The following is a 144,179-nucleotide window of genomic DNA, read 5'->3' on the forward strand; positions in this document are numbered from 1 at the left end:
TTGAGGTCATTTTGTTGAGTTTCGATTTCCATTTAGTATAACCTTTGACTCTGAGAAGCTGACACAGCCACACCCCATTTTTATTTTACGTTCAGGAGCAAGCACAAACAATTAGATGTAACTGCTAACTCTAGAACATGATATGTATAGTTGGCCATGGCTGAAATAACTTTTACTCAAAATTATATATTATTTGGGTTTGGTGGGGGGGGGGGGGAATATGCAACTGTGTATTATCGTCATGGAAAAGTAAACAAACTAATGATAAAATTAAAATCTTTTGAACAAAATGGGTAAGTTGTGGGTAAAATATATAGTTCATAAAGCGTATATCACTGCGGACTAATTTTTTTTATAGAAATTTTAACGAAATAAACATTGCCTAAATAGGGATGGTTACAGATAAGCAAAGCATCCAGTTTTTTTTTAAATTTTCTTTATTCCTACATTTTTAAAACCACAAAAATTTTAAAATTTACATTTAAAATTACATTTACAATTGATTATTCTTTGTTAAGTTAAAAAAAAGTAAAAAAAAAATATTAAGTTAAATGAATGTTCTATGAAGCTAAGACAATAATATACATCGTTAGTAAAAAAAAGTTATAAAATAATTGTTTCGTGTTAACATAGATGAATACTGAGCGAGTTCGAATGTTCAATGGATCGATGGAGCACGAGTCTTCTCTAGAAGTTCTGAGTTCTTTCCCTGCGCAGCTTCCGTCGGTATCTCAGCACTTCCGCTCGGGTCCGGCATTCAGCGCACTCCTCCGCTTCCGGTTCCGGCTGTACCTCCGCTGCGAAACAATCAATTTCCGGTTAAAAAAAACAATAGTGCGGCAAAAACCCACACGCGTGGTTCGACACACAGTTTTCATGCATTTAAAAACTTTAATATACATGTGTTTATAGACTTGTTTTAACGAATTCATCAAACAATTGACTCAAGAAAAAAAATTCGTTGTCTGTAAAGTCGGTTTACGGACGATAGTTTAACGTAAAGTTATAAAAAACATTGATGAAATATTGCATACTTTTATGAATAAAATTTAATCATTTTTATTTTAATAATAAAATAATAAATACTTTAAATTATACTAGTATTCAGATTTTTAAAATGGAAGAATAATTAACCTTTATTTCTGAAATCGTTGTTGTAATAAGCAATGAAAACCACATTAATGTTTCTTTTAAATGTAATTATGAATAAGTTTTCATATAAATAACTGCAATAAAATATCTAACATAACCTATTATTACTGCACTCGCCGACAGATGCTACTTTTTAAAAAAAAATATTAAAAACCGTAACTAAATAAAAACCAAAATATTGTAAGTTCAGTTTTAGTTCCTCAAGCAGAATCATTGCTTTAAATTTATATGTTTAGACTTTGGCGTTCTAAGTGTCTACTATTCCCTGATATTTTGGTGTGACAATTTTATTTATAAGGATACTTACTCATAAACGTACTCATAAAAAATTGTGTACAGGATGTACTGAACCCTCACCTTTAAAAAAAATGAGCACGTGTAAATCAGTACATGCGATATAAGTGAAACTTCTTTGGCAATTCAAACCTAGACTTAAGTATATTGTAAGGGGTTAAGCGGCAGAGCGTAAGAGAAAAAGAGAAATAACACAATTTCCTAAATAGACATAAATTATTAGTCACTTCAAAATAAGTTCAAACACCGTTGTGCTTCCTTCTGCCCAAACACTCCCTTACTATATGCCAGCATGTCAGGCATGGACCATCCTATCCCTGCAGCATGACAAGGGAACGAGTTCTCTGCACCGTCCGCAACCTATTAGCGTCAGACATCTTTTTTCGCAACGTTTCACCTGGGTCACTTTAGTTAGCTTTTAGGACAGGCAACCAAAGGGGAGCCAATTGCAGCCACGACTGGCCGATAAATCCCAATCAGCACACGATGCACGCGCCCTTGTTCTGCATGGTTAAGGAGCCCGCCTCGTCAGGGGTGTATGTGTGTCGGCGAGGCGGGATGATAAGCGCGACGTTCGCTGGTGCTTCTAGCGCGGTGTCTCCTCTAAACTGGCGCTCAGTCTTCTCGTCGTCACAGGATAACTGTGAAATTTGAGCGGTAACCATAACATTATATGGCCGAGAAATGAAGATAAAGGTGTGATGCAAGTCCCTTAGGTGCTTTGAAGAATCTGCACCGGTTGTTTTACGCCTAAAAAATTACTCTGAAAACATGCGTTTTAGCAACTTTAACTCTTCTAAAAATCCAGTTTAAAACTTAATCCAAAATCAAAAGTACTTTTCGGCCCTTAGCGAAACTTTTAAATGCTTTTCGTAAGCAGACCCCCACTCTGACATCTTGAGAAGTTTTGAAATCGCGTTGTTTTTTCCTAAAGCTCTGTGCCCGGGTTGGCGGAGCCCTCAAAACCCCGCAAGGCTTCGGCCTGAGACACACTTAGGTCCTTCCCTAACCTGGATGTCCACCCCCCCCCCTCACCCACACACAAACACACTTAGATTAACTTAGTGTAAAAAAAAATCAAAAGTTTCACGGAAAAAGTTGCTTTGAAATCCGACCTTGAGATTTTAGCGCCGAAAGAAGTTTCACTTGAGAAAAAGCTCGGGAGAGTTGGCCGCTCGAACAAGTGGTCCTTCGAACAAAAGGAGCTCGGCGAAGTGGTCATTCGGAGAAGTTGACATTCGGACAAATGGTATGCCCACAGAACAAGGAGGGAAATAAAGAAGTGCGACTCTTACAGTGGAAACTGAAACCACGTTTCACGCGACATGTGTCGCTATCTGTTGGGCGGGCCCATAACTACCAGCAAATAAAAAATCGGAATAGAGGTTCTCATACAAACTTTTTTTCCTTGGCGGCGCAAAACTAATTTAATCGATGCGAAAATACTTAATGCTGTTTTGTAATAAACCGTAATGTAATAAATAAAGGAGTAGGAGGTGCAAAAACCTCATTCTATTACACACCACAAAATTAGTGGCTACTTAAATAGAGTGAATTTTCACTGGTTTGTTTGCCTGATAATAGCTTGTACATTACTTAATAAATTAATGTAGTTATGTCAGCAATATATCATGAAAAAAATACTATCTAGTGGACGGGTCCATAACTACTTAAAAAAAACTAGGTCTCAGTCTCGGTAATTCGAGTTTCTCCCCCGTATCAGTGGCGGATTCATAGGGAGGGCGCAGCCCCCCCCCCCCCCCTTTTGACCAGGGCAGCCCAGCACCAAGCATGGTTCTTGGCAAGGGGAGGGCGCGCACCCGGCCGCCGATGTTATACAACACACATTCATACACCTACCTTTAACGACTTCATGTCTAGGAAACAGTTTGAATAACGTTTTATTAAGCTTTGCATGCGACTAGAATCTTTAGTTTCTCTGTAGTGATTTTGAAATTTGTATACTGCACAATTGGCCATTTTAACTACATATAGCACACAATTATGCACCAACAACAGCAAATATTCGGGCGAGACGTAAATGAAACGGATAGAGCTTGAAAGAAGATCTCTGGCTGCATCCAAGCAACCAAGGTGACGTAACAAGGGAGTGTGTGGAAGAGGTAGACCTGCGCCCCCCCCCCCCCCCTTGAGATTTTTCTGTATCCGCCACTGCCCCCGTATGAATCTACTCACTCGGAGACGCGCAGGTCGCGACAGGTCTGCGGTCGGACGGCGTCACGCGCCGGGTGTAGTAGAAGAGAGCGGCGCCCAGCGCGCATGCGCGGCGCAGCAGCGCTCCAAGCGACCGGCGGGCGAACCACTTCAGTCGGGCCAGCACCTGCGCAGAGAGCGGACATAGGGCGGTTGGCGACAGGGCCGGATTCAGAGGTCTGGAGGCCTCGGGGCAACAGAGGAGCGGAGGCCCCCTGGCCCCAAATTATTTTCCAAATAAAAAGGAACAATTTTTTTTTTCAGTCGAGTTTTCCAATAAATAATTTATTCTGAAATCAAGTAGATTCTTTTAGTATTAACAAAAACATACATAAATATAATCGGAGATTAGAATTACATGAAATTAAATTTTAGTGTTAATGAATATTTCTGTTAATATTTAACAATAATATAATCATGTATGTACAAAGTTCTGTCGGTAAAGGTAAAACAGCGAATAAAGAATATCAAAGGAAAAGATGTTTACTAGTGTTTACTTGTCGGAATTTGAAAGATATTTTTCCGAAGTCTCTATTGTGGGGGCCCTCCGTTTGTGGGGGCCCCGGGGCTTTCGCCCCGGTTGCCCTGCCCTAAATCCGGCCCTGGCTGGCGACTCGACAAGCGTTTCAAATCGACACTGCAGCCCTGCCTTAATTTTAAGCTGAGCGTGTAATTAATTGATAATTTTTTTTAAGTGAAAACTTCTATGGGAAGGTTTGGATAGGTAGTAAATTCATGTAAATCGTCATCGTCACGTGAACGTGACTTGTTAACGACACACTATATCTGTTCCTATTAGTGTTCAAATTGTGTTTTTTTTTTTCAATTTTTATTTTAAATCTTAAGTATACAATTACTGTGCAGTAAAAAGTGAGTATAAGATATATTAATATTATCATATAGATATATAGTTTGAATAACGAAGAAAACGGAGTCTTTGTAACTATATAACCTAAAAATTACTAACATAATAATTTTTTTTATACCTACAATTACTATGGAATGTGAATTTTATAGTAATTGAGGAGTTATGTTACTAACGTGATTAAACAAATTTGTTGGTTGTGATAATATTTTTTGCGTAAAAATTGTTAACACGTTTTCACTTCTGTCGGCAGTCCTCATGAATGCTTTGAATTTTTTTTTTTTACGATAATGTGTTTACCAATTGATCGCAAGAAAATAAAAATTTTCAGGTATAATATAATTCATTGCTTAAATTTAAAAAAAAATATATAACGAAACACATGAAAAACATTTCAGCGTTCTGAAATTATACCCTGGTAATAAAAAAGTCTTAAAGTGTTTATTAATATTAGAAATACTAAACTATGCAAGACTGATAAGTTATCTAATGCCTCCGTTCGAGCTTAAAAATTATTTTGCGATATTTTAGCCTTAATTTTAAGCTGAGTGTATAATTAATTGATACATTTTTTTTTTCAGTGTTTCTTTATCATGTCACTGTACGAACTCCAGGACACATATTTATGATATATAATTTTGTCCTTTGAGTGAATAGATCGTGGACTAAATTTTACACGATATTTACAAACACCCGATATTTACTTAAATTAAGCTGTTCAGATCTATTTATTTATTTATTTATTTGTTTAATGACGCTATTTTAGTTTTTTAATAAAATTTACTATGTGGCAATGAAAAACTGTGTGCCAAGCACAGTTTTAAATACACTCAAAAACTTTTATTACCCAAACTACTTAAAGTAACAAGAATAAATTTAATTTGTAAGAAAGCTAATGATAAATACTATCGTTCGAAATTTAAAATTATAATCCCTTCCCCACGTACCTTTTTTTTTATACCTGGAAAATAGGAACTTAGCAGAAAATTAGTTTTCGGAAGCAAATTAAACATTAAAAATTAATTTGTTACTAGCAACCATCAATATTTTTTAGCTAACTAAAATTTGGCTATGTTCGATTTTAAGTTATAATTTTTTTAAATTAAAATAAAAAATATAAGCTTTCTAAAGAGCTGTGGTAGAGCTTTGCAGATGCAATAGATACAGAGTTATCACACTTTAAAAAGACCCTGAAATGTAGAATTTTTGCTTTGCAACACCTAATTTTTTTTTAATTCTTTATATATATATAATATATATTATATATGTATATGTATATATATATATATATATTTATTTATTTATTTATTCTGCTCTGAAAGGTTTGAAACATTTTTCATCCAAAACTTCATTGAAATTCAAAAAAGGCGACGCACATGGTGTTAAGTGAATTAAAAAAAAATATGAACCAAGGAAGAAAATAAATGCATTAACGAACTTCTTAGCTGAGACTAAGAAAACTTATTACCGAAATATCCGATCAAGGCTTCGCGAGACATATGCCACAGGTATTTATTCAATGATGAAATTGCCTGCCTGCGTGGTTTCGATTTTTTTTTCCTCCGGTTACAAAATACGATGCCACCGCAGCTCAAAACTTTCCAGCGCCGAATGAAAACTTCAAAACTTAAAGCGAGTTCCGTCCGGTGGTGGGGGAAGTCGCTAAAAACTTGTGCATCGATCTTTCAAGCGGAGCGATATTACTTTGTTCTGGAAAACCGCCCCGCGCTCCGTTGAAAGCGGAAACTTGTTGCCCCCTTTCTGGTATTTGGGGAGGGGGGGGGGGGGGTTAAGTTTGCAAACTTTGATGGCTTCCGCCGGCATGTGATTGGACGGCGAGGAGATGAAATAACAGCATATTCGGTACTTCAAGGGCTGGCAGATTTAACATTCTGCTGCATCTCCCGTTTCTGCAGGGACTATCAGATCAAATAAACGTTTTCGCGAAATTTAAAAAAAAAAACTGTAACGTTCATTTAAAAAAAAAACCTTTCGGCACAGCCTACGAGGCGTAGGTAGATTTCAAAAAAACCCTACATTTCTTCTGGAAACTTCTATAAACACCTGCAACATTTTTTAAGAACTTTATGTAGCCTACATAACATCCGATACTTCGCGTCGAGAGCCCCACTCCATAGTGTTGCACTTTTCGTTACGCTCCAATTAATCATTGCGTCGACGTACACTATCAGCTGTGAAGATTTTTCAATTAAGAAATTGGTTGTCTGTAAAGTCAGTTTACGGACGATAGTTTAACGTGACAACGTCATAACAAAACATTGATGAAATTATTGCATACTTTTACGAATAAAAAATTAATTAATAAAAAAATAGTTTAGTTAAAGTAATAAATTTAAAAGCTACATTTGAAAAGACCGCATTAACAAATTTAATATTATAGTAGATTCATAGGCCAATCGAGTGGAAGAGAGATAGATGCGGCGCAAGCGTACAATGGGCGTAAAGGGACACAGCGTAACGGGGCAATGTGCGTAACGGGACACTTTTTCGTGCGTGCAGCCGGGGTTCATCGATTTATTAGACGTTGTCACGTCAAAAATAATATATACTGACATTCTTGATTCAGAATTCATCGAATGATTTATTAACTGGGTGGCGTATTGATTACAATGGCACAATATACTTGGGGTTTAGATATTTTGGTATAAATGAAAAAAAGCATAGCTCTAGCAAAAAAATTTGTGTGTGCTTTGCTCGCATGAATGATTATGAGATTATGGTTTTCAGCGCTCAAACATTGCGGCAGTGCAGATTTCAATATTAGAAACAAAAGATAAAAGCATTTTAACATAGTGTTTTGTTGTTCCGTACTGAAAAAATAAATCTTTATCGTCATATGGTTAATATTACCAGCAACGAGCGACTATAAAAAAAATCAAGGTAACCAACATTTACTGTCGAAAAGTTAACGACTTTAGGTTATGTTGCCTTTAAATATCGTACGTACATTTTACCAATTTCCAAAAAAATATATATATAAGAGCTTTAACTATATAGCATTGAGGCTTGCTTTGTGGTTGTTATCTGCAAGGAGCGTTGACCCTGTATCAGCAATCAGCTGATACGCGGCGGTTCTACCAGAGAGCATAAATGTCGCCAGAAGAACTGATGTGCCATCGACGAACATCGATCTAACGAAAATTTCGAGATTTATCGAAAATGTCGATATTTATCGAAAATATCGAGATTTATCGAAAATACCGATATTTATCGATTTATCGAAAAAAATCGAGATCTATTTTTCGAGTAACAAGCTTTATTGAACCTATCTGTAGATAAATTAGAGGTCGAAATTCGCTTATCGTCTTCCAAAGTGTATAATTACTTAAAAATTTAAAAGTACTGAGAAAACTATTTCGATATAGGAAGGTATAACTGAATAACAAATAATTTAAAATAAAAAATTACTTGTATTCACTATTGCTAGGTTGTTTTATTCTAATCTTTACTAATATGCATAAGTGTATTGACTAGGTTTGAACCATAATTTATGCACGTTTTTGAAGAAAGGGGCCTTGATAAGAGCATCGTTGTCTTACATATCAAGCAAGCATCATTTCGAAATCTATATTAGTTAATAAGTTATAAGCAAAATGAAAATAGCATTGAATCTTATGAGGTTAACGCGGGTTGCGTAGTGCCCCTGAAACACTGGAGTGGCCTCTTAAGGGCCCCGCCTACCTGGTCACACAGACGGTGTGCAGAGCTTCAGGAAAAACAACGCGATTTGATAACTACTCAAGATATCCGAGTGGGACCTATTTACGAATAGCATTTAAGAGTTCGCTAAGGCCCGAAAAGTACTTTTGATTTCGGATTAAGTTTTTAAACTGTATTTTTTGGAAGCGTTAAAATGCCTAAAACGCGTGTTTTCAGAGTAATTTTTAGGCATAAAACAATCAGTACAGATTCTTGAAAGCACTTAAGGGGCTTGCATAACACCTTTATCTTCATTTCTCCGCCATATAATGTTACGGTCACCGCTCAAATCTCACAGTTATCCTGTGACGACGAGAAGACTGCGCGCCAGTCCAGAGGAGACACCGCGCTAGAAGCACCAGCGAGCGTCGCGCTTATCATCCCGCCTCGCTAGCACACATACACCCCTGACGAGGCGGGCCTCTGAACGGAGTGCGCGACAAGGACAGAAGATGAACCAGCACTGAACTGTTTGCGGCGGCTTGGCCAGAGTCAGCTTCCCCTCGGAGCTGAGCAAGCACACGCACGTTTCCGCCGCAGTCAGCACACGTCCCATCACCGACTCAGCTTTCGTCAGCACCCAACCGATCCTCGAGCAGGCGTCCTGGCAAAAAAAAATAAAATAAAAAAAAGTCGTCAATTCGCAGAAAACCGCTAGTAAAACCGACAAGTCACATCTTAAGGTTTACATCCAACATGCACCATCAAGTTAACACAAGCGAAATCATTCGAACGCAGTCATACTTAAAAAAAAAAAAAGGGGGGGGGGGGGGGGGTGTTTGTCTGTTAAGTCTGTTTACATACGATTATTTTACGTGATAACGTCATAAGAAAAATTGCATACTTTCTATTTTTCAAATATTATTTACAGTTTTTGCAAAAATATAATTTAAATAATTTGTTTGAATATATAATCGGGGACGCACCACAACGCCGAAATACCACAACGCCGAACGTACAATAACACCGAAAACCATAACGCCGAATGTAAGATTGACTACAACGCCGACAGCTATAAAACTGCTGTGTACCACAACGCCGAATTACTACAACGCCGAGATACATTAACGCCGAATTACTACAACGCCGAGATACATTAACGCCGAGATACATTAACACCTAAAAATGTCATTGCAGGACAGCCACAAAGGTTAGGTTAGGTAAGGTTAGCACACAAATTCATTCAGTTGTTTTCCATTTTGCTGCTGTGGCCCCCTCCTCCCCGCAGATACATTTTTGGGCGTTACTGTATTTCGGCGTTGTGGTACACAGCAGTTTTCTAGCTGTCGGCGTTGCGGTCAATTTGGCATTCGGCGTTGTGGTAACGACCCTATATAATCACGAACAATTAGTTAGTAAAGCCCGCCTCAACCTGTTTGATATTATAGAAGATTTTTCTCGCACGGTGGTTGGCCGGTTCTTGCACGCTCGGCTCAGGCGGAACGTGACACTTTTATCGTGCGTGCAGCCGGCGTTCATCGATTTATAAGACGTTATCACGTCAAAAACATCAATAAAGTCATCAATTCGCAGAAGAATGCTAATAAATCTGACAAGTCACTTCCAAAGGTTCAAGCCTGAAATGCAATATTTAAGTAAACACGCGCGAAATCATTCTAACGCAGTCACCCTTTCAAAAAACCAAATAAAATTACGAGGGGTGTTTTTTCTTCAATAAGTATAGTTTTGAAATTTTGGCACTGCAGCGCTGAATAGGCTATTGCTTTCATTACTCCGGACGTGTTAACAAAAATGTGGGATATTGGACATTTGTAAAAAATAAATGGGGTGTGGTTGTGTCATGGACACGGCCGTGTGTTGTGCGTGAATACGTGCACGTAACAGGTAATATTTTTTATATAAAATATGCTTTTCTTATTTTAACACCAAATATATTCACTGCAACTATTTTACACTACTGTTTTATACATGCAATCGATAGATTTTGACGAGAGCTGACGATTGAAACCCAAACGAACGTCGTAGCTTCTCCGAGTCAAAAGTTATACTAAATGGAAATCTCGAAACGCAGAAAAATTACCTCAAAATGGCGGCGCTTCCCCCTCCACCGCGCGCGATGCGTCACAGTCCTCACTTAGCGTGACGAATTCTTTGATCCTTTAGCTATCCAGTGGTGTAATTAAATCTTGGATGGAGATGACATATGTAGCTGCAACACCAAACTGTATTTCCCTATTTTGTCATCATTCGTTTTTTTTAATTGCCTCCCACTATGGAAGCACTTTTAAAGACGTTTTCACGTCAGAAAAAAAATTGTTTACCTTGAATAGAATTTATGTTTTGTTGTAACATACCACTGAAACTTGGACATTCTTTCATGGACATGCCGAAGGGGAGGGGGTCTGAATTGTATCCTCTTGGAGGGTACCTTACATACTTTTGGTGGTGGTAGTATAGCTGGGTAGAAACTGGAAAGGGTACCTTTCTTACTTTTGGTGGCGGTAGTATAGCAAGTTAGAAACTGGAAAGGGTACCTTTCATACTTTTGGTGGCGGTAGTATAGCTAGTTAGAAACTGGAAAGGATACCTTTCATACTTTTGGTGGCGGTAGTACAGCTGGTTAGAAACTGGAAAGGTACCCTTTCCGATTTCTTAAAATGCGATTGGCGCCATGGCTGACGCCCCTTTGATTGCCTAGCCTAAAAGCTAACCAAAGTGACCCAAGTGAAACCTGCATGTACACAGGGAAAACCCTGGGCCAGGTCATGCGGGGATCAAATAAAGCAAGCAAGAAAACTACTGGACAAGTTGGGATAAGGTCCAGGTAAGAACAGTTGAGCGGGACAGAAAAATCGGCTGCCGGACACGGAAGGAGGGTAGGGAACCACACTTAACTTAGAACTGAACTGTCATAACATAGAAATTGCACAACATAGAAATTGCACAACATAGAAATTGCACAACATAGAAATTGCACAACATAGAAATTGCACAACATAGAAATTGCACAACATAGAAATTGCACAACATAGAAATTGCACAACATAGAAATTGCACAACATAGAAATTGCACAACATAGAAATTGCACAACATAGAAATTGCACAACATAGAAATTGCACAACATAGAAATTGCACAACATAGAAATTGCACAACATAGAAATTGCACAACATAGAAATTGCACAACATAGAAATTGCACAACATAGAAATTGCACAACATAGAAATTGCACAACATAGAAATTGCACAACATAGAAATTGCACAACATAGAAATTGCACAACATAGAAATTGCACAACATAGAAATTGCACAACATAGAAATTGCACAACATAGAAATTGCACAACATAGAAATTGCACAACATAGAAATTGCACAACATAGAAATTGCACAACATAGAAATTGCACAACATAGAAATTGCACAACATAGAAATTGCACAACATAGAAATTGCACAACATAGAAATTGCACAACATAGAAATTGCACAACATAGAAATTGCACAACATAGAAATTGCACAACATAGAAATTGCACAACATAGAAATTGCACAACTTAGGAATTGCACAACATAGAAATTGCACAACATAGAAATTGCACAACATAGAAATTGCACAACTTAGAAATTGCACAACTTAGAAATTGCACAACTTAGAAATTGCACAACTTAGAAATTGCACAACTTAGAAATTGCACAACTTAGGAATTGCACAACTTAGGAATTGCACAACTTAGGAATTGCACAACTTAGGAATTGCACAACTTAGGAATTGCACAACTTAGGAATTGCACAACTTAGGAATTGCACAACTTAGGAATTGCACAACTTAGGAATTGCACAACTTAGGAATTGCACAACTTAGGAATTGCACAACTTAGGAATTGCACAACTTAGGAATTGCACAACTTAGGAATTGCACAACTTAGGAATTGCACAACTTAGGAATTGCACAACTTAGGAATTGCAAAACTTAGGAATTGCACAACTTAGGAATTGCACAACTTAGGAATTGCACAACTTAGGAATTGCACAACTTAGGAATTGCACAACTTAGGAATTGCACAACTTAGGAATTGCACAACTTAGGAATTGCACAACTTAGGAATTGCACAACTTAGGAATTGCACAACTTAGGAATTGCACAACTTAGGAATTGCACAACTTAGGAATTGCACAACTTAGGAATTGCACAACTTAGGAATTGCACAACTTAGGAATTGCACAACTTATAACAGGCACAACTTATAACAGGCACAACTTATAACAGGCACAACTTATAACAGGCACAACTTATAACAGGCACAACTTATAACAGGCACAACTTATAACAGGCACAACTTATAACAGGCACAACTTATAACAGGCACAACTTATAACAGGCACAACTTATAACAGGCACAACTTATAACAGGCACAACTTATAACAGGCACAACTTATAACAGGCACAACTTATAACAGGCACAACTTATAACAGGCACAACTTATAACAGGCACAACTTATAACAGGCACAACTTATAACAGGCACAACTTATAACAGGCACAACTTATAACAGGCACAACTTATAACAGGCACAACTTATAACAGGCACAACTTATAACAGGCACAACTTATAACAGGCACAACTTATAACAGGCACAACTTATAACAGGCACAACTTATAACAGGCACAACTTAGAACAGGCACAACTTAGAACAGGCACAACTTAGAACAGGCACAACTTAGAACAGGCACAACTTAGAACAGGTACAACTTAGAACAGGCACAACTTAGAACAGGTACAACTTAGAACAGGCACAACTTAGAACAGGCACAACTTAGAACAGGCACAACTTAGAACAGGCACAACTTAGAACAGGCACAACTTAGAACAGGCACAACTTAGAACAGGCACAACTTAGAACAGGCACAACTTATAACAGGCACAACTTATAACAGGCACAACTTATAACAGGCACAACTTATAACAGGCACAACTTATAACAGGCACAACTTATAACAGGCACAACTTATAACAGGCACAACTTATAACAGGCACAACTTATAACAGGCACAACTTAGAACAGGCACAACTTAGAACAGGCACAACTTAGAACAGGCACAACTTAGAACAGGCACAACTTAGAACAGGCACAACTTAGAACAGGCACAACTTAGAACAGGCACAACTTAGAACAGGCACAACTTAGAACAGGCACAACTTAGAACAGGCACAACTTAGAACAGGCACAACTTAGAACAGGCACAACTTAGAACAGGCACAACTTAGAACAGGCACAACTTAGAACAGGCACAACTTAGAACAGGCTTAACTTAGAAGATTCTAACTTGTGTGTTTCTAAGTTGTGACAGCACCCCAGGAGGGTATATTTACCAGAGACAGGTGGCGCAGCCAAGCGGCGACGGCCGAAGACGGCGCGAGGCGGAGGTCGATGACCCCTGGCATCTTCGCGGGGGGGGGGGGCCCGCAGCTGCGAGTCGCTATTGGTCCAGGGTCCACTCGCGTGCTGCTGGTGGTGGTGGGGGCAGCGCCCTGCAGCATGACACACGAGGCGCGCGCGTCAACAAGATAGCCGCAGAACAAGGAGGGAAATCATGGGCGTCACAAGGATATATTTTTTTTTGGGGGGGGGGGGGACTTCAATTGATTTAGTTGTTGAGGAATATCAATCCCCTGGAAGAAAAAAAAGCGGGGTGTCCGGGGGACCTCCCCCGGGAAAATTTGGTGTTTGAGGGTGCAAAAGGTGATATTTAGGCATTTTTCTTTCCTAAATATTCTAATTATAGTTGGTTGCAATATATAATTTATAATTTCTAAAAAATATTTTCATAGAACAAATGTGTAAAAGCACAGTTAACATACCTGTATTCGGTATCGGACCTGATTTGAATTTTACACGAAGATCGAATTAAAAAGTGCTCACATTACCACGATTCGACTAAATGCACCATGCGCAACATATCGGTTATATCACAGAAATCATATTTTTAATATAACTACGAAATTAAATATATTATTGGAGGGGACGAAATTGAAGGACCCCCCCCCCCCCCCCCCCCACGGTTAGGACGCTCAGGAGGGAAATAAAGAAGTGAGACTCTCACAGTGGAAACTGAAACCATGTTTCACGCGACATGTGTCGCTATCTGTTGGGCGGGCCAATAACTACCAGCAAATAAAAAATCGGAATAGATCTTTTAGTTTTTTTTTTTTTTTTTTTAATGAGGGAAACCCCAGGGGTCCACCCCGCCGAAAATTCACTGTATTTTTTTTGCAAGAAATACAGATGTTCACATGTAGGGAGACAACTGACACATTTACATGAAATATATATACAATTTTTAATACATACGGATTACTGTCCCTTTCAACTATTTGAGTCCTTGGTGACAGTAGCGGATCCAGAAGGGGGGAGGGGGGTGGGCTAAGGGGCTCAAGCCCCCTCCAAATGCATCTGGGTCCACTATTGTTTTAGTGTTTGCCTTGATAAAGCCTAGCCTCAGCTGGGTCAAGCCCCTCCCAAAACCAAAATCCTGGATTCGCCACTGCGTTGGGGACTTGATATTTTTTTTTTGTGGTACACAGTTGTTAGTGATGCTGAAGTTCTGATGATGGTGAGATTCGGCCCTTTGGCTGGGCGTGGTCTGAAGATCGGTGGCCGGGTCTTATGGTCAGCGGTACGTGTGGGGGTGGGCGGTGGTGTTGAATTTTTTAGACACCCGCAGTGCTATTGTAGATGTGCATTTCTATCACAAAAACTCATTTCATGTTTCTTGGCTGTCAAAATCGTAACAAATTTGAGAATTTTGAAATGCCAGGTAAAATTAAGTAATTATTTTCTGAAATGAATTGAAACCATTTCTTGAAGTAACCAGTGGCAATGCATTTAGACCTAAAAAAAAATTTTCAGTTCTGCAATAAATTAATTTCTCCTTACTTGTACAACCCGAAAAAAGTTAAAAATGTAACTTTGGCAGCTATTTATGCAAAAAGTATGCGCTGTATGTATTTTTCATTTCGTTTAAGTTTAATTGAAAACGTCAACAAGTTTATCTGTAATTACTGTAAATATAAAATCTTGACATGACATTAACCTGTTTGATATTCTAGAAAATTTTCTCGCACGGTTGTTGGCCGATTTTATGCACGCTCGGATCAGGCGGAACGTGACAATGAGTCATGCTTTTTTCGTGCGTGCAGAAGGCGTTCATCGAGTCATAAGACGTTATCACGTCAAAAATATTCTGATAGAAAATTTAATACCTAAATGAAATTTAACGTGAAAAAAAAATTACACGAGAGCGAGACTTTCAGTAATAGCCAGTGATGGGTAACATCTAACCTCGGTGAGGAGCAAATTATTGTGATCTCGTGTTGCAAATATACGTAGTTACAATAGAAGCTGGGACAAGAAATCTAACATAAGAATTCTTTTAAATAATGTAGAGCGTGATAAATGTGCGAATTTTTCGAAAATTGTGTTTTCAGCTACATTTCTGGACGCGAATCACACGTAGTTTCCCCACCCGCCGCTAGAATTCGCTGCCGGAGCAGCTACGTCGACTATCGAATCATTCCATTTGAAGAGCGAAATTTCAAAATTTCACAACGAAACTGCTTCGATAAAAGCGAAATGGGCGCGGAAAAAAATATACTAAACCCCGGCTAAACTCCCAGATGATTGTCTCGAGGTGAAGACACAAAGTCCGAGCAAAGGCCTCGATCGCCGAGAGATTTTTATTGTGTTTGGGTATAATATTTAAAATATTTCAATACCTCACAAGACACCACTACCCCCTATATAACCCAATTGACTGTATCGAGGGGTAGACACAAAGCCCGAGCTCCAGATTTTTCCCGGGGTGTCGTGGCCTCGATAAACCCCGACTAAGGTCCTGATTTTTGACAAGAAAATTTTACTCAAAATACTGACCATCTTGCTAATAATTTATCAAACAGTTAATAAATATTTCGAAGTTTCTCTTTGGCTTTGTGAACTTTGGTTCATGCCATTCGCCACAGATTGCAGCACCGTGGTTACACATTTCCGTTCCATTCACGAAATTACACCTACCAAACTACCGACAGTCAAGATGTTGCGCACCAAAGAGATTTTCCTAAGATACAGCAATGTTTGCATCTAAAAGCGTGGGAATTCCAGACTAATGCACTGTTTACTTGACTTAACGTTGATTAAAAACCGTTACAGATAAAACCTATCACCGAACCATATCAGCCGACACTGACCTGAAAACTGGCGCGTGGTGCATAATCCCGAGAAAACCCTAACGAACTCTCAACAATGTTCGGCCTGTTTACCAATGATTACGAAAAAAATATTACACGAGTTTTATCAGCCACGAATCAAACTGCACAGGGTTAGATACACTATGACAAAAACATTAAAAAACAAAATAAGAACAGTTGAAATAAATCAACTATTTACTGATGGTTTTTAAAATTAACATATCTCTCGCGAACACGAACAAGTGTCTGGTATTATTTTATAGTTAAGTTAATAAATACTGTATTTCTTCCACAACAAAAGTTTTATTAATACAAATTTTTGCAAAGAACTGGAGTTATTGTTTGAATAATATATCAGTAGAAAAAGAACAATTGCATCATCATTATTATTGATGAAGTTAGTAACCTATATTTGAAGTGAAGTCTTACAGTTACAAAGTTTTGAAACCATAAATAAAATTATTTAAATTTTATTAGCAATATAAATATTTGTTCAGAAGTAGTATTTAATGGAAACTAAATAGATTAATTATATTTTCTGAGCTTCAAGAAAGGTGGGGTTAATAGAGTAGTAAACACATTTTTAATAATATATACAAGAAGGTACATAAAATAAATAAACGTTAAAAAACTATGGGTAAGTATGCAGCACGTGTAGAGGAGGCATGAAAGTTTTAAGTGATCATAGTTAGGTACGGAAATGCTTCAGTTGATAGCCAGACTTTTTTCCACGGACACCCGAGATACGCTGGATCCCTGTTATGTGGAATGCCGTAGCAGATATCGTGCGCGCGTCTTGCCGTTTAATAGGACTAACTTTGATTCAATTTTTAAAAAAATATCGCGTTCCTGTGTTCACCCATTAACTCATGGGAAACCTTCATTTCACAGACGAGAGAGACACACCAGAAGTTCCCCGAAGTTCATGCTCGCTTTTTTTTTTCCGTACCACAACAGGTGTATTTATTTGGGTTGTAGCTGACTCATACGTCATACGCCGTTCTATCTCATTGTATAAACCGGTGTGGCATTAAATTTTGTAGTCGATTAGGATAGGTTAGCTACATTTTAAATTCTTTAAAACATTGTGGATGGTTGGTTATATTAGGTAAGTATAGCTACATTAAAAATACTTACTGTAAAATCATTTTTTGGTTGCTTAGCAAATAACTTTACATGATTTCACAGTATCTTTAATGTAGCTATCCCAACCAAATCAACCGTCCTCAATGTTTTAAAGTATTTATAATGTAGCTAACCTAACCTAATTGACCATTAGTTATCACGAGTTGTCCAAAATAAACATTCACGGACACACGGCAAACTAAAAATATGGCGGCGTACAAATAAATACCGTTGCCTTGTTTATGGTCTTTCCTTTTATCAACACAGCCATATTTATTTACAATGAACAAAAAAAAAAAACCCGAAGAAGCACGATCGGGTGTTTGGCTCTCTCGTCTGTGAAAAGAAGGCTTCCCTTAACTCATCGACCCAATGTTACGTCCACTACAATTATACCAGGGGGTGTTGGTACGTCTGCACTACTACATGCTAACTGCGTGAAGCAGTTTCTTTTCTTCAGCTAATCGCTGAGCCACACTGGTTAAGACACCCTAAAATATTGGCTGCAGTTTGGTTTTTTGCATCGTGGAAAACAGTTTTAATGTCTTCTTTTAAGACGGGAGATTATAATTCATACTTGCTAACCATCGCCAGACGGGAGGCCTTCTTTTCACAGACGAGAGAGCCGAACGCCCGATCGTGCATCTTCGGTTTTTTTTTTGTTCATTGTAACTCATGATAACTAATGGTCAATTAGGTTAGGTTAGCTACATTATAAATACTTTAAAACAATCTGGACGGTTGATTTGGTTAGGATAGCTACATTAAATATACTGTGTAATCATGTAAACGGTTTCCTAGCACTGGATAGCTACATTTTAAAAAGTTATTTGCTAAGCAACCATAAAATGATTTCACAGTATTTTTAATGTAGCTATACTAACCTAATATAACCAACCTACCGCAACGTTTTAAAGTATTTATAATGTAGCTAACCTATCCTAATCGACCGCAAAATTTAATGGCACACCGGTTTATACATTGAGATGGAACGGGAAAATGAAAGCGAGAATGAACTTCGGGGAACTTCGGGTGTGGCTCTCTCGTCTGTGAAATAAAGGCTACCCTCGCCAGACATCACCATTTTCTGCAATGTTCGGGCGCGGAACAATGTGGATATGGTGGGATTTAAAAAGAGTGAATTCAACTACGTCATGATATCTCCTTGCAATTCCGAAGTCCATGGATTGAACACACACTTACGAGAAGAAAAAATAGCCAGTGATGGGGACTGTCAACAGAAGTGAAAACTTAAAACTTCGTTTTTAAATGTGCAATATGACATCATTTCTACGTCAAATGTACGTAAGAAAATGATTTTGATGTTATATCAGTACGATGTCAGCATGATTATCATTTATCCTTACATCATTTTTTTAGTCAGAACAAAATGTCAGTGGTATGTCAAAATTACGTAAAAATTCATTACCTAGCTATGACTTACCAGTGATGTCAGACCTAGGTCATGTATATTCACGCGGTCAAATTAACTTCACTTACTGCTACTACACCCATGTCGGTGATGCGAACTCACAAGATTTTACCAATCCAAAAAAAAAAAAAGAGTCCAACACGCACACGATACAGTCAAGTATATACAATGTATTAGTGTATATATGCGAGTACATGTGCACAGGCCGCTGCGATTCGCCAGTCTGGCTCAACACGTCACTAGCATGTCGGTGACGCGAACCCGTAAGTTTTTCCCCTACCAAAAATCGCTCAACGCGGCTAAAGAAGTTTTCACTTAAAAAAAAAAAACGGATCCATCCCATCCTTTAATCGGCCTCGGATCACTTAGGTAGGAAGAGAGTGACGTAACCTAGCCACTCCGGCTCACTCGATGCATTTCCCAGAATGCCAAGGGGATTTACGATTCAAACGAACCTAGTTACATACTGTGCATAGTCAGTAGCAAGTAAGACTACTTTATTCGTGCAACTTCAAAGCGAAAACAAATACGTATTTAACTCTCGACGAAATAAAAAAAAAATTGGTTGTCTGTAAAGTCGGTTTACGGACGATAGTTTAACGTGACAACGTCATAACAAAACATTGATGAAATGATTGCATACTTTTATGAATAAAATTCAATCATATTTATTGAATTATCACTATTTTGCATGGATACAAAGAAGGAGTGAAATGAAATCTACAATTTAATTGATAAATTTACTTTTGTTTGCACTCATTAATTCAAATATGTTTATTACTTTAACGAAGAGATTATTTTAATTATAACTTTTATACATGTTTGCTATTTAACTTCTTCCTATCTGTGTTATTCTGTTAAGGATAGGACGATGATAGGAAAAGTAGGAAACGAATGGGAGTGTTTCAAGTTTAATATGCTTCGAAAAAGTCAAACCGATGGTTGTTCCAATCGAGTGGGAGAGAGATAGATGCGGCGCAAGCGTACAATGAGCGTAACGGGACAATGTGCTTTACGAGACAATGTGCTTTACAGGACACTTTTTCGTGCGTGCAGCCGGCGTTCATCGATTTATTTGACCTTGTCACGTCAAAAAAATCTTTCCGTCCGCAAATGTACCTACTATGCAATGTCCAAGCTCAACGTACAATTCAATATCCGTACTCTTAGTTTCAGGTTTCGAAGTAGCGGATTGTTAAGCGAAATATTACACATGTACGTGCAAGTACCTCTACTTACTCGATCCAGTTAAAAATGGTTAAAAGCACGTTATTCCACGTGTGTATCCAATAATTTTCTCCGGAACTTTCACCAAAAAGAACCGCTAATTATCGAGCATTTATGCATATTCTTCAAAAATCATCTTAACTGATGTACACTCTTATGCGATTCTATGGACAAGTAGAGATAACCTTAGTCAAAATTTTATTATCGCCTGCGGTTAAAAGAAAAATAACGAATCTTAGTACATTAGAATATATTTTTTTTCAGTTTTAAAGTAATTAAAAGCCTAAAAAACTATCTACACTATTTTACAGATCTGCTTAACAATTTTAATTTAAAGCTACGTTCTAAAAAAACACAAATTTTGGAGAACGTTCTTAAATATGCCAAGAAAAATTATTTACACATTGTAGGGAATATTTAAGAAAGTTTGAATTTCAAGGAAATACCTTGCATCGTATGAATTATATTTATTTTGATAAAAGTCACGAAACACACACACACACTTAAGGGCGCCGTGTGGTCGGTGTGTATGTGTGTATTTGTAAGGAGGGATAATAAGCGCGACGCTCGCTGGTATTTCTGGTGCAGTATCGCCTCTAAGCGCAAGGCTCTTAACTGACAAGCAGTCTTCTCGTAGTCACAGGATAACTGTGAAATTTGAGTCGTGACCGTGACGTCACATAGCGGAGAAATGAAGATAAAGGTGTAATGCAAGTCCCTTAAGTGCTTTCAAGAATCTGTACCAGTTGTTTCACGCCTGAAAATTACTCCGGAAACACGCATTTTAGCCATTTAAACTCTTCTAATAATTCCATTTTAAAAACTTAATCCGAAATCAAAAAGTACTTTTCGGCCCTCAGCGAACTTTTAATATTCTTTTCGTAAGCAGACCCCCACTCGGATGTCTCGAGTAGTTTTGAAATCGAGTTCGTTATTCCTGAAGCTCTGCGCACCGTGTGTGTTTGCGCCCGTGTAGGTAGGGGCCTTAATACCGCACAATCTACGAACCAAGTGCGCATTTGACAAGGCATGACATCAACCGTCGAAAGATTGGTAATAAGTTATTTCCTCGGGGCGCTTACAGACAACAGCCTGTTAGTAAACACGTGGTTGCAACAAGTTACAGAAGGTTTGGGAGATTGTGATTTAGGCCTTGACATGCTAAACTTTATACAAGGGAAAGGGACATTTTTCCAATTGAGAAATTGTTCCGTTTAACGTATACAATCGCATTTCAACGTCAAATATTAAAAAAAAATTAGTAATGAATTGAATCTGTGTGATAAGAGACGGAAATAAATCCTAAAAAACATTCGATTTAGAAAATACGATTTGTAAATCGTTGATGTAAAAAATCTATACGCAATAAGGAACAGATAAATCTTTTTTTTCCTTTCACACCAAGATTATTCTTGTCGGCTCATATTCAAAGTAAGTGAACTTGCACCCGTAAGTTTAAGAATTACAAAGATAACGATCAATATTTATGTTATCTCCCTGGATAGTTTGGGAACATGGTTATTTGTAATTTTAACGTGAAAATTCGTTAACATTGGAGTGAGGTGACTTGTTATACACACAGTGAATGCTACTCGACCGTATATTATTAAATTTACTGGATCGAGCTTCCTCGCCGTTTCAGTAAACAACTTGAAAAAAATAAAGTTCTGTTCACACACGGCCTCGACTAAATAACTATCATAGTTCAAACCAGTCGTTATAAACTGGACTGCATTCCGGCGAATTCACATCTAATTCAATTATTCGGGCAAATTCCGTTGCTTTTTTTTTGCGCCGTTTGTCCTGGAAAAAAAAAACTTTAAAAATGCTTCATAAGAAAAAAAATTGTGAAAACATAAACCCACAGAGAATAAGTCTAAAAAAGAGATTGTCAAATTTTAAGTATCAGAACAGAAAATTCCACGGAAGGAATTTAGTTTTGAAAAAAAAAAATTGGTTGTCTGTAAAGTCGCTTTACGGACGATAGTTCAACGTGACGTCATAACAAAACATTGATGAAAAGATTGCATACTTTTATGAATAAAATTATCATTTTTATTGAATTATCACTATTTTGTATGACTATAAAAAAGGAGTGAAATAAAATATACAAATTAATTGATAAATTTACTTTTATTTTCACTCATTAATTCAAATATGTTTATTACTTTAACGAACTGATTATTTTAACTATAACTTTTATACATGTTTGGTATTTAAATTCTTCCGATCTGTGTTATTCTGTTAAGGATAGGACGATGATAGGAAAAGTAGGAAACGAATGGGAGTGTTTCAAGTTTAATGTGCCTCGAAAAAGTCAAATCGATGGTTGTTCCAATCGAGTGGAAGAGAGATAGATGCGGCGCAAGTGTGTAATGAGTGTAACGGGACACAGCGTAACGGGACAATGTGCGTAACGGTAATCTTTTACGTGCGTGCAGCCGGCGTTCATCGATTTATTAGACGTTGTCACGTCAAAAAAAATAACAGTACTTACAAACACGGTGGGATAATAATGACGAGACAATGCACACAGATAATCCTGAACAACAGAACGAACACAACTACAAAAACAAACAAGTATTATGGGGGGATAAAAAGCGACAGCACAGACGAAAACAGTAAATAGGCTTCATAAGACAAACGGCTACTGCGTTCGTCCAGAAAATTATACTATAGAAAAAATTCCTCATTGCATGAATCATAGAACGTAGCGAATTTTAAAAGATACTAGTCAGTGAAAAATCTTGATAATGAATGTGCATGGTATCACTAGTTCAACAATTCGAGTTTACCTTTAAGGTTTGTGTTTTTATCTTAAACCAAGTTACTCGCAAGATTAAGCGTAATTTCATTTTAAATTTATCAGTGGCTTCACAGGCATGTAGATAAAAACTTGCGTAAGTAATTCACGCCCAAAGGGCGCGATGTTTTTTGGCAGTCTATGATCTCCTCGTTTACTAAACCAATCGGTGCATAAAAATTTGTTCATTACAATCAAGCTGAATCCATAAAATTTGCTCCAAGCAAGTAAAATTTTTGAGTGTGTATAAAATTGGCTGAGTTTAATAGGTACACAAGATGTTTCAAGTCGTATTATATTCTTGTTTTAAATAGCCAGTGATTTTAATAATAGTATCTCGTCTAAAATTAAAATAAATATTTCTATTTTTTTCTTCTCCCCACTTCCTGACGTGTTTTAGAAACATTATCTTATAGGACGTAGTGCATCTTCCAGTAATCTACCAGTATTTTACCCTTTTAACGAGTAGTGTTAGGTTTCCATATTACAAAAACTGCGATATCATTAGAATGGTCATTGGGTTAGGTTAGCTACATTTAAAAAAATTCATTAAAAAAATTTTAATCGTCCGAAAGGTTTTAAGAGATTGTCCATTACCAAATTATCTAACTTAATCAACTATTAACACAGTTTTAAAGTATTTTAAATGAGATAATTAAATGAGATTTTGATTTTCAATGAGATTTTAATTTTCAATGAGATTTTAATTTTCAATGAGATTTTGATTTTCAATGAGATTTTCAATGAGATTTTAAATGAGATTTTCAATGAGATTTTAAATGAGATTTTCAATGAGATTTTAAATGAGATTTTAAATGAGATTTTAAATGAGATTTTAAATGAGATTTTCAATGAGATTTTCAATGAGATTTTCAATGAGATTTTAAATGAGATTTTCAATGAGTTATTCAAATAAGATTTTAAATGAGATAATTAAAAAAGATTTTAAATGAGATAATTAAATAAGATTTTAAATGAGATAATTAAATATGATTTTAAATGAGTTAAAACGGTAAACTACTTATAACTCAACGTCTTCTGCAGAAAAAGTTGAAAAAAAACGTAAAAAAACCTTCTTTTTTGGAAAAACAATATTCAGATTCACCCAGTAGCGTTGTTACCTAATTTCCTTTTTAAATTTTATTTTCTTTAAATTTAACCGAAGCAATTGTAATAAACACCCAATTATCAATATCTGAACTACCCGTCTTAAAAATTCGCTTTTTGAAGACGACAAACAAGCATCCAGTAAGCGAATCCCCACGGTTATTCCCAAGTTACTTTGTGCGATATATATGGCAGGTAACTGCTCCCTGATGATGGCGACTGCAATGTCGACCGAAACGTCGGTGAATTATTCGCCAAGGACACGGCTATACAACCCAGAAGCCAAGCTACCTCAGAAAATGGCCGTGAAAGCCTGCGAACATTATCATAGTTTGTGTATCCTAAAATGTTTTAAGGAATCTGTACAAACTTAATTAAAAAAGGTAATGAACCTTAGTTATCTTTCGTGATACATGCAGACCTATATATTATTTTGTTTCAAAAATTCATCTCGGTCTTTTAATTATGGTATTATATTCTATGTAAAGTTGTAAATTATTCAATTTGTTTGTATCGTCTCCAACAGAACCAAAGCTTGAGAAATAGTGGATAAGTTGATAAATAATTTGGGTAACACATCATAAACATTCGCATCGATTGAGCTCGGTCTAATAGCTTAGAGGGTCACGCAATATAGAAAAAAGAGAGAGAGAGAGACGGAATGTCCAGAAGTCATATAATAAGTACTTGATAAATGATAGAGCCCCCTTATAATGCTCTAGAAAGTGGTTAATTCTGTGGTAAATAGTAAAAAAAGGGGGGGTGGGAATTTAATTGGGACTGGCAGTTTTAATTCCTTTCGCTCTTTTTAGACAATTTTTTTTTCTTTCGATTTTCCACAACTGAGGATACTATAGTAAAATACGATTTGATTGATGTAGAACTGAAGTGTTACGTAGCATAATAATTTCTACCACGGTTTTTTTTTTCAATTCTTCACGGTTTTCACGTTTTTGGCCTTGGAAGGGGTACCCGTTTAGCCATTAAAAACTAGGAATTTTGGACTTTAGGAATTTCAACTTCAATTAACAGTCACGAAGAACCGATTTTTGTAGCGAATCCATTGAACGTGGGCCGATTTCTCTCCCGTTACTTTATAATATTTACCTTACGTCTTCTGTACGAAACGTGTCGATTGAATCTGGCAATGCGGTGGTCATCTGTTTGATGCAGCGTGGGTTAGGTACAACTTCGTTTGTTCAGCAACCATCGTCAAGACAGAATACCTCGACTCGGACAGTGATTTCTACCATTAAAAAAAAAGGCTCAGCGGAATATTTTTTTTTTGTTTGTGTGGTTAACGGCTTGCGCCCACAACCAGAACTATAATTGGACGTGACCGACAATGCGATTGTATTTCACCAAAACCAAAGCTGGACTCCTATCCCGCTGCGTTCACAGTAGTACAGGTATCTTCTCTGTTCTGAATACAGTACCAGGCGGCATGGGCGTCGTAAGGATATATATTTTTGGGGGACTTCAATTGATTTAGTTGTTTGAGGAATATCCATCCCCTGGGAAAAGAACGGGAGATCCGGGGGTCCTCCCCCGGGAAAATTTGGGATTTGAAGGTGCAAAAAGATGGTTTTTAGGCATTTTTCTTTCCTAAATATTCCAATAATAGTTGGTTGCAATATATAATTTATTTTTAAAAAATATATATTTTCAGAGAACAAATTTGTAAAAAAAAACACAGTTAACATATCTGCTGGTGCTATATCCACACAAAATCATTAATTTAAACATCAGGAGAAACCTGAATGTTACATTTAAATGCCGCAGCAGTACTAAGAATATTTCGCACATGTACACAAAACATAAGTAGCTAATAAAGTGATTATATTCACTATCATTATAGTATCTCTCCTGATTGATTTTACACGAAGATCGAATTAAAAAGTGCTCACATTACCACGATTGGACTAAATGCACCATGCTCAGCATATGGGTTGTATCAAAGATATCATATTTTTAATATAACTACGAAACTAAATTTATTATTGGAGGGGACGAAATTAAAGACTTTTATTATTGGGGGGACGTGTCCCCCCCCCCCCAGCCGCCCCCCCCCCCCCCCCCCGGTTGCGACGTCCATGCCAGGCGGAGTGCACGTCAGCAGAGGAGTATCATAGGACCACCTAGCAGGAACTACTTTCTAAGCTATCTTCTCGGTCGAGGCCCTTCGAACAACGGAAACAAGGGCCGTGGAATAGGAGTGAAAGTCAGTTTAATAACCCGGTCACCAAAGAAAGACAGGGTACCCGGGGGGATATACAGGTGGCTCATATGTGTATGTCATTCTCGAGTAGAACGTTAAGGGCCCCGCCTACCCGGGCACACACGCGGTGCGCTGAGCTTCAGAAAAAAAACAACGCGATTTCAAAACTACTTGAGATATCCGAGCGGGGTCAGCTTACTATAAGCATTTAAGAGTTCACTGAGGGCCGAAAATTACTTTTGATTTTGGGTAAAGTTTTTAAACAGGTTTTTTTTAGAAGAGTCAAAATGGCTAAAACGCATTTTTCAGAGTAAATTGTAAGCGTAAAACAACTGGTATATATTCTTGAAAGCACTTAAGGGACTTGCATTACACCTGTGCGTTTATTTAATCACCATGTAATGTTACGGTCACCGCTCATACGCACGACGAGAAGACTGCGCGCCAGTCCAGAGGAGACACCGCGCTAGAAGCACCAGCGAGCGTCGCGATTATCATCCCGCCTCACTAACACACATACACCCCTGACGAGGCGGGCTTCTTAAGAGATCAAAAGACAAGACCTCACAAGCAGATGTATGTAACAAGGAGGGGTAACGCCATTGGGAATGGCAAGCCTAGGTCCCGAAGTTGGGTATAGAGTTTATGCCGCGATTTGACGGTACGACATGCAAACAATAGGTGATTAATATCTCAGCGGAATATATATATATATATATATATATATATATATTTGTTTGGGTGGCCTTCAGCTGATGTGCCAGCAGCAATGGTGCAATGAAGCGTATTAACGAGTCTAAAAACATTGGGTAGGATCAAGGTACTACATCTACTCTTCTCGGTAGAGACCCGTTTACCATGAGTAAAAAATTAAGGCCGTGGAACATAGGAATAGGGATGTTGAGGTGTGAACCAACCACCGGGTTGAAAACAAAAGTCGCCAATATCCAACCGTACAGATTGAATGCAAATGCTGGCTTGGAGAATAAACCGAATAGTAATATCTAAAACCTCACGGGAGTTGTCATGTAAAATCCTTCGGGTAACCCGCGGAATATATCGAATAAGTGAATTAGTACTCACAGTGAAGACACCAGCACAGCTGCTACACTACAGACGCGCGTTGACAACTAGATGCCAAAACGATCTACAGGCCGCAGCTGATAACACGAAGCGATGACCCTAAACAAGGCAGCGGGCAGGGAATGCAAATAATGCTCAATGGTTTTGGTGGAGGGGAAGTTGGGTGGTGGGTGGGGGGGAGAAGGGGAAATCCAGCCAATCAGGAGTCGGGGAACGTCATCGCGCTTGGCTTTCCATCACGGAATTAAACATTTTCCCGACGTTACTCACTGTTTGCCGCTCGGAGCTTGTTTATTTATGTGGTAAACATTTCGTGTTTACTTTTGTTTACTGAACACGGAGGCTAATTACATACGTATTCTGAGTCACGTCGAACTTGTGTCGAGTTGTCGTCGTCGTCTTGTCGGCGGTGTTCGTAAACAACGTCGTCATTGTTCGTAAACACGACCTCGTGTGAAGCTTCTGAAAAAAAAGTGACAGTTGGTACGACTTTCGGGCACTGTCAAATCTTTAGGTTACAAGACCAAGAAAATCTTATGTGTTTCGTAATTTGAATGAATACGAACCTAGGCTACTTCCACGTTGGGGGGGGGGGGGGATGTCTACAATATGCTTGCGTAAATTGATAAATGCAAATTTCATAATTGTTAGTAAACACATTTTTAGATTTGACTTATCTCGTTAATTTTGAACATGCAGCTAGAACAGTTTACTTTGGAAAATTACAGAATTTGCAACAAACAAACTAATAGCTGAAGGAGTGTAAAAAAATTAACTACATAAAATATACATTTTTATGAATAAAATCTAATATTTTTAAGATAGTGTTCTGGAATTTTTTAAGCGTGAAGTTATGTGCTTACACCATATTTTGAAACATTTATCATGTTACATTTTATTTTTAGCGTTTAAGTCATTCGAAAAGTTCCCACGTGTTCCCTGCTGATTGATTTGATAAACTGATGAGCAATCCTATTGGTCTAACTTATACAGTTTAACCGTTTTAATTCAAAACTCTCATTAATTCAAAATGTTTTCATAGTCCCTATAAATTACTTAGGCGTTAAAGTGCTAAAGTAATTCGTAATATAAAAAAGTGCATTTGTTCCAAGGGTAAACAATCACATGCAGTAAAGGATGGTTAGTATACAAGAGAAACGATGTGAATTTTCAATTAAAATAATGCTGATGCCTTTGCTTTGATTCATTTAGAAATTTTATTATTCCTAATGATTTGGAAATATATCATCCAATCCCTAAAAAAAAAAAAAAAAAAAAAAAAAACACACACATTCAATGCAGTATAACTATTTGTGAAACTTTAAACTTAATTTATTTTTATTCCCTGACAGACAGTTCTTAAAATTACAGATAAATAATTTTTTACTGGCCAATATTTTTATTCCCTCATAAATATTCTATTTTTACATTTAAAAATATGTAAAAATGTATTCTGTGCATTTTTCTCAGTTTTTTTTATTGAATAAAAATTGTTGACTACCTAGACTCACTGCAGAACCAATTGTGGTTGCGGAAAATGTAAATACGAAAAAAAATTGTATGTTCGTTTTTTTATTTTATAAAATATATTTTCTTTGTATTATTGCATATTAAATACCATTACTTGCCAAGTAACGTTTTGCAAAATTTTACACAAAAAAAAAACAAATTCCATAAGCTAAATATACAAGAAAACAAACACCTTATTCTGTCAGTTTACCTAAAATTTTATTTAGGTAAGAAATATAATTTATCACGCAAAAATTATTTTGAGACTTACTAAAGCTTGACTCGTGCTTGATTCAAGTTTTCAGATTTAGAATGATAGCTTCGAGGAGACTATGTACTCACCTTTAGTCGAACACTCCAAGCGTTGGGGCCTACTGTCAGTATTCTTCCACCAGAATGCTAATTAAATATTTCCATAAATGAGCCTAGTGACAATGTGTCACTAGCGAAGTACTGTCAAATTCTCACAAATTTGAAAAATGTCCAAGTTATGTTGATTTTTTTCCCCTCCTCATTACTACATATTAAGGGAATTTTCTGTAAATTTAACACTATACCTATCTTGCGTTTGTTATTCTCACATAAATATTTACAAGAGGCGTTACTTACTAAGTGTGATACAATTGATGTGAAAAGTCGGAAAAGTGACGTTTTACACGTATCATATAACACCTAATAAATATCGCTCACAAATATGGAAGAGCGGCATTGTGTTAAATTTACGTAAATATCGCTTAACTATTATTAGTAATGACAAGAAATTAAATTTAAAAAATATATATAGCGTGTAAGACCCTACCTTAGTTAAACCAAAATTTTATTCTGCTCTTCATTAACGAAAATATACATAGTTCATTGGCCAGCCATTTTTTTTTTTTTAACGTGGCGCGTTCAATATTATTCTAAACCATATTTTATTGTAACAATATGCTAAGACATAAAAAAATATATATATTATTCCTCCCAAAATCATTTACAAATCAATAAATTATTTACTTGATTAAAGCTTACCCTGTTTGTAAGAATTTTTAGTTTTGTTTTTGCTGACAAGTTTCAAAAATAATCTAACTTTTATCTTTCCTACAAAACCTGCTGGCAAGAGAAAAGACAACGGGATTAAAGTATCGATAGAAATCTGTTATCGATAGCGGGGCGGATAAAAAAGGTTCGCGCGCTCTATGCCTTAGCTATCTGTGGAAGCCAGGGCCGAAAGGTGACGTCATTTTAACCCACTACCATTGGCTGTCTCCCCACCGTGGTGGCAATGGCGAGAGTATAAAACCGCTGGGAAATACGTGGAATCTTGTCAGTCGCTGGTTTAGTGAGTATTTGTGTCGAGGTTGCAGTTTGTTTGCTTAGGTGAGTTGTTTGGAGAACTTGACTGTAGGAGACTTCTGTTGCGTAATCTAGTTCGGATGTTGAAGGTTAAGTCCGGTAATATATACAATCTTTAAATGCGGGTGAAGTAGTTCATTAACCAGTGATGATAATGTGAGGCGGGAGCAATAAATTCGATTTTTGAATTAACAGACTTGAAAGAGGTAATGTGTAACATCTTGGCTCATTGTGTAATGGCATTTGGCGAGAGTAAATTATGTGAATGAAATGCCAGTTTTCTCATGGAACTTAAACGTGTAAAACACGGGTATGTCTGTGGCGGAGGAGCGAACAGAATTTCACAAGGCCAAAGGGAAACAACATAGCATGAACGGTGTAACGAATTTTAATAGTACTTTAATTAAAATTTCCTTGTCGAAAATCTGATAAGCCGGGGTTTAGTTTTTTTATTTATCAAGTCTTCTCGGCTGTTATCGCAGCGGTTTTATTTTATGGCGTTCCATTAAAATCGTGGTAGCTCCAGTAGCGAATTCTAGCGGCGGGTGTGGAAACTACTAGACATTCGCGTCTGGAAAATTTAGTTGTACTCAAATCTTGCGTATGTATCCCGCTCGGCTTTGTTTTACAGAATGTAAAGTTTCTTATCGAGTGTTTGAGACATGAGAACATATTATGAATTTTCTCGTTACAAACTTCGGTTCAACATCTCTGGCCAGTACTGATATTTTTTTTTATATGGATCTGTTTGAACTAGCCCAGCTGCGAGAATGGATGTTAGATTATTCTTTAAATAATTGTCAACATACTGATTTTAAAGAAATCAGTGCAGGAAATTTTCTTTTGGTGATGAAGTTCGCGAATCCGTAGTTTAAAAATTGTCGTAGGTTAGTATGGGCACCGTTAATTGCAATATTGCAAACGTGGCGGTGCTGCATTCTTAACGGAAAAGCGGTTGTATGGGGTTTCCAGCGGGGAGCATTGACACTTGCGCAGAACTCTGGATCTTATTTTAGTACGGTTGTGAAAGTAACTTAGGTTGTGATTTTAATTAAAGCCAGAGTTCATCCGATATAAGTAAATTTTGAAATAAAATCCACGGAAGAAATAAATGTACGCTAGCGATTTCACATTTAATTCAGTTTTTTTTTTGTTCCCAAAAATCTACATACTTATGTCCAGTAAGTTACAGGATTTTCTAAACTTAAAGATGATTGGTGGAAGAAATTCCCGCCAATGTCGTTAATATTTAAATGTTCATTATGTCCCGCCTAACTATACAAACTTCATTACATGAATTTAATTTTGTTTCCGGTTGTAGTTAAGTCTTAAGTCGTTTTGTATCTGTTTTCATCTCTAATTGCGGCCACTTTAGGTTTTGTGTGATACTTTGGTATGCTTCGATTTCGGTAAATGCTGTTGTGCCCTTTAGGTAAACGTTCGTTTACGTAAACATGTATTTTATAGGTTTCACAGCAACATCTTATGAATTTAATCCTTCTGGAATGATTAGTAATATTGAGTCTATAATCAAATTATATTTAATGCAATGATAAAAAATTAATCTCGCTTCATTGAATACGAAATCGGTTATTAGGTATTGGACCCATGTACTGGGCTTGTTTCAGTTCAACTGACTGAAGAGAGGCTGGTGTGGTGGGGGGAAGGTCTGTGTTTAAGTTTCGCCCCAATTTAACTTGTCCTAGTTTGTTTTCTATTAACGATCATCGTCGCTAAATGTTTGTACTTCGGAAGCGTAATTTCCGCAAGCGAGGTTTAATTACCGTTCACTTTGAATAACTTTTTATATTATGGGCTACTCTCTTTAGATTTGCGGCAAAGGTTTATTTCGCGGCGAAGGTTTTCACGTTAAGACAAAATTAATACTTCGCAAAGTATTGTTTATGAGACATACGTTCCTTTATCAATCAATTTCAAAAGATATTTTACTTTGAATTTCTTTAATACAAATTTAACATAATTGTAGATTTCACTTGAGCAAAAGTGTCGATGACAATGGTTGGCTTCACTGAGTCTACGCCTGCATTGTGTTGTGATTGAACCAGTTTTTACGGGGGATATTTGACTACGCAGTGTTAAACATTGGATGAGATGTTTAGTTTTGGAAAGTCGACTTTTTTTTAGCTCAACGACTAGATACCAATTCATGTTGATAAAAGACTAAAATATTTCCGCAGTGCATTTGAATGGCACAATGTTTAATTATAGTAACCTCTTCCTACGTCACAGCATGCTGTCTCCTGACAATTCCTCGCTATATTTTCTCAAAATTTGATTAAACGTTATCATTTTTAAACATTGACGCAGCCTTTTCACTAAACCAAGTTTACGCTGTACATAATTTTTAATGTAATATTACATGTGCGAAATTAAAATTTTAAGTTTGTACAAAAAATTAACTCTAGCAAAAAGTTCGCGTAAAAACTAATAATTATACTTATGGTCGCAATCCTAATTTTTTCCCCGAATAACTTTATAGCTTTTAACTACTCGCATTAATATGGTTTATTTTTCAGTGTTCGTGGTTGGTAAAATCTCAAACCATTTCAATTATACAAATCAACATTAAGATATTTCGAAAATGTTGTACGTAATTTTTTCTTTCCTGTTTACAAATTATTTTTGGCAGCCTTTGTGTAGTCATTATATAAAAGGTGCGGGAAGATTTGTTTTTCTAAATCCCAAACGGAGACTTGGTAACAGTTTTGTATCTCGTAGTATCAGTCTTTCTCTTCACCCTGATATGATCCTGGGCAGGGGCGCAACAGGGGGGGGGGCAAGGGTATTTCCCCCCCCTCCCTCTGAAGCCTTGAAGTGGGGGCAAACGGGGGCAAAGAAAGTGCTGTGTAATCAATTTTTAGATAATAAAACTGCTTAAATAGCACCATTTTCCACCTTGAAATACAAATTTTCCCGGGGGAGGACCCCCGAACCCCCCGCTTCAATAGGGGGGATCGATGATTCTTTATAAAAGTATATTGCCCCCCCCCCCTTTTCCCTTTTGGAAATTTAGTTGTTGCGCCCCTGATCCTGGGAACATTATTCCTGTGGTACGTGATGCTAGATGTTTTTGATCCAGTGCCTCGGACCGAATGATTCGAAAATGGTTTTTCTAAACATTGTATTGTGATTTTATATATGTAATATTTAGGGTACTGTATTGATTCGGCAAGGATCGTGTACCTCAATCGTACAGGGTCATGCCAATGGGATCAAAGGGATAAACTTGGGATACGTGATACGTGGGTTTCCTGAGTTTGTCGCCGCTGCACTGGATTGCCTAGTCCGTGGAGGGTCTTGTCCTTCTGCGCTTGTCGGTTCAGACTTGGGATGTCCCTCGTGCAGGTACAATGGGAGAGAGACTCTAATTACCGAGACTAGTTTATTTGGACTAGTTATCGGCCCGTCCGCTAGATAGTTTTCATTATATATTGTTGACATAACTACATTGATTTATCAGAATTAATGTATTATCTATTATCGGGCAAACGGACCCGTGGAACATTGACTCCATTTAGGTAGCCACTAATTTTGTGGTGTCTTAGTACAATGAGTTTTTGCACATCCTACTCCTTAATTTATTTCATGACTGTCTATTACAAAACGGCATTCAGTATGTTCGCATTGATTAAATTAGTTTTGCGCCGCCAAGGTGATAACTTAATATAACAAATAAAGCCAAAGGGACTGGTCACAGCACCACCTCAAACTTAACCAACACACCAATCATAATCCCCCAAAGACTCAATTGTTTGGAAGGTCCCAGTGCCGTGTCATGTAATATATTGTAAATCTTTTTGTATTAAAATTTTCTCCATATTTTTATATTTGTATTGGCCCTTTTTCAAAATTGCCTCATTTTTTTTTGGTGGGGTGGACCTCCTGGGGAACCTCTTTCCCGATTTTTTATTTGCTGGTAGTTATGGGCCCGCCCGACAGATGGCGACACGTGTCGCGTGGAACTTGGTTTCAGTTTCCACTGTAAGAGTCTCACTTCTTTATTTGCCTCCTTGTTCTGTGGGCAGGTACCTGCGCCATGTCTGACCCGGTGAAGGCCGTCGAAGCGTCCGGCGCTGTGGTCGCCGCTGACCCGCAAGTTGTTGACGGGGATTCTCCCGTCCTGACGGGACACGAGTCCACCGTGAGCCGTCTGTCAAAGCTGCCCGTGGTGGAGCAGTCCATCAGCGGCGCCTCCGCCCTCTACGGCAAGGTCAAGGTTGGTGGCCCTTGACAATCGCTGGAGCCCTACGGGGATGCCTTCATTTCTCAGACGAGGGAGCCACACCCGAAGTTGCCCCAAGTTCATGTTCGCTTTTTCTTTCCCGTTCCATCTCATTGTATAAACCGTCGTGGCATTAAAATTTTGCGGTAGATTAGGATAGGTTAGCTAAATTATAAATACTTAAAAAAAAAACATTGTGGATGGGTTGGTTAAGTATAGCTACATTAAAAATTACTGCAAAAATCATAATTTATGGTTGCTTAGCAAATAACTTTTTTATTTTGTAGCTATCCAGCGCTAGGAAACAGTTTACATGATTTCACAGTATCTCTAATGTAGCTAACCTAACCTAATTAACCATTAGTTGTCCAGAGTAAAACATTCACGGACACGGCCAACGAAAAAAATAATGGCGGCGTACAAATACATACCTTTGCCTTGTTTATGGTCTTTCCTTGTATCAACACCGCCATATTTATTTACAATGGACACAAAATATAATGCCGAAGGTGCACGATTCGGCGTTTGGCTTTCTCGTCTGTGAAAAGGCGGCTTCCCGCATCGGTATGTAGTCGGCTTCGGGTGCAGTCAATTGCCCACGGGTCTACTGCAGTGGGATTGAGGTAGTTGCGCGGTCTCGCAGGATTCCAGCTCCCTGGTTGGCTGGACGCTGGGCAAGGCGGAGTCGGCCGTCAGCAAGGCAGTCGACGTGGTGACCCCTGTGACCTCCTGCCTGCCCCTCAAGACTGTGGACAGCCTGCTGTCCAAGAGCCTGGACTTCGTGGAGAGCAAGGTGCCGGCCGTCAAGTTGCCGCCGCAAGAGGTATGCTTTTTTTTCTTTTTTTTTCTTTTCCTAACTTAAGTTAAAACCATTAGCGTCGCAAGGATATATTTTTTTTTGGGAGAGGGGGGGGACTTCAATCGATTTAATTGTTTGAGAAATATCCATCCCCGGGGGGGGGGGGGGGTCCGGGTATTCTCCCCCTCCCCCCCCCCTCCGGGAAAATTTGGGGTTTGAAGGTGCAAAGAGGACGTGTTTAGGCATTTTTCTTTCCTAAATATTCTAATTATAGTTGATTGCAATATGAAATTTATTTTTTATAAAAAAATATTTTTTCAGAGAACAAATTTTTAAAAACCACAGTTAACATATCTGCTGGTGCTATATCCACACAAAATCATTAATTTAAACAGGAGAAATTGCGATACTTCGAAACTAAATATATTATTGGAGGGGACGATATAAAATACTTTTATTATTGGGGGGGTGGGAGGAGGACGGGTCCCCCCCCTCCACCCGGCCACCCCCCCCCCCCCCCCCCCCCGGATGGGACCTATGGTTAGAACTGTTTTAAGTGCGTCTATACGCTCTAAACATGCGGGTTTTTAACCATGCAGTAAAGGTTTCGCAATCCTAATAGGTATGCTGCTTAGCTACCAGTGGCCGATCCAAAAGGGGCGCACAAGGGTCAAGTGCCCCCTACCCAGAAATACCATTTGTCTACTACATTATTATTGCCAACAAAAATTGATTTGTTTCTGAAACAAATAAAATATTTTAATATAGTTAATTAATTTCTTGTAAGATCATAAAATCTGGTGGTTGCATGTTATGTGTGCTGTGAGTAGTATATTAGATGCAAATTTAATAATTTTTAAGACATTTTTTCTCTGGCTACTCTGAAATCAACTGGATCCGCCACTGTTGGCTACAGAGAAAGGTTTGTTTCAATCAAACAAATATTTGTTTATATATGGCGAGGCAAATATTTACTTGGAACAAAATATTTTGTTAGTTTAACCAAACCCTTTAAGTAACGAATAATTTGTCACACCTAACCAAATTTTTTGAGTTGACAATATCATTGTTCGGTCAACAGAAACTTTCCTTCTACAAAATATTTGTTTGAATTAACCAATTTTTTTTCGCCGTATATAAATAAATATTATGTAGAGCTAAAGAAACCTTTCTCTCAGTAAAGTACTTTTATCAAGAGATTTTTTAAATGCCTTGTTTCTATATTTAAACTGTAGGGGCATTTATGACAATTAACCTTTTTACTATGCTCACGCTTCATGTAAACCTTCATCCGATGGAGAGGCTACAATTAAATAATGCATTTTTACTATAGGCTATTACATATTGATCCAGATTGTTAAAAATATAATAATTTGTTGAGGACGTTATTGGTAGATTTTCAGCTTTTTCGTGTGTTGTATTTTCTTCTAGAAAGTATGGTTAGTTGAATTGTTGAATTCCAATATTCAATTTGTGCGTCAGGTTTATAGCGTTTTTGACAAGATTTTTTAACACTAAGGGCGTTAAGTTGTTTGGTGATAAGGTTTTTTTTAACCACTTTTATTATTATGGAAGTGGGGGAAGGGCTTTCATATCTTTCCCTTTCCCCGCCCCCGGAATGTTTTGTTTTTTATACGCACGCAACGTAGTTTAGATTCTTGTATCATTCCCTCCAGTATGTTTCTCAGCATTTCGGTTGCTCTGTGCACGACGGGAACCCTGAGCTGTACATGAAGCTCTGTTCCTCCCCGAACACGCCCGAATATTCACCTTGGACCAACTTCGTTCACTTATATATGTTTATATTTCTGTTTATTTTAATGTAGCTGTACTAACCTAACTGACCGTTCATTTGAGTTTCAGTGTTTCAATGTAGATAACCTAACTGACCACTTTTAGTATTTGAATTTTTCCTGCGCATAAATTAAACAAATCCCCGAGGTTGGCTGAAGGTGAATATTCGGGCGTGTTCGGGCAGGGACAGGACTTGATGTACATCTTAAGCTTCTCGTGCTCAACGGGAAGACTGCGTGCCGATCCACAGGCGTTTTGTACCTTGCTGAAAATATCGGCGAACGTCTCGCTACGTCCCGCCTTTTCCGATATACGTATGCCCCTTTGCTGGGCGGGGGACTCTAAAATTCCGATCTTCCCCCTCTTGTGTTAAGTCTGTTGCGGGGTGGATGTTGTTGCTGTATAGGTGCTGAGCAGCACGAAGCAGTTCATCGCTGGCAAGGTGCAGCCCGCAGTGAACTGCGCCTGCGCCGTGAAGGACTGCGCATGCGCAGTAAAGGACTACGGCGCCAAGAAGCTGACTGCCCTGACGGGACACGGGTCTCACGACCAAGTCGAGAAGACTGGTAATTTGGCGGGAAGCCTTCTTTCCATAGACAAGAGCCAAAACCCGAAGTTCCCCGAAGTTTATGCTTCCACCCCCCCCCCCCCCCCCCTTTTGTATCTTTTAATGTAGCTATCCTAACCAAATCAACCGTCCACAATGTTTTAAAATATTTATAATGTAGCTAACATAACCTAATTGACCATTAGTATCCTTTCATCAAACACCGCCATGTTTATTTACAATTACCAAAAAAAACCGAAGATGTACGATCGAGCGTTTGGCTCTCTCGTCTGTGAAAAGTCTTCCCCTAATTTGGCTACGTGCATTCTTCCTTGTGCATTCATCGAAGAAGCAGGTAGTCCTAAATGTGACGATGGTCGTATTGTTAACACTAGGGAGATTATTAAAAAGTTAAGATGTCGTTTCATCCGATTCTAAAACTACTTAAAATGTCAGAACTGCACTGAAAATCGAAATTTTCTTAATCTTACTATTTCAGACCGAAGTAGATTTTTACGTCTGAAATAGGATCGTCTCTGAGTAATTTCCATTTCATTTGAAATTGTAAGATATCCCACGGTATTTATGTACCTGCACTAAGTTTCTGCAGAGGATTTAGTTAGTTATATTTACACTCTTAAAGGTACGAAAAAGTGTGAATCTCGGCGATGCTTTCTCAGTTCTTTCACTGGTGACCATCGGATTGGATATGTTAAGTTTTAACAATTGCTTTTGCTTGAACTGAATTTCAACTTGACGTGCTAGCCCAATAATTTTTTTTGTCTTGTTAAAACTCTTGGAAAGTTTATAATTTTACCGTATTATTTTGTCACATTGCAAGATTGGCATGACTTTATATCCCATGGCTTCATTGATTGCATGGCATATTATAATTCTTGGATTCTTTGGTTCCCAGATCACGAGAAACCAGCATCTGAGAAACCCGAACTGCCTGAAAAAACTCCATCTTCTGAAAAGAAAAGAAATGAAATTTAATCCCACCTGTTCATGGTTTTTGTATACGTACCTGTTAAAAATTTGTATATATTTATATTAACATAATTTATAATGTACATATGTTATGATTGAGAATGTACATAGTGCATAATGTACAGATGTTATGATTGAGAATGTACACATGCTTATAACTTATAGTTTTAAAAGAATTATATTAAAATATACTATTCAAACGTGGGTATTTTTTATACCACCTGGACCATTGCTTATTGTAATAGATTTTTGCGTGGGAAATGGTTGTTTAAATCTGTTGTCTATACACCACTGATTCAGACTATATTTTTCAAACATACCACCTAGTCGATTTGCTAGATAAACAAAATTTATGGCTCAAAATTTCGTGGAAAGAGAATCTGTCTAGACTTGATAAAGCTTTATTTGTGACGTATCGTGTTGTGCTGGTATGATTGACTTAACAAGAATTGTCAGGGCGCAAGCCTACACTGCTGTGAAGTTACTTAAGGTGCCTGGACCAAGTCGTGGTGTTCAGAATATAGGTAATGGCTGACAGAGGAAGTCCTCTCCCTTCTCCACGAAGTTATGAAACTGTTTTCAAATTGTCCTATTGAAGACACTGCTACAACAGACGGCCTGTCGGTGTCAACGGTAGCTAGTTACTTTTATACAGGTGTTAAAAATTTATTTTCTAGAATTCCTCCTCCACCTCGTCCATATAAAATCCCTCCACCCGCCTTTGGGGGAAAAAAAAAATTTGTAATGGCTGAATTTAGTAAATTTGTTTGCAGTCAATAGAACCCACGAGCCTGGGTATGTGATAAACATTTTTTTGCAAGATAATTTTTTTACCATTTACTCCTTCACCCCCCCCCCCCCCCTTCACCAATTCCTGCACATGAAACAGTTTTTTTGGGTTAAGAATTCTGGTCAGTTGGAAAAAAAAAATTTCTGCTCTGAAAACCCCTATTATTCAAGTGTCAAGCTGTTGTAGAGTTGTTAGGGGGGGGGGGGGGGGGGGAGAGGGAGGAATTGGCTTTTTGTATATTTCTTTACAGCTAGTCGTTGTGATTATTGCATGAAAGATTAACAAAGTAACCTATATTTTTTCTTTTCGCCCTAAACAATCGCCAGTCTTCGACAACCTTGGTGTAGGTAGTTGAATCCACACCGGCTTGGCCTACGATGCGAAGAGTTTTGGTTTCGAGTACCGGGCAAAGCATGGGGTGTAAATTTGAAAGATCATAAATATGTAATCAGAATGATAAAACACCTTATGCCATATCCCGTCAACCCCCTCCAAATTTAGAAACATAATCCTACAGATTACCCATGGTTGTTGGTATACAATAAATTAAACAATAGGTAGTTAAGGTTAACAATTCACATATAAGGGTGATAACTTTTATCTCGTGACTTTTGTTTCGAAGCAATGCTTTGTAATTTATTTGTTCCCGGTAAGAAGGGGCTAGTGACACTACACACACAAACACCCATATAAATAAATTTTACGAAATCTAAGCTGAAACCATAGAAAAGAGGAGGGCTGAAACGTGTGACTGTTTAAAGTAGGAAGTTATTTTCTTAGGTTTTAAACAAATTGCCGCCAGTTATAGTTTTTCTTATTTTCACGATGCATAATTAAATATTACATGAAATTTGTCGTTCACGGTTTTACTTTTAGTACAGAAATCATTTTACAGGTAAATGTGGGATTGCCAAATGTTTTCTGTGTGGTATGTTGACAATATTTGAAATAAAAAATGGCGGACTAGATTATTTTTGTATTGAATGTGTTTTTGATTGACAGGTTATTTGTATTTAATGAGAAAAATACTTGCAAAGTATATTATACGTATATATACATTAGTAAAGTCATTTACATCGATAACTCAGTGAAATTTTGATATCTAGGAAATACCAGAAACAGGTTAAGATGTCCTGAATTTAACATACCTACCACCAGAATTTTCAAAATTGATTTTTGTTGAGAATATGTGAAGTTTTGTAACGTATTCATGAATGGCAAATGAAAAGGTAAGAGGTGTTCTCAATGGATAAGTAGCTTAATTTTTAAAATGCATTTGGCAGTTAAGTGAATTAAGTTATTTATTTGAAAGCGATTTTCCATAACTGGTTTAAAGCCCAGACCTGAAATGACCCGTATGTCACACATTTAGCTAGTATTTCATAGCAATAAGCAGATAGCATTACACACAAATACCTTCTCAACTTATATTTTTTTTCAGCATCAAATTTGTAATTTGTTTTCACAAGAACGTTTCTGTTAACGGTTTTGAAAATTCTCTTCCAGCATTTTTGGAACTAAATACCTTTTTCGACTTCTGATTGGCTAATTACATAAAACAGTGAAAGCAACAAGCAAGAGGTAATATCGTCCCTTAACAGCCAGAAGGGCCAACATCACACTTTTTTAAAAATTGAGGTTTTGTTATGGCAGTAATCATGGCCGTTCGTAGTATGTCCTGGCATATCACAGAAAATTGTATATTTATATTAAATAAAAAAGCATCTTTGTAAATACACCATAAATTATTTATATTTTCTAAATAGGATTTTTTTAAATGTTTTAATTTGATCCTGAACAATTTTACATTTGTGATGTTGGCCCTTCTGGCTGTTAAGGGACGATATGGTTAAACTTGGTATAATACTTGTACTGTGATTAATTAGGTTTCGCATATCGTAATGTGGTTGTAGGAAGCAAGATTACCCCATCATTGTTTTTGTGTATAACTTGTATTACATTTACTAAATACAAACTTTATGTTAAGCTCTTAAAGTATTTAATTGCAAGAAGTTTTTTTTTATTTTTTTTACAATTTTAAGTTTTCATGGCAAAGCAATAATGCTATTGTGATGTGGTACTTCAACACGCAGTAACTGTTTTCATTATAGTCATTGTGTACACTTGCACAGAGTGGATTACAGCTTACGCTAAATGCACATTACGCATTTAGTATTCATGTTTTCGCGAAATATAAATTTTAAACAAAATAAATAATATTCTGGTGAAAATTACATGATAGTATAAACAAAAAAAATGGATAACATGGAAATTTCGAATCTTAGCGATAGGTACTGGTTAACGATACAGTAAACACGTAATTTGTAAATTTTGTTAAAAGAGGTTGCACCTGGCTACCTGCAGTAGGTATTTTCGCCTTAAAACAATACATGATCCATTCCACTGTTTAATGTATAATCTTGTCTCAAATGACCTCTGTTTAGACGAGATGTTCAACTCCATTCATTCAATCACTTAATTGTAGCAAGGATTGGCTTCAGTGCCGGACCAGTCAGCCAAGTTGCCCGCAGCCAATCAAAAAAAAAAAAAAAAAAACACTCCCCTCTAAGGCAGGAAAATTTCCCATAACCTCAGCAGGTGACTGCTACCCTGAAGACGGAGACTGCTGGGTCGAATGGAACACCAGTGAAATCTTGGCGTTCAACGAAGCTGCAATTCGGAAGCCAAGCAACTCCAGACTATGGCCTCAAAAGCCTGCAACTGTTTCATTTATATATGTATATTTAGAGAGAGCCAAACGCCCGATCGTGCATGTTCAGTTTTTTTTTTTTTTTGTTCATTGTAAATAAATATGGCGGTGTTGATAAAAAGATACCTACTAATGGTCAATTAGGTTAGCTTAGCTACATTATAAATACTTTAAAAAATTGTGGACGGTTGATTTGGTTAGGATAGCTACATTAAAGATACGGAAAAAAACATGAACTTCGGGGAACTTCGGGTTTTGGCTCTCTCGTCTGTGAAAAGAAGGCTTCCCATTTGGAGAGAGTGAAATAGAGATAGAGAAATAGAGAAGCGGGAAGAAATAGATGGAGGGGGAGAAATTGAGAGAGAGAGGATGAGAGAAAGAGTGAGGAGAGAGATTGGGTGATAGAATTAGGAGGAGAAAGAGAGAGGGGAGAAAAAGAGAGGAGGAGAGAAAGAGAATGAGAAAGAAATAGGGGAGAAATAAAGAGGGTCAGAAAGAGAGGGAGGATAAAAAAATAAGAGAGGGATAGAAAGAGAGAGAGAGAAATAAGAGCATGAGAAAGAAAAAAAGAGAGAGAGTGAAAGAGGAAAAAAAAGAAATTAGAAAAGGAGAGAGAGAAATAGCTAAAGAAAAGATAAAGAAATAAGGGAAAAGGAGAGAGAGAAAAGAGGGAAAATTGTGTGTGTGTGATGAGACTAGCATGGATTAAAATGAATCTGTAAATCAATTGTGGCTCCTGCCATAACTCATCACTAGAGACCTGAAAAATTTGCGGGTTCATTACGTGCTATGCTAAAATTCAAATAATTATACCTTAGTGCTGCTTCTGCCATTGGTCCACTGTTAATCTGGAGGACTGAGGGCCAATTAGAGACCCTCACTCGTAGAAGTGTCGAATCACAGGACACCCAGTCGAGACGACTCACGCGTCAGCAGCCAATGAACTGTTGGCATTTGCCCGAGTGTGTAGAGGATATTGGAGTCTATCCTAAAGGTCATTGAACCTGCGAATGTTTCCGGTCTCTACTCATTACTAGAGACCTGCAAAATTCGCTGATTCATTGACCTCTAGGATAGACTCCACAGTCCTTTAAATACTCGCGGAAATGACACCTGTTCATTGGCTGCTGACGCGTGAGTCGTCTCAACTAGGCTGTCCGTAATTCGGCACTTTCTTGGTTTAGTGTTTCCCTTTGGTTCACAGTTCCCCGGATAAAATGTGGGCCATTCGCAGAAGCGGTACGAAGGTATAGTTGTTTTGATGCTAGCCTATCGCGAAATGAATCCGCGAATTTTGCATGTCTCTACTCATTACTTTACTGTTGCCAAAACACAGTCAGATAAATCTTGTTAACTAACTGTCGGCAGGAGGTGTACAAGCTCGACGAGCCGCACGGCCTGGGCGATGTCTTCTTCAGCTGGCAGCGCGGCAGCGGGAGCTACCTGGCGACCACCGGGGTCGACCAGACGGTCGCCATCTTCGACCGCAGCGGCCGGATGGTGGAGCGACTCAGGCTGCCCGGGTGAGAGCCCCCCCCCCCCCCCAGTGGCGGATCCAGGAGGCTAGGCTTCATCGAGGCAAACACTAAAACAATAGTAGTGGACCCAGATGCTTTTGGAGGGGGCTTGAGCCCCCTTAGCCCCCCCTCTGGATCCGCTACTGAGCCCCTCCCCCCCCCCCTCGGGGCGCCCGTCCTTGCGACGCTCCGATGCGTCCGTCGCGAAATACTTTTCTTCGCTCGGCAAAACTTGAATTTTTTTTTATTTTTTTTTTCCCCCCCCACCGCTTGCAGGTGTTTACATTGAAATATACATTTTCAAAATTTGACTTAGTGAAAATTAAATTGCATCCACTGCCCACCTGTGGAAACACAGAAAATGAAATTTCGAAAATAGACACTTAAATTTATCTCCCGAACTCGTTCGTATCTATATTTTTCAGTTTTGTTCTTGATAATTAATTTTTCAGTGTTCCCGCTGACGGGGGAATTCTGGAAAACGGTCGGAAAAAAATAAACTCGAGGTATTGTAAAGGTTTCTTAAAAAAATCACGAAAATGTAAGGGAATTTGACAATGACTTGGTTACAAGAGAGTATCAGTAATTTTTCATATTCTAATGTCTCAGAACCTGTATGTATGTATTTTAATCATTAATTCATTTGCCGTTAATTATCCGTATCGCTAACACTAATTACACATGAGGGATAGGCCTATAAAACCACTGCATGTTATTTTGAAGCTTAAATCAAATAAATATAGTATTTCGCCCTGTGACAATGTATTTTTTTTTGTTCAAAGATTCATCAAACAAATTGTTTTCAAATTGGCAATGTTGGTTCAGGTACTGTTGATGAAAATGATAACTTTGCAATCTCATTATATTTTGCAAGAAAATAGTATAAGTTCAAATCTACATGTTATGTGTGTTTGTTGGACCTTTTTTTTTTATAGAAATGTATACTGTAAAGTATGTGTTATTTTGATATAGTGCATCTCATCCGTAGTTTGCAGTGTAATGGACATTAACTTTCTTTTTCCAATACATATTTTCTGCCACTAACATGGCCCATGTTTCGTTATACACTGTTGCCACATATAGTCCATAGAGCACCAAATCTTTAGATATAAACTTAACAAAGTTCCAGAAAAATTATGGGTTCTTAACATCATAAAACTACTTTAAAAAAAAACAACATAATTATTGTATGCTGTGAAAATAATTTTTAAATGAGAATTTGGGAAATAAATTATATTCATGTTGTATTCCATTTCACTGAGTTTTACAATAATACGCTTTCTCTTAACCTTGCTGAAATTAGTATATGTGTGTTTAAGAAGAAAAAGACATTAATTATAACATGAAACTATTACATGTCTTTTGAGGGAGTTCAACCACACTTTTTTCTTTCTTGCAAATGTCCAAATCACAAGCACCAGCCATATATACTTTAGCATTAAACAAGGAGGAAAGTACATCACAATACGAGCAAAGGTCAAGTCACGTACCCGCTGAACATTTTAATCTGTTTTATTTTGACGTGATGACTAATGGCAGCTTATAAACAAATGGTGGATCATATCGTGGGCTTAGCGGGAAAAAGTCGGTAAGTCCAATTTCTGGAAAAAAAGACTATTAGTTCACTTACCAAGTTTTGCTTGCCCAGAACAGCATTTTATAATGGACTTGCCGAAATAAAGCTAGAAGAGAAAACGTCCACAATCACTCATTATTTGGACTTCCAAACGTTTTCTTGGCGAAGATATCGCCCTTCCTTACAACTTCATCTGCGAAGTTAACTCATTTTCACAAAAAAAAAGTGGACTTACCAACTTTTTCCACTAAGCCCACGATATACAGTTAAAGAGAATGTAGGGTATAACTAGAGGTGGGTTGTTACAGCAATTTTCGGTATCAGTCCAACCAGTTACTGATACAGTAATGTACTGGTTACAAGTAGCTGATACTTCTGTATCAGCTAGAGCAGTAGCGGTCCCAGGAAGCAACAAGGTATCAGCATTCTCGTTACAGGGTACACATCCTCCGTGCCGTCATCACCAGCGTAAAAAGGTATCAGTTTTCTCTTTCCACGTTCTTCGTAAAAATATATCAGTTTTCTCATTCTACATTCTTCGTAGTCGAAAAAAGGTATCGCTGTTCTCTTTCCACGCCTTTCGTAATAGGAGTCTTCAATCTTTGCAAGGAGCACGCACTGCGCACTGAGCGTACTTTGTTGAGAAGCCTAAGATGTACATCAAGCTCTGTCCCTGCCCGAACACGCCCGAATATTCACCTTCGGCTCTGGTTTATTGTGAATATTCGAGCGTGTTCGGGCAGGTACAGAACTTGATGTACATCTTAGGCTTCCCCCTCCCCTACATTCTTTCCATTCATCCCTTATTCGTCGTGCCGCTCCCTCCCCTTTCACAAGCTCCGTCCAAGTAACCGTCATGTGCGATCGGGTTCTGCGCACATTGGCCGTGGTGTTGTTCCAGGTGAATTCTAAACTGATAACTAAAGTACTTGATACTTGAATGGTGTACTCGTTTGCAGTACTCGATACAGGCATGTATCAGTTAAACGTAGCGGATTGTTACTCTGCAACCCACCTCTAGGGGATCGTCCATTAATTATGTGTGGCTCGAAAGGGGGGGGGGGGGGGGGGGTTGTCGGGAAAAATCACGAAATATCACAAGGGGGGAGGGGGGTGTAGAGAGATATCACGTGTATTTATTTTTTCGCGCGATTTCTACTAAACCGAAAAGGGATGCGTGACCTTGACTCGCCGTAGCCAAGCAACAATATCCCCGCCCGCCGAAACACGAACCACCCGGCTCGGCTTGCCAGTCGCCAGTAAGGCTGTGATTTTGGCGCCGAATACATGCGTAAATCACATATAAGCCTTTCCTTTATTATTTTTATGCTAGCGAGAATAAACCTGCAACCTTAATGTGTGTGTGGACATTTTTATCAAGGTGCTTAATTTTCCAGAATTAAATTAGATTATACCTATATTTAAAGATAACATTCTGAAATTTTTCAAAATATTTTGTACCAAAAAAATACACGTGATTTATTTGGGGGGGGGGGGTTAAAAATTTTGCTAAAAAAAAAAATCACGTGATTAATGGACGACCCCTAGGTATAACCTTGTGATAAAAGCGAAAGAAAGAAAGAAAGGAAAAAAACTTTTTTTTTTTTTCCGTTTTCGGAATGTGTGGGTTTTCCCCCAGGATGTGCGCCGGGTTCGGCTGGGACGCCGACGGCGACCTGCTGGCCGTCATCGCCGCCGGCGCGCCGTCCGTGCTCCTGTGGGACGCCAACACGGCCCGGAGGCAGCAGGTCGACACGGGCATGCGCGACCCCCTCAGCTGCGTGGTGTGGGCCAAGTCGGGCCCGCTCCTCGCCGTGGGCACGGCGCGGGGCAACGTCGCCATCTACAACCACAGCACGGCCAAGTGAGACCACCACCCCCCCGCGCCGGCCTTCCTCCGTCGCCGATACCCGGGCGCGTATCCCTCCGCGCGTCTCGGGACGACAGAGTTGCATCCCCTCGGATAGGGCACCTTTCGTACTTTTGGTGGCAGTACTCTTTTATGGTTCAAATTCGAGAAGATTAGGACTATCTTTTTATTTCCTTGTGTATTGTTTTATTTTCGAACCTTGAGATCTAGATTTGGATTCGAGGGGTGTATTGGAGGTACTCTTTTATCATTCAAATTGAAGAAGATTAGGATTATATCATTATTTTCTTGTGTATTATATTATTTTTTTGAACCTTGAGATCTAGATTTTGATTCGAAGGGTGTATTTGAGGTACACTTTTGTGATTCAAATTCGAGAAGATTAGGTTTATATTATTATTTTCTTGTGTGTTATTTTATTTTTTTGAACCTTGAGATCTAGATTTTGATTCGAGGGGTGTATTCGAGGTACACTTTTGTGATTCAAATTCGAGAAGATTAGGACTATATTATTATTTTCTTGTGTATTATTTTTTTTTTGAACCTTGACATCTAGGGGTGTATTCGAGGTAATCTTTTGTGTTTCAAATTCAAGAAGATTAGGACTATATTATTATTTTCTTTATTTTTTTTTAACCTTGAGATCTAGATTTTGATTTGAGTGGTGTATTGGATGTACTCTTTTGTGATTCAAATTCGAGAAGATTAGGACTATATTATTATTTTCTTGTGTACTATTTTATTTTTGAACCTTGAGATCTAGGGGTTGTATTCGAGGTATTATTTTGTGATTCAAATTCGAGAAGATTAGGACTATATTATTATTTTCTTGTGTATTATTTTATTTTTGAACCTTGAAATCTAGGGGTGTATTCGAGGTTATCTTTTGTGTTTCAAATTCAAGAAGATTAGGACTATATTATTATTTTCTTTATTTTTTTTAACCTTGAGATCTAGATTTTGATTTGAGTGGTGTATTGGATGTACTCTTTTGTGATTCAAATTCGAGAAGATTAGGACTATATTATTATTTTCTTGTGTATTATTTTATTTTTTGAAAATTGAGATCTAGATTTTGATTCGAGGGGTGTATTTGAGGTACTCTTTGCGATTGAAATTCGAGATTATTAGGACTTTATTATTATTTTCTTGTGTACTATTTTATTTTTTGAACCTTGACATCTATGGGTGTTTACGAGGTAATCTTTTGTGATTCAAATTCGAGAAGATTAGGTATATATTATTATTTTCTTGTGTATCATTTTATTTTTTTTTTTGAACCTTTGAGATCTGTATTTTGATTGGAGGGGCGTATTCGAGGATCGGTGTTCGACTGGTTGGTCACACTCTGCGGGACCCGGGTGAAGTGTAGTTGGTGTCCCCCGTGTGCCCGACCAGGCGGGTGCCCGTGCTGGGGAAGCACGCCAAGCGGGTGAGCTGCGGGGCGTGGAGCGCCGGGAACCTGCTGGCGCTGGGCTCGGAGGACCGCACCCTGTCCCTCAGCAGCGCCGAGGGGGACACCCTGCGCGTCGTGCCGCTCCGGGCCGAGCCCAGCGACGTGCAGTTCTCCGAGATGAAGCTGGACGAGCGGGCGGGCTCCGAGAACACCGTGAGTTGTTGGGGGGGGGGGGGGGGGGGGGCTGTCTGCTCTGACGTGGGGCGGTGTCGTAATAATCTGTCCGTCTATATATATATATCGCCGCCCGAGTATTGGAGTGTTCGATGTCCACTTTTTTAGGTTTTTTTTTTTTTTTTATGCTACGGACACGAAAAATAATATATTAGTATTCATTTGTACTATATCCACACACACACGTCTACGCACACGAAAATTTTTGCTCTTAAATTTTAAGACCAATATTATTTTGTTTCTACGTCGTGATGTTCGTAGTTGTTTGAACTTTCAAAATGCTTATATCTCAGTTCACACTTCGATGGACATAGAACACTCCAATTCTCAGGCGACGATACACACACACACACACACACACACAAGCACCCTATCCAGAGATGACTTGTGTTTGCTATAACCCACGCACAACACCTTGCGGATCCCACAGACTCAGGCCCTTGCTTCCGGAGTGTCTTCATTCTGGAAAGTCAGGGAAACTCATTGTAACTTACTTCAAATCCTGGAGATGTTACGGAAATTTCTCTCAACCGATGGTAATTCGAAGGGGGGGAAATGACGTGCTCCGTTCTACCGTCGCTCAGATTGTGAAGTATTTTTTTCTTTTTTTTTTTTTTTTTTGTTTTTCAGATTTTTTTTAATGCGTAATCACATAAATATATAAAATGGTGTGTGCAATGTTCCCGTTTTAACCGGACCGCCTATGAAGGCTGGACTTCCTTTGTTTCTTTCATAAAATTGTGAATTTGGTAAATTATTATTTTTTAATAAAATACATTAGTAAAAGTGGTAAATTTGATTATCAAATACATACATATTTGAATGGACACCCTGAATTATGTATCTGATATGTTAATTTTTTTTTCTCAGGTTTAATGAGTTTTTTTTTTTTTTTTGGCCTGTCACTGTTTTGTTGTTACGAAATATTACTTAAGACTTGGAAACCTGTGTTCTGTGAATATTAAAAAAAAATATATATATATATATATGTTAGTGAGAAGCAACTCATCAGATTCTGTCGTTTATATTTATTTAATACAACATATTTCAAGCAATCAAGACAAAAGTCTCCCAACAGTCAGTCCGAAAGTATCGATAAAATCAATTACAAGCAACTAGACCAAAGGAACATGTTTTACGCACACCAAAGGACCTAGGATCACTGAAAAATGTTTTTGTCAAGACCAGAGAGGTTTCGAACCGGTAAATGTTCAGAGCTACTACAGATCATGACTACACGCAATCAACAAAAGAAAAGAACACAATACACACACACACACGCGATCGACACAGTACACACACAGTTCCCGCACAGTGCTTCTCTGTGCCTGGTGCGCAGGTGAGCATGGTCTTGGGGAAGAAGACCTTGTTCCTGTACAACCTCCACGAGCCGGACAACCCGGTGGAGCTGGCGTTCCAGCAGAAGTACGGGGCCGTCGTCGCGTACAAGTGGTGAGCCTGTCCACACGACCCTCATTTTACTTATAATATTTATTTATATTAATAAAATTTCAATATGAAATGAAACAACCATTCAAAGGGTTGAATGTTTAAACGCCGCCATATTAATATTTTTAATTTATCGTACCTGTAGTGAGACATAGATTCGGATTCGAGGTAACCTCTGGGATTTTGGACAGGAGGTTCGGATTCGAGAAAATTGGGTTGAAAATTAAATGATCCAACCATAAAAAAAAAGTACTAAGGGCCAATTAATTACAAAAATTAAAACTGTTAGTGAGCTGTTGCAATTGAGTGCGCTCGGGACACGAAATTTAAAAATAGAATTCTTTAAAATAATGCCGAGCGTGATAAATATAAATAGACGAAAAAAAATTTCTAGAAGCGAATCACACATTTACCTTGTGAGTCCACATGATAGAATCCACTGCCTTAATAGTAAACGTTTTGCTTGCCACCATCGTGCGCAGACAAGACTCACTGCTCCTACAAAATACTTGGGAAAAAATTGGTTGTCTGTAAAGTCGGTTTACGGACGATGGTTTGACGTGACAACGTCGTGACAAAACATTGACGAAATGACTGCATACTTTTATGAATTAAAATTGAATCATTTTTATTGAATCGTCACTATTTCGTACGGATACAAAGAAGGGAGTGAAATGAGTTCTACAATTTGATTGATAAAATTTACTTTTATTTGCACTCATTAATTCAAATATGTTTATTACTTTAACGAAGAGATTATTTTAACTATAACTTTTATACATACATGTGTAACGGGATACAGCGTTACGGGGCAATGTGCGTAACGGGACACTTCCTTCGTGCAAGCAGCCAGCGTTCATCGATTTATTAGACGTTGTCACGTCAAAATAAATACAGGAAAACAAGCCAAAATCAAGATGATATTAAATGTTACATGTACAGAATTACGTGTAAGGAATGCAGGGTTCATACGTCTTGAAAAAAATAATTTGTTTGTCTTGAAATAAGTAAATGGCCTTAAAAAAAAAAAAAAAAAAAAAAAAAAATCTTTAAATTTCTGTGTCAGAACTGTGTGTGTCGGATTCCCTGTGACTCTTGGCCCCCCGGGCAGGTTCGGGGACGGCTACATCCTCCTGGGCTTCGCGGCCGGCTACCTCGTCGCCATCTCGACGCACGCCAAGGAGGTGGGCCAGGAGCTGTTCCAGGTGAAGAACCACCGGGACCGCCTGTCGGACGTCGCCGTCTGCGGCCGGCTCGGCAAGGTGGCGTCGTGCGGCGACAACACGTGAGTTGCACGCGCGGGTTGTTCTCACCCGCGTTTCGGCGATGGCGCGGCTTTTCGGCAGGCTCTCCGGGTGTTGTTTCGGTTTAGTCGCGACTCACCGCCAGGGGCGCAACAACAGGGGGTGTTTTGCCCCCCCCCCCCCCTTCTGAAACCTTGAAGTGGGGGCAAACGGGGGCAAAGAAAATGCTGTGTAATCAATTTTTTAGATGATAAAACTGCTTAAATAGCACCATTTTCCACCTTGAAATTTTCCCGCTTCAATAGGGGGAATCTATGATTCTTTATAAAAAGGTATATTGCCCCCCCCCCCCCCTTCTCCCCTTCCTTTTTGGAAATTTAGTTGTTGCGCCCCTGCTCATCGCATAACCTTGTCGCTACCAACCATTAATGGAAGAGATATCAAAACATGCTCTTGGGTGTTATTTAAGTTATATCGCGATTCACCGTATAATCTTGTCGCTAGCATCCATTAATGGACGAGATAGCAAAACATGCTCTTGGGTGTGATATAAGTTATATCACAATTCACCGTATAATCTTGTCGCTTCCAACCATTAATGGAAGAGATAGCAAAACATGCTCTGGGGTGTGATTATATCGCGACTAACCGCATAATCTTGTCGCTACCAACCATTAATGGAAGAGATAGCAAAAGACACCATATTAGTTTCAACAGATTTATGCCCCAACAAATTTTTGCCTCTTGGTATTAAAAATTTGCCTTTGTATGGACATGGATAAGACACTAAAAGATTTATAAAGACCTTAACATACTGTCTGTTGACATTACCGTATATACTCGTGTATAGCGCGCCCTTTTTTCCCCTCAAGTAAAGGAAAAAAATAAGGATGCGCGCTATACACGGGAAAAAAAATTTTGGGGGGGGGGAGGCGGGGAGGAGTGGAAGTCGTTAACTGCCGGGTGACGTTTCTGGCCAGCCCCCACACATACGCACAAGCAACAAGGCCTCTCTTTCACACACACACGCACACACACACGCACACACACACACACACACGCACACACACACACACACACACACACACACACACGCTCACATACACACGCTCACATACACACGCACACGCGCGCGCGCAAGCTCGCACATCATGGTCTCTTGTTTATTTTTAGACCTCCCCCCTTTACAGAAAGCCAGCTCAGAAGCTAGTAAAAAGAGAGAGAGAGAGAAAGAGAGAATGTTGTCACCAGTTCCCCCCCCCCCCCCCCCGGCAACTTCTTCGCTTCCTCCATTCCTCACCGGTGAGTCATCAAGTTCTCCGCGCCAGCTTAGCAACGTAGCTCGGCACGCCTCCCTCCCTTCCTTCCTTCCACGTACCAGTTGTGACGATATAGCGCTTCATTATCTTCCGTTTAGACAGCAGAGTTTATGTATTTTCCTGACGCATCACCACACATCAATTTAAATAATCAGGTACCACAAAATGTTAGTAAAATTTATTTATGGGGGAAAAAAAAATTTCAATTTTTTTTTTCTTTGGAATTAGTTGCAAAAATCGTGGTGCGCGCTATACACGAGGGCGCGCTATACACGAGTAAATACGGTATTATTACAATTTTAGTCATGCCCAAAAAATGAATTCAATAGGCTACTAAATGCCAGTGACTTCACAAGGAAAACTGTCTGTCTCTATTAACTTGAAGCATTGTATAAATTGTATACTTTGATTTAACAAAGCCAAATTTAAAAAAAAAAAACTAAATAATACAAAATTCTTGTTGCCTTAAAACGTTAAAACTGTTGAAACCAAAATGATGTTTTTTTGAGTTCCTAATTTTTCCCCTGTAAGGTTTGACTCGGCAGTTTTGGAGTTAATGTTTGCAAGTAACCAATAGCAGTTAGAATGTATCTCTGATGACAAAATGTGCTACAGAACACTCATTGCAATGCTTGCATGATGAAAATGCGAAGAGGTATTGCTAGATAAGGAAATAATAGCATTAAAATAGATGTTATGCCAATCAAATCCTGAAATCCTTAAATACCATCAAATCTTTAATATTCTAAGGATTCAATATTCAAGAAAAAAGTTTCAAAGGAAAATACTAGAGGAAATTAGACTGTTACTAAAAAATTCAACACAGGTAATCTCTGAAGTTTACTACGTTGGTTTTATCTTCATACCTATCCTGTTATCATTCCCCAAAATATTTGACTTACAATATTTATTTATACTAATAAAATTTCAATATGAAATGATTCTGGAAACTTGATTTGTGAAACAACCATTCAAAGGGTTGAATGTTTCAACGCCGCCATATTTAATATTTTTAGTTTATTGTACCTGTAGTGAGACCAAGATTCGGATTCGAGGGATTTGGACAGGAGGTTCGGATTCGAGAAAATTGGGTTTGAAAATGATATGATCCAACCATGACAGGTGAAAAAAAAAATACTAAGGGCAAATTAATTACAAAAATTAAAACACCAGGTCTTATTGAAGTAGCTTGGCTTCTGGGTTGTAGCAGTGTATCTTGGCTAATAATTCACCGACGTTTCGGTCGACATTGCAGTCGCCACCTTCAGGGAGCAGTCAGTAGGTAACTGCTCCCTGATGATAGCGACTCCAGTTAAGACCTGAAAGTCTGTGAATTATTAGCCAAGGATGCGGCTACAACCTAGAAGCCAAGCTACTTCAGACAGTGGCAGTGAAAGCCTGCGAACATTATTACCAGGTCTTATTATTCCCATGGAATTTTTATACTGCATTTTGTCGTGTGACAGCTAGGGACAAGAATACGTGGTTTTATTTTTTTGGTCAGTTTGATTTTCAAAAAAATGTGGGTTTGGTCAAATTTTCGACTTGATAACGTCTTATAAATTTATGAACGCCGGCTGCACGCACGGAAAAATTGTCACATTCCGCCTGAGTCCAGCGTGCAAGAACCGGCCAACCACCGTGCGAGAAAATCTTATGTAATATCTAACAGGTTAAGGCGGGCTTTTTTCTAAATTAATTGTTCGTGATTATATTTAAACAAATTATTTAAATTAAATCTGCAAAAAAACTGTTAAATAATATTTGAAAATTAAAAAAAGTATGAAAAATTTCATCAACGTTTCCTTATTCCGTGGGCCTTCAGTGGATAAAGGTTCGGTCTCACACACAATTATTATTTTCATTTTTCTAAACTGACAGGACTTCACTGTCACAACTTTGGTAGGCCACACTTTCAGGAATTGATTACTTTTTGGCCCACCATACAAACAGGACATCATTACGTTGGCCCGCCACGCAAACAGAAATACTCGAGCTCTCCATCAACAAATAATATTACAAATGCGAAAATGTGTGTGAGTCGTGTTTGTCCTTTTCACGTAGCACCGGATCAACATCATTTTTTTTTTTGCATATGATAATTTGTGGGCCGGATAGTGACATAAACCACATATAATTATGAAATTCAATCCTCAAGAGAGTGAAAAAAAGGGTGAATTCAGTTTTATAATAGAATATCATTAGAGAAATGTCATAGACACACAAATACGTAGTGGGTTTGTGTCATTCCTCTATGTCCGCCACACGGTCATACTGGCAAATTCCTATCCTTCCGTAAACCGACTTCACGGACAGGTGTCGAGTGCTTTCAGGACGTCTCGATCAAACTGCAGGTCTTCCACGACGACATCCAGCCTTTGCGAATCGTCTTTTTTTTTTTTTTTTTTTTTTGTGGCAAAACCACTTACAAAACCATTTTCAACATTTTGAGTAATACCACATTTTACTATCAAATCGAAATGAAAGGTCTGCAATCCGGCATCGGTTGAGTCGCACACATTCACGATTAATACTTTTTTTTTTTTCCTTCTTTCTTTCTTTCAGAAAATGATTCCGACAGTCGACCTTCACCGCGCATTGTCAGCGACTATGGTTCGCTCAAGAGTTTTTTATCGTTGTTGTTTTTCGTTTCGGAATAGTGTTTCCTGTTTTATAGTCAGTTATGTCCGGCGGGTGTGAGAATCGCTCTCGTGTGCGGGGGCAGGGTGAAGATTCACGACACTAGCAACCTGCAGGATACTTCGGCCGTGCTATCGCTGGACCAGGAGAACGCCGCGCGGCGTCTCGGCTGGAGCGAGGACGGACAGCTTCTGGCGCTCGCTGCGTCGAGCGGCTGCGTGCACGTCTTCCTGACACGCCTGCCCCTGATGCACGCCGCCTGCGCGTCGCGAGCGGCGCTACTGTCCGGCCTCGCCGAGGTGTCCCTGTACGCCTGCGACCTGGAGAGCAAGGTCCGTTACTTGTCGGCCACTCGCCGGCCCGTTGTGACTTAGTCTCCTCTTTCAGACAGCGGGACGTTCTGTTACGAGTGGGTTCGTGAAGGATAGCCCAATCAATTTTTGTATTGTATTGTTGAGCCCAGCTCCAGTGAGAAGTGCCTGTGTTTGCTTGGTTACTCGTGGATTCCCCCCCCCCCCCCCCCCCCTTTTATTAATATATCTTTTCCAGACCGCAGTACGTACTGTTAGGAGTAAGGGGAAAACGAGTTCGTAAAGGATAGACCAATTAATTTTTATACATTTTTACGTACTATTGATATTTGCATCGCTAATTAAAGACTAGTACATTTAACGTCTGTTCGTAAATCACTCGCACTTATTCGTGTCTGTTCATTAATCGCTAACTATATCTGTGCAGTTCCGCAGTTCACACTCCTCACTGGAACCAGGCTCAATAGTGGTTCGCCACTTAACCACATGTCTGTCCACACACGCAGTCTCGCGCCACTTAGTCGCACTCTCACGGTCCCGTCGCTCACAGGGGGTCTCTCGCATGTCACTCCACTCGCCTGTCGGGACTCTCGGAACTCGTGGAATTTCCCCCCTCACCCTCCCACCATTATTAATACCCTTTTTTATCGCATGATCGTCGCACATTTTATACTAAAATAAAGTTTGAAAAGTAAGGGTGCGAATATTATGCGAAAGAAGCATTTTTTTTTAATTTCAGGTAAAATTATTTGTAGAAACCAAAACCAATGCATGGATAGTACTTTTATTTAAAAAGTAGAGTTATCGCATAATCGTGGCACATTTTATACTAAAAAAAAGTTTGAAAAGTAAGGGTGCGATTGTTATGCAAAAGAAGCTGTTTTTCTTCTTTTGGGTAAAATTATTTGTAAAAATAAAACTTATGCATGGTAAGCACTTTTATTTAAAAAGTAGAGTACACAAATGTACGCCAAGCAATTTAAATTAATAAGTCATGGCTCATGGAATGAAAACCTTTTGTTCAACTTTAAATAGAAAAACGAAAACTGTGACCCGAACGTAGACCGAAACTAACGTGTAACTATCATTGTAGTACACACTTATCATGTAAAAGTGCGGGCTATCAAATGTAGTTAACTCGGCACTAGACAGAACGTGTTTGTTGCATGCAATTGGCGAGATTTCGATATTCGACTACGTGCGAGCGCTCTATGTAGGAATCAAAATAACCAAACATTGTTAACTAGCGCTGGCTACATTTGTGTAAGCGGTACACAGTGGCGACGAGATTAATAGATAAAGGTTATAATGTTTGAAAATGTCTTTAAAAGAAAATTTACACATCTAACAACTTTTTATTTCTGTCAATTAAATTAGTAGGCAGTAGTATCTGAATGAATATTAGATTTGAACTTTAAAATACATCATTTTATGTGCACAAAGTGCTCGGAATCAGCGTACGAAGCTATGTCGCGGGCTGTACAAAGCGATGTCGCAGGCCGTACAAAGCAATGTCGCGGGCCGTACGAAGCGATGTCGCGGGCCGTACGAAGCTATGTCACGGGCCATACAAAGTGATGTGGGCCGTACAAAGTGATGTCGCGGGCCGTACAAAGCGATGTCACTGGCCATACGAAGTGATGTCGCGGCCCGTACGAAGCGATGTGGGCCGTACGAAGCGATGTTGTGGGCCGTACGAAGCGATGTTGTGGGCCGTACGAAGCGATGTCACGGGCCGTACGAAGCGATGTCACGGGCCGTACGAAGCGATGTCGCGGGCCGTACGAAGCGATGTCACGGGCCATACAAAGTGATGTGGGCCGTACGAAGTGATGTCGCGGGCCGTACGAAGCGATGTCACGGCCCGTACGAAGCGATGTCGCGGCCCGTAAAAAGTGATGTTGTGGGCCGTACGAAGCGATGTCGCGGGCCGTACGAAGCGATGTCACGGGCCGTACGAAGCGATGTCACTGGCCATACGAAGTGATGTCGCGACTCGTACAAAGTAATGTGGGCCGCACGAAACTATGTTGCGGGCCGTACAAAGCGATGTCGCGGGCCGGGCCGTACGAAACGATGTCGTGGGCCGCACGAAGCGATGTTGCGGGCCGTACGAAGCGATGTCGCGGGCCGTGCGAAGCTATGTCACGGGCCATACAAAGTGATGTGGGCCGTACGAAGTGATGTCGCGGGCCGTACGAAGTGATGTCACGGCCCGTACGAAGCGATGTCGCGGCCCGTACGAAGTGATGTGGGCCGTACGAAGCAATGTCGCGGGCCGTACGAAACGATGTTGCGGGCCGTACAAAGCGATGTCGCGGGCCGGGCCGTACGAAACGATGTCGTGGGCCGCACGAAGCGATGTTGCGGGCCGTACGAAGCGATGTCGCGGGCCGTACGAAGCTATGTCACGGGCCATACAAAGTGATGTGGGCCGTACGAAGTGATGTCGCGGGCCGTACGAAGTGATGTCACGGCCCGTACGAAGCGATGTCGCGGCCCGTACGAAGTGATGTTGTGGGCCGTACGAAGCAATGTCGCGGGCCGTACGAAGCGATGTCACGGGCCGTACGAAGCGATGTTGCGGGCCGTACGAAGCGATGTCACTGGCCATACGAAGTGATGTTGTGGGCCGCACGAAGCGATGTCTCGAGCCGCACGAGGTGCCGCCGTGGGCCGCTAGTAGACGGTGACCTGCCCCGCAGGGCAAGCCGTCGTGCTCGCTGACCCTGGAGCTGCCGGTGGAGCCCGGCTGGCTCAGCCTCGGGCCCTACCACTGCGCCGCCGGCCTCAACAACCGCGCCTGGTTCTACGACCTGGCAGCCGCCGGGACGCCCGGCTTCGTCGCCAGGGAGCGGGAGTACGTGGGCAACGTCGCCTCCGCGCGCCTCAACGCCGAGTACGCGTCCGTGCTGTACGAGGGGAGGATACAGCTGCACCTGGTGAGAGCCCCCCCCGTGCAGTGATAATTCAATGAAAATGATTAAATTTTATTCATAAAAATACGCAATCATTTCATCAATGTTCTGTCATGACGTTGTCACGTTAAACTATCGTCCGTTAAACCGACTTTACAGACAACCAATGTTTTGAAGTTGTTTCCACCCTTCTAAAAAAAACACAGTTTAAAACCGAAATACGGAATCAAAAAAAAATTTATCTCCCCTCGGTGTTCACGTAAGTGCTTTTGGTAAAGATGTCTTGAGCAGTTTTGAAATTGTGTGGTATTTTATTTTTCTGAAGCTCTGCACACCGTATGTGTACCCAAGTAGGTTAGCACCTTTTCAAGAAACTGAACACATAAACTTACAACTACCCAACTGTTGGTGAAGATGAGCCTTAGTAACAGATCAGCGCGAACAAATTGCTTTCATTGTTAAGGGGCCCGCCTCGTCAGGGGTGTATGTGTGTTAGTGAGGCGGGATGATAAGCGCGACGATCGCTGGTGCTTCCAGCGCGGTATAGCCTCTAAGCGCAAGTCTCTGAACTGGCGCGCATTCGTCTCGTCGTCACAGGATAACTGTGAAATTTGAGCGGTGACCGTAACATTATATGGCGTAGAAATGAAGATAAAGGTGTTATGCAAGCCCCTTAAGTGCTTTCAAGAATCTGCACTGATTGTTTTATGCCTAAAAATTACTCTGAAAACACGCGTTTTAGGCATTTTAACGCTTCTAGAAATACAGTTTAAAAACATGATCCAAAATTAAAAGTACTTTTCGGGCCTCAGCGAACTCTTAAATGCTTTTCGTAGACATACCCCACTCGGATATCTTGAGTGGTTTTGAAATCGCGTTGTTTTTCCTGAAGCTCTGCACACCGTATGTGTGCCCAGGTAGGCGGGCCCCTTAATGACCAAAACTAGGGACGGGCCAATCAATACCTGAAATACCAAATACCGTGCCCGTGGGTTCAGTGCCCCTGTGTCTATTCCGCGAAACCAATAAGTAGGTTATCCGTGAAAACAAGACAAGCGTGTCTATCAGAAAAATAATGCATTCCTGAATGTAATGATTATGAGTTTACAGAAATGAAATTTTTGGATTGGAAATTGCAATTCATGTACGAAGCGCTTGAAAATTATTTAAATTACTGAATTTATTCTATCCTACTAATATTATAAAAAAAAATACCACACAATTTCAAAACTGCTCAAGATATCTTCACCAAAAGCATTTACGTGAACGCTGAGGGGAGATAAATTTTTTTGTTTCCGTATTTTGGTTTTAAACTGTGTTTTTTTTGGAAGAGTGAAAATAACTTAAAAAACATGTGTTTTAGGAGTAATTTTTTTACACATGAATAACCAGGTACAGATTCTCAAGAGTATTCAAGAGACTTGCATTACACCTTTATTTTTATTTCTCCACCATATAATGTTATGGTTACCACCTTGTTCTCATAGTACATGACAAGAAGACTAGGTGCTAGCTAGTTCGTAGCCTTGAACCTAGAGGCTATACCACGCTAAAAGCTACAGTGAGCTTCACACTTACCTTCCCGCCTCACTGACACAGATACACCCTTTGGTTAAGCGGGCTCCTTAAAGGTAATTTACACAAAATTTATGTTTTTTCCTATGTTCCTAATCATTGTGTGCATACTAGGTTTTAATGAAAATACTGTCTTAAGACAAATGCCACATACTATTTGCAAATAATGTTCAACAATTCTATGTTCACTTTACTCTGTTTACATAGTTGGGCAACGCATACAATTTATTTTCTGCGGTTACATTTTAAAATTATTTCTTCTTTAACATAATAAAACATGACTTTTAAAGAGAAGCCTTAAATTTCAACTGTTTGTAGGAGGAAAGTTTACTTAAATGTTAGAACTACTTAAAGAACTGTGTTATCACATCCCACTTATTATTTTGGTCCTATTGGTGCTTTGCATTGTTTTGATACATACAACTCCATCTTTATTTTGAAAGGAATTTTCTTACGTTCTTTGTTATTATTTTTTAATGATCTTTTACAGATAGAACCTGGAGCTGACGACCTTGAAAACCGGGAGACAAAAATGTTTCCGGACAGCTCCTTACAAGAAATGAACATTACCTGCCATGCACTCACCACCGACTTTTTAATTTACGCCTCTGATGTAAGTATTCTTCAAATTATTAATTTTTTTTTTAAATGTTGAATAGCTGCATTAATTGCAAGTAATTAGCCCTATGCAAATATCAGTTTGGACTGAAATTTAAAAAAAATAATATCAAACTATTCTTTATTATGAATATCGCATCTAACTGTTAAGAGTGGAATCAGATATTTTCCTCCAGTTTATAGTCATTTTTTAACGTATCTTGTTCATCTTATTACACGTTAATCGTAACAATTACAAAGAATCAAAAATAAAACTATAAAAGAAGCATGCTTTCTAATATTTCTGTTTATTTTGCAGTTGTGGAAAACATTTTGTTGTTCACTTGTCATGTTTTCACTTATCAAAAAATTTATGGATATTTTATTGTCCCCTGGTCTGAAATTTTGCAGTCCTGTCATAGACTGTGCACTAGTTGGAATGAACTCTGGATTGGTGCATTAGACATTGTAACTGGAATCTACATATTTATTTTATATTGTACAAAAATAATCAGTAAAACTTGCTTAAGACATTCCTGCATAATATGTTTTCCCGCATATTGCGTTAAAAAATTATTCCTGTCACTTCTATGCATCCATATGTTAATTCTTCCCATTTGAAAAGTTTGCATTTTTCATGCTTCTCGCATAACAATGTTCAGCGTTTCAGGGGAAAATGTACGTAGTAATTTTTGTCTTTAAACTTTTAGTGTATATTTATCGATAAACTTTCAAACATTTATTTTATACACTAACGAAGAATTTGATAATGGTACATTACCGCTAAATCCTTTGTCACACGCCGCATGCTGTTACAAGTTGTATTTTTCAACCAATCATCTGCTTGCATTCGTATCAACTTTGTGAGGCTGTTCAATCTGTACACCATTTCCCTCATTCAAGGTATAATGTGTGACAAAACACACAGCAAAACACCAACCATTTTTTGACCAGTTGGCATAACACAAAAATAGAATGTACGTTGAATGTCTAAATTCTCTAACAGAAAATTTTTCTACTCAAACTCAAATTGTATTTTTTTTTGTATGTTTTTATTCAACCATATATAAAATAATAAATAATTTTAAAATAAGAAATTTAAATATTTTTTGTTTTATAGGTTCAGGTTGTAGTTATCATAAGAAAATGTTATCATTTATAAATTTATTCATGTGTACTTTTAACAGACAAAGAAAGCAAAATTTGTTTGTTTTTTCCTTCTAAGATTTTTTCCCTGATAATAAGTTATTAGCGTCCAGTTCCTTGAAAAATGTTTTAACAGGATTTTACTAAAAGTCTTAAACATTACTATAAAAGAAGGATCCTTTTGAATATTTTTGTTTTGTTTTGCAGTTGTTGAAAACTTTATATTGTTTACTTGACCTGATTTCAATCATCAAACAATTTACGGTTTACATAATTGTCCCCGGTCTGAAATTTTGCTGTCCTGTTGTTCACTGTGCGTATTTTAACAGGAATGTACATACATATATTTGTTGTACAAAAATGATTATCAACTTCAATTTAGATCGTTAGACCAGGTGATATGCTACAGCCTCGGTACATGTTGAATGCAAATGAATGTTCATTATTTTGACCTCTTTTGCAGATGGGTATGGACGAGATTATTTGGTGAATTGCGATAAAGCCGAAATAACACCATAAAGCACCGAAATACAACATAAAATCATGAAGTTAATCAGCTTATTTATTTAATAACACAATTCAGATTACACAAACTTGATATTTTAATGTATTAAATTCAATGACTGTAAATTATTTACTGCAGATTAGAAAAATTTTTTGCTTGTTTTTATATTGCAACTTCGTATCAGTAACTAATTTTTGCATTACAACATTGGTAAATTGTTCAAATGCCTTAAAAAAAAAATTTTAAAAACTTTTATTTGTATTGTTCCCGGTAGTTCGACTTTCTTATTTCAAATTATTGTATTGTTAAAATGCATCATGTATCTGTCAAAATGACACACTTTTTTTGGTAAGGTAAGTATAATTGAAAAATTAAGTGTCGTATTTTTTGAAAATGGTGCTATTTTTTGTGAAAAAACAGAGTTCTTAGAAATAAAAACTGTACCACCGAAATCTCCTGTTTTTGAAAAACTAAATCGGCCTATAAATAAGACTATGAAATGTAGGGATGTGGGAATCGTTGATTTTCAGTTCGGTTCGAATCCGATTCGAATCCCTGGTAATATTTGAGATATGAATCTGATTCCGAATATTAAGCATAGAATAATTAAAAATAACTGATTTATTTAAAAATAATGTGTGTTTTATTTTTTCTAACTGTAACTACTGGCAATTATTTATTACACTGAGATTGAAATGTTTATAATTATGTAAACTTAATTAATAATAAACACTTTAAAATATGAAAACCAAAACATATTCTTTCCTCCAACTCAAATCGTAATAAACTGCACGCCACGGGGAAATCTCAAGTTTTATAATCGTTTCAGCAAACGAAACCATTTTTTCTCCACTAAATAGCCAAGACTTTTTTTTTTCTTGTAGGTATGTAATTGTTTTTAGTTTATAGTTTGCTATACGACGAAATTCGTAATTATAGTTTAAGCTCTCGAAATCTCGAAATTCTTTTAATGTCACTGTGTTATTTATTTAATTTACATATCTTTCTTTGATACGTGATAGTAGCCTAATTTTATTTTCCACTGCTAGTATTTTTGAGCCGTATTAAATTAATTTATAACTTTTGTGAATGTTCGTAATACTGTTCGAATCCATGTATACGTACAACGGTTCCGGGTTCGGGTGATTGTGGGTTCGAACCGTGCCTGGAAAATATTGGGTATACTCGCACGTCCCTGATTGGAGCGTTGTCCCTGCAGATGGGACACCTTCACTACTTCCTGCTGGAGGACTGGAAGCTGGTGAGCGAGTACCGGCACGCCGTGGGCGTCCGGGACGTGTTCCCCGACCAATCAGGCGGCCGGCTGGCCTTCGTCGACGACCGCAGCGAGGGATACGTCTACAGCCCCGTGAGTCGCGTCGCTTCGCGCGCGGTACCCTGAACTTGGTGCTTTCCGAACTGGAACTTCTTCGGAACCGGTGGAGGGGGGGGGGGCGGGTGTCGAAGGCGATGGCTCTTCAGGGTAGGCCCCGTGCTTTCGAATATTTCGTAAAGTCGAATCAAATTGCGAATATGGTTCTCGCTGAAGATGTACCACACTAATCTCATAAAATATATGATTGAAGCAGGGGCGCAACAACTAAATTTCCAAAGGGGGGGGCAATATACCTTTTTATAAAGAATCATCGATCCCCCCTATTGAAGCAGGGGGTCCGGGGGGGGTCCTCCCGCGGAAAAAATTTGTATTTCAGGGTGGAAAAATGGTGCTATTTAAGCAGTTTTATTGTCTAAAAATTGATTACACAGCACTTTATTTGCCCCCGTTTGCCCCCACTTCAATGTTTGGGGGGGGGGGGGGGGGCAAAATACCCTTGCCGCCCCTACCCCTGTTGTTGCGCCCCTGGATTGAAGTAAAAGAAAATATTATTTAATATTTGTAATGTTTAAACTGATTTTAAGTGATTAACCAATGAGGCTCTATGAACAACATCATTCAATCATAATTTTAAAATAACCACGCATAATATTAATGTTGAGCATTCATGAAAGCGAACGGAGTGTGACGATTTGATATATTTTTTTAAGTAACCCAACTTTAGTCAAGCAAAACTTATACAACACCAAAAAAAAAGTAAATATTTTCATGGGCGAATCGTAAGCTTCCGATGTTTTAAGCTTTGCAACAGATGCAAGCTTCACATCAGATGCGAAGTTTTGCATTACAAACTGAAGCTTCAAATAATATGAACAGCAAATTTCCTCACAAAGTCAAATTGAATATTAAAATGAGCTTAGTTTGAATCACCTTGTCAAAGCTTCGCACAGGCCTATGTCAGAGCATAATGAAAAGGGCAACGCACATGAGTTGGATGCTAATGAATAGGCATAGAGGGGGAGGGGAATAACCCATAATGTTGAGAGTCACAGACAACTGTAAGACTGTATTCTTTGAATGATTCTGCAGTGAGGAAGATTGATTGAAAAAAAATTTTATGTACATACGCCTGTGCTGGTTTTCACTTTTTGTCATAGAATGTTCACATCACTATTTGTTAATCGCTTTTTTTGCTTGTGCGACACTGTGTTTTCATTGTGATGTCCAGTTTATCTGTTGTTTGTCTGTAATTACTGTTCTTATTACAAATATCTCGTGTTGTCAGCCCACTTTGTTTAGTCCGTGCCGCGATCTTTTTTTCTGACTAATTTCTTCCACTTATTCTCTGCATTCTCACATTTGACATCTGCTGATTTTGGCTTCTTTTTTTTCCCCCGTGTGTCTGTGTATTCATATTTCTTGTCCATTCTTGTGGTTTCTCAGTGACATACTGTGAAAACCTGCATTGGCATATTTCCACTAAAATGTTATTTATTTATTTATTTATTTATTTTATTTGTAACATGCCACACCAACAGCACAAGGCTCCAACTGTTGGAACAACATGTAGGACAAGTACAAAACAAATACAGTAACAGAAAGAAAACTAGAACAAAACAATTATTAGAACAAACAAATACATAGTAGGACAAAACAAAGACATGACAACACAACATACAAATATCCATATGAATGCTTAAATTCTAATAATTACTTAAACTAACAAAAAGTTTCATGAGAGTAACATGGTTAAATTAACGTATGTAGATAAAATTTTTTAGATTAATTAAAAATTACAATTATATTATAAAGTTGAAATACTACATGTAACTAAGGTAAGTACCGTAAAGATAATTAATCTTTGGATGCCGAAAAAAAATCAATCTTCCTCGTTGCAGAATCATTCGAAGAATACAGTCTTACAGTTGTCTGACCCTCAACATTATTGGTTATTCCCCTCTCGGGCGGGAGTTTTCCCTGAGGAGTGTCACAAGTGAGTGCCGAGCTCCGATAAAGTTCAGGGAGTTCCGAGCGGATTACGAGCAGGGTTTCCACAAGGAAAAAATATTTCGTACCAACTTAGGCGAGAAAAAAGTACTAGATTAGAAAAAAAAAAAAAAAGTACTAAATTATAATTTGTTATGGTTTTAACAATTCAGGAAGTTATTATGAAATTGCAATGCTCTAACTTAAATATCACACCACACACACATCATACATTCCATAGTTTTTAAAAATAATTACGCTTAATAATAAAACATATTGGAGTTACTGTAATATTATTATATTAAAGAAAAAAAAGGACTAGATCTGAGCGTAAATGTACTAGACCACTAAAAAACTTATAAAAGTACAAGATCTAGTACGATAGTACTAACTGTGGACACCCTGATTACGAGCGAAGGGAAGTGTGACATCGGCGAAGATGGCGAGAGAGAGACCCCCCCCCCCCCCTTTTCCCTCTGAGAGTGTCGCGACCCGGAGTTCGACGGGACCGCGAGAGTGCGGCGACCGAGTGGCGTGAGACTGTGTGTGTGTGGACAGGCGCGACGTGAGGGGCGAACCACTGTCGAGCCCAGCTCCAGTGAGGAGTGCGAACTGCGGGAACTGGACAGACATCGAGTGACATGCGAATAAACATTTTCTAAGTGCCAGTGATTTGTGATCGGACATTTTTTTTAAGAACAATTATTCATTGTTAATGTTAAATATTAGTAATCAGTAATCACTAGTAAAACGGTTATAAAACTTAATTGGGCTCCCCTTACGATCCCAGTTCTCCCCGCATGGGTCGCAACAATATTGACTACGTATTTTTTTTCCAGCAGGTACCGATGGTTTCCCTTTTCGGGTACACTTCCTCCTCTACTTTTTAATATTTATATTGACGACATAACTGTTGGTTTAAATCATTCGATTGGCACTCTTTTTGCAGACGATCTAAAAATATACAAGAAATTTTCATCCATCCATGATTGGTTATCTACTCCAGTCGGACAACAATTCAGTTTTTGAATGGTGCAACTTAAACTTAGTTCATCTTAACAAAGATAAAACCACCATAATAACCTTTACTAGAAAATTATTTCCCATCAATTATGAGTATAAAATAGATAACTTACCTATCTTTAAGACCCCTTTTGTGAAAGATATTGGAATCCTATTTGATTCTAAACTCTTTTTCTCATCTACATATAGATTCCCTTGTATCTCACTCAAGAAAAACTCTTGGACTTGTTATAAAATTCATTACCTTCAATACATCCAATCCAGATTCTATACTATCCCTCTACATAGCTCTGATTCGATCAAAACTTGAATATGGATCAATATTCTGGAATAGTATTACTAGTAGTGATAGTGAAAAACTTAATTCAATTCAAACCAAAGTATCTAAATATATAGCCCTTTCTGACAGAAGAAATATTCTAGATGAAATGTTTGTTCATAACTGTTATAACTATAAACTGTTTTGTCCCCACATTTTTGAAACTACTGATATAAAAGTTCCTTTTTTCAACAGTCACAAACTGCCATTTTTATATACCTTACATAAGACTCATGATATAATTTACAGATTAATTAATTACCAATTACAATAAATATGAGGAATTCCTAAAGACAACAAATAATAGAATATTCATAAAAAAAGTTTTTTCTTCAGCTTATCCTTAGATTCTCAAGTGTTAAATAAATAAAATAAATAAATAGTTAACAATAAATAAAAATTATGTATTAATAAAGATAATTTATTTTTCATGCCCATCCGGAGAATTTAACTTTTTGATTTTGACTTGTCTAATTTTGGTTTATTTCATCTCTTCCTTTAGAGAATGATTGTTTCATTAATCAATTATTTATTGTGTCCGTGTCTATTGTTTATTTTGTCCTTTGCATTTTGTTTTCATTTGTATCTTTTATTGTGAAATGTTATTTCTACTTCATTGTTTTCGTTTTTTTTTTTTTTTTTTTTATATATATCCCCGTGCACACCCTAGTACCCTCTTTATGATGTGTTGGTGTGCATGTCACAACTGTAATAAAGAAATAAATAAATAAATAAATAAATAAATAAATAATAGGTAGTGCCATGTAATTTTCGCGAAAAGATTTTCCAGACCAGCTGTGTGTTAAAACTCTGTAGCATTGTCTGTGTCTCGTGGTTGGCTCTGGGTTTATTCCAGGCGCATGTCTACTGTCGGCGCACCAATCACAGCCGTCCAAGTGCTGAAGGCAAACTCGTCCTGAATGGCCCGGGCCAGACAGGAGCGATGTCTTACTCTCGCAGACGGCCGCCAATCACAAGGGAGCAATCGCTGGCGCAGGCATACCTTGTTGCAGTCTGACGAGCGGGCAGATTGTTTCGCGAAAAATGCATGCCTAGGGACACCTGTATTTCGCGAATACATTTCGTGTCGAGGTATGTCACGAAACACTGTAGCTTTTTCCTTAGAGTAATGGCGAATCGTGTGCCTGCAGCAGTACGGTGACCACATTCCCATTGGCCCCGTCAAGTGCGGGAAAACAACACCTCTCGCCGACCACAGGAAACAACTACAAGAAAAAAAAACTACGGTGTTTTGCGATGTACCTAGACACGAAATGTGTTCGCGAAATACAGGTGTCCCTATGCATGCCCCTAATAATAGGTGATAATGTTACATGCCGTATGTGTGCTTATTTTTGGTTGCAGGTGACGGACGAACTGTTGAAAATCCCGGACTTCCCTCCGACGTGCAACGCCGTCCTGTGGGACTCCTCCCCGCCCGACAGGAACGTGCTCGTAGCGTTCGACAAGTCCAGGATCATCACGTACATATACGTGAAGGAGTCCATTAACGGTGAGCTTTGGCTGGCCTACGCGAGCCGGCCTTAAACTAGGCGTAGACAGGTCGCAAAAGACACTTAAAGACGCAAAAAAAGAAAAATGGGGCGTGGCTGCGTCATGGACACGGCCCTGTGTTGTACGTGAATACGTGTACGTAACAGGTAATATTTTATATATAAATTTAAAATACGCTATTTTTTTTTTCACACCATATAGATTCACTGTAACTATTTTAAACTAATGTTTTACGTATGCGATCGATAGATATTGACGAGAGCTGACGATTGAAACCCGAACGAACGTCGTAGCTTCTCCGAGTCAAAAGTTATGCTAAAAGGAAATCTCAAAACGCAGCCAAAATGAACTCAAAATGGCGGCGCTTTCCCCCCTCCACCGCGCGCGATGCGTCACAGTCTTCACTTAGCGTAACGAATTCTTTGATCCTTTTAGCTATCCAGTGATGTGACTAGATTTTGGATGTAGATGATATATATGTAGCTGCAACACCAAACATGTATCCCCCGATTTTGTTATCATTCGTTTTCTTGTATTGCCTCCCACTATGGAAGCAATTTTAAAGACGTATCCACGTTGAGAGCAACAAAACTCAAGAACTGGTCATGAAAGCCACACTCATGTAGCAAAGGATGGTTAATACAAATATCTCAGGTTACCAAAAAAAAAAAAAAAAAAAAAGTTAAAATTATATGTTCTTCCAAAATGATGGTATGTCTTTTGGTAAGTATGTAGCTTTCTATACCTTTGCTTTATTCTTTCTGTTTTTAAATCCTTTGAATCGCCTGCAATTTTCCTTGGAGGATATATTTTTTTTTTCTGTGTTAGTATTTACTAAATAAAAAAATTTTTTAACTCTGTTTGAATTTGATTTAGAGATTATATAGAAATTGTGATTACGTTTTTTTTTTTTTTACTTTGAAGTTTTTGGTAAGTACAAACCTCGTTATCGCGAAGTGACTGAATTCTTGTCTTGTCAGGTTCAATGTGTTGTATCGTTCGGGGTGGGGCTGGGACGGCGGGGGGTTTCTGTCGCATTGCAGGCGTGGGCCTGGAGACGGTGGGGGAGACGAGGCTGACCCCGGGACACGAGCCGGTGCTGCTGTGCGGGGGCCGGCTGGCGGCGGAGACCCCCGGCGGGAGGCTGTCCCAGCTGGCGCTGTCCACGCACGAGGAGGCGTCTCCGCCCTCCGCCGCCGTCCAGGAAGAGACGCTGGGCCGCCAGCTCGGGCTCCGCAAGTGCGTCTCGTCTCGGCCCTCGGGCCGGGAGTCCTTCGGAACGGAAATGTGTAACCGCGGTGCTGCCACCTGTGGCGGACGGGGACCGGCCGAAAGTTCGATAAAGCTCGGTGCTCCGCAAGTGCGTCTCGCCCCGGAGACATCCACCGTGTAGCGTCTCGGCTCGACGTAGGATTTTTATGTCACAGAAAACATCTGGAACGGTACTCCACAACTCACGTGCACAGAGTGTAAAGCAAAACACGGATGTGGATGGTCGAAACATTGTTGGAAATTGTTCACCTTTTTATCTTAAACAACGGGCCAAATATTCATTGCATATGCTGAAGAAAAAAAAATGTTACACCGTGTGCAGCATTTTTGGTTTACAATTCAAGAAATTAATGTAACTCATTTCACGCCATCACAAATTTTCTGGTATGAATACACATCTCATTGTGATTTTTATGATTTGGAGATACGCGGCTGTTACACGTGCTCGATTGTTGTACGTGGACAGTACGTAGAGAATCGTACCGAATGTAATCAAGTCGGTAAACACCAATAAATCAGACAAAAAGTGCAAGACAGTGAGCGGTCATGCAGGCAGAGAGTCGAGACTGTACAAGTTGACACACGCAAGCAATGTGTAACCGCGGTGCTGCCATCTGTGGCGGACGGGGACGGACGAAAGTTCAACAAAGCCGAAGAGAAACTTCAGCAGTGTTAACGTAAAGACCGGAAAAAATTCGCGCTCTCGATGACCTCCGGGATAGACTCCACAGTCTCCAACACACTCAAGGCAAATGCCACCTCCCCATTGGCTACTGACTCGTGAAAGACACGTGTCAACTGGGGGACGCTCGCGATTCGATACTTTTTTTTGGTCGAAGGTTTTTCCCCATCGGCTCAAAATCCTTCAGATAAACTGTAAGCTGATTGCAGAAGCAATGTAAAGGTACAGTTTTTTGGATTCTAGTAAATCGTGAAATGAATACACAATTTTTTCCGGTCTCTAGTGTTAACAGTTTCGTGAATTTTAACAATATGGAAAGTACTTTAGTAAAAATTCCGTGTCAAAAATCGGGTTCAAAATCCGGGGTTTAGTGTGTGTGTGTGTGTGTGTGTGTGTATATATATATATATTTTTTTTTAAGTTTTCGTCATGTAGTTTAAAATTTCAGTCTGCTAATCAAAAGAGTCTATAGTTGACGTAGCTGCTCCGGGCAGTGAATTCTAACAGCGTTTTTTGCGGGAACTACGCGTGATTCGCGTCCGGAAGTGTAGTTGATATACAATTTGCTTTTATTTATCATGCTCGGCATTATTTTGACGAATTACATGTAAAATTTTGTGTCCGAGTTTCTTATTATAAGTGTATTTGGAACATAAGAACGCATATATTTGCTCGTTACCAAGGTTGGATGTTACACATTACTTACGAGTACTGAAAGATACGCTCAATTTTTTTTTTTCCCAGGGGATTCCAGCTGTTGATTTTGACTGCCAGGTTGCAGCACTGTGTTGTCTGCTTTTTTAGCTCACTCAGAGTTTTTCGTTGCTGTCGGTTTTCATAGTTTTTTTTATAACGGGTTACACGTAACATTTCTTCGTCGTACATTTCCGTATTGATTTTTTTTTTAAGACCTACATGTAACTTAGTATAAATATCGTTGCAGGGTTCCCACAGACAGAAAATCCAAAAAAGCTCACGACATTGAAAATATGTGTTTAAAAAATGGAAAACATAGGGAATTCTCCAAAATATTAAAAACCCAACTGGTTTATATTTATATTTAGTAATGATTGTACAAAAAATTTGTGTTGTTTAACATAAACAGTGTTAAAAGTACTTCTTAATAGGTACATGCATAAGATTTCGTAATTTTTAACTTTGGTTAAAGTTGCATGTATTAAGTGCATTATCAACCAATTTTACTATCTGTTTCACAAAGTTAATTTTGCTTATACATTTTTGTGCAAATTGTGGGCGAAAATAAATAACTTATTTGATGTCCAGCATTAAAAATACAATATTTTGTGATCGTAGAATGACGAAGTAGCTTGGCTTCAGGGTTGTAGCCGTGTCCTTGGCAGATAATTCACAGACGTTTCAGTCGACATTGCAGTCTCCATCATCAGGGAGCAGTTACCTACTAAGTAGGTAACTGGTAGTTAACTGCTCTCTGATAATGGCAACTGCAACGTGGACCAAAACGTCGGTGAATTATACGCCAAGGAAAGCTACTTCAGACAATGGCCAGTGAAAGCCTTGCGAAAATTATCGTGGAATTATGTTTTGACTATGGTTTTACTGTGCTGTGAACTTATATTTTTGTGTAAATTTTATTTTCAAGTTGGTTTTTTTTTTTACCCCCCAGGTTTGATGAGGCATGGAAGACGTGTCAAGTTCTGAATATCAAAGAATGCTGGAACCAGTTGGCCGAGGCAACGCTTAGAAATCTGGATATTGAGTTAGGTATTAACATTAAAATAATTCCTCGTAATTCCTTTTGTCTAGTAAAAATTTTGTATATACATTGTGTAGACCTACAGTTAGGTGATTTAATTTTTTTTCCTGCACCTTTTTGCTATATCTTCACAAAATCTCACTATATATTTCATCTGTAAAGTTGAAGGTTTTTTATATACTCTAAAATGAAAAACTAATATAAAATGTTAATTTTTTTTGCAAGGTCGTGAGATTATTATTATTATATACGTACTTTAAAGGGTAACACTAGGTATAGCAAAATTTTACCTTTGTCTGTGAATAAGATGATTATTTTACATACTATGTATTGTAACTTCTCAGGTTGTTTTTTATGAATTGTTTAATTTAATTGACTTTATCAAATAATTTTACACTATCCCTTATAAAATGTTGGTAGAGTTGGCTTATTACTTCATTTAAGTCATAGATACATATGCAGTGAATTATTCAGATTACTATATTAAAAGGTACTGTCAAATATTTTTGCTATAGCATATTTTTGTATTTTAAATTTTATTTCATCATATGTAAAGTAAGCTTACTATAAGTTTTAACTAGTAGATGAAATAATATTTGGAATTCATATTAATTTCGTAAATTTTTCAAGCATTCCATTTATACCTTGATTTGGCTACAAGATTTTATATTCTTGAATAATATTTTTCAAATACATAATAGCGCAATTGCCCAAGAACAAGTACTGTGCAGGGTTTATTAATTAGTAAATTATCTGAATTTTAACTGTCAGTTTTATAGTGCACGGAGTGATTTTTTTTTTTTTTTTCCAACTGAGCTGAATACAATAATTCTTATTTTGTTGTGTTGAAGTAAAGTATGTGTTTATAATAGCAAATTTGTTATTAATTCTGGTTCTTGCCCAGCCATACGAGTATACCGCCACATCGGGGACGTAGGAATGGTGTGGTCGCTGCAAGATATTCAGTACGTGGAAGACAAGAAACTCCTAACCGGGCACGTTGCCATGTTCCTGAAGGAATTCGAAAAGGCCCAGGTTATAAATAATTTTTTTACTGGTAAAAGTGAAACTTTATGCCCTGAATGGTCCTAGGTGCATGCTGTGTTGCTATTGGTTATCCAGTTTTTTTTTTTTAACACACACACACACACACAGATGCTTTTAAAGTTGTGCATCATTCTTGCTTCGTGAAGGTAACTTTTGAATAACTTAACAACAGAACTTATAAACTAACCATTTATGTATGTACATTTTGTCTAGCGGTCACGGAAAGTCACAAAAAAAAAGTTCCTGATGAAACAGTGTTGTAGGAAGTCAGTAAATTTTAATTCAAAGCAGCCTTTTATGTTGTAATAATTTGTAATAAAATAAGCATTTCTAAATAATAGGAACAGTAAAATTAAATCTCCAAGTAAGTTAATTGTGTGTTTGAAAAATGGACTAATGCTGTAATGTTAAAAATTAGTTACCTATTAATAACAGTTATAAAATCAAAAAAAAAAATTTTCAAAATTCTATCTTATTTAGTAAATCGATTTGGTACAGTATTTTATGGTCCTAAATGTCTACATGTTTTACATTTCTTGAGTTTAGTATATTAAATATTAAAGGTAATAAAATTTTAAGATTTGATAAAAAGAAATGCTGATTATATTGTGATTTCAGTTGCATTTTGTGTTATATGGTCTGTTGGCATGCATTTCAGTGTTGTTTCAGTTTTATCGCAGTTCGCCACGTACCGTATTTACGTGCATATGGGTTGCAGATTTTATGCCATTTTTTTTTGTTTTATAAAAAGTACTGCTACCCATATGCAAAAATTAACATTTTGGGTTAAAAAAAAAATTAACATTGCACTGTTGTGGTTGACTATATGCTTAAATAACTAGCCTGTGTTTGTTTTTTTGACGTGACAATGTCTAATAAATCGATGAACGCCGGCTGCATGCACGAAAAAGGATGACTCATTGTCCCGTTACGCACATAGTACGCTTGCGCCGCATCTATCTCTATTCCACTCGATTCGAACAACCATCGTTTTGACTTTTTCGAGGCACATTAAACTTGAAGCACTCCCATTCGTTTCCTACTTTACCTATCATCGTCCTATCCTTAACAGAATAACACAGATTGGAAGAAGTTAAATAGCAGACATGTATAAACATGATAGTTAAAATAATCTCTTCGTTTAAATTGGAAGAAGTTAAATAGCAAACATGTATAAACGTTATAGTTAAAATAATCTGTTCGTTAAAGTAATAAACATATTTGAATTAATGAGTGCAATTAAAAGTAAATTTATCAATTAAATTGTAGATTTCATTTCACTCTTTCTTTGTATCCATACAAAATAGTGATGATTCATTAAAAAAGATTCATTTTTTTTTAAAAAAAGTCACAATTAAATTTAAATTGTTTAGTTAAAATATGTTCGCAGTGAGTGTAAAACATCATGATCCGCGCCGTTAAGCTAATACGTCTGCCGCTTATCACGCGGCTGCTCGGCCGGTGCCGTCATGTGACGTGGCAGTCTGTCCCCGGGCTGGCATTTGGCAAGACGGAGACTCTTGAAAATAAACCAGCCAGAGAGAGAAAGAGAGGAAGGGCGTGCGTATGTTTGTGTTTTGAGGGCGTGTGCGCGTGTGTCGCCACGCAACAGTGTTTTATGTTTCTCCCTCCCTCTCTCGTCGTCGTGAACTGGCACCGTGTACAATCATCGCATGCATCTCGACAGGTTTTTGTCGTGACGCAATCGCGTCCGAACATTGTTTTTCGCACGAGATTTCCTACGCTTTAGTACTGCGACATTCCATTCGTGACGAAACTGATGTAATGGGCGGGCTTGTTTTTACCGAAAGAACTGACCAAAAAAAAATTGACAAGGAAAGATCCTGCTGTCTTTTCTCTCTTGGGGAAGACGGGAAGGGAAACATGGGTATAAAAAAGTAGCATTTCTTTTCCTTTGTGTTTTTTTTTTTTTTTTGAGATAGGGCTGAAGGGTTATGGGGAGGAAGAGGGGAAAGACGGACAACAGTAAGCTGAGACGCGGACCGTTAAGACTTAACTTGTATTCTACCGGAGACAGTTATGTGGCATGACTCATATCCGAAGGTGACCAGTTAAGATTTTTTTTTTTTCCCTAAATTTTGAGGGTGTGACCCGGGGACGCACCACAACGCCGAAATACACTAACGCCGAAAAATGTCATTGCAGGACTGCCACAAAGGTTAGGTTAGGTTAGGTTAGACTAGGTTAGGCTAGGCTAGCCTAGGATAGGTTAGGTTATATTACGCTAGGTTAGGTTAGGTTTAGGTTGGTTAAGGTTAGGTTTGATTGTGGTATTTCGGCGTTAAGGCACATTTAAGAAACACACACAAATTCAATCAGTTGTTATTTCGGGCGTTGTGGTACACAGCAGTTCTCTAGCTGTCTATGAGTTGTGGTCAATTTTGACTTTCGGCGTTGTGGTAACGACCCGTGTGACCCGTACTAAGGGGTGACTCTTCTGCTGGTGAGTGCATGTCGACCCCGGACGTGAGGTGTACGTCGAAAAGGGAAACGTCTCGAGGACCGCCGGAGGAACGTGTGAGGTGGTGTGGTGTCTGTCGCCCAGGAGTGGTACCTGGCGTCCGGCCGGCCGGCGGCGGCCCTGGAGATGAGGCGGGACCTGCTCCAGTGGGACCAGGCGCTCCAGCTCGCCGCGAGACTCGCCCCGGAGGAGACACCGTACATCGCCCGCGAGTACGCGCAGCAGCTGGAGTTCGTGTGAGTGCCCCCTCTCCTCTCCCGCCTCCTCCGTGCCGTCTTTGAATATACATACTGTATAGAAGTCGCGAGTGGATAGGATTTACTCTACGATTTTTCAGAAGCGTATGATGAGCAGCTAGGGAACTTCACCGCTGCAGTGCGCTGCCGTAACGCCCTGTATCGTCTTAGGTTGTTATTTACACGTTAGAGCGCAGCACTTTCGCCTGCTGTCATTCCCCCGCTCACCCCCCCACCTATCATTCACTGCAGCTGACGGTCGTTCAGCGGGAGGGGGAAGGGGTGTTTGAAGAGTTTGACACTTGTCCGCTAGGGACCACCACAAGTCGATGCCCTAGAGATGGTGGCGATTGCGGCGGTGAATTAACCAACTACCTCAAAAACCGTATTAGAAATTTTAACCTGGGCTGGCGACTTCTATACAGTATATACAGTGAAACCTCGTTAATAAAATACCGGTTATTTCAAAGTTCGCGTTTATTCGAACACTTTTAATTCCCCTTCAGACTGGGATAGCATATTTAATGTCAATCAATACGGTTAATACGAAATATTCGTTATTATGTATTACGAAGTAACCTCACGTCCGCTCACGTAGTGTACTATTGTTTTATTATCGGATAAACCGAATGAAATTTTATATCAAGAATCGCACACTTTAATCACGTGCACGCAACTTCACTATAATTCTGTTAACGGCAAATAATTTGTACGGTAAATGGTCTACAGTCAAACCTCTATCTATCGAACTCGCATGTATCGATTGTCCGTGTTTATCGTATACTTTCTACGGTCCCGGCAAAATTGCCATACAACTAAGGTTAAAAAAGTCCGCTTGTACTGATGTTCGAATTATCGTTTTGTCCGCATTGATTGTACAAAATATGTGGTCCCGTCACTATAAATTATAATAGATGATCGTTTAACCATAAAGATTTTGCAGAAATAACCATTTCTTAGAAAGAATCCGTCATAAAAACAGTAACGATAGTATACAGTAGTAAAAATCAACTTAAATCTGCAGCCAAGTAATGGAGCATGTAAATATGAAGAAAAGACAAATGAACAACAACTTACGAAGAAATTGGATGATGTACCATAACTACAGTACAAACCCCATTGTTATCCTAAGATAATTACCATAAAAAGAACTAAAGATTCTTTGTCGATACCATAATTACTACAGAAGCACGATAGCTACCACATTTGCACTACAGTTACTGTAACAACCGAGATATATATTTACCGTGACGGTAATGTATTTATTTATGACATATTAAAAATAAAGAACATTATTGAAAAATAGGATGTTAAATTTTTATATGTACGTTTGGCACATGTTGCGAAGAAATAATGCGATCTGAAAAAATGCAGTACTACTACGTAAAGCGAAAAGGGTAATCGTGGATTTTTAGGTTATGGCAGTCTCTCTCGTTTTTCAGTAATATCGGCCGAAAATTAACAAGCGTATCGAAAGTCGGCAGAAATGCCGATTCAACTAAATATTGGCAAAATCGGCTTCTTCAGTACAGCTCTACATTTGATGACATGAGTAAACATATTTCAGACTTCAGGATATTGAAAAAGACTAATTTCCATGTAGATTTATTGTGCGTATGTTTTTTTTTTGCAAGTGTAAATTGAATTAAGTAAAATACTTCCATTTTTATTTATTTTTCAACTGATTTAACTTTAATGACAAGTAACTGATATATTTCTGACACTAATTTTGAGGCTGAAATATTTTTTAAAAATTCTTAGAGTGAAGTCCACTTCAGCATGGTCTTGGAAAATGTTCTGGCTGCTAATGATGTAGACACTGATGTCTTGTCTTCCTTCGACAAACTTTGCAGTGCAGTAAAGGACATTTATGCAACTAAAACAGTGCAGAAAAAAATCAATGAATTTTTCAAGCCTCTTTAATTCTCTATTTGAATAATTTTCGAGTAAAAAATCAATACTTGATTTTGTCGATTATTATTAATGTGAGCATATGCACCTGTTAATACAAACCTCGTTAATACAAACTGCAAAATTTTAGGTCCCTTCAGGTTTGTATTAAAGAGGTTTCACTGTATATATATTCAAAGGCGCCGTCGAGGCTATGTCTCCTAATGGAAAAAAATGAGGATGGAATGGGAATTTTGTCAATACGTACTTCTTTTTTTATTCCTGTAGGGTTGTTTGATCCAGTTTGATGTAAGGAAATAATGAGTGAATTATAACTATATTGCTAAAATTTATAAATGGTATTATGAAACGTGAAGTGAAAAAAAAAAAACAATTTGATGTTGCGTTGTCTACTGCGAACCCACCTCATACTCATTGTGCTATTGGTACTGCCCCCTGACTTTAATTAACTTTAAGTAGAGTCGCGTGACCTTGTCCTATTGTGCGCTTGCGCAGTGGTGTAGCCAGGGGTGGGGGGGGGGGGTGCGTTAGGGATCTAACCCTCCCTCCCCCCTTCCCCCCCCCCCCCCCGGTAGCCACAACTTTTTTCCAAAAGTGTGAGGATCGCCGCGTGTGTGTGTATAGAATTGAGACGACGACATGGTGTCATGTAACTCTTCAAGCTGAAGCTAATTGTTTCCAAGAATAGGCCAGTTCTGCCGAAACCCAACCCTTTTTAATCCTTTTTTTTTTTTTTTTTGTATTGTCGATCTTTGAGCGTGATTTATGATTTTGAGTGGATGTGGACATGGCACTTGGATAGATTATAATATCTTTAATTAATTTCTTACTTCATCACTTAAATCAATTTTTTATTAAAAACTTAATAATATTTTTACCATTACAATATTTAAAGTTAAGTACCGAAAACTGCTCAAATAGCACTATTTTACACATTAAATAGCTTTAATAAGGGAGGGAGGGACCATGCTTCTTAGCCCCCACCCCCCATACACAAATCCTGGCTTACGCGACTGCGCTTGCGGACAGCGGCAGTCCTGTGAGAGCGGAGGTGATCTCGACAAGGACACAGGCACAGCTGGGCTGTTTGTCGGGTTCCTGCAGGGCGGTTGGGGGAGAGGGGATCTGTGTAAGTGCAGTGTTAGAAGAGTAACCCTCTGGGTCTCCTAGGAAGGGAAGTTTTATCGTGCATCCGGTACATACCCTGTTTTATCGCATAATCGTCGCACCGATATTTTAGGGCGTCGAAATTTGGATGAAAAAAAACAATCTCTCGCGTAAACATCGCATGATGTTTATTGGTCCCGCTATCACCCTTTTTTATCGCATAATCGTCGCACGCGCGTAATCGTCACACCCGCGTAATCGTCGCACCCATATTTTAGGCCGTCAAAATTGGGATAAAAAAACTTTCTCGCTCAAACTCGCGTGATGTTTTTGGTCCCACTAGTAGATGCCGAGTGCTTTGTGTAGTTATCTTTTCTGTATAAAACGATGTATTTTAAAGTATAAATCTAATATTTATTCATTCATTACCACTTACTTACTTAATTAACGGAAAAATACGAAGTTGTCTGACGTCTAAATTTTCTTATAAAGACGTTTTTAACGTTATTTCCTTTATCTGATAGACTGCGTGGCCGCGGTGTAGGTATCTTTTCCGTATAAAACTATGTATTTTAAAGTATAAATCTAATGTTTATTCGGACATTACCACTTATTATTTAATTAATGGAAATACGAAGTTGTCTGACGTGTAAATTTTCTTTTAAAGGCGTTTTTAAATGTTGTAACCTTTATCTGTTCGTTTGCGTTGCCGCGGTGTACCACTTACGAAAATGTAGCCAGCGCTGGTTGGCAAAATTCATGTTTGGTTATGTTGCTTCCCGTATAGAGCGCGCACACGTAGTCGAATATCGATATCTTGCCAATTGCATGCAACGCACGCTCTCTGTCGAATGCCAAGTTAACTACATTTGATGGCCCGCGCTCCTTCGTGGGAACTGTATGTACTACGACGATAGTTACACGTTCATTCGGGTCACAGATTTTGTTGAAGAAAGGTTTTTGTTGCATGACTTATTAATTTAAATTGTTTGGCATGATCATTTATACTTCACTTTTAAATAAACGTGCTTTCCATGAATGGGTTTTGTTTTTATGAATAACTTTACCTAACAAAAAAAATTTATTTCCGCATAAACGTTGTACCCCTACTTTTAAAACTTGATTTTAGTATAAAATGTGCAACTATTATGCGATAAAACTCAGTACTACTGAGCATATTTAACTATGGTACTGTCCCAACTGTAAATAAAGCCACGTGACCTAGTCTAATTGTGAGCGTGTGTGCTTGTGGAAGTGACAGTCCTACGAGAGGGGAGATGACAATGATGCCCCCCTCCCCTCCTTTCCCATCAGCAAATACTTTCTATAAACCTTTAAGAACTAAAAAAAAAACTGGATTAAAAACAAAACATAATCTATTCACTCCTGTCTGTACCTGACCTTAGAAGTTGATTCGATCATTTTTTTTTTTAATTTATTATTTTACATTTTTTAATCTGTCGTACTGGGTGCTTTTTTTTTAACATAAGTTATATTTAAAAAATCGGGTAAAATATTTCAAAGATGAATTTTCGATTTGTCAGGTACACTTTATAAAACTCTTTAAGGTACCGTTAGTGTTCAGAACTGTTAGGATACCCAGTACTGATATTTGATGTGAAACGTATACAAGCGTTTAGTATGTACAAATGCTAAAAGCAGCTTTTTTTTTTTCTTTTAGCTCTCCTTAGGTAAAAAAAAAATTTTGCTTTAAATAAAATACGTTCACCGACAAAGTTTAAAATACACAAGAATGCTGATAGTTAAATTGTGGTCTTCACCAATAAATTCATTAAAAAAAAATGTTTTAACTACATTTTTTTTTAAAAATTGTGGCCAACAATTTTAAATTTGGTTGTGGTAAGAGGTATGTGTAGTGTTATCAGGTTACCGGTAGGGATGTGCGAGTACCCGATATTTTCGGGTACGGTTCGAATCCACAATTACACAAACCCAGAATCGTTGAACGTACATGGATTCGAACAGTATTACGAATATTCACAAAGGTTATAAATTAATTTAATACGGCTCAAAAATACTAGCAGTGAAAAATAAAATTAGGCTACTATTATGCGTAAGTATTTATAAGAAAAAAACGTCTTGGCTATTTATTGGAGAAAAAATGGTTTCGTTTGCTGAAACTTTTATAAAACTGAGATTTCCCTGTGGCGTGCAGTTTATTACAATTGAATTGGAGAATCAAATATGTTTTGGTTTTCATATTTTAAAGTGTTTATTATTAATTAAGTTTACATAATTATAAACATTTCAATCTCAGTGTAATAAATAATTGCCAGTAGTTACAGTTAGAAAAAAGAGAACACATTATTTTTAAATTTATCAGTTATTTTTAATTATTCTGTGCTTGATATTCGGAATCAGATTCATATCTCAAATATTGCCAGGGATTCGAATCAGATTCGAACCGAACTGAAAAATCAAGGATTCGCACATCCCTAGTTACCGGTATCGGAAAAGCGGGCAGAGGAACAGCCCTGTTATTTTTTTCAATATTCGGTGCTGCCTGCATAACTGTGGAGGTGCTCCGTGCCAGCGATCTGTGGGATCGAAGCCTGGGTCGGCGACTGCCTGCGCAGGGGAAACTACGCGGAGGCGCTGGGCCACTACGAGCAGGGTCTCCTGGCGCTCCGCCCCGGGGGCGGCGCGGTGGACGGGGGGACGCACGTGGCCCAGTGCCGCGCGGGTGTCGCCCGCACGGCCATACGCTGCGGGGACGTGCGTCGCGGCGTCGCGCTGGCCTCCGACGCCGGCGCCGGCCGCCAGCTCAGGAGGGAGTGCGCCGAAATCCTGGAGGGCATGAAGGTCTGTCTTGCGTCGGTTCACTGGATGAGTGAGCAAGCGAGTGAACTAGTCAGTTAGGGAGAGGGTGAGAGTGAGTCAGGGAGATATAAAGCAAGTAAAGGAGTGTGAGAGTAAGCGAGCAAGTCTGTGAGTGAGAGAGTACGTGGTGTAAACTTATGAGTGAGCATGTCTGAGTGATCTAGTGAGTGAGTGAGTGTGAATGGTGTAAACATATGAGTTAGCAAGTGTGTGAGCATTTCTGTGAGTGATCTAGCTAGTGAGCGAGTGTGAGTGGTGTAAACGTATGAGTAAGCAATTGTGTGAGCATGTCTGTGAGAGATCTGGTGAGTGAGCGAGAGTGAATTAGGGTGAGAGTGAGTTAAGGAGAGAGTGAGAGTGGATGCAAACTAGGGGTGTGCAGGAAAGGAAATTCAGCTTGGGGAAAAATTCAGTAGGGAAAATCAGATTTTACTAGAGAAATCGGGATACATCAGGAAAAAAATTATAAGCTATAGGCTATAGAGCATGAAAGCAAACTTATAATTTTTGTAATATTTTTACCACAACAACATTAAGTTCTAAAAAAAATACCACACTGGTGAGTCACAAATTTCATGAACTAAACCTAAAGAAACTAAACAATATACATGACATTCTTAACATTTATGAGTTGCACTATCTTTCAAGGATATGTTTGTGATCTCTTTGGCAAACAGGCTTTTAATATAATTTTCTGTTTTCATGCAAGAAAACCAGTTCTTCTATATGTTGGGTGGCTAAAGATTCTCGCTTTGAAGACACTACATTTCCAGCGGATGAGAAAACATTTTCACAGGCAGTTTCAGTTGCTGGGATTCCCAGATATGTCATTGCTAACTTGCATAAATTTGGCAGTATCATCTCATTTTGTTCCCACCACTTCAGTGGGTCTCCAGTTCTCTCTAGTACCAGCATATTTAAATAAGTTGTCACCTCCATGTTTTGATTAGCACCTAGGAGAGACGTTTCAGCTAAATTATCAAATTCATGCCGCAAGTAGTGGCTAGTAGACTCATCAGCTGATTCAGTTTTCTGAGTCCCTGCAAAATAATTTAAAAAATACCTTGATACTTTACAAACATCTGAAGTTGTTTTTTCTAGAGACGTACGAGACTGTAAAATCCAGATAAAACGACACAATTAATTATGATGCACTCGCAATCAACTCGATTGGCAGCAAGCGTGCACGATAGCACAACTTGCCGCCATGACGGTTGAACAACTGTTGCTTCGTTGCCGGAAGCTGCAGGGCTACCCGCCTTGGCAGGCAGCCAACTTGAAAAAACTTGGCGCTGCTAGCCAGCAGCGCGGGAAGTTCACAATTCAAATGTTTCAAACACTATACACTAAATTACACACAATATTTACAAGTCCAAACAGAAATTCTAACTACAAGTAAGAAACAAGTTTGTTAGTCTATTAATTGCAGAACGCCGTATCTATCCGGATTATGTATTTATTAAAAACTGTTACTGTTCAAAATTAAATTGTAAGTCCATTCTTGATAATACTGGCATTAGAATTCCCCAATTTAACAGCCGTTTAACTTCTACCTTATGTACATACCATAAAAAGAATGATATAATTTTTTGACTCATTTCTAATTTCAATAAAATTGATCATCTTAATCTGTGAAAGTGTAGCTAGGTAATAATTTCTTTTTTTAAATTAATTTTTACATAAGCCTGCAATTAGTAATTTCATTATACTGTAATGTCTATGTTTTGTATTTCTTTTTATGCATTTTATATTTTGATGTTTATTTTTAATAGTTATACTTATTTTAACTTTACTTGTTTGTTTGCATTTTGTTTGTATTGTTTATATGTTGTCCTTGTATATATGTGTTGTGCCCACCGCTAAAGCCCTCGGCTGTTGGTGGGTATGTTACAATATTAAATAAATAAAATAAATAAATAAATAAATAAATAAAAGCCATACTGTAGGCCTATTAAAAGATATACTGCTATGGACTGTAGAAATACCACTCAATAAATTTTACATCCAAAGATATTAATTATGTAATGTTATTTTTTATGAGGTATTTTCTGATATTACAAATGGTTTTCTACCTCTGTATACGTAGTGCTAAAAAGAACCTTAAATTTTTAGATTGCACAAGAGGGTAAGAACCACGAGCATACACCCGGTCCCAGGCGGGAAACTTACACGTCGATTTTCAATTTTCACTCTGATTTTAATTGTTCCTCAGCACTACGTGGATGCGGCGTCTCTGTACGAGAAGGGGCAGTATTTCGACAAGGCAGCGTCCGCGTACATTCGCTTGAAGAACTGGAACAAAGTGGGTGAGCTGCTTCCGCACATCACGTCGACGAAGATACACCTCCAGTACGCCAAGGTGCGTTTGTGTTTCCTTACATTGAATTGATTTACTAATAGTATCGTGTATAAAATGAGTGTGTGGTTGTGATTGTTTTAGTGACGAGGGAATTGAATGTCTGTGTTTTGTGAATTTGATTGAATTTAATGATGCACAATAGCATAAATTTTGTACATACAAGATTAATATATTTTTATTTATTTATTAATATTTTTTTTTTATTCTGTTGAGCCTTCGATTGTGATAGTTATCATAATTAGAGGCATGGTTATGTGGTGAAATATGATAAAACCGAAATAACAGCTAAATTAAGTAAGTGCTGCCAAGCACTGAAATGGAAGTCAATAACCTCACATAACTAGGCTTCTGCGAATACTGTTTTCTTAATTCGAATTGAAATTCTAATCAAATAACAAGTTATTCACGAATAATGAATAGTTTACGAATCGAATACAAAAAAATTCAGTTAAATTTATTTACTCTTCTCAGGAGTCCAAGAAATATTTATGCCTAACACAGTAAATGAAAGATGGATAGATATAAAGTAAAACAATTAAGACACTCTTAGGCCTAATTTTTTTATAGCTAAATTCATCTGAATTACTTCATTATAACTACATACAAGAAGAGGAACCCATAAAAAACCGATCTGAGAGCAAGCTGCCATTTGTTGACCTAGTACACAGTTCTCCCACTAGATGGAGTTACCTATTAGATACCTTCACTAAACAGCTGCCCTGACGGTATCAGGTTATAGATTAACGTTTGATTGTAGTATTATTTTTCTCTTACTGTTCTCGTGTTCCGCCTGCAAATTCGTTATGGCAGATTTAAAAGAACGAAGAATGTGTTTGAAATTATGATTCCTGCTTGAAAAATCTGCGCCCAGAACAAGCATGGTCTTCAATACTCATCTCATTATATCAATATCTTTATTATCTTTGAAAGATTTGTGCAATGGGAGTGCATGACTGATGTAAGTTTTGGACATACGCCATTGCTAAGCACTTTTTCTGTAGAAGAAAAATAAAAATAAATATAAATAAATAAATAAAAATACCCAAAAGACAAAAAAAAAAAAAAATTAAGCAAAAAGTTGCTGTTGTCAACAGGATATAAACACCACAAAATATTCCGTAACAGGAATATGGTCAACAAACAAAGAAAAAAAAAGAAAATGTACTAAGAGAATGGAAAAAAAAAACCCACAAATGATGACTACACAAAAATATTGAACCCAAAAAAATTCAGCACAACGGATGAAACAAGACAAAAACACAGAAAAAGTGCTTTATCAATGGCGTATGTCCAAAAACTTACATCAAGTCATCAATATCTTTATCTTTACAAAACAGGTTACGAACATACAAACATTCATTTCTCTACATATATTTACCTATATATATTTTTTAGCTCTCTTTTTTACCTGTCACAGGTGTGACATAGGTGTGTAAAAACATTGCGTTTTCAATTGCAATGTTGTTTCATAATTTCAAATCAATTGGTGAATAACTTTTCGGAGATTTAAGATTTCAAACAGAACACAAACAAATAATACAATATTAACAAAAATATATAATTACCCAGTAAATATTTCATTAATTATAATAGCGCCATATTTATTCTTTACAATGATTAATGTATTTAAAATCACAGAATCAAATGGAGGACCATTACGAATAATATTTAACTAATGAATAAAGCAATTCGAAAAAATCACCCAATTATAAAAAAATTATAAAAAAATTCATTAATTGATTTGCCAACACCAATTAATATCTCATCATGATGAAATTTCGGATCATTAGATAGATAGATTCATTCTAATCCTTAAGAAGTCTGTATGTGAGTTTGTTTCGCTACTCTGTGCACGCCAGGCGAAGGAAGCGGACGGGAAGTACAAAGAGGCCGCTGACGCCTACGCAGCGGCGAGAGACTTCGACAGCGTGATTCGAATAAACCTCGATCACCTCAACAACCCGGACGAGGCGGTCCAGGTCGTCAAGGAGACCAAGAGCATCGAGGGTGCGAAGCTGGTCGCCAAGTGAGTGTCGTCGGCGGGGACAGTAGCTGCCCGACCCGGCTTCGCACGGTTGTATTAATGGGTTGGGGGGGGGGGGGGGGGAAATATGAGACCAAATCTCTTATTTACAGTGTTTGTTCACTGCATTGGTTCACTGTGGGGTTGGAACGGGCGCCTTTACAGTGTTTATTCACTGTTGGGGTTGGAACGGGTGTCTTTACAGTGTTTTGTTCACTGCAGGGGGGTTTGGAACGCGGAGCCTTGTGGTCCTTCGCCAGGTTCTTCCAGCGGCTGGACGACTACTCGTCGGCCATACGGTTCCTGCTGCTGTCGCGCTGCCACGACGAGGCGTTCCAGCTGGCGCGGCAGCACGGCCGCATGGAGCTGTACGGGGAGGTGTTGTCCTCGTCGCTGGACGTCGACCCGCGCCCCGGGGACTTCAAGAGCCTCGCGCTGCACTTCGAGGCGGAGCGGAACAGCCTCCTGGCGGGCAAGTACTTCTTCCACGCCGGCGAGCACCACAAGGTACCTACCTGCTCACTCACATACCGTATTGGTTCGAATATAGGCCGACCTTTTTCTGCCAGTTTTGTCTACCTTGAAATCTAAGAGTCGGCCTATAATGGGGCACTAGCCAAAATAGTATAATTAAACACATACATTTCAAGGAGAATCACTTGTGGCATAAAAATGTTATCAGATACACAATTCGTTGACCTAAAATTAAGCCGTACTTACGTGGAATTAGTTATTTTTCCAACTTAGAAATTTAGTAAACACACTTAACCCCAATAACGTATCATATTTTAAGTACACAGATGTGGTCACTTGTAGCACATAGCTTTTAAAAGCTTGGTCTGGTTATTTTTGAACTGTATTTAACAGGCTGCGGTAATTTTATTTGCTTGTAAAATGTGGTATTTACAGTAAGCAATTAGTAAAAACAGCAAATTTGCCGTAAGTTTATTTACCGTAGTATGCTTTATTTACTCTTCTACCACAGGAAAATCAAAATAATGGCACCAGTGTTGGCAAATTTTAGTTGCGACACAAATAAACAAATACCGGTACATACCAACAGTAACAAGAACAATAAAACCTATTTGCAATATTGGCTGTTTTATGGTTGATTCATACACGTTTTACATGAAACTATTTTGGGTTTTTTACGTCAAAATTAAATGTACCGGTAATTGTTTTTACGTCACAATTTCTAGGAACTTAGAAAATGTAGCCATTGCCGTATATAATGTTGGCACCACTACAAAAGAATGTGAAGATAAACGGAAAAAACCAGCTTAAATATAATATTTATATATTTTCGTAAGTAAGAATAACACATTTTGTCAGTTCAATAAATACTAACTTAGTTGAAGTGTTACTGTGGTAATATGCTGCTGGTAATCATTTTAGTTAGTTAAAATTTATTTTTCCCTGATTTTGAGTGTGCTGTAGAAGGGGTCGGCCTATTTTCGAGGTCGGCCTTTTTTCGGACCAATACGGTACATAATCATTCACGCAGTCTGTACTCTGTTTCGTCGCACAATCGTCGCACATGCATAATTGTCGCACGCACATAATTGTCGTACCGATATTTTAGGGCATAAAAATTCGGATAAAAAAAAACTCTCACGTAAACGCCGAATGATGTTTTCTGTCCCACTATTAGATTCCGAGCGCATTGTGTAGGTGTTTTTTTTTTTTTCATATAAAACGATGTATTTTAAAGTAGAAATCTGATATTTGTTCGGACTTTACCGCCTGCTTACTTAATTAACGGAAGTACGAAGTCGTCTAATGTGTAAATTTTCTTTTAAGGATGTATTTAAACGTTATATAACCTTTATCTGCTCGTTTGTGTCGCCGCGGTGTACCGCCTTTAAAAATGTAGCCAGCGCTATGTTGGCATCATTCATGGTTTGGCTATGCTGCTTCCCGTATAGAGCGCGCGCACGTAGTCGAATATCGATATCTCGCCGATCGCATGCAACACGCTGTCTCTGTCGAGTGCCGAGTTAACTGCATTTGATGGCCTGCACTCTTTCGTGTTAAGTGTGTACTACAATGACAGTTATGCGTTAGTTCAGGCTCAATTTCGGGTCACAGATTATGTTTGGATATTTAAAGTTGAAGAGAGGTTTTTGTTGCTTGACTCATTAATTTAAATTGTTTGGCGTGCTTTTGTATACTCTACTTTTTAAATAAACGTACTTCCCATGAATAGATTTGTTTTTATGAATAACTTTACCTAACAAAAAAAATCATTTTCCTTATAAAAATTGCACCCCTACTTTTCAAACTTTATTTTAGTATAAAATGTGCGACGATTATGCGATAAAACACGGTATTCATTTAACCATCTGCCATTCTGTTAATTTTTAATTTTTTTTTTTCACAAATATCTATATACATGCTCATCGTATGAATATTTTGACCATTTGCATGTCCTATGGCGAGATGTTAAGATTATCATGATACATGTGCTTACTCAAGGGTTGTATTGGTGTTTGTGAGACGGATTGATAAGTGCGTCGCTCGCTGGCGCTTCTAGCGCGGTGTGGCCTCCAAAGAGCACGGCTGTGGAATGGCACTCATAGGGAAACTGTGACATTTGAGCTGTGACCATAGCATTACATGGCGAAAAAGTGAAAGTTGAAAGTGCAGCGCGCGTCCCTTGATTGATTTCAAGAAACTGTACCGGGCGTTTCACGTCTAAGAATTACTCTGAAAACATGCATTTCAGCCATTTTCACTCTTCTGAAAGTACAGTGTGGAAACTAAATACGGAACAGAACTTTTCATCTGCCCTCAGCGTATTCTTAAATTCCTTTTTGTGAACAGTTGCCACTTGGATATTTTGAGTGGTTTTAAAATCATGAAGCTCTGCACACAGTGTATTCTCTCATTGAAATCTCAGATTTGAATCCAAATCAAACAGAAATTACTTTGAATTGTGTGATAATACACCATGTAACACTAAAATGGATGCTTTGTTATGTAATAAAAGAGAACTTAAACAAACCAAAACTCAAATTATCAAAGTGCTATTCTTTGAAATTAAAAATTAAATCTTTCTGGTCGCTATGTTACGTAAAAATTAAATCTTTCTGGTCGCTATGTTACGTACTAACAAAATGTACTCACCAAGTGGATTGTAAAAATTAATTGTAATCCCTTAGTGATAATGCACCTCTCCTTACCTTATTTTTACATGACCAATTCTGTTATGTATTGAAACACACAAACACGTGTCCATTTATTGTTCTTTCGGAGTACTTTTGCATTAGAAATTGGTATACCAATATTTTATTTTGAAAAATGCAGCTTGTGTCACAATCAAAATGACACAGTTTTGGTATAAAATAGTGTTGGGAAGTATTTTATCTTTAACTTTTAGTATTGCACAAAAAAAAACACCATTTATTATTCTGTAAATGTCCAATTCTGTACCATGTCACAAAATTGTAACTTTTCATAACAGCAATTTTTTTTTTTTTCAACTTCATTTATTTTCTGGTTTCTTTGCTAGCAGTATAATCATTTTATAGTAAAACCTCATTCATCTGGCTCTCATTCGTTTGGATCTCTGGATAATCCGAATCAGATCTGGAGACATTTTATTTAATTTTCACATAAAAAATGACAAATATATTCTACATCTATGCTACCAAAACGGTTAATACACAATAATGTACCTGACCGTGCTTCATTCGAACGCCATACGTGTTTATATTACAAGTTATTTGGTAAGAAATGGTCTGTAAAGTTATTTTTATAATTTTAATTACTTTTTAACAATGTAGGGCATGTATACTATGTCATTTTGTTACAAAACATAATTTTTTATCTTAGTAAACAGTATCTATGCTTATTTAAAAATTTCATTTTCCTTATTTTTCATATTACCTGGATTATACGGATTTTCAATTGTCTGGATTGCCTTTGGTCTCAGTTAGTTCGTATGAATGAGGTTTAACTGTACTTTTATTTTAGTCATTTTTTTTCTCAAGATAATAGGTAAATGTTTTTATTAAAAATATTGTATTGAAAATAACATAGTAGGCTTTTGTGTATAAAAATTCAAATTGCAATTTGGACATAAATTTATGAGTGCTCTATGTCAATACATAGAGTGAAAAATATACATCATTGACATTTTGCCGACTATATTTAAAAAAAAAAAGTGGATGTGGTGTTCTTTACTTCGGAGGTACAGAACTTTAAAAATAAAACCAGAAACACCACAATCTTTAGTGTCATAAACAATAGTGAGCTAAAAAATAAAACCATAATCTAGTCTCTACAAATCTGTTAATGTCCTTTCAATGAGATGAGAAATTAAAATTATGGAAACTACGATTAAATTTTCTTTTTGTCAATTGAATTTTAATTTCCAGGCCTTGAAGCACTTGATGACTGTGATGAAAGCGAACCCTGAGAACGAAGAAGCTGTAACTCTTGCCATAGACGTTGTGGGCGCTTCTAACGAAGATTTCCTGGCCAATCAGTTGATTGAATTCCTGCTGGGAGAATCCGATAACATACCAAAGGTGAAACATCATTGACAGCTTCCCGAAGACTTTTTTTTTTTGGAGGTGTTTTATGGTTGGGGGGGGGGGGGGGGGGGGGGGTGGCAATCTATCTTTAACCTTAAATAGATTGGAATATTTACAAATTTATGGTCTGAAATACTGATCTTTAGTAGCCTATAATCGTCATACAACTTTTGATGAATGAAAAGTTAGCATACCAGTTTAATTATTTAGGTAAACATAAATATATAAACCTCTAAAATGGAAAAAAAAAAAAAATTGAGCTTGTGCAGTACTAATGCCCCTCTTCCTTCTCACTGTTAGAGCCACTCTTGTGAAACATTCAGTTTTTTTGTTTGGTTTTTGGTCGCTGTTTTATTGAAGTATTTTTTTTTTATTACTCCTAGGGATAGTTTTGTATGACAGCATCTGAAAAAAAAAATGTTTTAATCCTGGGACTTTGCTCGAATGTGAATATTTGTGGACATACCAGTATACTTACTTGTGGGGACGAAGCTTTAACAATACAAAGTTGAATACACTGTTTGTTAATTTTTGGTTATAGCTTTTAAAACCAATTTTTTTACTCCAACCTACAATATTTTTTTGAGGCAGTTTCATTTTTAGGTAGTTAACTCACAAATAACTTTTTTAATGTGTGTGTGTGTGTAACCAATGTATGCTTAGCAGATAAACAAATATTTTAAAATAAAAAGTACTGATGAAATCTGTGGTGTTTGTGTACTGAATGAAAAAATAATAAATAAAAGGTTACCGTTTTGTGACTCTTAAAGTCATTTTAAATCTTAAATAAGCTTATGTATATGTTCATTTTCTTATCTGAATAAGTTTACTGTGCCAGTAAAAAAAAAAAAAAAAAAAAAAAAAAAAAAACTTTTAAAAATTTAATGAATGTTATTTGACTTCAAGATATTTTTGGCAATATATATTTTATGATTTAGACTTTGCTTGGAATGAAATATCCATCTTTGTCTTCCACTACTATGTTAGTTTTAAGCTTTTGCATGCATGATTGTAGGTGTTCGTACACATTCTAACCTCATGTTGTATAAATTGTTTGATTTGCAGGACCCAAAATTCTTGTTTCGTCTTTACATGGCACGCAGACAGTACAGGGAAGCAGCGAAAACAGCCATCATTATAGCAAATGAGGAACAAATAAGTGGTGAGGACTTTATAATGGTTTAATCAAGTAATTGTTGTAAAGTTGAAAATTTTGGTGCTGTGTTTGGTGTCAGAAACTTGTAGATTGCATTTTTTTATTGGTATTAAAACTTTTGTATCACATATTAGCCCTTTCGGCAGGCGTATGTGTAAATCAGGGGAGGGGGAATGTGATTGAATAAAAAAATTATCTTTACTACTGCTGAGAGAGGCGAAAAACTGTAGGGTTGCCAATGGGGGCCCACGGAATTAAGTTTTTCGTTGCCGATTCACTGTTACAATGTTGCAAGTAGTAACAGGGCCCCTCAGTGAGGAGAATTTTTTTTATCCAATCAAATTTCCCCCACCCCTGATTTACATCTATGCCTGCCGAAAGGGCTCATACCTACGTGATTTGTGTTAAAGGTTTGATTAAAAAATATTGATTGCAAAAGTTTCAGTATCGAAAGAAAATTATTCTTTAAACCTAAAAGCAGGGGAATGCGCAGCAGTGTTGATTTTAAATCATTCTTAAACGTGAAGCTTGCCGATAATTTGGTGGTTTGTGCAGCTTAACCAACTGTCCGAATGGACATGCGGAGTCTTGAGGTAGATTAGTGCGCTAGCGTGCAAGTGTGCAAGTATGCTTTCCCTCATGCGATCTGAATTTTAAAAATAAATTTTCCCCCTCAGCAAATAAGTTTCAATTCAAAAACCTATTTTAAACTTCAAAAAAAAAGTTAATTGGTTTATTTGTTATAAACAAAAACCTTGTTTCTTTCCACTTGTGACATGCAGAAAATCCTGAGAAATCCTGAAAAAAATTGTTATCATTCCTGACAACAAAAGGAAAGAATTGGCAGACAGCAGGCTATAGAGTTCTATCCCTTCCCCTTCTTCGTGCCCCTTCCCCCTTGTTGAAATGTAATCCTGCGTACGCTCTCCTTCCGAGAGGCGTCGATCAGGGGCGCAAAAATGGGGGGGGGGGGGGGGCAAGGGTATTTTGCACCCCCCTTCCCTCTTCAGAAACCATGAAGTGGGGGCAAACGGGTGCAAAGAAAGTGCTGTGTAATCAATTTTTAGATAATAAAACTGCTTAAATAACACCATTTTCCACCTTGAAATACAAATTTTCCCGGGGGACCCCACTTCAATAGGAGGGATCGATGATTCTTTATAAAAATTTATATTGCCTCCCTCCCCCCTTTAGAATTTAGTTGTTGCGCCCCTGGCGTCGATGACCCTCCCCGGCGGGGGGGGGGAGGAGGACGGACGCTCACCGCGCTTGTTCCGCTCCCGTGCAGGCAGCTACCGCAACGCCCACGACATGCTGTTCGCGATGTACCAGGAGCTGCGTCGCCACGGCATCAAGGTCCCGGCGGAGATGCGCGCCGGCCTCACGCTGCTGCACTCGTACATCCTGGTGCGCCTGCACGTGCGGCGCGGGGAGCACCTCAAGGGCGCGCGCATGCTGGTGCGCGTCGCCGACAGCATCTCCAGCTTCCCGGCCCGTACGTGTCTCCCCTTGCCGACAGCATCTCCGGCTTCCCAGCTCGTACGTCTCCCCTCGCCCCGGCGTCTCCAGCTTCCCGGCACGTACGTCTCCCCCTCACCCCAGCGTCTCCCGCTTCCCGGCTCTTACGTCTCCCCCTCGCCCCAGCGCGACCGGAGGCTCAGGGACGTCGGCCGGAGAGATTCTGGAAAAGTCGTGGGAATTTCTTAGAGATACACTTAAATCTCAGGGACTAAAATTAATATTCTGGAAAAGTCATGGGAATTTCTAAGAGATACACTTAAATCTCAGGGACTAAAATTAATATTCTGGAAAAGGTATCTGAATTTCCTAGAGATACACTTAAACCTCAATGACACAATTCTCAGGGACTAAAATAAAAATTCTGTAAAAGTCATGAGAATTTCCTAGATGACACATATCTCAGGGACTAAAATTAAAATTCTGGAAAAGTTATCTGAATTTCCTATAGATACATTTAAACCTCAATGACACAAATCTCAGGGACTAAAATTAAAATTCTGGAAAAGTCATGGGAATTTCCTAGAGATACACTTAAACCTCAATGACACAAATCTCAGAGACTAAAATTAAAATTCTGGAAAAGTCACGAGAATTTACGAGAGATAAACTTGAACCTCAATGACAAAAATCTAAGGGACTAAAATTAAAATTCTGGAAAACTCAGGGGAATTTCCTAGAGATACTCTTAAACCTCAAAGACACATATCTCAGGGACTTAAATTAAAATTCTGGAAAAGTCATGGGAGTTTCCTAGAGATACACTTAAATCTCAGGACCTATAATTAAAATTCTGGAAAAGTCATGGGAATTTCCTAGAGATACACTTAAACCTCAATGACACATATCTCAGGGGCTAAAATTAAAGTTCTGGAAAAGTCATGCGAATTTCCTACAGATACACTTAAATCTCATTAATACAAATATCAAGTTTGATACATAATCATTGTGTTTAAAATGAGTTACCTTAATCTTAAAACACAGACATGAAATTTTACTGCTATTAAATAGCACTTGGCAAATATTGGAAAAAGAATTTTTGACGAAACATGAAATGCAAGATAAATGTGATAAATGTACAGCAATAGCTGGCTGATAATTATAACGATATGAATATTATCTAAATGACCCACAAGGTGTTTTTCTATAAGGCTCTAGTCTGTATTATCTTTCATCAGTTACTGATTTAAAATTTTTCTTTTTATGGGCTTACAGAATTGTTTATTAAAATTTTTAATGGATCATGAACAGTAATTGTGGTTGTTGGTTTTTTTTTCCTTCTAATTATTATCAAAGGTATTGCACTAAAAAAAGAAAAGGTATTAATTTTTGAAATTTTTTCATAGTCCCAAAATCAGTTTCTTCTGTTTCTGTTTAGATTCTTTGAGAAACACAAGAAATTGATGGTAAAGAAGGAATTAATTGATTTTTTTTTTTTTTTTTTTTTTTTTTTTTTTTTTTTTTTTTTGTAAAAGCGTTCCTTTTCATTCTCTATGATGGACAAGAAACTGATTATAAATGAGGGCGCTTGATTTTTTTTTTGTCAAACGTTTCGGACGTTGCCCTGATCATTCTTTGTGAAAGACAAGTAACTGATACCAAAGAAGGACTTATTTTTTTATAAACATTTCAGACGTCGTACCAATCATTTTTATGTGGTAAAGAAGGACGTAATTTTTTTTTTTTACAAACATTTCGGACATTGTACCAATCATTTTTTATGAAAGACAAGAAACTAAGAGGTAAAGAAGAACGTAGTTTTTTTTACATTTCAGACGTTGTCCTGATCATTCCTAATGAAAGACAACAAATTTGAGGTTAAAGGAGGACTTGATCTGGTTTCGTCGAACGTTTCAGACGTGGTCCCGATCATGCTGTACGAAAGACAAGGAATTGATGGTCGAATGGGGACTTGATCTTGTTTCATCGAACGTTTCGGACGTGATTCCGATCATTCTTTACGAAAGACAAGGGATTGATGGTCAAAGGAGGACTTTATCTTGTTTCGTCGAACGTTTCAGACGTGATGCTGACCATTCTTACGAAAGACAAGGAATTCATGGTTAAAGGAGGACTTGATCTTGTTTTGTCGAATTTTTCGAACGTGGTCCCGATCATTCCTTACGAACGACAAGGAATTGATGGTCGAAGGAGGACTCGATCTCGTTTCCGTCCTAACGTTCCCAGACGTGGTGCCGATCCTGACGTCGGCGGTGATCGAGTGCAGCCGCGCCGGCCTGAAGTCGGCGGCCTTCAAGTACGCGGCGGTGCTGATGCGGCCCGAGCACCGGCCGCTGATCGACCCCAAGTACGCCAAGCGGATCGAGGCGGTGGTGCGCAGGCCGGCTCGCGGCGGCGGCGGAGGGCAGCACCAGCCGGACGACGAGCGGGAGCCGGAGACTCCCTGCCCCTTCTGCGACGCCCCTCTGCCCGAGACGCGGCTCGACTGCGGCCAGTGCAAGAACCACGTGCCGTTCTGCGTGGCCACCGTGAGTCCTGGGGGTCCCGCGAGCACTCGGGGAAAAACATTCCATATATTTGATTCGAAATTTAAAATCTATTCTCTTCTGCCCCCCTCCCCTCCCCCCCCCCCCCCCAAAAAAAAATTATTTGATTTTAAGAGATACAAGCATACTGCATACACCACGTCAAACACATTCACACAAAATAAATACAACTATTGAAAAAAAAACCTGGGGTCCGCAAGTACTCGGAAAAACATTCCATATACACGATTCGACATTAAAAATCTATTCTCTTCCCCCCCCCCCCCCCCTCGCCCGCCACCAAAATTAATTTGATTCAAAGGGATACAAGCAAACTGCATACACCACGTCAAACACATTCACACAAAATAAATACGACTATTGGAAAAAAAAAACCTGGGGTCCACAAGCACTCGGAAAAACATTCGATATACTCGATTTGACATTAAAAATCTATTCATCTTTGAAAGATTTTGTGCCAATGGGAGTGCATGACTTGATGTAAGCTTTCGGGCGTACGACTTTGCTAAAGCACATTGTATGTCTGTAGAAGAAAACTACGAAGAAAAAAAAAAACACAAATTAAGCAAAAAAAATTGCTGTTGACAGGATTTAACGTCACACAATATTGTATTGTGTGGCTTTAAATCCTGACAACGGTGTTTTTTTGTCATTGTGCTAAGCAATGGCGTATGTCCAAAAGCTTACATCAAGTCATTAAAATCTATTCTCTCTCTCTTCCCCCCTCCCCCTCCCCAAATTATTTGATTCCAACAGATAAGCATACACCAAGTCAAACACATTCACACACAAAAAAATAAATAAGATTATTGGAAGAAAAAAAAATGTGTACATGTTTGAGGTTAAAGATGATTTATTGAGAAATTTTAGTTTTTTTGTACTGCAACATTATTCACGCAATGTTTTTGTTTTTAACAAGTAATCGATGATATTGATTGAAAATTATTGTTACGATCGCGCTTGGCTGCAGTGCTGGCGTCACCGCGCTCGTTCGGCCTGTCTGCGCCCCCTTCCACCCGCATCCTCTCCCTGGTATCTCGTGTCATACTATCGCGCGACATCCTGACCGTCGCAGCGCGCACCTGCCTCAGATCGGGTTACTTAAAAGAGGCCGCACTGCGGAATAAAAGGACTCAGACGCCTTTATCGGCGTTCTTAGAGCAGCCACCGCGTCCTTCGAGTACTCACGACGCGTTTCTGGGCATTTCGACGGCGAAGGTCGCGAGATATCTCGGAGACATGCCCGATTGTTCTGGATGGGAACCCAAGGGCTATTTAAGGAGGTTGGGCCGACCTTCGAGTGAGTCAGTCGGTGACTGAGTGAGTTCTCCCGCGGCGGAGTTTCCGGGCGATAGTGCCGCAGGTGCGGCAGAGTGGCGAAGTCCTTGGACGAAGGTTCCAGGGCAGGGAGTGAGTGAGATCAGTGGAGTCGGGAGTTTTCCCGCGGCGGAGTTTCCGGGCAATAGAGTCGCGGGCGCGGCGGAGCCGAGTGAAGTTCCGAGTGAGGCGTCGTGTGGGATCTCGGCGAAGGGTGTGACGGCGGCGGCGGAGTGCGGCGACGGAGTCCCGCGGCGGAGACCCACGAGGGGTGCTGCGGTCAGAGTTGCGCCGGAAGTGCGGCCCAGCGAGGTGTGTGAAACGAGTGACTGGGGAATTGGCATTTCTTTAAGTGTAGTTAATTATTTGCCAATTTAGAAGATTATTTGTAAGTGACAAGTAGTAGTAATAAATAAAAGTGTGTGTGAAATAAAATCTATTAATTGGGCTATCCTTTACGAACCCCCTCGTGGTAAATCGTAACATTTTGGTGTCAGAAGTGGGATAGCCCTAATTAACAGATTTTGGATTTTGTTACATTATTAGAATAATAGTTAAGGATAGAATTTAGTTTACGAGAATAGTTGGTGTTTAGAACTTTAGTGAATTTGAAATTTTCTACAGTTAGTTTGAGTATACTGTAGTCAGTGTTAGTTTTGAATGTAATAGAGTTATTGTTAGTTAAATTAGAAGGTTCGGCTAGGTCATTTAAAATTAAGAACAGTATTAGAAAAAAATTATTTAGGCTTGTAGTATATGTGGACAAGAAAGATGGCTGCCGATGAGCTTAAGAATGTCCTGGCATTCTTGGCCGAACTGAAGAGTGGCCAGGAAGAAATGAAGAATGAAATGAAGAGTAACAGGGAAGAAATGAAGAGTAACAGGGAAGAAATGAAGAATGGCCAGGAGAAAATGGAGAATAGGCTGGACGAGATGAAGAGTAGCCAGGAGAAAATGGAGAATAGGCTGGACGAGATGAAGAAGGGTCAGGAAGAAATGTTAGTCAGTATGAAGAAGGGTCAGGAAGAAATGTTAGCCAGTATAAATAAGGGTCAGGAAGAAATGTTAGCTAGTATGAAGAACTTTAAGGAAGAAATGGTATCTAGTACAAAGAACTTTAAGGAAGAAATGGTAACCAGTATAAAGAAATTTACGGAAGAAATGAAGAGTGGAAGGAAGGAGAGTAAGAACCACCATGAAGAAAAGAAGAGCGGGTCAAATAATAGCCTAGAGGAAATGAAGAAGGGTCAGGAAGAACTGAAGCATGGCCAAGAAGAAATGAGGAATGAAATGAAGACCAAAGTGAAGTTAAGCATAGAAGGGAAAAACAGCCAAGAGAAAAACAGCGAAGAGAAGAACGGCGAACAGAAGACCGGTCAGGAGAAGCACGGCGAAGAGAAGAACAGAGAAATGAAGACCAGCCAAGAAGAGAACAGTGAAGAGAATAACAGTGAAGAGAAGAACCACAAAGAGAAGACCAGCGAAGAGAAGACTAGCGAAGAGAAGACCAGCGAAGAGGAGACCTGCCAAGAGAACAGTGAAGAGAACAGCGAAGAGAACAGCGAAGAACACTGCGAAGAGGACATTAGCCAAGGAGAGGAGAACAGCCAGGACATGAAGATGAAAGAAGAGCTGAAGAAAAGCATAGAAGTAGTGAAGATGAGTTACAAAGTAAAGAATATTGAACAAGAAGAAATGAAGATAAACCAAAGAGAGAGGGAAAAATTCACAAAAGAGCTGAAGAAAAGCCGAGAAGAGATGTACATGAGTCAAGAAGAGATAGAGAAGTGCAAAGAAGAAACGAAGGAAGACCAAGAAGAAACACAGGAAGACCAAGAAGAGGTGAAGAAGGACCAAGAACAGGGGAATAAAGACCGAGAAGAGAAAATGAGAACACAAAGAGTGAAGAAGATGGTGCAAGGAGTAACTGAAAGCAGTCCAGACGATATTCATAAGAACAAAGAGGGAATGAGGAACCAAGAAGAGACGAAGAAGAGCTGGGAAGAAATGCTTTGTGAACAAGTAGCTACGAGAGAACAAACAGAGAGAAAAAGGGAAGAAACAAGCGAACCATTGGGAGGCAACGAGCAATGCTCTCAAGAGAATCGGGTCCGTCCAAGGCAACGGTCGGCCCGGCTCGGGCAGATGGCTGAACGATATGCGGCATCGACGACGCAGAAGTGTCGCCGGGTGACAAGAGAAGTTACATCTGCTGCGAGAGAGGGTTACCTGGTGAGACTGTACAGCCCGCGATGGAGAAAAGGCAGGAGGCCTAAACTTCGAGTAGCATGGGGACCTCCAGGAGGAGATGCATTACCTGTTCGGGACGAACAGGTTTAAGGAGGGGGCAATGTTACGATCGCGCTTGGCTGCAGTGCTGGCGTCGCCGCGCTCGTTCGGCCTGTCTGCGCCCCCTTCCACCCGCATCCTCTCCCTGGTATCTCGTGTCATACTATCGCGCGACATCCTGACCGTCGCAGCGCGCACCTGCCTCAGATCGGGTTACTTAAAAGAGGCCGCACTGCGGAATAAAAGGACTCAGACGCCTTTATCGGCGTTCTTAGAGCAGCCACCGCGTCCTTCGAGTACTCACGACGCGTTTCTGGGCATTTCGACGGCGAAGGTCGCGAGATATCTCGGAGACATGCCCGATTGTTCTGGATGGGAACCCAAGGGCTATTTAAGGAGGTTGGGCCGACCTTCGAGTGAGTCAGTCGGTGACTGAGTGAGTTCTCCCGCGGCGGAGTTTCCGGGCGATAGTGCCGCAGGTGCGGCAGAGTGGCGAAGTCCTTGGACGAAGGTTCCAGGGCAGGGAGTGAGTGAGATCAGTGGAGTCGGGAGTTTTCCCGCGGCGGAGTTTCCGGGCGATAGAGTCGCGGGCGCGGCGGAGCCGAGTGAAGTTCCGAGTGAGGCGTCGTGTGGGATCTCGGCGAAGGGTGTGACGGCGGCGGCGGAGTGCGGCGACGGAGTCCCGCGGCGGAGACCCACGAGGGGTGCTGCGGTCAGAGTTGCGCCGGAAGTGCGGCCCAGCGAGGTGTGTGAAACGAGTGACTGGGGAATTGGCATTTCTTTAAGTGTAGTTAATTATTTGCCAATTTAGAAGATTATTTGTAAGTGACAAGTAGTAGTAATAAATAAAAGTGTGTGTGAAATAAAATCTATTAATTGGGCTATCCTTTACGAACCCCCTCGTGGTAAATCGTAACATTATTAATAATAATAATGTTTTTTTATGTATGTAACTAATAAAAAAAAATAAAACTTAAAATTTAATTTAGCGGTATCAGAAAAGACATTGCCAGGTTTATTATTATTTTTATTATTATTATTTCCTTTATTTTATTTACATGTCTTTGCATTTTGGATGAATTTTTTTGGACTCCTGTGAAGTGAGGACAAAAAATTTCACTCCACGTTAAAACTTGATTTGAAAATATTCAGTGTTTTAAGTGCATTCACTTCAGACCGAATTTTGAGGTAGCCGAAGTGGTCCGAGGCGTGACAGGAACAATACAGGTGGATCAGTCAGTATATGTGCGTTTGAAAAATGTACCAATGTCGTGATGTAAAAACTAGTTACTAATAACAGTTGCAATATAAAAGCAATTTTTTTTTTTTCCCCTATCTATTTAGTATTACATTTTGGTACTGACTCCATGCTAAACAATTTACATCCAGTGAATGTACAATATATTAGAAGATAACATATTTGTTATCTGAGTGCAGTTTTGATTAAATATGCTGATAAATTCTGTGCATTTCATTTCGGTGCTTTATGTTGTATAAACTTGTGTTTCGGTGTTACCTATGTGGTATATTGACATTTTTTTCGGTGTTATTTCGGCTTCGTTGCAATTCACCATGTAATCTTGGCCTTACTCATAGCGTGACCAATGATGGGTTAAATGTGAAATATTACGACTAATGACTATTTTATCTGTCTTTGCAGGGTCGACACATTGTAAAAGATGACTTAACTGCTTGCCCAAACTGTGATTTTCCTGCTATTTACTCAGAATTTAAAATGTGAGTATTGTAGCGTGTATGTATTCTTGTTGGTTGGACTATTTTTGTTTGTAACAATATTAATGCAGTTTATTTGATAGTGCTTCACAAATTTATATTACAGTATTGATTCTTCTGTCTGTTCTTAATACGTACTTGTTTACAGAAATAAAAAAAAAATTGTAGTTTTATATTTTCATTTATGTATTTGCTTACACTAGTGTGTCTAGTTTTAAACTCGGTTTGAGTTCTGTGCAAACCAATATTTTTTTTTTTACTGACCACACACAAAAAAAAACACAAACACATGTTTGAATGGATTATGCATCCCAAGTTTCATACCACTCAGTAGATCCATTTTTTTTACTTGGCATATGTAATGCCAAACATTTCTTTTTCTCATCATCTTGTCTCGTTGAAAACGCAGATTAACAGTTCTGGGAACAGCAGTCAAGAGTGGAAATGGTAAATGCATTGCTGTATAAAAATAAAAACCATAACACTGAAATTTCCTGTTTTAAAAATGTTATTGACCAAAGAAATGAAACTATATAATCATGTCCGTACGTACCGGAGCTGTCGTGGTCCAGAAATTGTGGAATTAAAGACCTTCTGCTGTTTCATTCCAATACTGAAGCTAGTCGTAGAAACTTCGCCCTGTTTCACTCTGTATCAGTGATGTTGACGTGCCGTGTGTGTGTGTGTGTGTGTGTGTCCTGCAGGATCGCAGAGTCCGGGGATCCGTGCCCGATGTGCTCGGAGCTGGTGGCTCCGGAGAGGCTGATCCAGATCCGTGATGCCAGGCCTTATCTCTACCCTCAAGGGGAGGACTAGCGATCTCGCACCGAGCTCAAACCTGTGCCCGGCCCGTCCGGTCGGAACTTGATCCGTCCATTGTGTGTCCATCTGTATGAGTGTAACTTGATCCATCCATTGTGTGTCCGTCCGTATGAGTGTAACTTGATCCGTCCATTGTGTGTCCGTCCGTACGAGTGTAACTTGATCCGTCCATTGTGTGTCCATCTGTACGAGTGTAACTTGGATCCGTCCATTGTGTGTCCATCTGTACGAGTAACTTGATCTGCCCATTGTGTGTCCATCTGTATGAGTGTAACTTGATCCGTCCATTGTGTGTCCGTCCGTACGAGTGTAACTTGATCCGCCCATTGTGTGTCCATCTGTACGAGTGTAGCTTGATCCATCCATTGTGTATCTGTTCGTACGAAAGTAACTTGATCCGTCCATTGTGTGTCCATCTGTACGAGTGTAACTTGTGTGTCCATCTGACCGAGTGTAACTTTATCCGTCCATTGTGTGTCTGTCCATACGAGTGTAACTTGATCCGTCCATTTGTGTGTGTGTATGTGTTAACACAAGTACAAATTTTCTTGCCTGTTTTTAAAAGAACTCACATTACAAGTTATTACTTTTTTTTTATGCATGTACCAATATTGAAGTATCAATAGAGTTAATGGTTCATCATGAAAATGTTTTTCGCACTGAGACAGCCCGCAATCCACTTTAACTTCAGTAATCTTATGGTTGTAGGAAACATCTTTTACATGGCGTAGTCATTTTAAGAAGAATCTCAGAATACTGCAATAATAATTATATATATAACATAAAACCAAAAACTTACATGTATGTATTCCTAAATATTAATAAATATCATATTTTTATTACAGGTATTTTTTTCATTTTTTTTTTATATATTGTAGACATGTATCAAAGTCTATCAAATCATAAATTTTTCCCCACCAAGATTCACCCTCTCTAGTGTTGATTATGAATGCAGTGACAGACTGCCTAGTGTAATTGGATGCAATTATTTATCCATCCTCGTTTTTTAAAACTGTATTTTTAACAATGGATGATGATGCAGCACCCAAAAAAAAGTGTCATAAATCGAAGCACCCGTAATTCAAAATTACAAATACATACTGCAGTCTGCTCTCATTAATCATCAGGAGGAGTTTGGGCAGAGTATCATTTCCCATGATGGAGGGGGGGGGGGGGGGGGGGGGGGGGGGGGAATAGATCCTCCTAGCTTTTGTGTACTTTTGAATTTTTTTTTTCTTTTTGTTGGTGGGAATGATAAGTTTGTGTAGGATTTATTGGTGTTTCAGGGTGGGGGGGAATCGTATTCCCCCTTCTTTCCCCTTCATCGGTTTTGGCACGTAACGTGATTCAGCACCAATAGAGTCACTCGCTGTTAAACTTTTCTGTGTGGATTCGGGCAATGTTTTTTGTATACAATGTGATACTAAGAAACATTACTAAACAGTAATGGTAATGTGTATGTTTTACTGTCGTAGAGCTGCCTTTTTTTTTTTTTTTTTTTAACTTTTTTTTTTTTTAAACATTTATCATTTTACTGTATTTATTTATTATTCTTCGGTGTTCCAATGAAAACTACATTGACGTTCTATAAATCCGGTGCTAATCAGTTTATAGTCGCACGTTAAATACAAATTATTAAAATATTGGGCAACTTTCCAGTTAACATGTGTGGAAATTATGTATCTCTGAATAGGATTTAGCTTTCCAGCTTTAAAAATTTGTAAGTTCGTTGAATTGTAGTGTTTCATTATATTTCCTCACGTAAAATTTTGGTCTTGTGTTTGTTCAAAAATCACCTATCCATAAAAGAAAACTTGTAGGAAAATTTTACTGTAATGTCCTGACATATTCACTAGTTATTTGTAAACACCACACATATTCTCACTATCAGCTAACCTTGACATGCTAGGCTAGACTGTCCTACGTAGCTACTCTGTGTCTGTGGATCAAAAATGTTGCCACAGTTTTTTTTTACAAGTATGATCAGTTTACAGTTTTTCGTATTGCAGAAACCCTCACATCTTTCACCCTTCCCCAGTAAAAACCATTGATTCTCAAGATTAGACTTTGAACTTCTCGGTTTTTAACATATTTTATGTATGTTTTCAGTAGTGATGTTCCAATTTTGGCAGATATTCCATCTAAGTTTCCAGAATTAATACACATTGTAATTTTATTTATAAAATTTATGATTTATAAAATTTTTATGAAAGCTTGTTATTTTGGTTACAAATGGGACAAAATTAACTGCAGCTAGACATTGCACATTTTTAAACACCAATCACAATACATTTTGTGCCTTGTTGGAGCTAAATGCTTAACACTAACCTCTTAAATTAAGTTTCAAATTTATATATGTACGTATGTAAATTCAAGATGGAGGGTTGTGACTACCCCTTAAGTAGCAGCCATGTCAACTAGAAGATAGCGAGTGGTGTATAGTCATAAGCTGTATTTAATTTTGTTGTGATCTGTGCACACTATATTGTACTTCAAGAACTGTCTAATTATTTAAAATTACATGATATGTCAAAACTTAAATATAAACATGCGTTTGACTTTTTTTTGTACAGAATATTTACACACTGCTCACATAAAAAAATAATTATATTTGTTTATCTATTAAATTGAGTGTGTTGCACAAATTTTGAAATTTTGCTTAAATCTGTGGTTTCTTTTTCTTTAATAAATATTTTTGAAAGCTTAATATGTGCTTTATTTTCTTGTAAATAACGTCTTAATGTTTTAAGCGATTACAACTTAATGTGGAGTGAAATAATTTTGGTGGGACGAGGGGACACCATAATTAGATGCAGTTATGAAATGAACCAACTGCCAGTGGAAAAACAGATTAACTCTCGTCAATTGCTTTAAGAAGGAATCAGCATGGAAAATTAAGTATGCCAATTTGTGCGGCTGTGATGTATGTGTAATGTTTTATTCGCAGGTCTTCCTGAAAATAGCTGTAGAGCAAGGAGAGACTTTTTGAAGGATAGTTACTGATTACATACTTGCTTCCAGCTACTTTTGTTTTGTTTAAAATCTTGTTTCAATGAAGGTAAGTAGTAATTAGGTGAAAAATTACAGACCTTTTTAGAGCATTACTCGATCATATAAAATTGTAGACAAATAAAAAAGGTTGAAAATATTTATAAAACTAAAAGATAAAAACTAAGGTTAGGTTTTTATTTTTCAAAGACAAGTAAATGCATATGAAATTCTGAAAATGTATTTGAGTCAGTAAATTTATGCACAACAACATGGTAAAGAAGAATGGGACAAGTGATAACCTGGAAAAAAAAATTACTGAAACATTCAGACAGCTGGATGACAAAGCGAAGACAGCACAGATGATCACAGAAGACTTCAGTTTAGGCATGTGACAGTGATGTTACGGAAACCTTCGGAAGAAGCAACACCAAATTATACCTTTAGTCTGGAACCCTCAATTCAAGAGTAACAAAGAGGCCGCATTGGCTGAGATCCTTAAAGGTACCATGGGCGTCGCAACCGGGGGGGAGGGGGGGGGGACACGTCCCCCCCCCCCCCAATAATAAAATTCTTCAATTTCGTCCCATCCAATAATATATTTAGTTTAGTAGTTATATTAAAAATATGATTTCTGTGATATAACCCATATGTTGCGCATGGTTGCAATTAGTCCAATTGTGGCAATGTGAGCACTTTTTAGTTCGATCTTCGTGCAAAATCGAAATCAGGTCGGATACCGAATACAGATATGTTAACTGTGTTTTTACAAATTTGTTCTCTGAAAATATTTTTTATAAAAAATAAATTATATATTGCAACTAACAATAATTAGAATAATTTGGAAAGAAAAATGCCTAAAAACCACCTTTTTGCACCTTCAAACCCCAAATTTTCCCGGGCCTGGACCCCCCGCTTTTTTCTAGGGGATGGATATTCCTCAACACTAAATCAATTGAAGTCGTCGTCACCCCCCCCCCCCCCCCCCCCCCAAAAAATATATCCTTGCGACGCCCATGAAGGGACCCAGGCAGTCAAGGGTGTATGTGTGTTAGTGAGGCGGGATGATAAGCGCGACGCTCGCTGGTGCTTCTAGCGCGGTGTCTCCTCTGGACTGGCGCGCAGTCTTCTCGTCGTGCGTATGAGCGGTGACCGTAACATTATATGGCCGAGAAACGGAAGATAACGTAATTCAAGTCCATTCAGAACAGTTAAGAATCTGTACCAGGGGTTTCACGCATAAAAATGGTCCTGAAAAAACATTTTTTTTAGCCATTTTCACACTCCTAAAATGCAGTTTACAAACGAAATACAGAAACGGAACTACTCATCCGGCGTCTGCATATTCTTCAAATCTCTTCCTAAACATACACCGCTCTGATTTAATACACGGTGGTAGCATCAGCAGAGAAGTTGGGTCCAGATTAAGTAATATCTGGAATTATTCGCTCCTCCTCCGATCGTAAAATGGTCACCATCCGAAAATTAGAGCCAAAGCTGCTGCTGCTACTACAAAGCGACTCATTCCGATTGGCCAGACTCTCATCCAATCACGATGGCTGCCCTCGGGGACAAATCGCAGCTCGGTTGTCAATTATTCATGTTACGAGTTGCCTGGTAACTTTTTTTCCTAAGTTGGCAATGAGAATTTAAATACGTTTTAGTAGCTGTTTTTAATTATTTTTTAATAATTTTAGTACTGTTAATTTTATAGTCTGGTTAGAGTGTTCTATTTTTTGCAATTTTTACATAATTTTCTGTTTGTTTTTTTTACTTGTAATTTGCGCTTTTCCGAGGGACGCATGCTATTTCCGCTTCGGTTGTTTACGGAACGAGCCGAGTGCGCCCGTAAACGCACGAGGTAAAAACGAGCAGTGACAGAGTGCGCTGCGGTGCGAGCTATCGATGACCCGGAAAGGGGGGGGGGGATACTTGTAATGTCGCCGGCCACGAGAATGGGGGCGACGGAAGACTACCATACTGGAAAACTACCATAATGACAGTATTCCGCCTGGCCTCTTCGAAAAAGTCGGAAAAGTACCACAACTGAAAACTCCCATAACTTTAAAGGACGAGGCGGAATTCTGCCATATTTTCTTATACACTCCATGGAATGAGTTCAGCTGCTTTTCTCTCGAAGTAGTGTGAAGAATACATCGCTAGGTAGCGCTTTTTAACCCCCCTAGTTGTTTCTTAGGTTAACTTAAAAAGTTACAGATGACGGTGACTTTCTGTAGTTCCAGTAATAAATTAAGTCAACAGATCGCGCACTAATAGAAACAAATGTTTCCAAAAATGGGCTATAGGAACCAGCACTGTATACTTATAGCCGTGATCTGTAAAAATAAAAATATGGTAGTTTTCCATTATGGCACATTTCCTCCCGTTTTGACGGGGGTCGACGGAATACTGCCATACTGGAAGACTGCCATACTGTAAGACTGCCATACTGTAAGACTACCATAATGAAAGACTGCGATACTGGAAGACTACCATAATCGAAGAATTCCGCCGGGGGGCGATGGAAAAGTGCCATAATGTAAAACTATCATAAGTTAAAACGTGACCATACAGTCATAATACTCGAACGACATGATTAAATTATGTCTATTTTCTTATAAATAATTTGTATAAATAAGTATCATACAAAGTCTTGTGATTTTAATTAATGTTTTAAATTCCAGGTCACTAGTTGAAATTAAATGCAATCTAGTGACCGAAAATCACAATTACCTGACATCCGACGGATAAGTAAGTAAAATATTTCATGTTTTATATCATATGTTTGAAATTCCACGACATATTATCACTATCAGGTGTATAGTCATCCATAGTACTGAGGTGGCAATTCAATTGAGTTTATTTTACGTCATGTCTATCAAAAGAACAAGAAACTAAACTTAAACATGAATTATTTCACAAAAATAAATGTTTACGTTTACTACATCTTTAATAATACCCACATTATGTTCCTGATGGGCTGACTTCACTATGACCTTACTTCTTAATGGCTGTGGTGTTGTTTTTGTCATCTCGGGGCTGTTACAGGGTATTGTGATTCCAGTATTATGTTTTTAGCATGTGCTGTGAAAACCATTAGAAAAGTATTAACATATAAATGTACAGAAAAGCAATTGTCATTAAGAATATATCAAAACAATCACAAATGTGAATACGGAATAGTGAGAGCGATTCATGTTTGCTGTTTAAGTTTTATTGATTAAGTAGTTGTGACATTAGGCCTATATTTTATCTGCGTCAATGACAACGAAATCATTTCAGAATATTAATTTATGAAAGCCTTGAAATCAATTTTATATTTGTTTACCAGGAGAATTGCCTATTTCCGATATTATTTTTCTTCTTATTCTGAAATGCTTGCTTGTCCGTAAACATATTAATAGCAAGGTCAATGCAGACGACAAAACTCATCGCCACAGTAGAGCGAAAATATGAAAGGAATTAGCCATGACCTACAGTACGGAACCATCCTACCAATTTTATAGAAAAAATCGGCGGGGCTGTATCAAGAGTCACGGCCGTTGGTTTCACGTGAAACTGCTATGTCAGCGAGTCGCTTTTAATGTAATGGTTTAAAATTAAAATCATAAAAACGAGACATTGTCTACGTACTAAATATTTTAATTCAAAACAGGCACTAAATGGTACCTTACTATTCATTTCAATTAATATTCGACGAAAATGTTTAACATTGGCCTGTGATATGATAAATGAGATACCGAGGACATAATATCAACATTAATGTTTTTTGGTGAACGTACAAACTGTATTGCCCAGTGTTGTCGGTTCTCTATACACAAACACACGAATCACCGCGCTATCACGTCTGAGTCGTGAGCTACACTGAAAAGAATTTTTTTTCCTAACCTAAATTAAAACTAAGTGTACCTATTTGGGAGCTCTAGGTAAGGAAGACTCTTAAATGCGTCTCAGGCTGAAGCCTATATAGTTAGGAAAATTTTAAAGAAATATGATACAGACCTTTTCGTCTGTTCTGTTACCCATTTGTTTCGCTGTGATTTTTAAGACGCTTCACGTCAAAACGGTATGACAATGGCCAGCTGGGATTTGAACCATTGTTCTCTGGGATACTAATCTAGTGTCTTACGACTCGGTCCATAAACTTCGATAATGTATCTTATATCATCTTCACATAACCTTGTAGTGATGCCTCATGCTACAGGCGTGAATGTACGATAATTGCCTAACAGTACAAATACTTTGTTTCATACTATAGTACTCCATGTAAGCTATCTTTATATGTTTTGAAATATTATTGACATTTAATATTATAAGTACAACTATCATAAATTACAGTCACGAAAATTTTAATTCACGTCTTTTGAGTATATCATGTAGTAGTGTGTAACTACTACATGTGATTTTGTTTACACATTTTCCATGGGTGTAGACAGTATTTGTGGAAGGGGAGGGCAGAAGCCAGTCCCTCCTCCGGAAACTCTGTTACAAAGATAATGCTAGAAAATACATTTTTAGGCTATTTCACGATCCTTTAAGTGCTTTTGAAACTCCTGCCATTGTAAAATAATTTTTTTTTGTCTTAACAAATCTGGCCACTGTACACCCCCCCCCCCCCCCCCCGGCCCAAGCATAAAATAACTTTACCATCGACAGTGCAAGCTCTTTACATTTTTTTTTACTAGTCTATAGTTCTATATAATTATTGTACAGCGGGACTGTAAGTTTTTTTTGCAGAAAATGAACTAAAAAATGGCCAGACTAGTTATATAAATTATATTTCACAATTATACAATTCATGTTGAACGAAGAACATAAGAATAGGTACATAAATTTGTTCATTACCGAGGTTAGATGTTACTGTACGTACTGCACGTGTTAATGACACAAGAAACTACAGTAAACTCGTAGAATAACATCATTTCCGTGTTAATAAGACTGCAAGTATCCGCTCTACCACTCTGGTTCTGGGGTAGAGCGCCTGCCTTGCGACTTGCAGGACCCGGGTTCGCGCCCCGGTTCCTCCAAGGCGGATTGCCCAGACAAATTGGCGGCATTTTCTCTGGTATGAATACAATATATTTTAACAAGTCAGGCTACCAGAGAAACGGTGGGTGGAACAGAAAAAAACCTTCCAGGTGGCTTCCAAATGGGGAGCCCGTTTCTTTTCTTGGGCTCCCCATGCGGTGGCCATTCCGGGGGTTTCTCCGGGGGAACGGAGTTTTGCAAAAATATTTTTTGTAGTTTTGTAGCGTTTTAGTTTTTAGTAACTGTAGCATTATCATTCCAACATGATATAAATAAAGCTCAAACAAACATTTTAAACATTTTAAAGTTTGCTTTTGTACAAAAATATTTGAATTAAGTGTGCATCAGTCAGTGAGTGGTTGTGTGTTCAACCATTTATCGGTATATATTTTCTTCAAGTAACATTCACGGTTAAATTCTAGTCAGAAACCTTTGTTTTGTAGTATTTTAGCAGTTTTTGACGAAAAAATATTTATAGGCACATTAATTTTATTCCTAAAAATATTATTTCTGTAAAACCACATAGTTGTCAATCAAGAAGATCGTCTTTAACACACAGTATTATGTATATATATGTGTGTGTTTTAATTACCTTACAAATAGATTTCAACATAAGCAAATTTGCAATTTCAATTTCATGATATTAGGTGTTCCGCAAAGTAGTAGTTTATCTCAACTACTCTTTAATATTTAATATATGATAATCTAACTATAATCGGAATTTATATATATATATATGTGTGTGCGCATATAAATAAAATATTCTATTTATTTCAACATGAGCAAAGACTTTTATACTTTCCAACCCAATCTTATTATTAAAAAATTATTAATATTAGGCCTCGTCAAACAATGCGTGGTATATTTGTTTTAATTATCTTACAAATAGACGCTTTGCAGTCAAACTTGCAAATGCAATTTCATGATATTAGATGTTCCGCAAAGTAGTAGTTTATCTCAACTACTCTTTAATATTTAAGAAATTATATTCCAACTGTAATCGGAATTGATCCAGAAAATATGCCGAAGGAAAAAAATAAAGGAAATATGTTTGTGAAACTATTCAGCAAGATATTTCAGCTATCCAGATCTGGTTTTCAAGTTAACAAACGTTTCCGAATTACGATGGCATTTATTTTACAACATTTAGTAAAAAAAATCTAATTCAATTAATTAGAATTATCACATAGTAAGAAATGACAATAAAAGTGGTGTCTACTTTTAATACCTTCAAATTATAGTGGATGCCAAGTTTTTTATTTTTCACCAACATGTAGATAATACTATTAGTTGCACTTGAAGATCTTTGGTCTTATTAAATTTATAAATTTCTCTTCATCAATACCGGATTGTTTACTTTGTTCTTCAAATTGATTAGCTATGAAGTAGAATATTGTGTCGTAATTTGGAATTAATTTTGATTGTGATAGAATTTAAAGTGTAACGCGTGTACCTTCGCACACACTCAGGATCGTCAGTGCCCCTAACATGTGTGTGGATGCCGCCCGCGCGACACAGAGATAGCGCGGGGGCTTTGAACGCTGCGGTTGGCGTTCGGGCTTCTTCGGAAGCGGTCGGGCGTCATCGGTTGCGCGCCGATTCGCCGTGGAAAGGAAGTCTGGCCATCGTTCCCCCCAAACGTACGAGACCATTCTGTTCTGGCCTGGTAAGGAGTTCTGCGCGTATAAAAGGGCAATGCTTCGAGTCAACAAAAAAACAGATCAACTGGGACTTCACCGAGGCAGACCGCCCTACGCTGTCAACATCGTGGAATCGCCGCCGCCTAAGAGATCCCCGACGGACTTCATGTTGGTGAGACTATTTCATGTCGTAAACGTTGCTGGAGACAAGTTAAGGGGCCCGCCTACCTGGGCACACATACATACGGTGCGCAGAGCTTCAGGGAAAAACAACGCGATTTCAAAACTACTCGAGATATCCGAGTGGGGCCTATTTACGAATAGCATTTAAGAGTTCGCTGAGGGCCGTAAAGTACTTTTAATTTCGGATTAAGTTTTTAAAACTGTATTTTTAGAAGCGTTAAAATGCCTAAAACGCGTGTTTTCAGAGTAATTTTTAGGCATGAAACAATCAGTACAGATTCTTGAAAGCACTTAAGGGGCTTGCATAACACCTTTATCTTCATTCCTCCGCCATATAATGTTACGGTCACCGCTCAAATTTCACAGCTATCCCTGTGACGACGAGACGAATGCGCGCCAGTTCAGAGACTTGCGCTTAGAGGCTATACCGCGCTGGAAGCACCAGCGAGCGTCGCGCTTATCATCCCGCCTCACTAACACACATACACCCCTGACGAGGCGGGCCCCTTAATGAAGATAGTGTCGCTTGTCAATCATAAAACTCTGTGAGCAGTGGGGAACTGGAATCAAGTCTCAAGTACGAAGTTATGATAGGCGAGTGTAAGGCAACTTTCGAGAGGGCGAGCGAGTGGGGCTGGAGAAAAGTTATGAACTACTGTTACAGACAGGTACCTATGCATTGTTAATATACTTAAAAAGTTCTTAATTGGTCTTTAATTGAATTTTAAAGTCCTTGATTTGGGATTTTCTTGTGTTCCGAGAAGGCAGCAAAAAACCTTTACGCATGCGCAGTACAATCGGTGAATTTTGGGCCACGTGATTAGAAATTAAGCATAAAAAAAATTGGTTGTCTGTAAAGTCGGTTTACGGACGATAGTTTAACGTGACAACGTCATAACAAAACATTGATGAAATGACTGATCCAGAAGAAAAGGAAATATCATATTCGGCCTGAGATTGAGCCGTAATAGGTTTTTGCAACCAAACCATTTAGGCATTAAAAATATTATATTCTTTTAGGAATTTTTTTTTAAAATTTTTTATATGTATGATAAAATCTACCTCTGCATAATTTTATAAATAAAATTGAATCATCACTATTTTGTATGGATACAAAGGAGTGAAATGAAATGTACAATTTAATTAATAAATATACTTTTATTTGCATTCATTAATTCAAAAATATTTATTACTTTTGAAATGTTGCGTGCGCCGTATTTATTTTTACAAGTACAAAAAAAATTGCAGCTGCCAAGACTCGAACCGATTATCTTTGGGCTGGAAGTCATCCATGCTAATCGCACGGCCACAAGACCATATTGACAATAATTGTTTCAGATGGTATAAATTAATGATAATCCACGCACGATATTTGTTTGAATTTCTTTTAACTAAAATATTCTCGGTTGGACTCAAAATATTTACACGCTCTTGGGATCATAACTATAATACGGTGTGTGATTTAGTTGATCAAATAATAACTCATGACAAATGATTACCAATGTCAAACTATAGCGTGAAAAGTATCATACCAGCAATAAATATTTAGTTACACAGCTAAAACAATACTCATACAACACTGTTTAAATAAACTGATTTACACTAGTAATTAAAATAATACGTACTTGTAAGAACGCCATTTCCTTGCGAATGTACTCCCGTGGCGCTATGCACAACAATAACCTCGAACCCCGGCCGAGTTCTCTGTACCGTCCGCAACATACCAGAGAGATGCCACGCATGCGTAAAGTTTCGCCTACCGCACAAGGACGCAGCTAAATACTTAGGAGTCATCATGGACCGCAAACTTCTATGGCGAAACCATATAGACACCAAGCGCGGCCAAGCAGATGGGAGAATGAGGTCACTCTACCCAGTAATCAGTAGGCGCCTGGGGGGCACTGTGTACAATGGCTTGGCCCTGTATACCGCCCTCATTCGACCCATAATTACATATGCAGCCCCCGTGTGGGCCACAGCAGCCAAAACACATCTACTAAAACTGCAGCGAATACAAAATAGATGCATTCGTATCGCCACAGACGCCCTCAGATACTGCCCAGTAGAGGCACTCCATCGGGAAACGGACATGGAGACATTACACGATTTCTACATTCGAACTACACAAACATTTTACGATAAATGTGCGACAAATCAAAACCCACTTGTTTCATCCCTCGGACAATACGACCTGGATGAAATAATTAAGTTTAAGCGACCGAAAATGGTACTCGCGCACCGACCACCATAGTGACCTGTCATTGGCCGGACCCTGCGGCCAATCACAGCGCGCATACGCGGCCACCCGGCCACGCTCGACGCAGCTTACCCGAAAAAGCGGTACCCCGACCAAACGGTTGCGGACCGGCGAGAAAATTCTGCCCTATGCTTTAGCATAGCGAGGGCAGGTCGCGCCTTCAAATTACACAAAAACACTAGTGCACTTCACGCAAGTATGCTGGCAGCTATCACACACATCACAACTAATTTTTAAGAGTACACAAACCCGTAGAAAATAAGCGTAGGAAGTTGCTGTTAGGGATTCGCAATGAAGGAGTGGGCAATTTCTCTAACCGACCGACTGCCTTTTGCTGGCGACAGGCGATCTGAAGCTATGTCCTCTCCAGAGTTTGTCCCGACACATCAACTTGCGGGCACACTATTTAAATTAATTATTCGTAGCTATCGATGCGTAGATGTTGTGATAATGGGTTAAGCAATGACGGACGAACTAATTTCTCTAAGTGCCGACAGCCATTGACAGGCGACAGGCGACCTGAAGCTATAGTTTCTCCGGAGTAAGGCCCTTGTCTCAGCTCGCGGGTAATTAACGTAATAAAAACATCTAATGCTCACACATGCGCAACAACACATGTCATTTAGAATAAGGAAACAAAATAGTATTAACTTCAGCTGGCTGGCAGCTGGGGGGAAACGACTAAGTCGCCCCCAAAAAAAAAAAAAAAACCAGTGCCCCTAAACACCACAAGCGGACACAACCGTCCAAGCGCCCAACCCCCGCATGGTAGACTCTTTCTACTCTGACCAACTCTTCTTCCTGAACCATCCTTCTGTTCCTGTAACCAACCTGCTTGTAATTAATGCATGAAACTTTGCATCCCGCATGAAAGTGCCCAGGGTTTTCCCTGTGTCTATGCAGGTTTTACCTGGGCCCAACTTATCTAGTTATAGTCTAGTATTTAAGAAGGGGAGTTAGTCATGGCGCCAATCGCAGCCATGGCTGGCCAATCCCCGAACAAGCACACGATGCATGCTCCCTTGTCTGCATGGCTTAAACCCAGCATGAATAGGCGTAAAGGCTTCGGCCTGGGACGCACCTAGAGTCTTCCCTAACCCAGACCCTCCCCAAACAAAATACACTTAGTTTTAGTTAGGTTAGGAAAAAAAAAAAAAAAAAGTTTCGCCGCGTCAATTTTCTCCTTGGGGTGAACCCGTCCGCTTAATTAAATTAACAGCTTTTATCGTTGAATGATTTCATGATTTATTTCATGAAAATCTGCTCTCATAAAAAAGTTAGTTTTATAGACATTTAATAGGTCTCTCTCTCTCTCTCTCTCTCTCTCTCTCTCTCTCTTTCTGAAAATCAATCTATGAAACGTTACAAATTTATTTCCTTAAACTTTTTAGTTTCTTTTGATACAATATGATTTCACTAAAAATCAATTTCTACCCCTTCCTATTTTCATTTCCACATTACGAAGTTTCACTTCTTCCGCGCGGAGGGACTCAACGCACTATTTTTGCATGCAATTAAAAACTATTTTTTAATGATGCCAAAGAATTATAACTTCTCACGCGCGTACCTAAGTACACGCACCCATTTCTTTTTTGGCATGGGAGTTTTTAAAATTGTTGTTTTCTCGGGGGATATTGCGATGTACAGATTGTTTTCTACGTCTTGGTGGGGGTGAAGGTGGTGAAGTAAAGGAGTCCTTAATAAAAAATTCCAGTAATATTTTTGATCGCACGATAGGGTACATAACCATGTTAGAGGGCGGGTCTAGTCTCCTGAGGATGAGAGCGACTGCCCGCAACACACGCAAGAGAAGCGGATTGCATAACTTTACGCCCCCTCTTTGGTAAAGTGATCAGACAGGCACCCGTGTCCGAATTTTAGAAAAGGGGGGGGGGGGGAGAGATAAAGGCGTAGTTCGGATAAAATCATAACAATTGTTCCGCATTGATGTGTGTTTTAATTATCAACCACTTTAAAACAACGACATTATTAGTTTGTTTTTTCACATCCTTTTCGTCGCTCTCTCGTTTGCTTGCAACTGGAACGTTAAGTCTTTTTTTTGAACCGCTTTTATCGCGAGCCTTCTTCTGACTTGAGTTTTTTTAATATGTATAATTCCAAGCATATTTACGAGTCATATGAATTGATATCTTTAATTATTTTGTGATATTCAATTTAATTCAGATTTTCACTTATATTCAGTCTAATATTATTTATCGTCTCACTTTGGGCGCTTAGAAAGCTTTTGACGATGGCACCCGAATCAGAGTCCTAGCCTAAGGCGTTTTCGTGACACGCCAATTTATGAGTTTATATTTGTATGCAGTATTGTTTATCGAGTCAGAAACATTGAGGTGTAAGTCTATGGAGTATGTGATGGTTCTAAAGTTAAAGTAAACTACTTAGAAATTCGTTAGCAATACATTCAGTAGATTCATAAAGGCTAGTACTAAAAGTTTGTTGAATGACTTGAAAGTAACCCGCTACAGATAATCGTAAATTCCCATCGTTGGTAGAGAAGTGTTAAACAAAGTTGTTAACAACACATCAGAATGGAGTTAATCTTTCATCTTTTTTTTTTTTTTTTTTACCAAAACGATTTTTTTCTGTCCAGTTGGGAAAGGGGTTTTGGGGTATTTTCATTCTAACTTCAATTATTCATGTGCACATTTTCATCAATTAACTTCTTACCTAAATTACCAGAAACTATTTTTTTTTTGGTACGTGTGATAAAGCTGTAAATAGCCTTTGTACTTTTAATCTCCTTCTTTATAACGTCGGTCTAATGCAACATACACATTCAGTGAGCATTATTTGAATCGTTTATTTCAGAAACCACCTAAGTGCGCTTTTTTCAACTTTCGGAAAACTAAAAATAACTGTTTTGCAGCTTAAGTATAGGTCTAGTCTCCTTCAAATATTATTTTACCAAATCAAGAACATGCTATTGGAATAATCTATTTTGTTAATTTTTTTTTCTATTCAAGTTTTTGAGTTATAAATTTTTGACATTTTTTCACTTAGGTGGTTTCTGCAATAAATTAGTGTAATACAAAGTGATTTTTTAAAAATTAATACTGAAATTAAGTCAAACTATTAATTTTTACCTGTTTTGGTATCAAAGGTAAGTAACAGAGACACTTAAGTATAAACAAGAGTGTTTTTATTAGGCATTAAACGGAAAATACTCGTACAAGTAGACTACACGCTACAGATCTGGTATATTCAGCTTCTGGCATGTCTTCTGGCAACTCGTGGTCAGTTGTTGGCCATTGGGTGATGGTGTCGTAGAAGGCTTCATATCCAACAGTGTACTCCATCAACTCTTTAATATCATCAATCTTTTTTTGGTTGATTGGGACCTAAAAACAAAAATCTCACTGTGCAAAACCGGATAATTTTTTTAATTTGTTAGGTATGTCCTACAGAAATGTTTAGCTAAAAGTAAAAATATAAACGTTTAAAATGACCTTGGTAAAATAAAAGTAAACATACCTTCCCCAAAGGATAAGATTTCTCTGTTGGTAGTTCCGGAGGGTTGGCAGTTTTTAGCAATGTGAAGGTAGAGGTTGCTATTCCTCCAATGTATTCGCTTGCGACCAATTTTCCCGGAGTATCCTTGTTGTAGAGAAACTGCTTGTACTTGGACACTTTGAATGGCTGCTTATTTTCTTTGGGTACGTTCCTGCCTGAAGTTTCGTCCGAATTTGTCATTTTCTTATATGATTTGGGCCACCACTTTTTGAAACTTAGAACATCGTCTGATGTGAGATGATATCCAGCAAATCGGCCACACTTACTAGCTTTTAGCATGAGCTCTGCATATTCATCAGGAGTATAAATCCTGTCCGTCTTTCTCAAGAGACGCTTTATGCTTCCAAAATCTCTGTCACATGGGGAAAATGAGTGGCCACGTACAGGGAAGTCGTGAGTTATTGTTCCAAAACAGTAGGCAAAGTTATCTTTGTAGTATTTGTTGTTGAAACTATACTTTACTTTATTTTTTAGATCAGGGTTGTTAAAATGAACATTGCATGCATTTTTGCGACATCAAGCCTAGCTTCAAGATATTGTTTAGGTTTTCCCCCATAATGGGTTTCCTTGACATCAAATTTCTCAATGTGCTGCTGTATTCTCACACAGACGTTACCTGGAAGTGTGTTTCCACTTCTAGATTTTCTCCTCATATCTAAAGGGCTTTTGTGAAGGACAGAACATTTATTTATTCTTTTGACTCTATTGTCAGAAATTTGAAACACTTTCAAGAAAACACCTCTACAAACTTGAGTAAGAACAACATTTACTTTTAAGTTATACTTGTATGATTGGGATTTTCGGTTTGCCAAGTCACCAGTAGGTAGGCTACGTCAGGGTTTTCTTGAGCTTGCTCATTATTTTCATTAGGGCTGCGGTTTTTGCGTCTACGTTTCACAGGCATAACCTCCATTAAAGCTTGGAGGTACGTGTCTTGGGTGTTTTTACTTTCCAAAGAGTATTATGTTTCCCATTGTTCTAGTATTATTTCATCCGTAAGTTTCAAATAACATTTCAAATGGCACTTACAGTTTACATCATTCATATGGGCTTTGCTGGGAACTTCTTTTCCTTTGTACGAGACGTACTGCAATCCTTTGAGCCTAGCATTCCGAATAATGTTCCGTTGGTATTTTTCTTCGTGCACAACTCCACGCCTACGCTTGGGATTAGGTTCATCATCCGAACTATCAGACATGGCTTAAGAACTATAATAATGTATGATAAACCACAAAATAACACCTTATTTTTCACAGAAAACGCACGAAAAATAATATTATCCACTCAGTGTTTGGATGTCGGTAACCTACGATACAAACTACAAACAAAACAGCGAGTCACGGAACACGTGACACGTGTCGTGAAGGCCGCCAACCGTCGCGAGTGAAATCTACCGCAGAAAGAACCTATGCGACGGCGCATGGGTTCTTTCTGAAATAAACGGATTCTTTTCAAGGCTGCCAAATAGCATCGGTGATATGGAACATAGGTTATTTCTGCACTAAACGATGTATTCACCTCCAAAGTGAACAGTACCAACAAAACAACATTTTTGGAATTTTTGTCGCTTAGGTGGTTTCTGAAATAAACGATTCATTTAGCATGCTCTCTAAAGTAAAAGCGGATAAGCTTAAATGATAGCCTAAAATATTCAGATCACAAATTGTCCAGAATTAAGTGCCTGGGCCATTAAATGGTCTTTAGTTGAATTATTCCCGCTGGAATTTAAATATTGATGAGTAAATAGGAGCAAAACAAAAAAAACGCGTATTTGTGGATGTAATAATCCACTGTTTAGATAGGAAGAGACTTTAAAAGGGTAACGTGTTAAAAGCCACGGCAGGTGAAAAATTAACTCGAGCGCAACCGAGAAAAAAAAAAAAAAAAAAAAAAGAATGACAAGGAAGTGGCTGGTTGGAGTCTTTGTGGGCAGAGGTTGCGAGTGAGTTATCACGCGGCAGAGGCGCGGAGCGTGATTGGCTGCCCCTGGGACCCACGGAGGCCTCCCGATTGGCTGCCGGCTGGAACATCGATCGTGAAGAAGCTTTCTCCCCTTCCGCCCACGTTGGCCAGTTGCCTTGCGGTACGGGACGTCCCGAAATTATGGGACGTCCCTAAATTATGGGACGTCCCGAAATTATGGTGCGCGTGCGTGAATTTATGGTACCGGGGATTCGTGCACAAATTTTTTTTTTTTTTTTTTCCCGTGAGATACGAAACAAATATTTAGTTTCTGTAACAAAATGGCGAATCCGAATTTTACGTGCTACAAAATTTATGTTGTTAACCTAACAAAATGTAGAGTTGTGCTGACGAAAACATTTAATTTTTTGGTCAACAAAATCTTTTCTACTAAAATATATTTGTATACTATACATATATTCGTTTCGCCTTATATATAAATACTGTTCAAGCCAATATTGGTCTTCGGTGTATGTTCCTTAAAAATCCTTTAAAATGTCCTTAATTTCCATGTGATGACCGCATAGACGTCGTATATTTAAAATTCACTCCATTAAATCCAACGTCATATTTTCACAACAGGCAGGATAGCTACTCCTTTTACGTTAGTTCACTTACATAACTCACATTTAATATGGTATTGCAACTCGTATTTTGTGGTTTTCAAAAGTCCAAAGTTACTACCGTTGCCCTAAAAACTTCCTCAATTTTCTTAACAATCGCACTAAAAAAATAATTAAAAAAAACAGCTAAAGCACATGGAACGAAAGCTGGCCCATTTGGGAACAGACACTTCTGCATTTGAATCATATTTCATGAACATTGGGGTTGTTAATCAAATGTGTTACAATTAGGAAAAAAACCGTGGTAAAGTCATAAATAAAAGTGTAAAGTTTCACTAGATAAAATGGAAACTCAATAACCGTGTTTACTATTTTTGAGATATTATGACACCTATTTTACGGAACAGTTTCTATCCCAATCAAATGCTATTTTTTACTTTTTGTAGTTGTTTTTAACATTTATAAATACGAACACCTGGAATAGTTAGAACATCATGTTCTTTTTTAAATTTATGCAGTTGAATATACCTTGATGTTTGCAATACAATTTGTTTTATATGACTTAAATGTGCTTTCAAAAATTGCCTTAAATGCCTTAATAGTTTTGATTACAAAGTAATATGTACCACAAGAAAAAATGTTTTTCAATGGCCGAGAATGAAATTCATTATGAAAGGGTCGTGTATCAATTACTGAAATAAATATGGTTATGGGTGTTTTTTATAAATTTGTAATTTAAAACTAATTCTAGAAAGCCCACAGAAAATGAACAGATACATATTCAATATGTATGCTCAGTACTTGCATAATACACGAAAATTCTGTATTTATTTATTTTTTATGTTAACTTGATAACTTTTCAGAAGGTGTTGAAGAAACTGATGCAACGTTTGCGAAAAATGCTTGTAACTGAATGGCGATTGCGTGAAAATGTGAAGCCAGGGTCTGTGGTAAATTAAAAACCGTCAATAGAAAACTTTTTCCTAGCGAGTTTAATATTTTTTTGACGTGACAACGTCTAATAAATCGATGAACGCCGGCTGCACGCACGAAAAAGTGTCCCGTTACGCTCATTTTTCCGTTACGCTGTGTCCCGTTACGCTCATTGTTCCGTTGCGCTGTCGACGAGTGCATTAAGAATAGGTTATTTTACAATTGACTAAAAATTATGGTGATTCATATAATTGATGATAGATATTTAATTACAATTTATTTATATGAAAACTTGTTCATAATTAAATTTAAACTTTATAGCTCAACGCCAGTTTTTAAAATTAATTACCAGCCATCTACACGTGAACTGTTTCGACGACTGTTTATAAAGAGAAGTGAAAAGTTAATGTGGTTTTCATTGCTTATTACAACAACAATTTTGGCAATAAAGGTTAATTATTCTTTCATTTTAAAAATCTGATTACTGGTATAATTTCAAGTATTTATTCTTTTATTACTAAAATAAAAATGATTCAAATTTATTCATAAAAATATGCAATCATTTCATCAATGTTTTGTTATGACTTTGTCACGTTAAACTATCGTCCGTAAACTGACTTTACAGACAACAAATTTTTTTTAATGACCTAACGGAGCTTAAACGCGTTACAACAATACTGAGGTGCTGGGGTCGGTGTACGGTAATAATGTCACAGGCACGAGGATTACGGTACGCTCCGACAACACCGAGGAGTAGAGAAATTTTCGGTAGTTTGGCTGCCGTGTGTGTGCGCGCGCGCGAATTGTCCTCGTGTCCATTGGGGAGGGGGTGGATGTGTGTGTGTGGTTGGAGGAGGGGGAGGATGGTGATGTTTTCCTTACTTCGGCCAGCGGCCGCAAAGCAGCGCTAGCGTCGACGAGCGCGGACGCAATATCCCCAGTTCCCTCCAGTTCGCCACGCGTTGCGGTAGCGAAAGCGTCGGGGATATTTTTTTTTATTTATTTACCCTTCTTCTTCTTCTTGACGGCATCCGTCCACGAGAAAATCGCGTCGCGTCTTACCAACACAACCAACCAGTTAAAAACAAAAAAAGAGTGTGCCAATTATGTTTACAAGGAATCACGTCCATTGAAAGAAACACTGGGTAAAAAAAAAAAATTACCGCGTTCCATCATATATTATGTCGATCACCTTTCGGTGAACGAAACAAAATGAAATATTTAACGACGGGAAATTTTGTTTTTTTAAAATCGGAAAAGTTGAAAGGAAAAAAAATGACACAGATGTTTGGATGATCGAGGTGGGACATCGAAAGTAAATCATTTTTTTTTTGTTTCTCTGGGCGGGCAACAACTGTTCAGTCTCTTGTGTCTGTACGGTAGCCGGGTTCGTGTGTTTGTGCGTGGCGGTTTGTTTCTTGTCGTTCCTCGTCTCTGTGTCTCTTGTTCCCGTCCCGCGATGAGCAGCGAAGAGAAGAAGCACGACGGCGGACTGACCATAGACCGAGCGGCCTTCCTCCTCCTCAGGGTCAAGAAGGCCTTCAAGAAGAAGAAGCAGCAGCGCAAGGAGAAAAGGTAGGGTCTCTAGGGTGTGGCCCTCCGATCGGACCGGCGGCTGCGAGTAGCTGTACATAGCTGTATATGTCTTCACATAACTGTGCATAGCTGTACATATCTTCACGTAACTTTGAATATCTGTATATGTCTCCACGTAGCTGTGCATAGCTGTACGTGTCTACACGTAGCTGTGCATAGCTGTACGTGTCTTCACGTAGCTGTGCACAGCAGTACGTGTCTTCACGTAACTGTACATAGCTGTACATGTCTTCACGTAACTGTGCATAGCTGTACATATCTTCACGTAACTTTGAATATCTGTACATGTCTTCACGTAGCTGTGCACAGCTCTACGTGTATTCACGTAGCTGTTAACAGCTGTACACGTCATCACGTAGCTGTTCAACGCTGTACGTGTTTTCACGTAGCTGTTCACAGCTGTACACATCATCACGTAGCTGTTCAATGCTGTACGTGTTTTCACGTAGCTGTACATAGCTGTACGTGTCTCCACGTAGCTGTACATAGCTATACGTGTCTTTACATAGATTTACGTATCTGTACGTGTCTTCACGTAGCTGTACGTATCTGTACGTGTCTTCACGTAGCTGTACGTATCTGTACGTGTCTTCACGTAGTTGTACGTATCTGTACGTGTCTTCACGTAGCTGTACGTGTCTTCACGTAGCTGGACATAGCTGTACGTGGCTGTCAAAGGCTCGCAGCTTAACGATGTACAACTATTCTCCAAGTATTCCTGGTTTCCATAGTAAAAAAAATTGAAATGATTTTTTTAAATTCACATTTATAAGTAACACAATAAATTCGAATCGTACTGTCGATTGTTAAACGTTTGAAATAATTCACAAGAAATATCGATTTACTAAAGTGTTTGTTTAACTGGTTTTTTCCTCCTCCTTCCCCTCTCACGATCGGGGTAGTGAACATTGGCCGATTTTGTTTTTAACTCGAAGGCCAATTATTGGACAGTGTGAATTGAGCTATTACAGAACATGCGACGAATTTTCATTAGGAAGTTTTACGTCAATATTAATTTTATTCATAGTCAAATAAAACACACTGTATGATTTTTTATGTCTCTTAGGGTCAGGAATAAAAATGTTACTGGGTATTCAGCAACTTTTGGAAAATTTGTTTGCGGTGGAAGACAATCCGATCTCGGTAGATTATCTAAATTGAAATAACTGTTATTTTTAAATGTAATATTCAACTACTGTGTGTGTTTGGAAAAAAAATTGTTGTGTGTAAAGTCGGTTTACGGACGATAGTTTAACGTGACAACGTCATAACAAAACATTGATGAAATGATTGCATGCTTTTATGAATAAAATTGAATCATTTTTATTGAATTATAACTATTTCGTAATGATACAAAGGAGTGAAATGAAATCTACAATTTAATTGATGAATTTACTTTTATTTTCACTCATTAATTCAAATATGTTTATTACTTTAACGAAGAAATTATTTTAACTATAAATTTTATACATGTTTTCTATTAAACTTCTTCCAATCTGTGTTATTCTTTTGAGGATAGGACGATGATAGGAAAAGTAGGAAACGAATTGGGAGTGTTTCAAGTTTAATGTGCCTCGAAAAAGTCAATTCGATGGTTGTTCCAATCGAGTGGAAGAGAGACAGATGCGGCGCAAGCGTACAATGAGCGTAACGGGACATAGCGTAACGGGACAATGTGCGTAACGGGACACTTTTTCGTGCGTGCAGCCAGCGTTCATCGATTTATTAGACGTTGTCACGTCAAAAAAACACTGCCTCGTCAGCAAATATCGGAAAGGGGAGGTTCCTCCACTTTTTATTCCTTGGATTCGCAAATGACCCACGGTTTTTTTTATTTCAACGGAAATTTGCGGGGGTAGATATCCTCCCCTTCCGCTCCTAAACCGCCCAGGGTCATGTCATGTCACCCGGTGACTGTTCTTGTCAGCTGTCAGCTGTCAGCTGTCAGCTGTCGGCACTACGTTGGACAGTCGAAATTCCCCCGCTTCCAAACTCTTCTACAAACCAACTTCTTTGCCACCACGAGAGATCAAAGATCAGAGCAATCTGATGGGGGAAAAAACAGAAACAGGCTTGCTTTTGCAAAAAAAAAAATTGTTTGTAATCGTAACCGAAATATTGATGTAAAATGACAGCTATTTTTTTTTAAAGTTTTTACATTTACATGAAAAAAGCTGCATTACTACAAAAAATAGTGTTCACGGTAATACTGGGTTAGGATTCTTATGTGGGCATTTATTGCTTTCTGCTATGCCAGTACCTCCAAATAGTTAAAGTTATTTGTAAGCCATTCCCTCAATAGCTTTCCAGTATAAACTGTGAACATTAATAAGCGTTAAAAAAAATTATGATTCAATGAAATATAAATTACAATATAAAATTATGCGCAAATATTCCTCAGAAATACTTAGTATTATCGAGACAAACGTATTTCATGTGTGCCTCCTGTTTTATTTACAAATGAAACGTTTTTGTATGGAAACTTTATTAAAAATATATATAAAAAAACATAGCATACGTCTATTTTGGATAAAGTAGGTTTATAATAGTGAAATAAGTTTTAATGTTTTTGAATTAACTTCTTACAAACAAATGAACAAATAAGTATAGATCATGAACTTTGTGTTTCGTATCGCATTGTTCTTTGCTTCTGAATATACCTAGCGTGTAAACCACAGAACCATCCTGTAAAATTACCGTTACGGAAATTTTATCCAGCCCTCATTTTTGTTTTAAACTCGGATGTAAAATTAAGGCATGTGGAAACTCGCTTTCATCTTCAAAACCTTCACACAAGAACAAACTTTAATTTACACCACATTTGCAGAGCTTTAGGGATTTTTTTACGAGTGCGCTGGTAATTAATTTTGCAGGATTTAAGGCAGAGAGAGAGGACTTAATACGTCGTGAGGACTTAAAGGGTACACTGGTAACATTTTTAGCCTTAAATTTTCGAAAGCTGTTTACAAATTTGCCATAGATGTTCGTAGATTCATAGGTACTGAATTCACTTAAGTACTTTAAACACGAATCCACGAGAACACCCTTAGAAATACCAATAAAACCATCACAATATTGTTGAGTCCCCAGAAAAAAACCTCTGGTTCTTTAAACGTCTGTATTTTTCTTGTTTACAATTAAAACACATAACTTGCAAGTACACTGTTGGAAATTACAGAAAATTTACGAACTTCTTTAAGAAGAATTTAACTCGAATAAACGACTTGATGTAAGCGTTTGGACATACGCCATTGCTAAGCACATGTATGTCTGTAGAAGAAAACTACAAAAAACTCAAAAGACAAAAACACAAATTAAGCAAACAATTCCTGTTGTCAACAGGATATAAACACCAACTAATATTTCATTACTGTAATATGGTCAACAAACAAAGAAAAACAAAGAAAAATGGACTAACAATACGGCATAACACCCACAAATGATGACAGCACAAAAATATTGAACCAAAAAAAAAATCAGCACAGCAGTTGAAAAGAAACAAAAACACGACAAAACGAAAAGACGAAACAAACACAATAGTTTTCCAAAACAGAAACAAGCGACGTTTCGGGAACTGCTATCTGCTCCCGTCCTCAGGCAGAGACGCACATGGTACGAAAACACAGGTGCGACCAAGAATAAACGAAGAATTCTTCGCAATTTCAAATAACTGAATCTTCATATAAACAACGCCGTATTTCGACTATCGAGCTTATGTTTCTTTCTAAATAAATGTGGACAAAAGAAGAGAGTTCTTGCTGTCGACTTAACCAGTTTTTGACGTGACAACGTCTAATAAATCGAACGCTGGCTGCACGCACGAAAAAGGATGACTAATTATCCCGTTACACACATTGTCCCGTTACGCGTTGTCCCGTTACACTCATTGTACGCTTGCGCCGCATCTATCTCTCTTTCACTCGATTGGAACAACCATCGATTTGACTTTTTCGAGGCACTTCAAACTTGAAACACTCCCATTCGTTTCCTACTTTTCCTTTCATCGTCCTATCCTTAACAGAATAACACAGATTGGAAGAAGTTAAATAGCAAACATGTATAAAAGTTATAGTTGAAATAATCTGTTCGTTAAAGTAATAAACATATTTGAATTAATGAGTGCAAATAAAAGTAAATTTATCAATTAAATTGTAGTTTTTATTTCACTCCTTCTTTGCATCCATAAAAAATAGTGATAATTCAAAAATAATTATTCAATTTTATTCCTAAAAGTATGCAATCATTTCATAAATGTTTTGTTATGATGTTGTCACGTTAAACTGTCGTCCGTAAACCGACTTTACAGACAACCACATCTTTTTAATGTTTTGCTAATGTACCAAGACTGTTCTTTTGGACTAATTAAAGTTAACTGAGTGTCGGTAAATTTACGAATATCCCTGGATAGTCTGTAACCAGATTTCTTCGTAAATTGAAGATGAAAAGTTTTAACAGTGTATAAGTTCGGCGTGAACACTAAGAAAATCCAGTTATCTTGAAACTACTAATCGTCTAACTCTTATTTTATTTAGGTCACGTTTTTGGTTTGGAAAAGCCCACAAATCCAATGTAATTTCTTACAGTGTAGATTCACTGTCTTCGCCTGAATGTTTTCACGGTCCATGTGAACCTTTCAGAACGGATTACCACATCATTACTACCGTCAGTGAAGTGAACAATCACTAAGAGATAGCTTTCAACATATTTTTTTCTTCTCTTTTTTCCCCCACTCCTGATTTTATGCTGGAGGCACTCACAGAAAGAAAGGTACTTTCTCAACTAAGATATAAGACTAGAATTTTTTTTTCCCCCGAGTGGAATTGACGCGATTTGCATGCCGCCGCTTAGAGCGGATTCAAAAGGGCGTTGGGAAAACCGTTTTGGCGAGCCAATAAAAGCTTTTATTTCCTGCTGTCGGTAGAGGCTTCTTCGAGACTGTTGGAAATGTGTTTATTCTCTCTGTTGGATGGGGGGAAAAAAATAGAAACCTGTGAAATTTGAGAGCTGCTGTCTGATATTTCAACACTCGACAAAACGAACATTTTACTGAATCGTTTTCTCATTATTATTGTGTCAGCTCTTTCTTTTTTGTTTTGTTCCGTTTTCTACCTTATAGATTTCGCTTAATTAATCTTTAGTATCTGGATGAACGAGTTGCGTTTGAAAAAAAAAACGAAGATTTGTTTCCACGATAGTAAAAACGTCAAATGAAATTGAACGTTATTAATTTTGGACTTTCACGATGTTGGTATCTCTATGGTGTAATTTTTGGTTTCTGTTGGTTTTGTACAAAAGAAGCACTTCCATGCTATAGATATCCTTACCATGGAGGTATTAATCTATGGAGTGGGCATCTACTCTGAAGTTAAGGGTAATTGGTTAGCAATTGGATGGTTAAACAAATCGTAGCTGTATAAAGGCTGATATGCTAGACGTTTGTTTAATAGCTTGAAAGAAACTCGCTAGCAATGTAACCAGAAATAATTTTGGCTGTTCAGAAATGCTTTATTCTTTCGGTTACTTAGCGTATTTTAATATGTAAAAAATTACAATGTAGCAAAAAGTTAGCATCTGATGTGGCCACCAGGCCACATTAAAAAATTTTTTTTTGGCTATTCTGTTTTTTCTGAATTATTTCAATTTTAAATTACCGTTTTATCTTTAAAAGTCAGTCGCAGTATTTTTTTAATTATTTAATTTTTCTGATTAGTTATTTTGTATTATTATTCATTTCTTTGGTATCATTCAGTTTTGACGTGACAAAGTCTAATAGATCTATGAACGCCGGCTGCACGCACGACAAAGTGTCCCGTTATGCACATTGTTCCGTTACGATGTGTCCCGTTACGCTCATTGTACGTTTGCGCCGCATCTATCTCTCTCCCACTCGATTGGCCTATGCGTCCGAGGAGAAGAAAGACAGCGGCAGCACACAACTTACATCTACACGCGAACTGTTTCGTCGACTGGTTATAAAGTGAAGTGAAAAGTTGATGTGGTTTTCATTGCTTATTACAACAACAATTTCGGCAATGAAGGTTAATTATTCTTGCATTTTAAAAATCTGATTACTAGTATAATTTCAAGTATTTATTCTTTTATTATTAAAATAAATATGATTCAATTTTATTCATAGGAGTATGCAATCATTTCATGAATGCTTTTTTATGAGGTTGTCACTTTAAACTATCGTCCGTAAACCGACTTTACAGACAACCAATTTTTTTTTTAATACTCTATATCGATATTGGTTCTATGGCCGGCTACTGGGCGCGGTATCGTCGCTTTCAAGTCTGACGTCACCAGCGCCATAGTGCGGGTGTGGGAGTGAGCTGTAAGCTTCGAGGAGTGTTGGATTGCGAGTCGCCGCCGACGCACGTGCGCGGGAACTCCGCCGCGGGCAGAGGTGTATAATGCTTCCACACGGCGCCAGGCAGTCCGTGCCTGGGTTGGCATGGATGGGGCCGCACCTTGAGCTGGTACAAAAGGAAGTGCCTCGCAAGAGAATACTTCGACAAGGTAAAGAGGCGACACGTAATATTGTTTGGATTCGGCACAAAACTAATTTTCATGATAAGTAAAAGTTTGGTGCAAAAAGGTTTGGACGAACCACCATCTTGGAAGCACTATTAATTCACGTGCGTGTGTTGATTAGACTTACTCATTTTGTATGCAAAACATAACTGTGTCTATGCTATTTACAATTACGTTGAGCAAAGTTAAGCAGTCCCGCAAATTTCGTACGAATTTTAAATTTACGTCAAGAATCTTCAAAATTTGAACTTTGTCTTTGGAAATAAGTTTGTCAACACGGAACTCAATCTTTTTTTCTCGGCCCCCCTGCATATACTGTGGCGGCACACGGCGCTTTTGACTGGACAGTCAGTGTTATTTAGGTGAAGGTCAGGCACACAGCTGTTCGTCATATATCAGGAAGGCGAGAAATCGCGTATTTGCGTGTGGCGACGATTAAATCCGGCCCCAGTTTACTTATAAACTTTATACAGTACCGGTCAGAAGTTTAAGACCACTGTGTAAAATAATAAAATAGCACATGGAACCTACAGTTTTGCCGAGAAATATATTAAATTTTTTAAAAATATTATTCTGCATATAAGTAAAGAATACCTACAGCTGCGACGATAGGCTATGTTTAGTTTAGGTGTTAATTTTTAAAGATTTTCTTGTAACTACAAAATTACCACATTTTGCGACATACAAAAATTTTTGTGTCCTATACTGTTAAAGTTACATCTACGTGGAATTTTTTCTTTTAATAGAAAAGTGTGTTCGTCAGTTTGGTTGAATAAAGAAAAATCCGAAAAAAGATGAACTACGCACAGGAAGAAAGCAGGCTTCTGTAGCTTACTCGATAGTTAAGTTATGAATTTTTAAAAATCATGTAAAAGAGTTCTCTTTTTTTAATATTATTTTTTTCAATAAATGTGACCGGCTTTTCTTTGGATACCTTTTTTAAATTTCTTTTTTGTTATACGTTCCGGTGAAGTAAGCAGTTAAACTTCAAAAGCTATAGCTTTTATTTTAATAATATAAAACAAAGTTGCCGTTCACATCTGTGTGTGTGTATATCAGCTCACTTACTTCACCGTCATTTAGAGAATTTCTTCCAGAAGATTTACGTGTATAATATATTCATATTAAATTTAAAGATATTAAAAAGAAGCTTACGATGGCTTACGTGACTAGTTCATTAGATCAAAGTACTATAAAATTTGAGGTTTTAAACAGAGGCCTATGGGATGGATGGAATATGTCGATATTCCAATGATGACTAACAGTAGCATTTTTTTTTAATTTTGAAAGATGACTTCTTTTTTTTTTTACTAGCTGAATTTCCTGGCTTTGCTCGAGCTATAATCACACTTGGGAGCTGATTTTCGGAAAATCTCGCTCTTAGTTAATGGCTACCTAATATAAGGGACATCACTGCACGGTTCTAAGTCTGTCGGAAATATACTTGAAGAACGGGAAATTTTGTTCTTTCAACACCTCCGCGACCTCCCTTGAAAGTTGGGTTTCGTTAAAAAAAAAATTCTTAGCGCATGTCCACGCAGCAAAAGGAATACACGTACCAAATTTCAAGTCTACAGGTGTTACAGGGTCGTTACCACAACGCCGAATGTCAAAATTGACCACAACGCCGACAGCTAGAAAACTGCTGTGTACCACAACGCCGAAATAACAACTGAATGAATTTGTGTGTGTTTCTTAAATGTACCTTAACGCCGAAATACCACAATCAAACCTAACCTTACCTGACCTAACCTAACCTAGCCTAACCTAACCTAGCCTAACCTAACCTAGTCTAACCTAACCTAGTCTAACCTAACCTAGTCTAACCTAACCTAGTCTAACCTAACCTAGTCTAACCTAACCTAGTCTAACCTAACCTAGTCTAACCTAACCTAGTCTTTGTGGCAGTCCTGCAATGACATTTTTCGGCTTTAGTGTATTTCGGCGTTGTGGTAATTCGGCGTTGTGGTACACAGCAGTTTTCTAGCTGTCGGTGTTGCGGTCAATTTGGCATTCGGCGTTATTGTACGTTCGGCGTTGTGGTATTTCGGCGTTGTGCTGCGTCCCCGGGGAAGGGGTATAAGGGGGGGGGGTATACAAACAGGACACTCGCATTAGCGAAAGCGACGCCTTGTCTCCGGGGGAGATTACCGTCGACGCACGGCGTCGCGACGCCACAGCCCAGGGTTCACAGGGTCCCGAACAGCCACGAAGTACTGTTCGCAGGCTTTCACGGTTCGTTGTAGGTAACTTGTTCCCTGACGATGGCGACTGCAATGTCGCACCGAAACCGTCGGCGGAATCATTCGCAAAGGGACACGGCTACAACCCAGAAGCCACGAGCTACTTCAGAAAATTGGCCGTGGAAAGCCTGCGAACAATCACAACATTATTATGTCATTAATTTAGATGAATAAAATGTAACTGCAAGTCTTTTGGGTGTGCTTTCAAGAACCTCTACTGGGATTTTCATGCCTGAAAATTATTATGAAACACGTATTTTAGCTTCTTTCAAGTCTTATAAAAACACAGCTCAAACAAAAAAAATTCGATGTCTGTAAAGTCGGTTTACGGACGATAGTTTAACGTGACGTCATAACAAAACATTGATGAAATGATTGCATTCTTTTATGAATAACATTGAATCATTTTTATTTTAATAATAAAAGAATAAATACTTGAAATTATACTAATAATCAGATTTTTAAAATGCAATAATAATTAACCTTTATTGCCGAAATTGTTGTTGTAATAAGCAATGAAAACCACATTAACTTTTCACTTAACTTTATAAACAGTCGAGTGGAAGAGAGATAGATGCGGCGCAAGCGTACAATGAGCGTAACGGGACACAGCTTAAAGGAACAATGTGCGTAACGGGACACTTTTTCGTGCGTGCAGCCGGCGTTCATCGATTTATTAGACGTTGTCACGTCAAAAAATAACTACTTACTACTCCTCTGTCTTAAGCTTATTCTTGAAGAGAAAAGGAAAGGTCTAATCGTGCATGAATAACTGGAACACAAAAACAATAATATAATCTGAAAGACTTGACAGAATTCGATGGATTTTTTTTTTCGGGTAGATATTTTCATTTCGGAGACCTAAATGTATAGAATTAAAAATACAGTGAATAGTTTTTGAATATAAAAACATTAAACATTTTGTTAAAATAATTTTATTGAAAACAAAAAAATTATAAAAACGAAAATAAATGCATTTAATTTATTTAAATCAATTAATAGAAACATCTTTTGTAACCAGATCTAAAAGCGAAATATATTTCAAAGATTTTTTTTTACAATTGCCTAATGTAATGTTTTAATACATAAAATTAGTTAAATAATACAAATAAAGTTTTTGTTCCAAGTATTTTTACAATACAGGTCTTACTAATGTGATTTAAATGTGTCAATTTTTAGGACAAATCTTTTCATATTTGTTTAAATTTTTGGTTTCAAGCTCCTATTTTATGAACTATTTCAGTACATTCAGTTCGCCGTAATAAAAAAAATTATGTTTAAATGAAACATCGATTAAAATATAAAATTATACATCAATTTTGTATTCAGTATTATCTCGAAAAACGTATTTTATACGTGCAAAAATAACCACATCTACGTGTTGTACAAAGTTTCAATATTTTTATATTTTTCTTGTAGTATTATAAACTATTTCTTTGGCAACTGCTTTCCAGAGGAAACTCGGATTAGATACTACAAATTTCCTGCTACTAGAAAGGGTCCTTCGTTTATTTGAAGCGCATTCATCGCTGAAGAGTCTGTTAATTTAAACTGTTATTTATAACTATGCAAAGCGAGGGAGAACTCTGGAACCTTTCCTAGTTCGTTTTATTTTTGACTAATGGCAACCTTTTCATCTCAGAGAGATACAAATCTCAAATGGCAGGGAATTACCATTCCCCCCTCCCCCCTTTTCAACTCGCCGTTCAAACAACCGCTGTTTTTGGACCACTGTGATTTACATTCTCGATAGGCGCAATTCAAGCGAAATTCTTTCGGATATCTCGCTCTCCCAGCGCTATCTCTGCAACTACAAACACACAATAGTCACCCTTAAGTTTCCGCTGAAAACAGCCATAGAATACTATCGGTAATTTTTTTTTTCCAGCACTGTGAACATTCATTCAGATATAAAATAACTACGGATCCTCATATCAATACAAAATTAAGTCCAATTATTTACTTTTCGGATTAGCATTTCCGTGTTTTAAATAATTTTGCTTGAAAGAAAAACATCAATCAAAATATAAAATTATGCGCCCAATTTTCGTAAGAAACACTCGGTATTATCTCTAGAGAAAAAAACGTATTTCATAATTACAAAAAAATAACCAAATTTTCAGTATCTTTCTTGTGGTGTTAAATCCTTATTTCTTGGCAACATTTTTTCCAAACGAATTTTTTGTAAAATTGCAGAATTGTTTTTTTGAAGTGAAAACTTCTTTAGCCGCGTTGAGCGATTTTTGGTAGGGGCAAAAACTTATGGGTTCGCGTCACCGACATGCTGTAGTAGCAGTAAGTGAAGTTAATTTGACCGCGTTGACCGATTTTCTTTTGTTTATTTGTTTACGTAGTGAATGTTGATTATTTGTGGATTTAAGTTCCTAGTTTTTTTTTTCAAGGATAAAACTTCATTTATTATAATTTAAAGTTGTAAGTTTTTCATTTTATTTTAATTTTACAAGGTAATTTTAACGTTATTTTGTGGTAAATATTGCGAGTATTTGCTATTTTTAGTAAGTAAGTTGAGTTTATGTTTTTTTCTATTTTTTTTATTTAATTACGTAAGAAATTTCTTTAAATGTCAGGTTATTTATTTATGAGAAGTAATGTTGATTACTTGTGGATTTAATTACTTTTGTTTCAATGATAAAACTTCATTTCTTCTAATTTTGAATTTATTATTGGTAGGAGCAAAACTAATAGGTACGCTACACCGACATGCTAGTGATATAATACCAAATATCATTTTCTTACGTACATTTGACGTAGAAATGATGTCATATTACACATTTAGAAACAAAGTTTTAAGTTTTTACTTCTCTTGACAGTCCCCATGACTGGCTATTTTTTTGACGTGAGAAAGTCTAATAAATAGACTAACGCCGGCTGCACGCACGAAAAAGTGTCCCGTTACGCACATTGTTCCGTTACGCTGTGTCCCGTTAAGCTCATTGTTCCGTTACGCTGTGTCCCGTTACGCTCATTGCACGCTTGCGCCGCATCTATCTCTCTTCCACTCGATTGGCCTATGCGTCCGAGGAGAAGAAAGACAGCGGCAGCACACAACTTGCATCTACACGTGAACTGTTTCGTCGACTGTTTATAAAGTGAAGTAAAAAGTTATTGTGGTTTTCATTGCTTATTACAACAACAATTTCGGCAATAAAGGTTAATTATTCTTGCTTTTTAAAAATCTGATTACTAGTATAATTTCAAGTTTTTATTCTTTTATTATTAACATAAAATTTATTCAGTTTCATTCATAAAAAGTATGCAATCATTTCATCAATGTTTTGTTATGACGTTGTCACGTTAAACTATCGTCCGTAAACCGACTTTAGAGACAACCAATTGTTTTCCGTGGAAGAAGAATGGCTCGAGTTTGGATCCGTGTCTGAGAGCAGGGCAGCACAAAGGGCATATTCAAGGGCGTGACCCAAATAAAGAAAACATGGAGGGGGTTTGTATTGATCGGACGTCGTTTGGACTCTCAACTCATTCATCGGTCGCTCGCCAGTTCTTCGTGCGAGGTACGGAAGTCCTCTTTAAGGCGGTTGTGTAAAAAAATTTGATGATTGTCTCAGTGTATATCACATCTCTTTCCTGGAGACAGAAAATTTATTTACAAAAAAAAATGGTTATCTGTAAAGTTCGGTTTACGGACGATAGTTTAACGTGACAACGTCATAACGAAACATTGGTGAAATGTTTCCATACTTTTATGAATAAAATTGAATCATTTTTATTTTAATAATAAAATAATAAATACTTGAAATTATACTAGTAATAAGATTTTTAAAATGCAAGAATAATTAACCTTTATTGCCGAAATTGTTGTTGTAAAAAGCAATGAAAACCACATTAACTTTTCACTTCACTTTATAAACAGTCGAGTGGAAGAGAAATAGATGCGGCGCAAGCGTACAATGAGCGTAACGGGACACTGCGCAACGGGACACAGCGTAACGGGGCAATGTGCGTAACGGGACATTTTTTCTGTGCGTGTAGCCGGCGTTCATCGATTTATTAGACGTTGTCACGTCAAAAACACAATTTGCATACAATTGTTATAAAGAATTCTACGTTAAATTTAGTGTCCGAGTTCATTTTTTAAAATAAAAGTGGATTTGCAACACATTAGAACACGCGCGAATTTTCTCGCTACCGAGGTTAGATGTTACACATTTCTGGCGAGTGCTGAAAGACTCGCTCACATGTTTCGCAACGAGACTACAGATGGCTGGACACGCCTTGGGGAAAATAAGTTTAGTTTCCTTAGAAGTGTGTGTTTTTCTCACGAAAAGACTGTTTTAATTTGCGCAACGCTCTGTGTTGTATTGTTTTTTTGACGTGATGACGTCTTATACATCGATGAACGCCGGCTGCACGCACGAAAAAAGCATGACTCATCGTCACGTTCCTCCCTGAGCCGAGCGTGCAAGAACCGGCCAACCACCGTGCGAGAAAAATCTTCTATAATATCGAACAGGTTATAGGCGGGCTTTTTAAAAGCAGAAATTTAAAAAAAATATATTTATTTGTCCAATTATATTCATTTCAAATTAACAATTTATTGACATTGATTTGATTTCAGTTTATTTCTATAGCTGATTGTTCGTGATTATATTTAACCAAATTATTTAAATTTTACGAAAACTGTATAACATTTGAAAATTAAAAAAATTATGCAAATTTTTCATCAATGTTATCTTATGACGTTATCACGTAACATTATCGTCCGTAAACCTACTTTACAGACAAACCTACCTTTTTTTTACCTTTGCTTGTTTTGGCGAATATATTTCCGTAAGGAGATCCAAGTGCGGATAGAAAGAAGCCAGCCGGTTAAAATTCGCGTGAGACGCGAAGTAAACAGGTCCAATCACGAAGTTAATAACGCCGCTGAGTGTTTACAGTCAGCAAGACGGGAGTGCACGTATGTTGGAGAAACGTGTTGGCGGGGGAAAATTCTCGGGCATCCACACCGAACCGTGGCCCCCGGAGGAAAATTTAATAAGGCGGCCCGGGAACTCGAGAATGTACGTGGAGGGGTGTCGGAGGATATTAAAAGGAGGGGGTTGTCGGGTGCATTTTCCTGCAGCTCATTTCAAATCCATTACTACGTCTCCGGCTCGCAAACTTCGCACACTGTAAACCCGCCGCAAAAAAAAATTGGTTGTCTGTAAAGTCGGTTTACGGACGATAGTTTTAACGTGACAACGTCATAACAAAACATTGATGAAATGATTGCGTACTGTTATGAATAAAATTGAATCATTTTTATTGAATTATCACTATTTCGTATGGATACAAAGAACGAGTGAAATGAAATCTGCAATTTAATTGATAAATTTACTTTTTTTTGCACTCATTAATTCAAATATGTTGATTACTTTAACAAACAGATTATTTTAACTAAAACTTTTATACATGTTTGCTATTTAACTTCTTCCTATCTGTGTTATTTTATTAAGGATAGGACAATGATAGGAAAAGTAGGAAACGAATGGGAGTGTTTCAAGTTTAATGTGCCTCGAAAAAGTCAAATCGATGGTTGTTCCAATCGAGTGGAAGAGAGATAGATGCGGCGCAAGCGTACAATGAGCGTAACGGGACAATGTGCGTAACGGGACAATGAGTCATAATTTTAGTGCGTGCAGCTGGCGTTCATCAATTTATTAGACGTTGTCACGTCAAAATAACATGAAAGTTTTTCACTTTTACACAGTACGCAAGGAATACAGTCAACGCTCAATATGTTTTTTGTTTACAATTTTTTTAAACCATATAAGGTGACATTTAATATAATCGTATTAATTATGCTGACATACAGTGAAGATCAGTGATGACGTAGGTCCATTAACTAATTTATATAAAAATATAAATACATTACAATGTACGACACATGAAAACAATATAAAATCAATCTTTCCTGGTCAACCCAAAAACCAAGAAGTAGTTCATATAAAATCAATTAGTATATAAATTTAATAATAAATTTTATGCTATCATAGTTGTATTCTTTATTACCATTTATTTAAAAAAAATATTTGTGAAGATTTAATTTTTTTCAGTACTCATTTAATAAAATGTACGTAACATTTAACCGAAATAAATGTACCACAACTTAAAATGTTAAGATATAATTCAAAGACTATCTTTAAGAAAACAGTATGAATTAGATAAACAAAAATCTAAAAAGTAAACTACACTTGAAATTCATAAAATTATAAACATAAATCTGACTCCTCGGAAATTCAAAAAATAAAACAGTCAAATGCGCATTATGATAGTTAACAAATTACCTAAAATCATAATTTATGTTTTAAAATAAAACATAGTTCTAACTAAGAGCAAGAAAACCATTCTTAAGCAATAATTTACCCATTAACCACATGTAACAAGTGTGTTCCTTCTATCAAGTGTTTGAACATGGGATATGCACTTGACTTATATATGTGATTCTGTTAATAAAAAAATTATCTGTCGTCATTTCATTGGGGAATATTTTAGTCCAGAAAGATTTTTTGGATTCACAATTTTTATTTCTTAAGTTTGTACCTTCTTAGACTCGCTCTCCAAGTACTGATCAGAAATCGATGTTAATACCTTAGTCAATTCTAAACCAAGGCAGTAATTAATGTATGTTTATTTCTTAAAATACTCTTATTTTCACGCTAAGTTAAGAATCAAGAAATTCTCAACGTTTCTTATATTACTACTGCATTTTTTTTAGTGTAATAATGCAAGGTTAGTCAATAAGTTTAAGTATAAATAGTGTGGTTTTTATCAATTATAACAATCGGGTATCGTTAAAAATATTTCCATTAATTCTAAGTAATATCCTAGTTAAAGTTACTAATCATCTATAATAATTGAATTAGTAACTTTACAGCTAAATTATATATAGTATTTCTTTAAAGCTCATAAAAGTAATCAAGAATCCTGGAATACGTTTGGAAGTAGGATATTGCGGTAGGTTATCAGCGTAGAGAGATGTTTAGCGTGCAGAACTAATAATGAAGCGTTAAGAGTGTACTACAGTGTGTTACATTCCGTCGTCTTTTTCAAGGGGCGCCATAGGCGCCTTACCAACTGGTTCTGTACAGCGGCGGTTGTTACGTGTTAATCCCCTTTGCGTTTATGCAACCACGCCCGACGTGACTGCGTTGAGGAAAGTTTCCCCGCATGCTAGCAGGCTGAAAGGAGGTTCTACTAGGGGGGAAGAGGGGAAAAAAAAAAAAAGGAGAGCATTATTTGCTTACTTGATTGAGGAAGCCGTTCGCAAGCAAACCTTAACTTGGGGTTTCTGCGCGGGTGTACCGACCCCTAGCGCGACAACAGAGTCCCGTGAATATTCATGACCCCCTCCGTGTTTTTGGCAACGAGTTGAGAAGAGATTTCGCTGCTGAGGGCGCGCATTTCCACGGACGGGGAAGCAGGTTCGTGGCTTCCCAGTGATTGCATTACGCAGGCCTTCGTCACACGAGAGGTTGGATGTGGCTCCACCGCTTGCAGCGCAGTGGTGGCTCGGCACGTATTAGACAGCTGACACCGGGACACTAGTCAGTCGTCACTAGGCTGTCGTCGCTGCGTTGTTTCCGAATATCTCTTCAGCACGTATCAGATCCCCTGCCGTGTGCTATCGTTAGAGACAGGAAAAAAAATTCGCGGGTTCATTTCGTGATATGCTGAAATTCAAATAATTACACCTTAGTACTGCTTCTGCCATTGGTCCACTGTTAATCTGGAGGACTGGAGGGCCAATTAGAGACCCCACACTCGTAGAAGTGTCGAATCACAGGCCACCCAGTCGTGACGACTCACAAGTCAGCAGCCAATGATCAGTTGGCATTTGCCCGAGTGTGTAAAGGATATTGGAGTCCATCCTAAAGGTCATTGAACCCGCGAATTTTTTCAGTCTCTACCTATCGTACACTAGGAATATGGTTAGGATAGAAGTGTAGCATATGCAACACCTAAACCCTACATTTTTGTGTCTTAGTAAATCATCCTAAAATAAGGCCTATTAAGTAAGATACTAGTTATTTGTAAGACACCTAGGCGCCCGTGGAAAATGACGATTTTTAACAAATATTTTAATTTAACGTACAAGAAAAATGTATTAAATAATTTAATGTTGTGCAGTTGAAAATTATTTGCGATATAATTATATTAAATTATTTAAAAGAAAATATTTGACAGGAATTGTTTTTTAGCGCAGAACCTCTTGAACATAGCGTGTAAATTTTCTGTTGTCATTGAATAATCTTCCTTACTGTGAATTCAGTTCAATGTACACCAGAAAGACCACAACATTGGCAGGGCCCTTTCACCACGCATCAAAAAGCACAAAAAAAACCAACATAAATAAGGGCGAAACTCAAAAATCTAGACTGGCCGAACATGCCTGGGACAATTAATAATGATGAAATTATGCACGTTTGACATTCAATTGAAGAAGATATTACTGTCTAAATACGATTTAAAAAAAAATAAATTCCCGTAACCCTGTATTCAGCCCGGACAATACCGGGTACTTCATCTAGTTCGAGAATATATATATATTTTTAGCACAAAACATAGCATGCATTGTCTTAAAAATACGCAACAACATTTTTTAAAAACCAAGTGCCACTAATAAAAATTTAAAAAAAAAAACCGTATGAACATAAAGCAAAATAAAAATTTAATAGAAATTATTATTTGATTACTTGATTTTAAATATTGTTAGATTATTTATTTTTTTAGTTTCAACCGAAAAAAAAAATTACGTCAAAGAATTTTTTTTTTTTTTTTTTTTTTTTTCGCCGGATAAGGAAAGTTTGGATATTTTTGTTGTTTGGCAGCGCATGTCTGAGAGCTCTATTCATCAGGCGTGAGTGCCGGCCTCCATCGTGTCCTTGTAGACAAGGATACAGGCAGATAAGGTCGATAAGGTCGATAAGGTCTCGGTAAAGGGTGGGGCCGAAGGGGGAAACTTTTGATGACGGGTTGACGGTGGAGGGGAGGGGGAGGATGGGTAGCTGCGGTAGCCTACAACTCACATAGTTTCGGTTCCCTACCAGGTTCGTGCAACTTCGGATTTCTCTCGAAAAATCGAAATTAAAAAAATAAAAAAATAATCGAAGGGTTGGGTTAGGTTAGGTTAGGTCAGGTCAGTCAACAACATGCTTGAACTTCTGATTTAGCGGCTGAAGTGGCGTTAATATACCAAAAAAAAAAAAAAAAAAAAATGAAAAACTTCGGAAATCTTCGGAAATTCTCGTTGCAGAGAACCCGAAACTACGTGAGTTGTGTGGGCTTCTTGGGTGGATGCGTGATGGGACGTGAAACACCCAAGGGCGGAGAAGTATCGATTCTCCGGCGGCGAAGAAATCCGCCCGCAAACACACCTCCCGTCAATCCGCCGGTCCAAATTCTTCATCTTCTTCTCGTACTTCTTCTTCTTCTCCCGGCCATCCTTCGAATAATAAAGTTGATCGAAAAAGTTGGCACCGCCGCGCCGGGCCGTTGCGACACCGAAAAAAAACATCACCGCCGCCGCGCGGCCGCATTTGTTTTTTTTTTTAGAAAGTTCTATGGCTTTAGTTCCTCCACCTCCCCCTCCAAAAAAAAAAACTCCCATTTTGTGTGCGCGCACATAACAGAACAGGTCCTGGATTTTGTCGCAATTTCGGCGAGATAAACCAATCAGAATCACGTGCTCAGAGAGAAGCTAAAAAAAAAAACGAACGTCTCCGATTCAACGGATCTTTAAAACGACTGAAAGGAAATAGTAGATTAAAGACGTAAATACTTATGTTCACAGGATGGTTGTCTTTGAATTAATATAACTGAATGATCTTCCGTTGCGCCCAGTTAGTAGCGCCCTCAAGTTCATTTTTTTCCATAATAATTACATTTTAACTTATCATTTTTTTCCTACTTAATAATTGCCACGTGCGTTACTTATCATAATCACACCGTCCGTTAATCCCTCTCTCTTAAAACACGGTGTACCCAATGTTGTCTTTCTATCTTGTCCTTTTAATAGTATAGCGACGATAAAGATGCCAGAAAAATGCGACCTCTCCGACTTACAACGTGAAAATTCTGGGGTGAACGCGAGATAGGACGCTTCAACGCGCATAATGTGTCCGGCTTCAACGCACGTTGCAACGCTCCATGTGTACTAGGCTTTAGAATCTCCATCGCTAAATACTGTCACTTCCGTGAAGTACAGAGTTATTAAAAAAAAAACGTTTCCTCTAATAAAATACCATGCTTCAGCCAATGTTTTTGGGCGTCTAACCAACTTGACTCAGACCAGTAGCTGGAACAAATATGGCTTCAGCCGATTTCCATGTTTTCATCGAGACGTTGGCACCCCTTGTGTGTCTAAGTAGTTTTCTCTTCGAAAATAAAATAAAAATTTAAAAAGAAAATCTTGCTTTACCTGGGTTGTAATCAGGGACGAATCTAGGCTTTTCTTCGCCCGGGACAGAAAATTTAATTAGCCCCTACCCACACTCCCCTTTTCCTACCTTTTTTTTTTACTACAACAATAAATCTACCAGGCATAATTTGTTTTGCATCCGTGCACATTACATTTTTTTTCTATCCCTAGCGTTTAAGTAAAAGTTTTATTCCATGTTTTGTGTTCAAAGAAATACCTACTACAGTGTTCAATGTTCAATGGGCACACTAAAAAAATTAAAATACACGCATCATTTTATTTGCGATACATTATTTTTAAAATTACAATAGTGAAATTTTTTTTGACAAATTACATAAATTAAACTTAATTTTACTGTTGTATTAGTTAAATACTATACAAGGCTAAAAAAAGTTTTGATAAGATTAAGCACACATAAAATTACGCATTTAGGATATATATACATATACCGTACCATTTTTTGTCACTTGGAAGAAATGGTATAATTATTTTTATAAATTAGCTTTATATTTCAATTTTTTTAGTCTACATAATTATATTTGCCAGTCCAATCTGCGCCCCTAAATTCGTCCTTGGCTGGACTTGTTATTTTAATTAATTAATTAATTTTTACTTTTGTTTGGCGCAGTTAAGGTGGGTACGCCTTCTCTTACACCGAATCATGAAACACAAACAACGTATAATAAATACATCTAGGAATCAAACTAAACTAAAAAAAAAAATTACCAACTACCGCAATTAGCTACTCTTGAATCATCTGCCAATTTTAACCACCCACTTTAGTTACAGCATAAACCACATAAAAAAATTGCAATAAAAAATATAAAAACATATTTAAAATTGCTATTATGATACTGTAATTCTCTCTCACGCACACGAATTCATTCAGTATTCGTTCAGTTACGTATCTGTGGATTTAGAGAGACTTAGCGTGTTTCTTCGTCGGACCCCCAACGGAAAGTTTTTTTTTTTTTAAGAGTCTCCTGAGGATAACGTGATTTCCCGGACTGTCGCTAGGGCGCTCTGCAGTCGTCCGTGTGGCGTGAGAGGGGGATGAAGAAGATGGGAAGGGGGGGAAAGGTGGCCATGACGTCACAAGACCGGTCCGGGAGGACGGGGAGTGGGGGAAGCGCGTTGCCTGTTGAGACCTGAAGAGGGGAAGGGAAGGTGGATGGAGGGGGAAGGTGGCTGGCGCTCCCAAGCGGCAAATCTCGTAAATAGAATTTTCCTTCTAATCCAGAAAGGCACACGCTCTTAACGACGTGGCTACCTCGGTAGAGAAGCGACGCTTGTGAATGTAGTCTCTCGCGTCAAAAATAACCCTTTTCGCGCGCTTCGTTTCGCCAGGTAATAAAAATTGGTTGTCTGTAAAGTCGGTTTACGGACGATAGTTTAACGTGACAACGTATAGCAAAACATTGATGAAATGATCGCAAACTTTTATGAATAAAATTGAATAATTTTTATTGAATTATAACTATTTCGTAATGATACAAAGGAGTGAAATGAAATCTACAATTTAATTGATAAATTTACTTTTATTTGCACTCATTAATTCAAATATGTTTATCGCTTTAACGAAGAGATTATTTTAACTATAACTTTTATACATGTTTGCTATTTAACTTCTTCCAATCTGTGTTATTCTGTTAGGATAGGACGATGATAGGAAAAGTAGGAAACGAATGGGAGTGTTTCAAGTTTAATGTGCCTCGAAAAAGTCAAATCGATGGTTGTTCCAATCGAGTGGAAGAGATAGATGCAGCGCAAGCGTACAATGAGCGTAACGGGATAATATGCGTAACGGGACACTTTTTCGTGCGTGCAGCCGGGTTTCATCGATTTATTAGACGTTGTCACGTTAAAAATTATGCATAAAGCATACATGTAATAAACGTCATTTGCGAGCCCTCAATGGTAATATGTGAACACTCGCGTTATTGAATACGGGAAATAAAAATTTTCCTTTTCAAATGCATTGAGGAAGTAGAAGAAAATGCTAGGACAATTGAACGAAGTTCTTTCAAATAAATCAAGCGACGGAAAATGTTGATTT

The 144,179-nt window shown here is 38.2% G+C and overlaps 3 protein-coding genes across 6 annotated transcripts; 2 read left to right on the forward strand and 1 right to left on the reverse strand.

The window, feature by feature from the left end:
* Nucleotides 1–419: 419 nt before the first annotated feature.
* LOC134541066 (uncharacterized) lies at nucleotides 420–27,578 on the reverse strand. The gene is made up of 5 exons (XM_063384209.1): nucleotides 27,453–27,578; nucleotides 13,584–13,742; nucleotides 8,715–8,849; nucleotides 3,643–3,787; nucleotides 420–797 (listed from the first exon to the last, which is right to left on the reverse strand). The coding sequence occupies exons 2-5, from the start codon at nucleotides 13,653–13,655 to the stop codon at nucleotides 688–690; spliced, it is 462 nt and encodes a 153-aa protein (XP_063240279.1). The 5' UTR covers nucleotides 13,656–13,742; nucleotides 27,453–27,578; the 3' UTR covers nucleotides 420–687.
* A 2,688-nt stretch (nucleotides 27,579–30,266) lies between these two features.
* Nucleotides 30,267–38,869, forward strand: LOC134541464 (lipid storage droplets surface-binding protein 2-like). Its single transcript, XM_063384940.1, has 5 exons — nucleotides 30,267–30,320; nucleotides 34,343–34,533; nucleotides 35,183–35,362; nucleotides 37,539–37,698; nucleotides 38,596–38,869. The coding sequence occupies exons 2-5, from the start codon at nucleotides 34,354–34,356 to the stop codon at nucleotides 38,673–38,675; spliced, it is 600 nt and encodes a 199-aa protein (XP_063241010.1). The 5' UTR covers nucleotides 30,267–30,320; nucleotides 34,343–34,353; the 3' UTR covers nucleotides 38,676–38,869.
* A 1,556-nt stretch (nucleotides 38,870–40,425) lies between these two features.
* LOC134541338 (WD repeat-containing protein 19) lies at nucleotides 40,426–102,863 on the forward strand. Of its 4 annotated transcripts, none has more exons than XR_010076609.1 (25): nucleotides 40,426–40,688; nucleotides 43,538–43,692; nucleotides 46,902–47,126; nucleotides 48,531–48,741; nucleotides 50,102–50,214; nucleotides 51,323–51,496; nucleotides 55,500–55,746; nucleotides 58,431–58,667; nucleotides 60,709–60,831; nucleotides 63,686–63,835; nucleotides 68,496–68,643; nucleotides 69,689–69,884; nucleotides 72,245–72,342; nucleotides 73,239–73,369; nucleotides 75,948–76,099; nucleotides 81,715–81,940; nucleotides 84,171–84,317; nucleotides 86,177–86,343; nucleotides 86,601–86,847; nucleotides 90,720–90,872; nucleotides 91,944–92,040; nucleotides 93,367–93,529; nucleotides 95,740–96,041; nucleotides 101,326–101,402; nucleotides 102,104–102,191. XR_010076609.1 is itself a non-coding variant. In XM_063384757.1 (25 exons), exons 1-25 carry the CDS (start codon nucleotides 40,674–40,676, stop codon nucleotides 102,213–102,215), a joined length of 4,110 nt encoding a protein of 1,369 aa, XP_063240827.1. In that variant the 5' UTR covers nucleotides 40,426–40,673; the 3' UTR covers nucleotides 102,216–102,863. The 4 variants fall into 4 exon arrangements, 1 of the variants encoding a protein (XP_063240827.1); XM_063384757.1 differs by having other exon boundaries at nucleotides 93,323–93,529; nucleotides 102,104–102,863; XR_010076610.1 differs by lacking the exon at nucleotides 95,740–96,041 and having other exon boundaries at nucleotides 93,323–93,529.
* The last annotated feature ends 41,316 nt before the right edge of the window (nucleotides 102,864–144,179 follow it).

The sequence above is a fragment of the Bacillus rossius genome, chromosome 18 (genome assembly GCF_032445375.1).
Source record: "Bacillus rossius redtenbacheri isolate Brsri chromosome 18, Brsri_v3, whole genome shotgun sequence".
In the NCBI taxonomy this organism is placed as follows: Eukaryota; Metazoa; Arthropoda; class Insecta; order Phasmatodea; family Bacillidae; genus Bacillus; species Bacillus rossius.

Bases quoted from the DNA above. Each gene is read 5' to 3' on its own strand.
- LOC134541066 (XM_063384209.1), bottom strand. From the start codon at position 13,655: ATGCCAGGGGTCATCGACCTCCGCCTCGCGCCGTCTTCGGCCGTCGCC. The intron at 3,788-8,714 runs GTTCAGTGCTGG...CTCTCTGCGCAG, and splicing joins TGGCCAAGCCGCCGCAAACA to GTGCTGGCCCGACTGAAGTG. The intron at 798-3,642 runs GTGAGTAGATTC...ATTGTTTCGCAG, and splicing joins CGCGACCTGCGCGTCTCCGA to CGGAGGTACAGCCGGAACCG.
- LOC134541464 (XM_063384940.1), top strand. From the start codon at position 34,354: ATGTCTGACCCGGTGAAGGCCGTCGAAGCGTCCGGCGCTGTGGTCGCC. The intron at 34,534-35,182 runs GTTGGTGGCCCT...GCGGTCTCGCAG, and splicing joins CCCTCTACGGCAAGGTCAAG to GATTCCAGCTCCCTGGTTGG. The intron at 35,363-37,538 runs GTATGCTTTTTT...GTTGCTGTATAG, and splicing joins TCAAGTTGCCGCCGCAAGAG to GTGCTGAGCAGCACGAAGCA.
- LOC134541338 (XM_063384757.1), top strand. The intron at 63,836-68,495 runs GTGAGTCGCGTC...TTTTGGTTGCAG, and splicing joins AGGGATACGTCTACAGCCCC to GTGACGGACGAACTGTTGAA. The intron at 69,885-72,244 runs GTGCGTCTCGTC...TTTACCCCCCAG, and splicing joins CGCCAGCTCGGGCTCCGCAA to GTTTGATGAGGCATGGAAGA.